The sequence below is a fragment of the Bactrocera neohumeralis genome, unplaced genomic scaffold (genome assembly GCF_024586455.1).
Source record: "Bactrocera neohumeralis isolate Rockhampton unplaced genomic scaffold, APGP_CSIRO_Bneo_wtdbg2-racon-allhic-juicebox.fasta_v2 cluster10, whole genome shotgun sequence".
NCBI lineage: Eukaryota > Metazoa > Arthropoda > Insecta > Diptera > Tephritidae > Bactrocera > Bactrocera neohumeralis.
Genome location: NW_026089623.1, coordinates 27,667,169 through 27,811,347, shown reverse-complemented (window position 1 = coordinate 27,811,347; position 144,179 = coordinate 27,667,169). Strand labels below are relative to the sequence as shown.

Here is a 144,179-nt window from a genome sequence, read left to right as displayed (position 1 = left end):
CTTGGGTCCATAGAGGAGAGGTTAAAGGCCTCAAGTTGGAGTGCAACAAGGTAATCTGGGATCTCTCTAGCGAGAGACCTAGGGCTTGCATAGTGGTCAGGAATAACATTGAATTCTTCTGTATTTCAGAGTTCCTGACGCAGGATCTGATGGCGGTGCAAGCCAGGGACTTCGAAGGCAAGGACTTCGTACTGGCTTCAGCCTATTTTCCAGGGGAGGCATCCACGGCACCCCCGGTAGTGGTGGAAAAGCTGGTGGAGCATTGCCGAAGACTCAAGCTTCCCCTCATCATTGGCTGTGATGCGAACGCCCACCACCTAGAATGGGGCAGTACCAATTGCAACACTAGAGGTGAGTCCCTTTTAGAGTACATATTAGGTAATAGCTTAGCGATAGAGAATGTCGGGTGTGAGCCCACATTCATAACTATAAGCAGGAGGGAGGTGCTGGACATCACCTTGAGCAATGAACACGCAAACGGATTGGTCTCACAATGGAGAGTCTCAACGGAGCCCTCTTTGTCAGACCACAGGATTGTAAGGTTTTGTCTGAAGGTGGAGGTCAGACAACTTCCCCCCAGACGCAACCCTCGGAAGGCGAACTGGGATACCTTCCGTGAGATGCTAAGCGAGGAATTGAGCAAGAGGGGGCAGACTGATAGAAGCGTTTCAGCCCCGGGAATTGAGAGTAGGCTAACGGAGCTGAACGGGGCTGTTATCAATGCCTATCATGGCAGCTGCCCTCTAAGAGTGCCCACAGACAGTCAAAACTGCACCTGGTGGTCAAAGAAACTGGCAGACCTCCGGAAAAAGGTACGGAGCCTATTTAACAAGGCGAAACGTACGGGGGTCTGGGAAGAATATAGAAGCTACCTTACCTTATATAATAAGGAGATTAGGTCTGCAAAGCAGGCAAGCTTCAGAAGGTTCTGCGAAAATGTCTCCTCCACGCCAGAAGCGGCTCGGCTGCATAAAGCTCTGGCTAGAGGTACGACTGACGTAGTAATAGCAATAAAAAGAGATGACGGGACTTTTACGACCAGCGCAGAAGACAGAGCTACGGAGCTTCTGCGGGCGCACTTCCCGGAGACTATTCGGGTAGACCAGTGTCTACCCGTGATCGAACAAAGGCCATCCCGCGAGGATTGGAGGATAGCCAAGCAGCTGTATACGGCGGACTCAATCAAGTGGGCAATGGCTTCGTTCGAGAGATTCAAGTCTCCGGGACTGGATGGCATCTTTCCAGCGCTGTTACAGCAGGGGGAGCAGCTTTTACTGCCACACCTGGTTCGGCTGCTGCGAGAGAGCCTCGCAATGGCGTATATCCCAAAGTAGGAAGGAAAGATTACTCATTGGCGAAATCGTTCAGGCCAATCAGTCTGACTTCTTTCCTACTAAAAACCATGGAGAAGATCGTGGACCATGACATAAGGTCGAAAGCGCTGAAGAGGGCACCCCTCCAAGACGACCATTGTCCCGTTCACGAGACGCAGGTCCCTACCCGGTCTCAGGAACCTCACATTAGGAGGGAGAGTAATGGAGATGACCAATAAGGTCAAATACCTTGGTCTAACGCTAGACTCCACTTTGCGGTGGAAGCAGCACGTGGACCTGACCTTGGTCAAAGCAACAAAGGCATTAATGGTGTGCAATCGGCTGGCGGGTAAGTCCTGGGGCTGTAAGCCAAGGATTGTTAGGTGGTTGTACACCATGATAGTGCGTCCGATAATCACGTACGGGGCGGTAGCCTGGGCCTCAGTAGCGTCGCAGACCTCGGTAGGAATTAAATTATCGAAGCTGCAGCGGCTAGCCTGTGTCTGCATGACGGGCGCAATGCGCACCTGCCCAACGGCAGCTATGGAGGCCCTGCTTGAACTCACACCGCTGCACTTGATTATCGGCCAAGTAGCCAAGAGCACGCTTCTGCAAATAACGGCAGAAGGGTTTGGCAAAGGAAAGGTAATCTCTTTTTAATAATTTACTAATTTAAAACTTACTCTCTTATTTGTTTGTTGTACCCAATATATTTGAATCCTCCAAATGTTTTCTGTAATATTAAAATTTTTAATTATACACACAACATTCAACTCACAATGCTTACTTTTTTCCTAGTTAAGCCTTTTAGTTTCTCTATACAAAAGAAATTAATAATATACATATGTATATATAAATAATAGAAATTAATTATAAAGTATCAAATTATCAAGTAACGAACTTACCTCTTTAAAATCCAAAATCAGGAATAATGGGATGCCCAACTCGTCTCTCACTGGAAGTGAGAGAACAATTGCTAAACATCAAAACCACCTAAACTTTGACAGTTGACTGGATTGAGGAGGTTTTGACGTTTAGCAATTGGAAAAGAGGGACGACCAGATTAAAATCCCGCCAAATTATTATTCGAATGGAGACATTTTTCATTTTTTTGTCTCCATTTGTAACGGCCATTATTTCGAAGAATACCGAATGCGCAACAGCACGCAGATTGAAAGCTGTAAGTATATTTTAATTTTTATTAAATAAACTTGCATTTATTTTATACTTTTTTATTTATTTTACAGATAAAATGCCGAAAACAACCAGCAATTGGAGAAAATGTGTTGTTGGCTGCAACGAGGAGGAATAACATTTAGTTTTCCAAACAGTGGAACGGACCTCGAACGGTGAGTGAAAAACCATAAATAGTGCAAAAAGTGTTTGTGAATTTGTGAAAAATTTCGATGAAATCAGTGTTAATAAAATTGAATTTCCGTGTGTTTTTAAATGTGATGTGCTGAACAAGTGGAGCGCGACAGTCTGCAAGCGACATCTGTCAAATATTAAAATACATACGTTCTTATGGACACAGTTATGTAGTCGTGCAGCTGCCTCAATAACTGTGTCCATAAGAACATGTGTATTTTAATATTTGACAGATATCGCTTGCAGTCTGTCGCGCTCTACTTGTTCAGAGCGTAACTGTCAATTTAATTGCCATTGCCGTTAATTAGTTAAATAAATTATTTTAAAGTAACGATTTATAATTGAATATTTATGATAGTTACAAAAAAAGTCGTAATTTAAATATTCATTAAATATACACTTTTTGCACTATTATTATTATTATTATACATATTTTATAATTAAATGTTTGCCTTTTTGTATTTTCTTTTGTTTCTTATAATAGGCGTAAATGTTGGCTCAACCGTTTAGGTGTTTCCGATGAAACCGCAGGTACAGAAAGGAAGAAGAAATTGAGGGAAGAGAATAGGATTTTGAAAATAAAGTTAGATCAAAAAGAGCAGGAAAATAGAAGTTTAAGGGCCCAGTTAGTTGAAATGGCCGCAGAGTTAGAAAGATGTAGGGAACAGCTAAGGAATAGCTCATTTAGGGAACAGTCAGACCCTCTTTCTTTAGTTTGTAGTAAAGTTCCTCCTCAGTTAGGTGCTTGCATTAGGAGTAGTTTTATAAATAGTAATCGCCGTACCCATGGTCGGCGATATGACAATTTTTTGAAAACGATAGCTTTGGGTGTATTTTTTCTATCGCCAGTTGCTTATCGGCACTTAAAGCACCAATTAGATTTTCCATCCGAAAGTACTTTGGAAAACTTTGTTACAGACTGGCCCAAAGTAGCATAAAATCGTTAGAGATTAGGAGTAGGGGATTCACTTCCGAACAAAAGTTCGTGTCGGTTTCATGTGATGAAATGTCACTGAAATGTCACTGAAATGTCATTTGCAGTATGATAGGAAATTCGATAGGGTGATAGGTATTGAGGATTATGGCGATGAAAATCGCACTTCTAGATTAGCAACTACTGCAATGACTATAATGGTGCAAGGTATAGGTGGAGAGCCTTGGTCCCACCCATTGGCTTATTTTTTCGTAAAAGGTTCCTGCAAAGGGGATGTCCTCAAGAAATACATTCTTGAAGCCATTACCCAACTGCAACATATAGGACTAATTCCTTGCCATTTTGTTTGCGACCAGGGCACCAATTTTCAGAATTTCGCTAATTTGTTAGGTGTTTCAGCGTCACGGCCTTTTTTTTAATGTTAATGGCAAGGAAGTGTATTTTTTTACGATAGCCCCCATTTGATAAAAAGTAGTCGTAACTGTTTACAAAATTTAAAAAATACGGTTTTCTTTAAAAATAGACGGGTAAGTTGGTCGGATATTGTTCATTTTTATGAAACCGACTCTAAGTCGAGTTATCGGTGTGCGCATAAATTAACCGATGCTCATATTTATCCAAATACCTTCCAAAAAATGAAGGTTAAATTCGCGTCTCAAGTATTGAGTAATACGGTCGCTTCTGGTATGTTGTCCCTATATAGCTCGGGAGCCTTAAGCTCGAATAGTAGGAGCTTTATTAACACCGCGGAATTCGTTGCGTTTTTTAATAAATTATTTGATATTTTAAATAGCAGTTTCGATGAGGCTGTTGTACCCACTAAAAAAGTGTTTGTAGGTTCCCCTGAACAATTAGACTTTTTAAATGAGGCAGAAGAAGTTTTAAAAACTATTCGGGTCGTAGACGAATTAGAAAGCAACACAACCAATAATTTTAGTTTTATAAAGGGGTGGGTGTTAAATATTAACAGTTTAAGACGATTGTGGCGATTTTTGTCACACTCAGGTTTTCCGTACTTGAAGACGAGACGACTATGTCAGGACAGTTTAGAACATTTTTTTGGTCAGATTCGAAGCAGAGGAGGTACTAGAGTAACGCCCTATATGTTCTCTAGTTTGTTTAGGAAATCGTGGGGCTTACGTTACGTAAACGTCGTAACAAAAGGAAACTGTGAGCTGCCTTTGGAACCTGATGCTACAGTAATTTCGGAACATAGTAATAATGCTCTACGTAATGTGTGTAATGATTCACTATTGAATGACCTTTCTTGGCAGGATTTTCAAGGTCTACCACGGCCTGAACACTCCCTCGTTAGATCAATAACATTAGATAGTAGTTTAGAAATTAATTTTTTGAAAGAAAATGCATTTAGCTACTTTTGCGGCTATTTTTATTTAAAAAATTTTCAAACTGCACACATGTTCCCTGCCTTTACTATATTTAGGAGATGAAATTCCTTCGGACGAATTCATCTTCATGCATCAAAATCAAATAGACAAATGCAATTTAGTGAAGCCGCCTGAGAATTTTATTGCATTTGTAAAAATTTTGGAAACCAGATTTTTAGAAGAATTCGACAGTAATTGTCATAAAATAGGAATAGGAGATATTCTTTTTAATAAAATGGAAGATGTTAGGCCCTTTTTGTGTTGTGATAATTGTGACCCAAAAATAGTTATAGCCCTTTTTATTAGAATTAGAATATATTTCTTAACTAAATTTTTAAATAAAGACCTTTCTGTCCCTAATTTTAAAAATAAAATTTTGTGTGTTTCACACCTATAGGTTTCAATTTTTTTTTTTATTTTTTAGTGGTTACAATATGCGAACTCAAACTTATGATAGAAAATAAAAAAGTAGAAATTTTGTACACAGTTAGGATAAAGAGGCTCTAAAATAAGAAAGCAATTTTTTTTAAGGAAAATTAGAATTTGGGATATAAATGTAGGCATTTGTATATATGTATATATGTTATTTATTATTCTGTGATATTTCTATATATTTTTTTACATGAATTGTTATTGTTTTGTTTTTATCATTATATGTATACATTTATCGTTTTGTTTTTTTTTCGTTATATAATGAATTGTTATCGTTTTTTTACTTTATGTAAATAAATTTTTAATGGGTGATATAGGCCTAAAGGGGAACCGAGCACCCAAAACTAACTTCGGTAACGCGCCGTTTTGCATACCTCCTGGGTGGTGTGGAAACTGCAATTGGGCATTTTAATTAAATGCCCAAAAATTCTTATTTCGTTCGATCTGGCCACAATGGAAAATGTTATAAAAAACGTTTATTTTGAGGCGCTCTCACACTGGAATAAGTTGGGCATCCCATTATTCCTGTCCAAAATAAACTGCGCCTTTCGTTTTCTTCTTCTTGAAAAATTGGGCATTCATCTCTCCTATTCTAGCAAGTTAATATTACAATATGTTTAGAATGTCGATAGTTTTTCTCTATCTTACTTACGTATTCTCCCATTGAATTGAAAATTCCAGAAAATGTAACAGTGTTAGTGAACAGCTGAAAATGTTTCAATGTGTTTGTGCAATCTGTTACCTCCGTCTTGCAGGGTGAGCAGAGAACAATGAGTAGCTGGTAAACAATGTATCACGTACCAGCGCCATCTACTTAAAATATTGGTTTGTAGTACATGCTATGTATCAGAGATGGCGCTGTATGAATTTTTCTGTTGAAATTTTTTCTGAATTTTCTTTGCAATAAACCTCACGGAGCCCGAGAACTTTCCAACGAATGCAAAACCGTGGAAATCGGTTAATGCGTTCTGGAGTTGCAGCGTCAGGAAGGAAAACCCGACTTATTTTTATATATCAGATTAACATAGATAAATTTTGAATTTAAAGAAAAACATGAAATATTGAAATAAAATTTTATACATTTGAAAAAGAAGAAAGTATGTTGTCACGAATACGATTTGCTGTTGAAGTAAATTCAGGGTCATTGGTTTGTTCCTCTTCCTCTTCCTCTTGACGGCTTTCATTATCAAATTCTATCGGGTTCAAATCTTCCACTTTGTAGAAAATGCAAATATTGTGTAGTGCACAAGCAACATATATGTATAATTTGACTCGCAGCTCTCGAGCTCCCAACAAACATCGAAAGCGGTTCTTTAAAACACCGATCGTTCGCTCTATATTATTTCTAGTTTTGGAGTGCTTTATGTTATAATTACTTTGTCGGCTGCCTTGACTTACGGAACGATACGGAGTCATTAGCCAAGGTTGTAATGGGTATCCAGCATTGAATTGAAAAAAAGCAAATAACTATTTTAAATTGTCTAAGAAACATACATACATACATACATATATACCTAAATACCTAACAGCCATGCGTTCCTTTCACCTTCACGATATCGTCGTTCCATATAGCACCTCAGCTTGCTCAATCCCCATGCATGAGCGTCGTGATTGCACCCAGGATACCTAGCGTCAATGCTTCTTATTCGTAATTTGTGATCGCACACCTAAAAAAATAAATTTTCAATTATGGAATTGATTTCATGAAATACAATCCTCACCACCATGGCATTGATGCTATAAAATCCTTTTCTATTGTAAGAAAGAAAAGGTTCATCGGATGGCTGGGAAACCAGCTTTCGTAAAAAAATCTTGTTTTGCTTCCTGCTTTTCTATTTCATTTTGCTAAAATTTTATCCACTATGGGCATAGCTTTCGCTGCATTATTTCGAGAAAATTTGACAGCCACTTTGACACGGTTGACTGTGCCATTCCAACATTGTGGTCTGCGCCAACTCCATGCTGGTTACTGCCTTCCGCAAAAAAACTTAAAGCGGATACCACAATGTTAAGCGGAGATAACGAGGACAAAGTACTTGCCGTCGTTTCTTCCGCAAACGTATTTAGGACATACTTGAATGCGTCCTTATTCAGACGAAAGTTTTTTTTGAATCTAAATAAGTAAACAAATTGTAAGAGAATTGTCTACTTTCATGTGCAATTACTTACAGCCCGTCATTCATCTGGAAGGGATCGCACATATCTCGTAATCTTCTCCTTTCAATTCTCACCCCAGCAATATCAAACTTTGAAGTATTCAGTGCAATTCTAATAGGTCTGTAATTGTTTCATATGTTTGATAAAATTTTACCGGAATTTTCATTTATAAGAAATAAGGAGTATTTACTATGATATATTTCTCAATATGCAAAACGTTTATTCATCTGACCAATTTTCACAAAAAACAGTTCAACTTTAAATTGTAAAAACACAAATTTAATATAATTCGATTTTAATTGATTATTAATCTACATAAAAACTTAATTATTGAAAAGAATAATTTCCATTATTATTTTCAAAATGTTTAAAGTGTAGAGACATAACCCCATGGGTCAAGCTTTTTGTTTAATAACTGCAATGAGGATTCGGATAACTTGGAGAGCAGTTCAGCCAGCTTGTGCTTTGTATAAACTTTATACAGCTGTCGAGTTTCTGAAGCGATTTCGTCTGACAGCTTAACACATCCTTGGTAATCGCCCGAGACGTGTAAAACTTTATGCAATAGAAGTACCATCTCGGGTATGCAGATGCTACGTAATTTTTCTAATTGTATTTGGCGATTCTGCCAATCTAATCCATTGATATTTACAGGATCTTTTGACGTATCTGGATCAATTAACCACCCCTTTTCCGGGAAAAGTAATATATTGAATAATGCATCTCGTGTTACTAATGATAAGTAATGAAATATATTACTAAAATACTACAGTGATTTTATAATTTTTTAACTTACATTTAGTTTGTTCTTCAAGATTTGCTTCCCAACGTTTTAAATCTGCATGATAAACTTGCCCTTTATGCTCTGATGCAACTCGTTCAGTAAAATTTGCGCCAGCTGTGATAACATTTGGTTCCTTTGGTCGATTATGTAATAGACGTGACCATTCCCCAAAACTTTCGATAGCGGTTAAGTAAATTTTATAACTAAGATATTCCTTGATGCTACACTGTTCGCGGCAAGGGAAATTCTCATTGGAACCATATATATTAATAATTTGCGAAAGAGAATCGGTAGGGACAATTTCATAAACTGCGCGTACACATTCCGATTTGTTCTCGCCAAGAAAAGTACGTATCATTGCGTTTGCTTGCCACAACAGCTCGCCACGTTGTGTTGGTAAAAAAGTTAACCATTCCAACGCACTAATTTTTCGCTGATCGAAAGAAGAAATCTCACCAATTTTTAGTTTTGCGTCAGACATGGCAGCTTTCTCGATAATATCTGGTACACGTTGACGAATATTATCAACTGTATAGCGAGTGATATTCTCTACATCAAGCCCAGCATTAATAGCCTCGGTGAGTGCTGCTGAACGACTCGCAGTATCGGTAATTCCTTCTAAGAATTTGGAATATAAAAACATTTGGAATTTTCCTGGTAGTGCAGCAGTGTAAAAAGCAACTAGTTGGGCATCTCCCATTTTTATTAAACAATCAACATAAGCCGCTACTATAAAGTCGGCTGTTTCTTCCTTATCAACACGTCCAATTTGTCGCATAAAAAGTACAATGTGCGTAATGAACCGTAGAATATGAGGGGATAAACTATCTCGTGGATCGTTGGATTTATTAGACTCCTCAACCCAACGCCGCATTATTTGTAGCAATTCTCCTATATTGTCCAATATCAAATACTTTTGTATTATACCGACTTTACTGCAGTTGTAGTCGCGAACGGCAGCGTCTTTGTGAACCGATAGTTCTTCGAATATCTGTTCCAATGACATTTTCGAATTCCAATAAGTATCTGGTAGGGGAAGATAAGCTTTAATGCAGCAAGCCCGTATTTCACTTTCCACACGTATATCAATTTGCACTTTGAGATAAGCCCAAAGTACATCTTCCCATGAAACATTTAATAATGCCTTTAAAGAATCAAGATGACCACAAAAAGCTCCAGCTATTGCGCGGGTATATTCGTCAAATTTTTTGCAGTCAGCCATTAGCCAAGCGCATTTCTTCCAAATATCACGACGCGGATTCCCTTCAATTGGCTGCTTTTCCCTAGTATTAAATTGTGTTTCGTAATTGGGATCTTCATGTAGACGCCAACCCTCTAGTATAGCAGCACGCCATGTTTGTCCACTGTATTTACAAAGAGTCATTGCTTCATCAATTCTTCCTTGACGAATTTCTGCAAAAATACACCGTGATAGACGTAAATTATCTTCCTCGTCCAACGCATGAAGTGGACGACGTTCACGATGTGGAGCATCCGGATCCAACGCTTTGACAATATCTACCCCAGTGCCAAAAGCTACATCACGTCGGTTTTGTAGTTGAAAAAGAGTATTTTCCCAACCTACTGCACGATTTGTAACATGACCAACTTGAGGTTGTGAGTCCTTTCGATTGTAGCATGCTTCAAGCCAATCGACCATCAGTTGGTACTCTCGTAATGTAGAGTTACCTATATATTAAAGAATGTGTTTTTAATGATTATACAAATATATTTATTAATACATACATGCATAGAGTTGGGCAATTACTTCTTTCTCCGAACCTCCTAAAGGTGGCATATTACAATCCATACCAACATCTTCGGCTTGGACCATGATTCTATCCTTGTATAAAGCAAATAACAATCTCCATGTATTAATTTCTTGGTCCAACCATTTGTAATTGTTAATTTGACATTTGGACATAGTTGCATTCTCTCGAAAGGTTTTCTGCAATTCATCAGCTACACCAGCACATGTCTGTATCAAATTTTGTATTGTATCAAAAACTTCAGAGTCATTTGTGCGTCCTTGCAAAACTTCTTGGAATTGAGGAAATAATGAATCTGTTTTTTCCTTAAGTAAGAATAACTTTGTATTTTCCTCTAAAGTGGACCTGTCACTAATGTTGAAAACATCACAAGTAGTATCGTTGTAGTTCCCAAAAAATGTGTCAGAATAATTCAATGACCGTTGGCGTTCCGGTTGATCTAAAACGCGGGACAATTCGTTTGGTAGTAAAGAGATTGAGAGTTCATTAGGGCTTGCACTTTGGTGGGTGTATAATTCTTTAGCTGTTTGAGGTTTTATTTGAACGAGGCTGCGCTTCGAAGTAGTTAATACACTATTTGACATTTTAATAAAATTTGGTAATACAAAATAAATTATTCTTTAGTATCGAGGTAAACGTTGGTATTAAACTGTTCTTTCTTCTATTTGATGTGCTGAACACATAGAGAGCGACAAGGCTTCAAGCGACATCTGTCAAATATTAAAATACACTTGTTCTTAGGGACACAGTTATGTAGTCGTGCAGTTGTCTAAATAACTGTGTCTTTAGGAAAGTGTGTATTTTATTACTTGACAGATGCCGCTCGAAGTCTGTCGATCTATATATGTCCAGCTCTTAACTGTTTGTCTCAAAACAATTGGAAATGCTATTACAGGGTGCTATAATCATCAAAAAAAAAAAAATAATGGAATAAATTGCCTATTCACAATAGCCTAATCATGCCAAGGAGTATTAAATGATCATCTTATTAATATTGAGTGTATTAATTGAATTCAGCTTTCAATAATTTTAAATGACATTCTCTTTATCAATTTGTAACATTATATTGGATATTCCATAGATATACTTTTGTCTTTCTTTTAATTTAAGCTTAGTACGTAGTAGTAGAAACGTAAAAACTTCATATAAAAAAACGCTTAAGAAACGGTCAAGAAACTTTCCTGCGATAAATTTACTTGTGCTAGTCGCAGCTTTCAAGAAATCTAGTACTAATTTTTGATACATTTTTTCAGTAAAATGTGAATATGGCAAACCTGGTTTTGCGAAGAAACATCCCTGCAAGACGGGTAGTTGTTAGCAAACGTGTAAGCGAGTTGTTATTGTTCACTTTTGCATTCGTTAAAATATTTGTTACTTTTGTTCAGAGAGTGGGAAAAAAGTAACACATAGCTATTTAATGTTCAATGGTTATCTCGCTCTAACCAATGGCAAATATCGCATGCTGCCTTGTTCTAACAGAATACATCCATTTGTTAGCAAATCTCTTCACAGTATGTTACGGGTAACAAATTCTTTCGTTAGCGCAAAGCTTACCTATGTGTTATGGATAACAAAAAGTATTTGTTACCCGAATATCTGTTAGTGTTATTATTTTGGTTATCAGTTTGTTACCTTTAACATGTAATCATGTTAGCAGGAACAAGCATTTCTGTTACCCATTTGTTACTTCTAGCAAATTCAATTATTTTAAATAAAAGTCATTTTTTTAAATTATTTTGCTTTATTTAATAATAAAATCAAAATCAGATATTAATTAAATTAATAATATGCCTATTATTATTGCATTCGGCAGAAAAATTATATACAAGTTATTTGAGTACAAAAATTATAATTGTAAAAATTCATATTTTTAAAAGTAAAATTAGACACTTCAACTTAGAACTAATATATACAACTTAAAACTAATATGTACAACTTAAAACTAATATTTACAACTTAAAACTAATATTTACAACTTAAAACTAATATGTACAACTTAAAACTAATATTTACAACTTAAAACTAATGTGTACAACTTAAAACTAATATTTACAATTTAAAACTAATATATATAAGTAATAATAATAAAACTTATATTAGTTTAGCCCTTAGTTTATGTTTCTTCTGTTTAAAACGATGGTGGCGTAAGGCCACAAATCTCCGGAGCTCCCCACATATACTGCTTTTATCCTTGTCAGGAAATATATCTAAAATTAAACGTTATAAGTTAAGGCATTCAAATATATACCAGTAAAAAAACTTACCAAAAACTAACCCTACGCACTTTAGTTTTAGTAGGGGTTTCTTCTCCTTGCGCCCCTCTAAATTGTAATGGTACATTACATCGTCTGAAAACAAACCACGAAGTACGCCGTCCACACTGCCTTTTGCGCCCTTTGATTTCAATATTAGCCGCATCTGTAAAAAAAAAATTACAGTAAATTATATTACAATCGCATAATATTTAAAAACGAAGTATTTACCATAGCATCCGTGCTTTCCTTTTGGGAAAGTATGTCTTCCACGAAGCGCACGTGCTCTTCCGACGACATGGGCAGTTTCGAAGCGAGCTCCACGTAATGCTCGTCCTCCAAATCACCGGTGATGCGGCTAATTGAATGGTGCGTCTTTGCCGCTATGACGCGGCATTCGCGCAATAATTTACTTTGCGCCTGCACCTCGGCCTTCTCTGGCATCTAGAAAATTAAAATATAAAAATTAGCTTCTGTTTTAATTTGGTACTGTAATACTGCGTTACTTACTTTGTCTGTTAGGGACTTCTCAATGGCAGTGAGACGGGTCTCAATAGCATTCAGCTTCTGGATTATATCTGAAAAACATAAATGTATTTTTATAAAACAAATACTAATATATTTATATATTAATACATTATACCTGCATGGCCGCCAGACGATGGTGACGGTACCACAATTTCTGATGGTTCTTCTGGAGGAGCGCAAAAAGGTTTGAAAAGGTTTTCTTATTCATTATTTAAAATTAAACTTAACTGATTGATAGGATCCACGTCGAAAACTAAAAAAAAAAATATTATATAATTATTATATAAAATTAAAAATATTAAGTGGTCGTTTAATTAAAAAATATACTATAGCAACAAATATTACTTTGATAAAGATTTTTGATTTGTAAATACTTACAAATAGTATATTACAGGAGGAAAATATAGTTGAGAAGTGTCTTTTTTAAAAGAGAATATCTATTTCTTAATTAATTTTTGTAAAATGAGAAAACATTATAAGGGAAATATTTACTGATTTACCGAAAAATAGTATTTCTGTTTAGGACACATAATTTAACCCTTTTTTACTTGCGACATATCTTTTTGAGATCAACATCCAAGTAAAGAAGTTGTGTATTTCAGCACTAAAGAAAAGACTATATAAATAGTTTAAAAAAATTAAAATGTAAATATCCTTTTTTGAAAAGACACTCCTCATTTGCTTGAAGCTTGAAATGTTTAATTTTAATTTAATTTTTAAAATCCTGCTTAGGAGCAGAAATGCGTATATGTATGTTTATGATGAAACACTAATCTTGTTTTTATTTTAAACAATTTTAGATATTCCGCATGCGAACAGATATCTTGGACGAACAAATGAAAATTTTTAATTATGGAGGAGGTTATCCAGTTCAAGAATTTAAATATTCGAGATATTTGCGTTTAAAGGTGGGTTTCCAGCTCTCAAAAAAAGCAAAAACTTCAAATAAAAAAACGCTTATGAAATGATCAAGAAGTTTTCTGGTTTAAATTAATTTTACACTTACATATATTTCGCTTTTTATGTTCACTAGAACTTCACTAATTCTGAAAAACCTCCTCAATCCGACAATACCCATTTTATTCCCGAAATCCTGGGACGGTATTCTAAAGTCGGCACAATTATAATTGTAACCGCACAACTCGTTTCAATTTAGATTTTAAATTTTTTACATTTACACATGTATGTATGTATATACATACATATATATGTAGATATAAAGTACAAATTACATATTTCACAAAAATGCATAATCTATAGCAACTATTTGAAATAAATATGCGCTATTTAGCTTTACTAATTTAAAACTTACTCTCTTATTTGTTTGTTGTACCCAATATACTTGAATCCTCCAAATGTTTTCTGTAATATTAAAATTTTTAATTGTACACACAACATTCAATTCACAATGCTTACCTTTTTCTCCCTTAAGCCTTTTAGTTTCTCTATACAAAAGAAATTAATAATATACAGATGTATATATAAATAATAGAAATTAATTATAAAGTATCAAATTATCAAGTAACGAACTTACCTCTTTAAAATCCAAAATAAACTGCGCTTTTCGTTTTCTTCTTCTTGAAAAATTGGGCATTCGTCTCTCCTATTCTAGCAAGTTAATATTACAATATGTTTAGAATGTCGATAGTTTTTCTCTATCTTACTTACGTATTCTCCCATTCAATTGAAAATTCCAGAAAATGTAACAGTGTTAGTGAACAGCTGAAAATGTTTCAATGTGTTTGTGCAATCTGTTACCTCCGTCTTGCAGGGATCGTATCAACAATTGTTTCTTGAAGGAAATTCGAAATAATCGTCAAATTCATCCTAAATTAGTTGAAATCATTATTATGAAGAATATTCCATTTTGAAATGTTGTATAAAACCTACCAATCATCAACAACATTTCTTAAATCTCAATGAAAATATTTATGTTACCATACACATACACACCTACATATTACGCACCAAGAATGTTAGAATACAAGATTACGACACTAGTTTACAGTTAGTTTTTTTCGGTTTAGCTCTTGACAATTCTTACAAAAACAAATACATTGTTCAACAATTTCGTGACGCAACAGTTTTGCGTTGAGAAGAACAAGCATATAAATGCATACAAATTGTAAACCGAAAAGTAAACACTTTTTGAAATTCCCAAAATAATATTAATTCATTCGTCTTTGCAGGAAAAATTTCAGTGGAATGTTTACAATATTGTTGGGAGAAAATATGTATATAATTAGTTTTAGGCACATCCACAATAAATAGAGTAGCATGTGTGGAAATTGTTCAAATGAAGAAAACCAGTGTAAGTGTACTGTTGTATTTATTTAAATTTCTAAGCATAAATATATTAATTTTTTGAAATGAAATGTGCAGTGGCTTGTTGTAATAATTATTATGCAATTAAAGGATCGAAAACGAGTTTTTTCAGTTTTCCGGATGATTTAAAAGTTGCCAAAAAATGGGTGTTATTTTGCAAAAGAAATGATATATGTATTTAATACTAAAATAATTTCACAATTCTTTTATCATAATTTCATACATCTGATACATCTGAACTTATAATATATGCATATGTATATTTATATACAACACAAGAAACGTCTTCTCCATTTGAATCACAACTTAATAGACAATTTTATTATCAATAGGCCGATATATTTCTTTAGAAATGATTCAAATCTTTTCACTCAACAATATTCAATCGCTTCACTAAAACTTTTCATTAAAATCGAAAGAATTAATAATATTTTGCGAATTTACAAAAGTGTTTACTTTTCTGTTTACAATTTGCAAGCCATTTGACAGTTTTTTTACTCTTGTTCTTCTCAACACGGAACTATGACGTTTCGTAATGGCGGTCGTCGTAATCTTGTATTCTATCATTCTTGATTACGCACACAGTTTGTTTTCTTTGTTTATTCTCTCTTGCTCTTCTAATGTAGATCATTCACAATGCGTAACCAGCTGTCAAAATTACTTGAGAAATAATATATTTCTTTTCTTGAGCAATTACTTGAGAGCTGCGTACCAATCTTAAATAAGCAATTTAATGAATGTGCGAGTAAAAAGAATGTTAAAATAATATCAGGGATAATGGGATGCCCAACTTATTCCAGTGTCAGAGCGCCTCAAAATTAGCTTTTTTTATGACATTTTCCATTATGGCCAGATTGGACAAAATAATAATTTTTGGGCATTTAAATTAAAACACCCAACATTTAGTACGAATAAAAATTACTATATAGTGGTTATTTATTATATGGAGAAACTATTTAAATTTTTTAAAGCATATTAGAACAACTGACTTTTGACCTTTCAATGCCCAATAAAATAATTTAAGCTTGTTAGCTCTCAATCATTAAATGTTTTTAATAATTTTCCATTGAAAATAATACTATGATGCTTCAAATAACAAAACTTCATCAAACACCTTTAAATTTCACAAATTTATTTAATTTTTATTGTTTTATATATTTTATAAGTGGTCTTGAACGACGCAATGGAGGGATGTACCTCCGTTTACATATTTTTTTGGTAAAATTTCAATCTGGCTATCGCTCGTTTCCAATTGTTAAACGTCAAAACCTACTGAACTCGATTAGCTGTCAAAGTTCAGTAGGATTTAAACATCTCTTTATCTCTGTTGATATCATTCTGCTTTAGCCAGAATGGATAAGGAAGTAAATGGGTCTGGTAGTGAGAGAAGGCAAGACGAAATATCTTCTGTCATCAAAAAACAGTCGTCGCACTCCCGACTAGGCTCCCACGTCACTGTTGACAGTCATAACTTGGAAGTCGTACATAATTTCGGTCACAGATAAAGAGATGTTTAACTCCTCTCTCACTGGAAGTGAGAGAACAATTGCTAAACGTCAAAACCACCTAAACTTTGACAGTTGATCGAGTTCAGGAGGTTTTGACGTTTAGCAATTGGAAACGAGCGATGGCCAGATTGAAATTTTACCAAAAAAATATGTAAACGGAGGGATTTGTTGCATCGTTCAAGACCACCTATAAAAAATGTAAAACAATGAAAATTAAATAAATTTGTGAAATTTAAAGGTATTTGAAGAAACGTTTTGTAATTTTAAGCATCATAGTTTTATTTTCAATGGAAAATGATTAAAAACATTTAATGATTGAGAGCTAACAAGCTTAAATCCTATTATTGGGTATTGGAAGGACAAAAGTCAGTTGTTATAATATTCTTTAAAAAGATGTAAATAGTTTCTCCATATAATAAATAACCACTATTAATAATTTTTATTCATACTAAATGTTGGGTATTGGGTTGATAAATGCCCAAAAATTGTAATTTTGTTCAATCTGGCCATAATGGAAATTGTTATAAAAAACGCTAATTTTGAGGCGCTCTCACACTGGAATAAGTTTAACATCTCTTTATTCCTGATTTCGGTTATCTTGGAACCAGTATTAACACCAACAACAACGTCAGCGAACAGCTTTTATTTTTTGAGGTTTTTCCTCACAAAACAATTGTGAGGTTTGTGAGGCTGTTAAGTATACGGAAAAAAATAACAAAAACATCATAATAGTGAGGGTGGTGATTTATGTGAGGGCATAAGAATAAGTTTGTCAATAACATAGCACTTTGTCTAAAATTTTTAATTAATAACAATTCTTCAAATTAATAAAGTTTTTCTAGTTTCAATAATATTCTTAGCAATCAAATAATTTGCCTTCCCTTTAATTAATTTTACAAATATATTTAATAATTTAAATACTAAGGCAAACATTCAAACGACGTAATTGCGTTTGTTTTGAAGTTCATCTGTTAGAATTTTACTTTCCATTTGGCATAGCAAAATGTAAAATTGTTTACACCATAGGACATTTTTTCACCCTAACTCAACACAAGAAAAAATGTTAATGTTTCGCACACTGTCTAAGAAAGTATCAAAATTGTTTACATCATAGGACATTTTTTCACCTCAACCCAACACAGTGAAAAATGTTAACGTTTCGCACACAGTCTAAAGGCATATAATATATATAATATGCTTACGCGGCCGTATGTTACTATCAAAAAATTAACGAAGATCCTGTCAAATGCATAAGGAACGGAGAGTAGACTATTAGATTAATAAGCAATTTGATTTTATATTTCGTTCGGGTTTCGCAATACAGAAATGAATAGAAAATTAAATTATTTAAAAACAATTAAAATGGTTACTTCTGTTTTAAGCTTAAGGTTGGTATGCAGCTCTTAAGTAATTGCTCAAGGAAAAAAATACATTATTTCTCAAGTAATTTTGACAGCTGGTTACGCATTGTGAATGATCTACATTAGAAGAGCCAGAGAGAATAAACAAAGAAAACAAACTTTGTGCGTAATATGTATGTGTGTATGTGTATGGTAACATAAATATTTTTATTGAGATTTAAGAAATGTTGTTGATGATTGGTAGGTTTTATGCAACATTTCAAAATGGAGCTTAGTACGCAGCTCTCAAGAAACGTAAAAACTTCATATAAAAAAACGCTTAAGAAACGGTCAAGATACTTTCCTGCGACAAACTTACTTGTGCTAGTACGCAGCTCTCAAGAAATCTAGTACAAATTTTTGATACTTTTTTTCAGTAAAATGTGAATATGGCAAACCTTGTTTTGCGAAGAAACATCAAATCAATAATTGTTTCTTGAAGGAAATTCGAAGTAATCGTCAAATTCGTCCTAAATTAGTTGAAATCATTATTATGAAGTATATTCCATTTTGAAATGTTGCATAAAACCTACCAATCATCAACATTTCTTAAATCTCAATGAAAATATTTATGTTACCATGCACATACACACATACATATTATACCATGTTCAGACCGACACTTAATCGCACGGTTTCGGCTGTTGAATGGATTATCCCACTAATCTTAAAAATTTATCAAGATTTCGCCATACAAAAATGACAGTTCCAAATCACTTCATTAAAATGATTTGAAACTGATCCACGCTAAATCTCTCTGTGCGACTCTAATTTTGCGCAATCTACTTGTCAGCACTGGAAATCTGTTACATTATCACAGCTGATTTAGACACTACAAAGGGAAAAAAGTGTAAACAAACAAATTTTTTTTAAAGCAATGAATCTAATTTCATCTGAAAATCGACTTAACAAATGAAAAAATGCATCCATTATTTCTATTATATGCAAAATATTAAAAAAAGCCGTCTTTTTATTTCAAAATACTATATGACAATCTTTTCTTTTGATAAATATTAGGCGACGTGAATTCTTGAATGACAATAACAGCTGTTTTTTGATCTTTCTAACGGCAGTGAGAACACTGTTGGGTTATGAAATGCTTAAATATAATCTAATCTTTTAAATTTTCGGTCTGAACATGGTATTACGCACAAAGTTTGTTTTCTTTGTTTATTCTCTCTTGCTCTTCTAATGTAGATCACTCACAATGCGTAACCAGCTGTCAAAATTATTTGAGAAATAATGTATTTTTTTTCTTGAGCAATTACTTGAGAGCTGCGTACCAACCTTTAGACGGAATATGCATATTAACAAAAATTAGTGAAATAAAAAAAATAGAGTTAAGTCATGTTCAGTGAGGGAAATTAACAGAAAAATGAAGAGGGATGGCTTTTTTGTACGATTAGGTTGGGTTCCAGCTCTCAAGTAAATGCTAAAGAAAAAAAATTCCTTATTTCTTGAGCTGTAGTCAAGTAATTTTGACAGCAGGCTTCGCATTTTGAATGATCAACATAAGAAGAGCAAGAGAGAATAAACAAAGAAAATAAACTGTGGGCACTCACATATGGCAACACTGTTTGTCAGTTATTCATTCTCTGTACATTCTTGGAAATTTACAGTTTCAACTGATTTCCTAATTCTTAGTTTTTAGTTTTAAGAAGCGTCACTCATTATACAGACGCCAACAAGAATACAAGTGTTCTTCAATAAATAACTTGTAATCATTTAAATATTAAATGTGGTGTTTCATTCGCCACATAATTGGTGACCCCTACAATTGAACAGCACACGTTAAATGGAGCAACAACAAAATTGTGCAACGAAATCCGGCGATGGGTGTCCAGATTCGCAAGACGAGAACCCCACCGAGGAATTTTTTGAAACAAACACACTTTCCCAGCTCCCACCACTACAAGCTATGCACATCGACCGATTTGAACGAATCGAACTACCGCCGTTTTGGAACCAACAGGTTCAATTGTGGTTTGCTGCCGTCGAAGCACAGTTCCAGCTCAGAAAAATAACAACGGACGCAACGAAATATTGTGCAGTAATAGCTCGCCTGGATCAAGAAACACTCATCGTGGTTGAAAACATTATTTCTAATCCGCCCGAAATAGATAAGTATATCATACTTAAGGAAGCACTGCTTAATCATTATGCCATTCCTCAGGAACGCCGATTCAAAATGTTGCTATCCGGCGTCGAACTACGTGATCAAGGGCCATCTGAACTGCTTGCAAAAATCCACCGCCTGGGAGGAAATCATTTAGACGCAGCATTTGTGCGCACCACTTGCTGCCATTAGTGACATAAAAAAGCAACTTGACGAGTTGGCACGGCAAGTCGAAAAGCTGGCTCAGAGGCTCGACAAAGCATCATTCAACGAAAGCAATCGCAATAAAAATACACCAAGTCACAGGACAATGCTACAAGCTCACCATGTTATTATCATCGAAAATTTGGTCAACGTGCCAAAAATTGCACACGGCCCTGCACGTTTCAAGGAAGCACAAACGGCCCCCAGTAGGCTCGGCGTATGCTGGCGGCAACATAACACATCGCCGACTATTCGTTTACGACCGCATATCGGGTACGAAATTCCTCGTCGACACTGGCGCGAATATTTCGGTAACTCCGCTTTCTCGTAAAAACAAGAAAATGCTAAACTTTTTTTCGACTTCAAGCTGCAAACGGTAGCGAAATCGAAACCTACGGGGATAAGGCACTCACTCTCAACATAGGGCTACGGCATCCGATCCATTGGATATTCTGTACAGCTAACGTACCGTATTCAATCATCGGTGCAGATCTCATCCATAAATTTGGATTAGTTGTGGACCTCAAACGTGGTCGCTTGGTAGACCCCAATTCAGACTCGCACAGTGTAGGCCATTATGCAACCGCACCCATTACAGCGGTCACGGCCCTAACTGAGAGCAACAAATTTACGGCTATCCTCCAGAACTATTGGGAAACCCTTCAAACCGCACAGACATCAAACACTCGTCAAACATTTCATCCCTACCACCGGACCACCGTGCATGCAACGTGTTCGACCGCTATGTCCTGAACGCCTCAAAGTGGCCAAAAAGGAGTTTGAGCTCCTAATCGATTTGGTTCATGCCAGACCGTCAAATAGCCCCTGGGCTAGTCCCTTATACATGGCCAAGAAGAAGAGACTGGCGACCATGCTGTGACTACCGTAGACTCAACGAAAGAACTATTCCTGACCGGTACCCAATCTCGATTCTTCATGATTATGCCACAATAGTAGCAGGAAAGAACTTATTTTCTACAATCGACTTCAGACGTGCGTTTCATCATATTCCGGTGGCCGTGGAAGACATACCAAAAACCGCCATAATAACCCCGTTCGGGTTATTCGAGTTCATCAGCATGCCATTCGGGCTCCGAAACGAGGTACAATCTTTTCAGCGCTTTATCAACGAAGCACTCACGGGCCTCGATTGCGTTTATTCTTACATCGACGACCTGCTGATAGCATCATCCAGTGAACAACAACACATACAACACCTCCGGTTAGTATTCCAGCGGCTTAGCCAATACGGCCTGTGCATTAATGCGGGAAAATGTGTTTTGGGTGCTTCTAAAGTCGATTTCTTGGGATATAGAATTTCGAAACTTGGTTCCGCACCACTTTCAAGCCGAGTCCAGGCGCTACGGAATTTCCCAAAACCTAAAACAATTTTAGAGCTAAGAAGATTCCTCGGCGCAATAAACTTCTACCGACGACACATCAGAAACGCTGCCGCTGCCCAGGCACCTCTCAACGAGTTCTTAAAAGGCTCGAAGAAGAAAAATGATCGCAGACCAGTACCTTGGACAGCAGAATCAGAACAAGCTTTCACCTACATCAAGCATCAAGCAGCCGCAACTCTCCTAGCTCATCCATCATCAGCCGCCGAACTTCGGATTACGTGTGACACATCTTGTACTGCGCTGGGAGCGGTGCTAGAGCAGAAACATAAAAACGTTTGGAGGCCACTTGGATTTTTCTCGAAAAAGTTGTCGCCCGCACAGATTAACTACAGTACATATGATAGAGAATTGACAGCTGTATACGAAGCCATCAAGTACTTTAGGCACTGGGTTGAAGGTCGTGAGTTTGTTGTCAGGACAGATCATAAGCCATTGACTTTTGCGTTCCATCAACAATCGGATAAATCCTCACCTCGCCAGATCAGACAGCTAGGATTCATCAGCCAATTCACGACTAACATTGAATACATCTCCGGTTCAGACAACAACGTCGCTGATACCTTTTCATGCGTTGAAACGATGCATCTACCAGCAGTTATTGACTACAATGAGCTGTCTCGAGCGCAGGCCTCGGACGAAGAGCTGCAGCAACTTCTTGCAAATAACGAAACATCATTAAGGTTCCAAACGCTTACCTTTGATCCGAACGGGCAGACTATTTATTGTGACGTTTCAAAAAATAACATCAGCCCATACGTGCCAGCACCGCTACGTCAGAAAATTTTCCAAACTTTACACAACCTCGCACATCCCAGCGGCAGAGTGACAGTGAAACTCATCGCTCAAAGATACGTGTGGCCATCGATGAACAAAGATGTTTCGCAATGGGCTCGAGAATGTGTCCCATGTCAACGTTCCAAAATAGGTCGCGATGTACACGCAGCACCCGCCACATTCCCTATTCCGGACGAGAGATTCGACTCCCATTGGATCGCCCGCTACGGATGCCCCAAGCTACTCACTACCGATCAAGGTACCCAATTCGAAAGTGCGCTTTTTACAGCTCTAGCACGGTTAGTCGGCGGCAAACGTATTCGCACCACGGCATATCATCAAATCTCTCAGTGGACTCAGGTTCTACCAACAGTATTATTGGGATTGAGAACTTGCTACAAGGAAGACTTAAAGGCATCACCAGCAGAATATCTATATGGGACAACACTCCGGGTTCCTGGCGAATTTTTCTCAGATGGAAATCCACCGGTTTTTCCCAATTTTTCTTTGAAGGTTTTCGCTCATATATGAGGAAAATCAGACCAGTTCCTTCAACCCACCATTGCCGTCAGAAAACGTTCTGTTTCAAAGAACTGTCAACATGCACACACGTATTCCTAAGGATCGACGCAACTAAACGACCACTTGACCAGCCATATTCAGGCCCACACAAAGTGATCAAAAGACTTGATGAACGTGTTTTTGCCATCGAGCTTAACGGCAAGGTTATAAATGTAAGCATCGAGCGCCTAAAACCAGCTCATTTGGCCAATGATGAAGTATTCGACAGCACGCCACATAGTCGTATTCTCACCGAGCCAATGAATTCGCCACGTACATCAACCAGCCTACCTATGCACCAAAGTACCTGCAACATTTGCACCCGCGCTAGGATCTGATATTGAAACTCAACCTCAAAAAGTCCAGCAAGTCTTTACTTGGGGGGAGTACTGTGAGCACTCAAATATGGTAACACTGTTTGTCAGTTATTCATTCTCTATAAATTCTTGGAAATTTACAGTTTCAACTGAATTCCTAATTCTTAGTTTTAAGAAGCGTCACTCATTATACAGACGCCAACAAGAATACAAGTGTTCTTCAATAAATAACTTGTAATCATTTAAATATTAAATGTGGTGTTTCATTCGCCACAAAACTTTGTGTGTAATATGTATGTATGGATGTGTGTAGTAACATAAACATTTTAATTGCAATTTAAGGAATGTTGTTGACGATTGGTAAGTTTTATGCTGGTATTGTCACTGGCGAAGCGAATGCATTGGCGAGTCGAATGTTTTAGGCGAAAATTCGCCATGTTCATATTGTGACTGGCGATGAACACATTCGCTCAACTTTTTTGTTGCCATACTAAAATAATTGAGAAATGTCACACGAGTGCATCCGAAATTGACATATTTGACGTATTATTGTTTTGAAATTTCATTATTTGTTGATGTGGTAGTACCACTGGAACCAGTTGAAGGAAACTTCAGTGAAACAACAGCAGATCATCGCCGAAGACAAATTGCGAATGCATTGTCATAGTATAGTTGCATCCCTAAAATATATGTAAAATATATGTACATATATGTAACATAACTACAATAAAATAACTGAAATTTATTTTGAATTGCAAGAAATACGTTTTTTTATTTTGAGTATTTAAATTTTTTTAATTCCAATTCTTTTAGTTTTATTTCAATTTTTTCTTTATGTCGCCTATATTTTCCTATATTTTCTTCCTTCTTTCTTTCTTCCTTCATTTTATAAAGCGCCAATTTTACTTTTTTTAATTCGTAAATTTTTCTGTTGTACGTTTTCTCCATTTTTAATTAGATTCTCGAATCAAATAAACGTTCGCCAAATTTTGACAGTTGAGGCGAAGCGAATTTTATAAATTCCCAAGTGACAATACGAAATATTCATTTTCGCTAGTTCTTTCGCCACTGCGTGGCGAATTTACTGTGCGCTCGCTACTCGCAATTCGAAATAGCGAAATTCACCTAAAATTTCATTCGCTTCGCTGGTGACAATTAGGGATGCAAACGATGCATCGTTTTTGCCTAGATCGATGTTTTATGGCGATGTTTTTTCAAATTTTACTCCACATCTTTGCAGCACTTTTTCTCGGTATTAATGCGAAAACATCTGCTTCTTAGCAAACTGTCATGTGTTTTGTTGTAAAATACGGAGAATTCGTTGGTTGAATGTACACTTGAAAAATACTGAGAATTCGCTTATGAATTTATGCGAAATAAGTTTTACAAAAAATCGAAAATACATTTTGTGTGACAGTCTATTTCGTGCTATGTGTGTTAGAAGTTGTTTTTGAGCGTTTAATATAAGTTTTGTTTCGAATTCATCTGTTGTCAATCACAACTTACAGGTGTAGTGAATATAAAATATATGTAAATAATTGCGTTAGACGTTTAAATATGTACATAATATTTCAGATTTTCAAAATGCTGCGTTCAAAATTAAAAAGCAAGGTCTGGAGCTTCTTTATAAGAAATTCAGATGCATCCGCCACATGCAAACTCTGCAAAGATCTCCGACAATACTTAGTAATAAGAAGACTGTATGTATTGAATCGTCTCCTAGTACATGTACCAGAGAACGTATAATATAGAGAAGGTTCAACTACGGACAAGCGTGTGAACTGTCAAGAGTCATGAATTTTCTATTAGTGGATTTCACCACTTTTGGCTCGGCAGGAGAAATTTTAACAGAAATGAGTAAACAGAGCTGAGAATTCAATGAAAATTATGCTCAGAAATATACATTGTTTTTACAGACGCATGTTGGCCTTTTGGCTTATATTTTTATACGTTTACATGCAATCATATCAATTGATATGAATATGATTTTGCGAATTTTTGTGAATTCATGCAAAATTGATAACATTATTATTAAATTATGCGATTTTCATAGTAATATTTGTAGTTAATGTCCAAATAAAAGCTACTTTTTAAACATTCCTTATCTTTGATAATATTATATAATTTCGTATGCTTGTGTATATGCTATATGTATGAAATATTATCGTAATATCCTAAAAACATAATAGGGGTATTCTCTTGCTCTTGCAAGATTGCAGATTGCAAAAATACTATACCGAAATATACAAGAGCACGAGAGCACCCATTGCAGAATCTAGTGATATATGAATGGCTAATTCGGTCAATTTGTTGTGAATGACTATTAAGCATGGCTATTGTGAATTGGCGCACCTTCTGCATACATTTTTAAGAAAAAAAACTGTAACAAATCTTTAAAATTTAAATAGAAATAATAAAATCCATTTAAAACTTATCTTCCTCAACAATTTAACGACATAATATGTCTTTATGTAAAATGGCAACTACAACAGGGTTGCAATTATATTTTTGCGTGACATTGCAGGCAAATAAACATAGGTTTTGGTCTGACATATTTTACAGCCCTTGCAAATATTTTTCTGCGTGTGTTTGTTGTTGTGCCGTTGTAAATCTGCAATTCTTGCACCGTGCACCGGGTTTTGCAAGAGCAAGAGAATACCCCTAATATATTATAATATTAATACTTCATTTAAAACTTTCATACGCATCTATCCTGCAGATACATAGTATGTACATACATAAGTATGTATGCAAGTACAAATCAATATTATCATTTATCAGTAATATAAAAGCGCGCGCTTCTCTATATTTACGTACACACATATGTGTCTATGTATGACATTCTCACACAAATAATATACACACATATGCGTACGCATGTAAATCAAAAAATACAAACGATCATCTGGAAAAACAACAATAGTCTCAAAAATCATCATACATACTTACAATATGAGTACACATGTAAATATGTGCGTATGACATTCCTACACAAACAATACAACATACATACTTACATACATGCGTTCACATGTGGATATGTCACCCGCAAAAATTAGAAATATTGTTCTACAATCGCCTCAAGCATCATCATGCACACTTATATGCGTAGACATGTAAATATGTGCGTACGACATTCCCACACAAATAATGCATACACAACATATGTACATACTTATATGCGTACTCATGTGAATATGTCACCCGCAAAAACTACAAATATTGTTCTACAAAAACAACAATCGTTTGAAAAAGCATCAGAAACCAATATGGCAGCCGAATTTCGTCGTCAAAATTTATAGTAAATTACACAACAATAAAATTTTCATTCATGAACGCAAACGTATTTTTAAAAAGCATATTCGATTCATTCATAAAAGCAGACGCCATTACATCTCCCCGAGCATGCCTTGCCTACAAGCATTTTTTCGCGACGATTTCAAAATCTAAAAATCATAAATTGAATATATTTCTGAAATGTATGAGAAGGAAAAAGTGTCAACCCCGCAAAAATAAGTATTAATATATTTTAGAATAAAATTGACAACATAGATTATTTGTCGATTTTCAATTCAAGAAATTTTTCAAAGAAAATATTCAATATTCCTCTGATTCATGTGTACAGTCAATCCCGGCTAAGTAGTACTCCGCTTAAATGAAAATCAAATCCCTCCCTCAGCGTATATTATATCTTGCTGCATCTCACGGTTTGTTTTTTGAAATACATAGAAATTATTGTTTAAGTACGACTCGTTTAAGTATCCGCAGTCGCGTATGTACCATATTACATTTTTATTTTTAACAAACCAAAAAATTCGGTATCTTTGACTGTGGCACATAACCGGGATTGACTGCATTTGTCAAGGAATGTGAAAAATATTTTGTAAGTCTGAAATATTTTTTCGCAGCTGCGTCGATATGTATGCGAGCTCACGCACAAACATACATACATATTTACGTTGGTTTGTTGGCGGAGCTGTACAGCGCCAAGGGAAGCGGTGACAAACGGCGGCCATTCGTTTATTTTTTTCGGCACAGCTCATTGGTTGTCCGTGACAACGGAGTTTTTGTATGAAACAATGGTTGTATATATGTATTTATGTACATACAAAGTTGTGTGTAGACAAATGTACAAACATTATGCGAATGATTGTTTCAAATTTGTTTACATGAACACAAAATTACATACATAAGTATGTGAATATGTGAACTTTATGCGTACGGGTTTTTAAAATCTGTTTACATGCACACATAATTATATGCATATGACTTTTAAGATTTTATCAAAACGGGATTTTATCAAAAAAAATGTTATCATTACGGGTTGCATTTCGATTGTGTTCAAAGTGTACGGACGTGTTTTTGAATTCGCTCCGTGATTCTAATTTTTGCAAAAAGTAAGCAAACAAAAATAATAAATAAAAACAAACAAAAAAATAAAAAAAACAGTGCACACAAACTTTTAATAATAAACATTAACAAATAGTGCACAAAACAAATACATATATAAAAACAAAACAAAAAAACAAACAATTATGAGTGCTTCGCAGCCTCAACCGCAAAACCGTAGGCATTCCTTAAATGCCTACTTCAGTTCTGTCGAGCCAACAAAAGCAACTCCTGGCAAAAACAAATGTAACGGCGATGATGAGTCATCGCATCGATCAGACGAAAGAGAGACTAAGCAAGCGTAGTCAGCAGAAGCAGCTGTAAACAGCAATCGGGCAACAACAAATCCACTGACAGCAGCCACTATGCAGCCAGCAAGCACCCGGACAGCGAAGGAAAATAAAATGCAAGGTGAGAATGTACCAAGCAAAAAAGGGCCATCAGTTCAGACTGGTATTGATCGCTGCATTAATGTAAAAAGGAAATTGAGTCCTATAAAAGCCAGAAATTCTTAATGGCAACAGATTTGCCTTATTAAGCAAAGGGCCTAACGACGAAGCAAAGGGTACCACCACGGTCGTGAATGCCAAACCCCCTCCAATCTATTTGCGTGAGCGTAGCTCAAATGCGCTTGTTTCAAAAATGAGCAATATAATAGGCACAAACAATTTCCACATTGTGCCTTTGAAAAAAGGTAACATAGATGAAACAAAAATTCAAACATACACTGAAAAAAGTTTCATGGAAATTGTAAAATTCCTATCAAATGATAACAAGAATTACTACTCTTACCAACTGAAGAGCTCAAAAGGCCTAGTTGTTGTCATAAAAGGTATAGAGTCTTCGGTAGACTCTAACGATGTTAGAGAAGCACTAGAAGAAGGTGGTTTTAGCATTAAATCAGTAGTAAATATTTTAACAAGAACAAAGTCCCACAACCAATGTTCAAAATAGAATTGATGCCAGATTCCAACAAATTAAAGAAAAATGAAATACACCCGATTTACAATTTAAAATATCTTCTCCATCGCAGAATCACCGTTGAGGAACCACACAAGAGAAATGGTCCAGTACAATGTACAAACTGCCAAGAGTATGGACACACGAAAGCATATTGCACTCTACGAAGTGTATGTGTAGTATGTGGTGATCTACATCCAACTTCAAAATGTACTCTTAAAAAAGAGGATTTAAATGAAAAATGCAGCAATTGTGGAGGAAACCACACTGCTAACTACAGGGGTTGCCCTGTATACAAAGATTTAAAATCGAAGTTGTCACAGGGCATCCAAGCACGTCGTAACCAAATGATGAATATTCCATCTAATGAAAATATTAAAATCCCCGTCCAAATTTCAAAACCAGTAAATCTTAAGGACAATGCTACACAAGGGAGTTATGCAAACGTGGTGAAAGGCAATACTACACAAATGCAATTGCCCCAAAACCAACCAAATGGAAGCGTTGAAACTATGATTTTAAACCTCACCCAATGTATGACACAATTTATGGCTTCAATGCAAAATATGATTCAAGAGGTAATCAAATCACAAAACCAAATGTTGCAAACTTTTTTAAGTAAAAAATGAGTGTATTGAACATTTGTTTATGGAATGCTAACGGTGTTAACCAACATAAATTGGAACTTATTAGATTTCTGGATGAAAATAGTATCGATGTAATGCTATTGTCAGAAACTCATCTTACGAACAAAAACAATTTCTTTATACCGGGATTTAGACTCTATGTTACAAACCACCCAGATGGAAAGGCACATGGAGGAACAGCAGTGTTGGTTAGAAAACGGTTAAATCACCACACATCAGAATCGTATGCCACCGCGCAATTACAAGCTACAACAATAACTATTAAAAATCGCTGCGGGGACTTAAATCTGACGGCCATATACTGCCCACCTCGGTTTAAAATTACAGACATCCAATTCAAAGACTTTTTTGGAACACTAGGCCATAGATTTATAGCAGGTGGAGATTACAATGCAAAGCACACGTATTGGGGCTCTCGGCTAATTAATCCGAAAGGACGACAGCTGTATCACACTATTATAAATAGGCACAATAACCTTGACATAATATCTCCTGGTAAGCCGACATATTGGCCTAGTGATCGTAAAAAAATACCAGATTTAATTGATTTTGCTGTAATCAAAAATATAGATAAATCGCTTATAACAGCTGATACAAGTATTGATCTATCTTCTGATCACTCTCCTGTACTAATAAAGTTATGTGAACAACCCATATTCGTTAATCCAAAAGTAGGTTTGACTTCTTATAAAACGAATTGGCTAAAATATAAAAAATACGTGAGTAGCCACATTAATGTTGAGTACAAAATAAATACAGGTAGAGATATCGACGAAAGCATAGAAGAACTCAATGATATAATAACTAAAGCAGCTGTCTTAGCAACACCAAACAAAAACTATCGGGTGATTTTTTTGAGGTTAGGATTTTCATGCATTAGTATTTGACAGATCACGTGGGATTTCAGACATGGTGTCAAAGAGAAAGATGCTCAGTATGCTTTGACATTTCATCATGAATAGACTTACTAACGAGCAACGCTTGTTCGAAATGTGTTTCGCGCTTTACGTCCGATTTATGGTCTACATAATCGACCAAGTGAGCAAACAATTAATGCGATTGTGACCAAGTTTCGCACTCAGTTTACTTTATTGGACATTAAACCAACCACACGAATGCGTACAGTGCGTACAGAAGAGAATATTGCGTCTGTTTCTGAGAGTGTGGCTGAAGACCGTGAAATGTCGATTCGTCGCCGTTCGCAGGAATTGGGTTTGTGTTATTCGACCACATGGAAGATTTTACGCAAAGATCTTGGTGTAAAACCGTATAAAATACAGCTCGTGCAAGAACTGAAGCCGAACGATCTGCCACAACGTCGAATTTTCAGTGAATGGGCCCTAGAAAAGTTGGCAGAAAATCCGCTTTTTTATCGACAAATTTTGTTCAGCGATGAGGCTAACAAACTTTTTGTTGCCAAAAATGGAAGAACTGAACTTGGTTGACATGTGGTTTCAACAAGATGGCGCTACATGCCACACAGCTCGCGATTCTATGGCCATTTTGAGGGAAAACTTCGGAGAACAATTCATCTCAAGAAATGGACCCGTAAGTTGGCCACCAAGATCATGCGATTTAACGCCTTTAGACTATTTTTTGTGGGGCTACGTCAAGTCTAAAGTCTACAGAAATAAGCCAGCAACTATTCCAGCTTTGGAAGACAATTTCCGAAGAAATTCGGGCTATTCCGGCCGAAATGCTCGAAAAAGTTGCCCAAAATTGGACTTTCCGAATGGACCACCTAAGACGCAGCCGCGGTCAACATTTAAATGAAATTATCTTCAAAAAGTAAATGTCATGAACCAATCTAACGTTTCAAATAAAGAACCGATGAGATTTTGCAAATTTTATGCGTTTTTTTTTAAAAAAGTTATCAAGCTCTTAAAAAATCACCCGATATAAGCCGCTTGGTGCCAGAAAAATTACTAACAGAGAAATAGAAAAGCTTGTAAACGAAAAAAGGCGTGCAAGGCGTGAATGGCAGATAAGTCGATCCCCTTCCACTCAGCTTCAATTGAAATCAGCTGCACGTAAACTAAAAAAAGCACTTAAACGTGAGGAAGAATCCAATACCGAAATGTATATAGAGAAGCTGTGTCCAAATTCAAGCAAGCAAAATTCTCTTTGGAAAGCCCAAAAGTCCCTGAAGCCTCGAAGTGACGAGGAAAAGGCTAATTGTTTTGCAAATTACCTAGAAAAGGTATTTCAACCAAATTGCTCAAAGAACAACTTCGAGTTGTCCAGCTTACCCAACACAGTTAACGAGTCACTCGAGTCTTTTAAGACTTCACCTACTGAAATTATTAGAGAATAATAAAAGAACTTAAACCAAAAAAGTCACCAGGACATGATAATATTACCCCAAAAATGCTAATTGAGTTACCAAATATTGCTGTAGAAGTGCTCTCTTCGCTCTTCAGTGCAATTCTTAATCTCGGATACTATCCTATTTCATGGAAAAAGTCGCAGATTATCTTGATAGATAAACCTGGGAAAGACTTAACACAGCCGTCTTCATACAGACCAATCAGTCTTCTACCCTGTGTTTCTAAAATATTTGAAAAAGTGTTACTATCAAAGATGTCTCCTTTCCTCCACGAAAATAATATAATACCAACGCACCAATTCGGGTTTCGTGAAAAACATAGCACGATAGAGCAAGTAAATAGAATTACTAACGAAATAAGAAAAGCATTTGAGCAAAGAGAGTACTGTTCAGCTTTATTTCTAGACGTAGACAATTTATGGTAAAAGTGGGAGATTTCATATCTGACGAACGACAGATAAGGGCTGGTGTACCCCAGGGTAGTGTTTTAGGCCCAACTCTATACATCATATATACTGCAGATCTTCCTACAGCTAATAATATATTTTGCGGATGACACAGCTTTAGTGAGCCGTAACAAATGCCACATAATAGAATCAAGAATATTAGCCGAGCACTTAAGGACTGTCGAAGAATGGCTAGCCAACTGGCGTATAAATGTAAATGAACAAAAATGCAACCATGTTACGTTTTCACTAAGACCTAAAATGTGTCCGGCAGTAAAAATGAACAATATTCTAGTACCCCAAGCGAACGACGTAACGTATCTTGGTATTCACCTAGATAGAAGACTTGCGTGGAGAAAACACATATCTAGTAAAATAACTTGCATGAAGATAAGAGCTGCAAATTTAAATTGGCTTTTAAATAAAAACTCTAAACTTAGCATAGACAACAAAGTGCTTTTATATAATGCGGTCATAAAGCCGATTTGGATGTATGGCATTCAACTGTGGGGTACGACCTGTGCAACTAATATTGATATAATACAAAGGTTCCAATCAAAAATGCTTAGAACAATCACGTGTTCACCATGGTACATGCGTAATGAAAATATCCATAAAGACCTTGGTATTTCTATGGTAAAGAAAGAAGTAGAAGACAGCAGAATTAAATATATATCTAAACTCCGAGATCACCCAAACCCTTTGGCTAATGCTTTGGTACATTCCTGCGATCAAACACGCCTTAAAAGAAGAGATATGCCTGCGTACTAAGGAGCAACGTATCACCAAAACAGCTCAAACACTTGCTTGAGCTTGTCTAGTTTTTAAATAGATTTAAGATTTTAAAACTTATGGTTAGGCTTTTAAAACAAAAAGCAGATTCAATAAATAAAAAAGATATTGCAAAAAAAAAAAAAATACGGGTATGGTTTTTAAAAATCTGTATATATGTACATATAATTACAACCATATGAGAATATGTGCGTCGGCTTGGTCTTCAAAATGTTATCAAAACCTCTAATGCAATATACATACATGCATCTACATATATTTATTTAGGTAATAATGGAAATATGACTTTATTATAAATTCCAACAGATTTAATGGAATTTATCATTAAACTAGCGGGCCCGGTGCCTGCTTCGCACGGCAAAACAAAATAAGAAAAGAAACACACTTGTTTTTAATAAGGTTGACTTTGTTCCCTATTATTCAACTTTTAATTCTAGTTTCTTACAATCTTAGACTATGTATCACTTAACTATCTTAGAGCTCTTTCGTAGACAACATTTTTGGTTTTGCCATGAGTTGTTGTGTAGATAAAGAGAACTGAAGGCTTGCCAACACGTGAGCACGAAACATACATATAACTGGCCGTGTGAAAAGCAAGGATATTCTAAATCAATTCCACACAATTCCAACGATTGCCCTTGCCCTTTATTTATTGTAACAGCAAATGCAAGACGTATTGGAAACTGTAGTCTTTTGAATTCAAAAGGTAAATCTGGAATCATTGGAATTCGTGGAATCAATACATCTTCACCTTTAAACATTCCCTTTAAAATTGTTGCTTTGATCAAATTGTTCATGACCTTTTTAACCGCTAGTCTTGTCCCATTGCATAATTGTGGTTCATTTATATTTCGAAGCATACTAATGGGAGCACCCACTTTCAATTGTAAACGATGAGGTAAAAATCCGGGTAAATTCAATGAATTCAAAAATTCTGTCGGATAATTAATAGCGTCGTCTTGATTCGTAACCGTGTCTACTGATTAATTTGTTACAACCTCACCAGGAACATGGGTTAAAATGTCTGCATTCATTTGACCAACGTTTTTATTTTTAGCGGCCAGTATAGCTCTTTCAGCTAACCAATTATGATTGCGATAATTTGCATATTGTTTTTCACGACTTATTTCTTGATTGAATGCATCATGCATTGGTCGATTTGGAGCTGGCAAACCCAATTGTGTCAATGCTTTATTTGCAATTACCAAACAAATACCTTCAATGATAATCAATGCCTCATTAAACATTTCAAGTGTAATCATTTAATCGTTATTTCCTGCAATTTGACGCATTCGATGCAAAATGTCTTCGGTCATAAAATCCTTAAAATTTTCCCATAATTGCAATGGATCAGATGGAAAACATGTTGCAATAATAATAGCAAATAATGTTCGTATTTGATGAGGAGAACCTGTTGCTGATGCATCCCAAAGTGTCGCATCCCAGTGATTATCATCTTCCAGTAAATGCAATTCCTGACATGCTTGACGAAAAGTGTGACACAGTAGGTCGTTAACTCTTTTCAAATTCAAAAAATATGTAAGCCCACGAACATGAATCAATAATAGACGCAAATAAAAACATTCAGCATTACTGGGATGCACTGTGTAAAAACGTCCAATGGCATCACTTTCAAAAATGCCAGCATAACTTGAACTGGTCTTCCTTGCTTGCGTCTGTTCCATTTCTCTCCAGATGCATTTCAAGTGTAATATGTTGATACTTGTGAATAAAGCAATGTTTTAGCAAATTGATCATTTTGACACAATTCAAAAAACGATAATAATGTAGTTGATGGTGGTCGCTCTGCAATATGCTGTGCAGTATCAACTGTAAAATATACACGTTGTCTATTTTCATCATGAATTGGAAACGATAATATTCTCCAAACTGCCTCATTGCTACTGATATACCTTCCCATTTGATATTGTGTTATTTCATCATTTCGGTTCTCTGCAACACAGCCATGTCGCTGCCTTTATTTACATATGTACTTGCAGATATATTTAATCGATTTAACAGAATTGCAATATTCTACATTAATATGAGCTTTGAATGCTTTTGATAGTATTGGCGAATAGGGGACAACCCACCTATTATCAACTGTAATATCTTGATTATTGACTCGTAGATTGATTGATTTGCCATTATCATCTGTTGAGCGTCGGCGATACAATGGGTAACCATCATTTCCATTAATTGTCTCGGAAATCGAATCTCTGGGATACCGCTTCGTGCATTTCCCATCTTTCATACATGGCGAATTAATATTTAGAACACCACATGGTCCATGAATCATACTTTTTGTAACAACATCAATAAACCTGGATCCTGATCAGGAATTTCTGCTGAGATGATGTCATCTACTTGATCGCTTGTTATTTTGTTGACTAACCATACCAAAATATGGGCATGTGGTAATCCTCTCTTTTGCCATTCCACCGAATACATCCAACATCGAACTTCCCCGAAAACTTGATGTTTAACAATAAAATCCATCAATGACTTCAGCTTCTGTCTAAATACTCGTGCAGTTATATCATGACGGCCTGTAGAAGATTGCCCTTCATATAAATATTGTCCCATTGTGGATTAAATGTAAATGTAATAAGCAAATCTGGTCGACCATACAAACGAACATAGCAAATGGCATCTTGTACATATTCATGCATGTGCCTTGGACTACCTGTGTAACTTGCTGGTAAAATAACAACTTGTCCAACATTGTCAACATTTCCATCATTATTGATTGCATCGCGGAGATGTATGTATATACTCTTCTGATCGCAACTTCCGTTGATTGAATCGAATAAAGCAAACGCTCTGTTTCTATCTTTGCATACCTGTCTACGACATATTGATGAAAGAGTCTCCGACATTTCAAAATATGATTTTCCTGATTTTGTCGTATCATAATTCTATGTGCATAATATTTCAGAGCGCTGACATTTTTATTGACTTCACGTTCTGGAGAGAAAAAAAAAAACAAATGGAAATTTAAATCATTTCATACTAATTCTTATTAATCAAAATTGGAAGAGTATATTAAACACAACAAACACTCAAGTGGGTTTGCGGGATCTACCATTTTTAAATTAATAGCGTATCCATCTTCACCTCGACAAAACAAAATTGGGTACTGTAGGGCATCGTAAGAGCGATGTGTTTCACAAACACGTTGTAATTGATTATTTCTTCTACGCAATACAATGTCACGTGATTGAAACTCATCGCCGACAATCACCACAGCAACTTCATTATTTATAGGTGCATTAAATCTTCGTTCGTGTTCTCCGATTGGTCTTCTCTCAGCTCGAATCACGATTTTATGATCATCAGACGGCATCTGATCAAGTGCTGTCCGAAAAGTATTAATCAAATCATTATGTTCATGAAACAATGCTTGCAATTCACGTATTATTATTCTTCTGGCACTTGTGAATCTACTTCATTTTCATTATTGCCAAGGAAGTAGATTTGCAAGAACTGGTGGCTTGCATCTGGAAATGGCAATAATGAACCAATCCTATGATAAATTTGCTCTTGTATCTGAAATTGTGAGGCAAAATATGATTGATTAGAACTTGTGAAAAGTTCTGAAATGTCGCTGTATGCTTCATTCGAAATTCCCAGAGCCGAAATTACCTTAAATGTCGTCATGAAATTATTTCGTATTACATTCGTCGCTCCAAAGTAAGTCATTTTAAAGCACGAATTATACATTTGGATATTATCCAAAAAATGTTTCGATTGCGGCGTTGTTCCTGAAATTAATGTTGCCAGTGGTTCCGGTGGGTATTGGAATTCGGGTAATCTTACTTTGTCACTGGCACAACACATTCCAGGTATTTCATTATGAAATTTCAGGACATTACAATGTTGGAATACTTTGTTCATTCCACCAATCACCACAAACTTATGCAAACTGTAATCAATTGCGTGATTATATCTAAATCCAGCACCATTTAAAGCAACATTAACGTAGATTTGTGCGACACGCCTTAGAACATTTTGATTAATCCATTGAAAAATCCAAGTAATTTTTAGCTCGCTGATCGGTCATTAAACAAAAAAAATAAAACTCAATTTTTTAATTTTTTTCACAAAATATCAAATTTGAGATTATGTCACAAAATCATATGATGCACTTGTAACAATCAAAACAATTGTTTAGCAAAACAATTGATTTTTATCTCATTAGTCTTTCTTTTTTTTAGTTTTTTTTAACAAAATATTCAAATTAAAACGATGATTAGAACGAAAATTAATTTATTTTTATCAAAATGCTCACCAAAAAATGCGAAGAAATTAATATTTTCAAAAATCGATTATGATAAGATCAATCACCAATGACGCCCAAAGAGAAAAGAGAAACGATAACAAATTGCTATTTGCATCACTCCGTGCAATGCTCTCCAATACACAAACGACCAAAATGTATTCAATACTAATGAATGCTGTATGCGGTACAAAAAATGCCTGTGGCAAAAACACACTCACTTCACATGCGCATCGCACACACATACGTTATCGGATTTCAACCAAACTTCATATAAACCATATATGGGCCACTGCCTACGTAGTGTATAAGTTTGGTTGAAATCGCACGACGCGTTTATGATTAGTTCGGCGACGTACATATACGGACTTATTTTTATATATATAGATAGGTAAAATTGCGAATACATATGTAAATACATAGATAAGTTTGTTATCAAATACATACATATGTATATGGAGAATATCTATAAATGATATCCATAGTCGTTTGCGCATTGTAAACACGCGAATCTGTAAGCGTACATTTGTAAACATTGAAATTAGCATCACTTTTCTCATTTAACAATGAAAATGCTCAATTCTACTATTTTCGACCCCTTCGTGTTAAATATTGGTGAAATCCGCTAATAATATTTTTGTGGTGAAATCCACTAATAGAAAACTCAACCCCTCCAAAAAGAGGAACGTGATGACACGTTCGGCACGCCATGAACCTTCTCTATATTATACGTTCTCTGTATGTACTCCATCAGTACTGCAAAATAAATCGGATCAGTTGCCAGCGCTGATCCAACCTAATGTGAACGACTTTTTTGAGCAGGTCAAAAGTATTACTTACCAAGATGACCCTAAATCAAGGAAAATTACTGAAGCAATTGTGAAATATATTATAATGGGCAACAACCCATTATCCACTGTAGAAGGAAAAGGTTTTCTGCAGATGATGAAAGAACTGGTTCCGCTTTTTAAAGTTCCAAGTAGAGAAACAATAAAATTACGAGTGGATGAAAAATATGAAGCGCTGTCTGCAATTTTCAAAGAGTATATTCGTAAGTGCGACGGTTATTGCCTAACGTATGACATATGGACGGAGACAATGAAAAATCAGTCGTTCCTTGGGGTAACAACTCATTTTTTGGACAATTTATGTTTGTTGAGTGGGACGTTAGGAGTAATCGAACTGCACGAAAGTCATACAGCAGCTTATTTAGAAGAAACTAAGTTTAAAATTTTCAACGAGTGGAACGTTTGCATAAATAAAGTTTCTGCTTGTGTAACTGATAATGATTCAACCATGATGAAATTAAATAGAAGCTTGTTTGGCGAAAAAAATAATACCCTTCCAAATTTCATAAAGGATGCAAATAATGGCGTTAGTACGTCGGAATCTTCGGATGAGTTTGCAACAGAAAACCCGTTTGATATTTGGAGCCATCATAAACAGTTGGCCCACCAAAATATGAAAAAGTTTTCCAATTTATCTGCTGTAACAACAACGGAAGTTGAAGTGCAAATGTATCTTGGATTAGCTGTTGCTTCTATCAATCAGAAATCAACAGAAATGTGGGATGATATGAAAAATGTATTTCCTGAATTGTATAAGCAAGCTTCCTAATATTTATCCATTGTGGCCACTTCAGTCCCTAGTGAACGACTATTTTCTAAAGCTGGAGCAACGATCACACAGCAAAGAAATCGCTTGACAGGGAAAAAAACTTTCCAAATTGTTATTTTTAAATTCTGTTTTAAATAAATAATTTGTTGTTTGTTCAAAAACTATTTATATCTCTTATTTATTGAGAAAAGGTTTTAATAGGTGGCTAAAATATATATCAATTAAAGGCGTACTACTGTATTTCACTTATTTATGGTTCTGAAATAAGCTTTTTATCCTCACTAATAAAATACGTTAAAAAAGTTCAAAAATCCATCGATGTTTCGATACATCGATGTTTCAAGGGCCGATGTTTTTGATTTCGATGTTGTTTGAAGAAACATCGAACCATCGATGTTTCATTTCACGATGTTTGGGATGCAACATGACAATACCAGCATTATACAACATTTCAACATGAACTATACTTCATAATAATGATTTTAATTTAATTAGGATGAATTTAACGATTACTTTGAATTTCTCTCAAGAAACAATTGTTTATTTCATGTTTCTTCGCAAAACCTGCGTTGCCATATTCATATTTTTTAGAAAAAATTTATTAAAAATTAGTACTAGATTTCTTTAGAGCTGCATATCAGCACAAGAAAATTGACCGCAATAAATTTTCTTGACCATTTCTTAAGCGTTTTTTATATGAAGTTTTTACATTTCTTGAGAGCTGGAACCTACCCTATTACTAGAAATGAAAAGGATTGACCACACCCATTTTTTTATATACACGCGATTGAAGTAAAAGGCATCTCGTATGTCGTACAAACATTTTTTTTTTCAATATTTTGGATTAAACTTTGTATAAAACATACGTCGTCATCCATCTTCAAATTCAAAATTATGTATCTGTTGACAAAACATTCGTCGTTCTTCATTTTTAAATTCGAAGTGAGGTATCTGTTGACAAAAAGTGAAACAAAATGCTATGAGCGTGTTTCACCACAGCTAGCTCAGAAGGAGAAGTTTTAACAGCGGCGCGTGAACAGAGCTGAGCATTTAATGAAAATTATGCTCAGAAATATACATTTCTATTACAGACGTATGTTGCCCTTTTGCTTATATTTTTATACGTTTACATGCCATCATATGTATTAATTGATATGATTATCATTTTGCGTATTTTTATGAATACATGCAAAACCGATAATATTCTAATTAAATTATACTATTTCCAAAACAATAATTGTAGTTAATGTACGAAAAAGAGCTATTTTTTAAATATTTCTTTTGTTTGATACTATAATATAATTTCATATGAGAATATGTTTGTATATGTATATGCTATATATGGGCACGATTCCGATTACTTTGGCGGAGGGGTAAAAAACCGAATTTCCGTATAAATGGGGTATGTACGGATAGGGGAGCTTCTTCAGAGGAGGAATATCCAAAAATAATGTAAAAATAACTACTGTTTTTTAAAATATTCACGTTTAAAAATTAAAAAATTTGCACTAAGAAAACATGTTATTTCTGCATGTTTCACTAAATTTTTTCACAGTTTTTACTCTGTATATTTAAATACACACTCTAAGCTTTGAAATAAGCTCACATTTCACAATTATTTTGCAATTTACCAGCTAAATTTAGTAATTTAAAAATCACTTGTCAAATTCATGGCTGAAAAGTTTAGAGTGTTTATATTTACGAGGAAAACCAGATTTGCCACACCTTAAAAACCAAAAGTGAAGGATTTTCAGCGTTTCACAGCGTTTTCTTTGTTTGTACTTTCGAGTGATTCTTTTTTCTTTATTAACTATAAAAAAACTATAAAGAAGATTTTTCAAGCTAAAATTGAATATGTGAACACTTTTCCATATACATACATACATATATGAATATATGAATAATATGTAATTTATAATTAATTAACACAGATAAGTAAAATCGTGTGATAATATTATAATATTATATATGTATATGATTGTAATATAACATTTTTATATACATATTATTATTAGTTTCGCATTTTTAAGACTTTTCTATTTCTATTATTAGTAAAATAGGCATATTATAATGTAATATCATATATATTATTACACTATCACCTAGAACTTATTATGAAATTGGCGGCCTTTGGTCTCTCTCTAAAAAAATAACCCTGGCCGAGCGAATACCCGGGGTGACTGCAGTACTATCGCGTAGTACTCCTTTCTGCGTTGGCGGCGTTGTGTGTGTACAAACGTTTGGAATATGGTTATTTTTGTTTACATGCACATATACGTATAATTACATACGTCAATATGTCCCGTTGGTAGGTCTCAGATCCTACGGGATCAGGTATCCCAGCTGAGCTCTAAGCTACCGGGGGGGTCGGCAGGTCGCGGATAGCCGGACGGCCTGTAGTAGCAGGTTAGTTGCGAAATAAGTTAAAACGAATAAGCAACCCCCGACGATGAGCGGCAGGAGTGGAGGATGCGGTATAAAAGCCAGCCAAGCCGATGAAGCTCCTGCGACAGAGGCGAACAGTTGCCGCCTCTCTAATATAGGTGACCGACCAAAATCCAGGCGCGACGGACTCAAAGTGAGCGGCTTCCTGGTCAGCGTCTGCTCGCCATGTTAGGTGCGGCTGTAAATAAGACCGGTCCATACCGGGGCGCACTGGGAGTCCCTAGAAGCATCACCAGCTGTTTTCACTGGTGGTGTGGAGAGGGTGATGTGAGTCAGCTCTGCCGAAGTGTCAGCCACGATGTGAATCAGTAACCAGCCCCTTCGGGCCCTGGTCAGGAAGTGTACATTGGGCGCAGAAATAGTAGACTGCGTTGCTCCGGGCGAGCGCCGGTTCGTCCGAGTTTACCGGAACCGGTAAAGCGTAGGACAGGCCTCAGGGAACTGGGGTAGGGGCATAGCCCCCGAGGGTATACCCGTTCCTGTCTTTTTCGGCCCGCCCCCCTGCACACGATGCGCTGGTTAAACTGATAAATGGAGACAATAAATGAAAAAACTAACAACAACAACAATAGCAGCAACAAGCTTAGCGGTGTCACGAGTCAATGTACGATGTCAGGAGTAGACCCCTTTAAAAAAGCCTCGCGTTTGGCTAGATCGCCAGTAAAGGTGCTCTCCGCACAAAGACCAGTGAGGTCGAAATCATCACCTCCAACGCTGCAGAAGAACACCCCGATGTTGGAAGAAGCACAGTCGCAACGTGATCATATGAATAAACTTGGAGATATGATACAAAAGCTAACGGATATGATGCATCCGCCACAGCGCACTATCAACAATCCCATGAGGGAACTGCTTAGCGAAATATCGAAGCTCTACACCCGTGCACAAGAAGACCATATTCGACAAAGGGAAGCTAACTCAGGAAGAAGAGTAGCTATGGAACAGACGACTGCTGAAGTCACACCGAAAAGACCACGTGACAAGCAGATAAAGCGACGAACCCCTCCAAAAAGGACTAAAACAACGCATGACGAACTATTTGTGAATGCAGGAGAAAGCATAAATCTCGGGGGAGGAGAAAAGGACGCGGCAAGGGAAGAAACCTGGATCACGATACCAAGTAAAGCCCAAAAAAATAAAAACAAGAAGAAGGAAAACGCCGTACCACGCCTTCGACCAGAAGCAATAGTTATCGCAAAAACCGGTGACATGTCTTACGCAGACATGCTTCGGGCGGTTAAGCAGAATGAAAATCTGCAAGTGCTTGGGGAAAATGTCTCACGAATTAAAAAGACAGCTAAAGGTGAGATACTGTTGGAGCTAAAGAAAGCGCAGACAGGAAGTACTAAGGAATATAGAGAGGAGATAGTGAAGATACTAGGAGATCAGGCACAAATAAGATCTCTAACACAAGAAATTACAGTGGAAGTGCGAGACTTGGACGATATAACGACGAAAGAGGATATAGCACAGGCAATTCGTTCAGAATTTGAAGAGCTGCGTCTATTTAGTGTAGAATGCATTAAAAGCATCAGACATGCATATGCAGGCACGCAAAAAGCTATCATAAGCCTTCATGCACAGGAAGCAAAGCACCTACTGGCAGCACAAAAGATAAAAATCGGCTGGTCAATCTGCAGAATCAGGGAAAAAGCGCAGCTGAAGAAATGTTTCAGATGTTTAGAGTATGGACATGTGGCGAAAGCATGCAGCAACCCAGAAGACAGGAGCAAGTGCTGTATCAAATGCGGAGAGGAGGGTCATTTCGCCAAAGATTGTGTTAACAATCCTTCCTGCAAGGCATGTAAACACAGGGGAAGCACAAACATAGACCATCAGATAGGAAGCCGGAAATGCCCCATATATACAGCAGCGCTCAAAAAACCTAAAAGATGAAAATATTACAAATAAACCTGAACCACTGCGAAGCGGCCCAGGATCTCTTGACGCAAACCATATACGAAAATAAAATAGACGTTGCATTAATCTGTGAACAGTATAAAAATAAAGACTCTGACAAGTGGATTTCCGACACCACAAAGAAGGCTGCAATATGGGCATGCGGAGATAAGACGATGCAAGACAAACCGCTAATTGACAAGGCATATTATACAAGAGCCAAAATATGGGGGATTTATTTCTACAGCTGCTATATACCGCCAAGTATACCACGTGCTGAATACGAAAAAATACTTGACGACTTGGTAAAGGATGCGATGACAACTACACCTAATATAATTGCAGGTGACTTTAATGCCTGGGCGCTAGAATGGGGCAGCAAAAATACAAATCTGAGAGGTAGCGCATTACTTAAAGCATTTGGTGTTCTAGACGTAGTACTGCTTAACACAGGAAGACAAAACACCTTCGAGAAGAATGGGCGTGGCTCTATTATAGATATATCTTTTGCCAGCAGGGTGCTATATCGATATATAGACTGGCGGATATGCGACATATATACCCAAAGTGACCATTTAGCCATAATGTTAAATATCAGCAAGAAGATTCAACAGCGAAATGCCTGGCACCAAAAGGTGCAGTCCAAGGGGTGGAGAATTGAAACCCTAGATGAGGAGCTTTATAAGTTAATGCTGGATGAAAACGTAAACGGAATTGATGACATAGACCAACAGGCTAAATTGTTGGTACAACACATTAGTAAAGCCTGTGATGCCGCTATGAATAAAAAGAGGACAGCCGCACAGAGAAAGCCTGCTTATTGGTGGAATCGAGAAATTGAATCTCTGAGAAGTGAAAGTCACAAAGCGAGGCGCCGTTTTCAACGAAACATAGGCAGCTTAGATTGTGACAGCCTGCGAGAAGCATTCAAAAAGAAACGAAACGACCTAAAAAAGGCGATTAAAAAGAGCAAAATGACATGTTTCAAAGAATTATGCGAAAAAGTGGACGAAAACCCGTGGGGAGCAGCGTATAGAATTGTAATGTCAAGGATTAAAGGTGGCAAATGTCAAGCGCCTACATGCCCTTCATTACTCAAAAATGTTGTAGAAACTCTATTCCCACAACAAAATCAAGAAGAAGAAGGAAATTATTATCGCGAAGAAGTCTCAGATGCGCCAGAAATCACCGAGCAGGAAGGATTAGATGGTATCCCGAATAGGGCTCTTAAAATGGCGATCAGCTATCATCCTCAGCCATTTTCGGATTTATACACACGCTGCCTTCGTGAAGGAGTGTTTCCAAAGGTCTGGAAAGTACAACGGCTGGTACTACTACAGAAGCCAAACAAACCGGCAGGAGAACCAAGTTCCTATCGACCGCTCTGTATGATCGATACGATGGGCAAAATTCTGGAGCGGATAATCTGTACCCGTCTAGAAAATCATTTAGAAGGAAATGGAGGTCTCTCTGATAACCAATATGGTTTTCGTAGAAAGCGTTCAACTCTTGATGCAATCAAGAAAGTTGCAGGTATAGCAGAAAAGGCTATTGAAGGAGACAGATGGATGTACGGGAGCAAAGAATATTGTGCGGTCGTCACATTTGATGTGAGAAACGCGTTTAACTCGGCCCATTGGCCCCATATAATGCGTGCACTAGTGCTCAAAAAAACACCGAGCTATTTGTTGTACGTCATACAAAGTTATTTGGCCGATAGGATCCTGCTCTATGACACTGACGAAGGACCAAAAAAGTATAGGGTAACGGGTGGTGTGCCACAAGGATCTGTGCTAGGCCCACTTCTGTGGAATGCACTATACGATGGAATATTGCGCCTCCCTCTACCGAAAGAAGTGCAAATAATTGGATACGCAGATGATATTGCTGTGACAATAGTAGCTAAGGAGCTCCATCAGATACAAAGTATTTGTAGTGATACGGTAATGAAGATAAAGCAATGGTTAACGGGTGCAAAACTCGAACTTGCCGGCCACAAAACGGAAGCAGTTCTTATAACTAGCAGAAAAAAACTGGAAACCATTTCGCTTAATATAGACGGGCACACCATTACAACACAATCCTCGGTGAAATACCTTGGTGTAACGATTGATGCGAGGCTCAACTACAAAATGCATATTGAAAAAGCGTGTGAAAAAGCGGCGCGAGTAAACATGGCCTTATCAAGGATAATGGCAAACATTGGAGGTCCGAAACAGAGCAGGAGAGCTCTTCTGGCCAAGGTCAGCCAATCAATTGTAATGTATGCGGCGCCTGTATGGGGACCGACATTAATACATAAGACATATGCTGGAGTGGTACAATCAGTGTTCCGGTTGAGCGCTATCAGAATAGTCAGTGCGTTTCGCACGGTTTCTAAGGAAGCTGTCGGGGTTCTAGCAGGAATTATGCCTCCAGACATAATGGCTCTCGAACTTAAGCGAATCTATGATAAAAGTAAAAGCGCCGGCCGGAAACTAACGGTGGCAGAGCGGAGAGTAGAAAGACAAGCCAGCTTAAACGAATGGCAAACACGCTGGGATACAACAAACAAGGGGAGATGGACATACCGCTTAATCGGTAACATACAAGCATGGATGGAACGAAAACACGGGGAAGTAGATCATTACATGACGCAGTTCCTAACAGGGCATGGATGCTTCAGGGAGTACCTACATAAGTACGGCCACGAGGAAGGGGTAGCTTGCTCTTTCTGTGGTAACAATAACGAGAACGCAGAACACATATTTTTCCACTGTCGGAAATATACAAATGAGCGACTATCTTTGGAAAAGGAAGTATCCAACCGAATAACACCAGAGAATATAGTGACGTATATGCTGCACTCGAGGAATGTGTGGAATTTAGTGGAGAAGATGGCAGCCAGGGTGCTCCATGACCTAAGAAGAGCAGAAAATCAAAGAAGGAGTGAATCTAGAGCAGCGAATATCGCTGTAATGACGTGAGCCCATAGGCTAAGCTTGCCCTGCGATGAAATGCCTAACGGCGGTCCCACAGGGCCTCAGTAAAGCTACAGGAGACGGAGTTAGGGTTTAGTACGTAGGCGTACCGTTTCGCAAGTCCAGAACAGTAGGTAATACTGACTGGGCGTGGTCCCGAATGAGGTGCACCTATAGCGGGCAGTACGAATCGTGCATACTGCTACTGCAAAGTAGCAGTATCTATGTAACAACATAAACATGATATTATATATTGTCCCCAATTTGTACTCCGGCACAAATAAAAAAACACTATATGGCAGGAATAAAGGGATGTCCAACTTATTCCAGTGCGAGAGCGCCTCAAAATTAGCGTTTTTTATGACTTTTTTCATTGTAGCCAGATCAGAAAAAAAAGCTATTTTTTGGGCATTTTAAATAAAACACCAAATTCACATTTTCCACACCACCTATGAGGTATGCAAAAGGGCGCGTTACCGAAGTTATTTTTGGGTGCTCGGTTCCCCAGTAGGCCTATATCACCCATTAAAAATTTATTTACATAAAAAAATGAAAAAAAAAACAAAACGATAACAATTCATGTATAATAGTATAAAAAAAACTAACAAAAACAATATCACTTCATATCACAGTATAATAACATAATACTTAAAACTATAAAAATAAACGTATATACAAATGCCAATATTTAAGCCCCAAATTCTAATTTGTAATTAAAAACTTTCTAATCTTTATTGTTCTAACTTTAGAGCCTCTTAATGCGAATCTGCTTAAAAAATCTTATTTTAGTATAAAATATTTAGCTCATTCCAACCACTAAAAAAGGAAGATAAAAACTACAAATGTGAAACACATAAAATTTTATTTTTAAAATTGGGTAGAGATAACTCTTTATTTAAAAATTTTGTTACAAAATAAATTCTAATTCTTAAAAATAGAGCAATAACTACCTTTTGTTCACAGTCTTCACAACACAAGAAGGGCCTAATATCTTTTAATTTAGTAAAAAGAATTTCTCCTAATCCTATTTTATGACAATTTCTGTCAAATTCCTCAACAAATTTTATTTCTAAATTATTAATAAATGCAACAAATTCTTGAGGCGGCTTCACTAAGTTGCATTTATCGATCTGGTTTTGGTGTATGAAGATGAATTCATCAGAAGGAATTTCATCTCCTAAATAAGGTAATGGCAGGAGGCATGTGTGCATTTTAAAAATTTTCAAATAAAGGTAGCCGCAAAAATAATTAAAAGCATTTTCCTTTAAAAAGTTAATTTCTAAACTACTATCTAAAGTAATGGATCTAACAATGGAGTGTTCGGGCCGTAGTAAACCCTGGAAATCCTGCTAAGAAAGGTCACTTAAAACGGAATCATTGCACACATTAAGAAGAATATTATGGCTATGTTCTGAAATAACTGTGGCTTCGGGTTCTAAAGGCAGCTCACAGTTACCTTTTGTTACGATATTTACGTAACGTTAACCCCACGACTTCCTAAATAAACTAGAGAACATGAAAGGTGTAACTCTAGTACCTCCCCTACTTCTAATTTGACCAAGAAAATGCTTTAATCTGTCCTGACATAGTCGTCTTTTCTTTAGGTAAGGAAATCCTGAGTGTGACAGCAATCGTCACAATCGTCTTAAACTATTAATATTAACCCGAATCACCCTACGTAAATTTTTAAGATTTAAGATTTTTTTTGCGGTATCCTTTTGGGTAAACTAAAAAAACTGTAGCATTAGATTTTATGTCCTGGACCCAGGGTCCTTGAAATGACCTGTTGCCATATGGCAACGCTAGGTAAGCTAGGCCACTGGTTTACATATATGTAGAAATCATTCCGCAACCCCCAAAAATCAAACTTCAAAACAAAAATTTTCAATTCACTTTATTATATATCATTAAAAAATCAAAAATAATGAATTCATTTTATTAAATATCTTTGAGATGATACAAAATTTTATTGAAAAATCCTGGTTTTTCACATTTTTGTATGATATGCTTCGCACGATGTACTTGCATACATCACCTGCACATCGCCTCTTATTTCCAATTGGAATCATAAGGTGATCAGTCCTGTCATAGCGCAGGACATTCGTTACGGATTCAATTCGTTTATTTGAGGTTTTTTTGGAACTTTTTCAGTTCGACGCCGTAGTGCTTGCAGTAGTAAATGGCTACTTCTCTCTTAAAAGCTTTAAATGACTTATTTTCATTAGCGGATCTATAAAGAAGCCAGCTGTTTTGCAAGCTTGCATCAATAAGCCAAGTAAAAATGGAATGCCACCATTTTTTTCCTCTAAAGCTTATGCGGTGGCCTGCAACATTTTGGTCAAATCGATCCACACCCGACATAAATTTGTTGTATTGAGTTACAACGCACGGACGTGGAACTGGTATTTTCCTACGCAATTCTCTACTGTAGCGAGATGCTGTGGATTTTGGTTCGCCACTAAAACATGTCGATGCAAGGCAGACTACCGAGTTATCTACCCACTTAGTCATATAAATTTACTCTTCTTTGATTTCCACGCTTTCGTAATATCCTCTTTTCTGTTTACGCAAATCTTTCTTTTGGAATTCGGTTTTCTCGAATTGTACCGGTAGCCTGGAAACCTCTTTTTTCAAATAAATCATCAATGGTATTCCAGTGAAAAGATTGCCAAAGTAAAAGGATAACGGAAGTTCTTGCACCTTTTCCGAAAATTCGTCAATCATACACAAGAGTGGAGCTGCGCAAGTGCCAAAGCGTTCTTCATATTTAAGATTCACCCTCGGATTCTCGGATTCGGTATATTTCAAAATTGATCATATATCCTCTAGGAGTGCAAAGAGACCAAGCTTTGTATCCGAAACAAATTGGCTTTCCTTTTATGAACTGTTCACATCCATGGCGACCGAAATATGCAATCATACTTTCGTCATATGAGAGATTTTGTTCTGCGTGAAAGTTTTCAGTCATTTTGGCCTTTATATGGTCAGTCAGTGGGCGTAGTTTCCAAAGAGTGTCAAACCTATCAGAACTAGCAGACGGTTCGTGCAATGCGGACTCGAAGTGCAGCATATAGTTGATTTCCTCAAAGCGGTCCCTTCGCATAGCATTGAAGACCATAACGTTTTGAACGTCATCATCACAGCTCCACATGTCTCGAAAGGCTCCTGTAGAAGTGTAGCCAGTTACTATCAAAATTGCGATCAACACACGTAACTCTGAAAAATTTAGTGTTAAATATAAATATCATAAAATCAAAATAGAGATTACATCGTCATTACCATCTATAGTAAGTTCTTCGTATCGTTTTTTGATGATGCGTAGCGTACGAATTCGAACATTTGCATATATGTACATATGTTCAAGCAAGTCATCGCTGAAAAATTTCTGAAAAATTTGAAGAGATCTAAGATCCCGACAATCTTCGAAATTTGTTTCAGGGAATATGGGAAGGACTGGTAATGAATTAGCGGTTTGCCAAGTATATTTGCTGTCTTTGTTAGCTGGTGGAAGTGGTACTCCAGTATTTGATTGAATTGGGCGAAAAATTTTCTTGGACGAGCTCGGCAAACAATCGTCTAAAGTATCGTCATAAGGTTCCTCGTCATCGACATCCTCTAGATTTACAATCGTTAGTTTTCATTCGCGTACTATTTTCAAATACAATTTCACTTCCGGCTTTAAGTTGTGTTGGGCATACATTGTCCGGAACTCCACCTTCATCCTCGCCATCATCTTCCCCACTTACATCCCCATCCTGATAAGGTGGCTCGATGTAGAGTGCCTAGATATTAGTAGGAACATCGTTTTCATCATCAGAACACAATTCCTCTAAAAAATCCAAAGCTTCTTGCAACGTTAGATATACCAGTGGCCTAACCTGCCTGGCGTTGCCATATGGACACATGCACAGAAAAATGCAAAAAAAAAACCCATTCAAATATAATTTTTTTAGAAAAAAATCATTGAGAGTTATTTGATATTCCAATCACTACACAACTATCATAGCCCGACCGCGCGAATCTTCGATATCTTAGATATACTTACTTTTTCATTTCACGTTTTTCCCCACTCCACATTTTGTATACACTTTGCAATGCACTCACGACCAAGAACCAAATATAACTGACGAGCAAATGAATGCTGCCGAAAGCGCGATCAATTACGCAACAGCCACGTACTAACAGATAACGGTATCTGCATTCTTTGGAATTTTGTGGACATATTAAGCAAGACTATCGCGCGTTGCCATATGGCAACCCCAGGGTGATTTGGGTAAATTAACCACCCCTTAATAAAATTGAAATTATTTGTTTGTTTTTAAAACTTTTTCTGCCTCATGTAAAAACTTGTTGTGTTCTGTGGAACTTATAAAAACTTTTTTAGTGGGTACAATGGCCTCAGTGAAACTACTATTAAATATATCGAATAATTTATTGAAAAAAGAAACGAAATCCGCGGTATTAATACAGCTCATACTATTTGAGCATAAGGCTCCCGAGCTGTAAAGAGAAAGCATACCTGAAGCGACCGTATTACTTAACACTTGAGACGCGAATTTAACTTTCATTTTTTGAAAGGTATTGGGGTAAATATGAGCATCGGTTAATTTATGCGCACACCGATAACTCGACTTAGAGTCCTGTTTATAAAAATGGACTATATCTGACCAACATACGCGACTATTTTTATAATCAACTTTATTTTTCATATTTTGTAAGCAGTTTCGACTACATTTTAATAAATGGGGGCTATCGTAAAAAAAACATATTTCCTTACCATTAACGTTGAAAAAAGGCCGTGACATTGAAACACCTAACAAATTAGCTAAATTTTGAAAATTGGTACCCTGGTCACAAACAAAATGGCAAGAAACTAGCCCTATATTTTGAAGTTGGGTAATGGCTTCAAGAATATATTTCTTGATGACATCCCCTTTACATGAGCCTCTAATAAAAAAATAAGCTAACGGGTGGGTCCAAGGTTCCCCATACCTTGCACCATTATAACCATTGCAGTTGTGGCTATTCTAGATGTGCGATTTTCATCGCCATAATCTTCAAGACCTATCACCCTATCAAATTTCCTATCATAGTGCAAATGACATTTCAGTGACATTTCATCACAAGAAACTGATATGAACTTTTGTTCGAAAGAAAATCCTTTACTCCTAATTTGTAAAGACTTTATGCTGCTTTGGGTGCAACCAGGGAAACGAGGCCAATCTGCGACAAAATTATGTAACGTATTTTCTGAGGGAAAACTAAGTTCGTGCTTTAGGTAGCGGTAAGCGATTGGCGACAAAAAAATACACCCAAAGCTAAAAAAAACTATCATATCGCCGACCGTGGTTTTGGCGATTACTATTTTTTAATAAAAACTACTCCTAATACAAGCATCTAACTGAGGAGGAACTTTGCTGCAAACTATCTCAAGAGGATCTGACTCTTCCCTAAATGAACTACTTCTTAACATTTCCCTACATCTTTCTAATTCAGTAGCCATTTGGACCAACTGAGCTTTTAAACTCCTATTCTCCTGTTCTTTTTCATCTAATTTTATTTTTAAAATCCTGTTCTCTTCCCTCAATTTTTTTTTTCTATCTGTCCCTGCTGTCAGACCCCTACCTGTTTGCGCGGCTTTTTCATTACTATTTAGTAGTTCCTCCTCAAGAAGTGGCAGAGGCTCTAAAATATTATCGCGGTCTTCCCTTTCTAAAAGCGGAAGCAGCTGCCTCGATGCACCGTTTGCATTTGAGGCAGATCCTTCCATAGGGGGAAAAAATCGTCAACGCCCATTTGAATTGGATTTTCAAAAAAAGAATTTGGGGCGTTAAATATTGGCTCAAAAATTAAATTGATGTCCGGAACGGCTCTCGGACGAAATTTTTTTTGCGTTACGCATTTCATTGGAAAAATGCCGCTCACACGCAAAAATGTGTTTAGGTGTTTTTTCATTCGGATCTTCAAAAACACCTAAACGTTTGAGCCAACATTTACGCATATTAAAAGAAACAAAATAAAATACAAAATGTTATATATAATTATAAAATATGTATAATAATAAAAAAAGTGCAAAAAGTGCATATTTAATAAATATTTAAAAGTACAATTTTTTTTATTAAAATCGTTACTTTAAAATAATTTATTTAATTAATTAACAGCAATGGCAATAAATTGACAGTTAAGCTCTGAACACGTAGAGCGCGACAGAAATACACACGTTCTTAAGGACACAGTTATTGAGGCAGCTGCACGACTGCATAATTGTGTCCATAAGAACGTGTGCATTTTAATATTTGACAGATGTCGCTTGCAGTCTGTCGCGATCTACATGTTCAGCACATCACACTTAAAAATACCCGGAATTTCAATTTCATTATCCAATCTATTTTACTTGCACAATCGAAACACTTGTTTCATGGAAAGTCAAAGTCACAAACACTTTTTGCACTATTTAACGTTTTTTACTCACCGTTCGAGATCCGTTCTACTGTTCGGAAAACTGAATATTCTGCCTCCCTCGCTGCAGCCAGCAACACAATTTTTCCAACTGCTGGTTGTTTTCGGCTTTTTGTCTGTATCTGTCTGTTTTATTTAATAAAAGTTAAAATATACTCACATCTTCCAATCTGCGTGCTCTTTTGCATTCGCTATTCTTCGAACTAATGGCCGTTACAAATGGAGACAAAAAAATGAAAAATGTCTCCATTCGAATAATAATTTGGCGGGATTTTAATCTGGTCGTCCCTCTTTTCCAATTGCTAAACGTCAAAACCTACTGAACTTTGACAGCTAATCGAGTTCATTAGGTTTTGACGTTTAGCAATTGTTCTCTCACTTCCAGTGAGAGAGGAGTTGGACATCTCTTTATCTCTGGTTTAGGCAACGTCGCCGCACATGAGATGGGTGAATTTGTAGCGCAAGTCATCGTCGACGGGTTATGTACGCAGCACACCTCTTTAGTAATCACAGGTAGTAAAATCAATGTAGGCGTAATTATTGGATACCATTTCTTAAAAAAATTTGTTGCAACAATGGACGTCAATGGTTATCGCTTTCGTCAGAGTGAAGATAACGCAAGTGCTTGTAATGTTTATTTTATGATTACCAACAATGAAGTAGATGTTAAAAATAAATTCAAGAAAATTGTCGAACAATTAATTGAAAACTACAAACCGAGTTTTATTCAGTTGAACTGTCTGATTAATTCCGGAGTTTATTTGGATATTCAAATCGCACTTACATTCTCGAAGAAAATTGCAAATGAAAATACGCGGGTAATTAGTTGTACCATTTACTTTAATTTGTTTTATATTTAAAATACAATATAATTTAAATATATTTAAATGTCATCGGTTGGGCGAGCTTAATTAATCGCACTGCGAAATTGTGGCTAAGTCGAGTTGATCGCTCACAGGAACCGGGTTGAGACGAAATCTGGCGAAGATTCAATTGTATGATGCGTTGACGCGGCGCAGTATGGAGCGTAACGTGTTGATGATCGAATTGTGAGTCGGAAGGTGTCGACGCGGCGCAGTGTGTAAACGAATGTTGATAGCGAATTGTTTGTAACGAAGAGAGGCTGCTTTCCCGATGCCCATCCTTTTTGTTAAGTGGGTTGGCGTACAGATGTGTTGAGTTGTGCAGTAGTGTCATCAGCTGTGGTGAATTACACTGTAGCATTAGGATGCGCCAGTTTTACCGGGTAGAGGAGGTGGATGATTAACTCATTTAAACATCCTGGGCCCCCTAGGCGAATATTTTGCCTAGTATTACGTATATGCTGTTGCCTACTGCTGGTAGAGTAGCCGAGGGCGCAGAACACATGCTATAAATGTTGAAAATGGCTTTGGTTTTAAACATACTTATGCTTTTACGTGTGTACAACTATATTTTACGGATTTTCATAGTTATTGTATTTGCGGTTGTTTCTTTGATCGGTTTATTATTTGTGCTTTTATTTAAAATTTCTTTACCATCGGCTTGGTAAACTAGCTATTTATTAGTTGCCTTTTCTGTGTTATCGGCTTATAAAGGATAGTAACTCCACACCTGGCTCAGATGTGGCCAGAATGGGTACTCCTTAGTCCTGGAGTTGGGACTATGAAATTAGAGGGATCTTGCAAGGGAGTGGCCGTGAATAGAAAACGGCTTCGATTCATAGAATAGATAATTCTTTATACCTAATTTGAAGCTTTGTATAGCTGATTTCCATAACTCACCCATATGAGGAGCGCGCGCTTGGATAGTTGCGATAAGAGCGACTTTTGCTTTTTGTAAGTGTAGGTGCGTCACTTTATCGAATTGGGAGTATGGTGATCCCTTTACTTACTTTTAAGATTTTCTTTACGAAAAGTGTCGATTTTTGGACTTTTTGATACAACTGTGTTATATTTTATGTTTTAGTGCGTATGCACTAATTTAGCGTTTAGTAGCCCGCCACCGCTCTAGGATTTGTTCAGAATTGTTTTTTTTTCATCATTGGCGAAAGCCATCCTGCGGGGTCGAAAAGTTGTATGTGCTTTTAACAATTTGGATTGTCTATACTATGGCCTTGTTTTTTATACCAATTTGTGGAGTATTGGATAATTGTGGCTCTAGTGGTAGTCGTACGACGTACCGCCCAATATTTGATCTAGTAGTTGTGGCTTTCGAAAAGTCCTCACAATACTGATCTCCTTTAGTTTTGTTTAATATTCGGGGAAGTTTCCCTATATATTGAAATTTCCTTAATTGTGAATTAAGGCAATTATTTGATTTTTTCTCAACTTGAGTTGGTGTGGTGGTAACTAGTTCTGTAACTAGTCCACTTTGTGTTTCGCTGTGTAGCGTTTGAACTTTTTGTGCCTTTGAGCAACAGGGTGTCTTTTGGGAATTTTCGGGATTTGCCTTAGCAATTATACCCATGGTTCTTTGTGAATAAGCGCTTCTTTGGGGTGAGATGGGATATCTGCTGTAATGAAGCATTGAACTGTCTTTTGTGACAATATAAGCAGTTAAATTTGCTTTTGCAATTATTAAGATTGTGTGAGTGGGACAAGCAATTTGTGCAGAGTCTTTTTGACTTGACAAAGTTGTTCCTTTCATTGATGTTAAATTTTTTAAACTTCTCGCAAGCAGAGCAGTGCAGTCTTTTTATGTAAATATACATATAAAGATTCACGATAGACAAAAGAGATAAAAAGTCACAAAAACAAAAACAAATTACACGGAAAAACAAAATAAACAAAATAATTTCAACAAACAAAAACGCGCGAAAGCTAAGCACAAAACATAAATCGGGCTCGAAAAACCAAAGCACCAATAAAACGAAACAAACGGGCGCGATCATTAAAACAAATATACAAGTAGTACATACATACAATAAAACAACAGCACGAGGAGGTAGCAAGCTGGAGCACAGGAATTGGAACAAACGAACAGGCATACTAAACATTGGAATATACCCTACAAATCTTAGTGAGCGTATTAATTCCACTTCGAATTAAGTATATGCACATACATATGTATATAAATTCTAAGTTACGGTTTTTCTATTTAAAACCTAACGAAAAATCAACCTAATCTATTTTAATTCACGGCAAAATTATACGGCCAAGAAAACATAATAAATTCAAATACTTACTAACTTTTTTGGCAATCCCGCTTTTGTTTAACAAGAACAATAAGCAGGGTTGCATAAATCAAAAACGAAAAGAAAAACAAAAAACAAACATACATACATACAAAAAACAAACATACATACATACATACATATATGCGAAATTTCGTAAATTCCTATACATAACCATATGCATTTGTATATTCAAAGCACACATTGGTTCAATACCTCTTGTTCCTTTTTAAACAAAAACAAGCAGGATTGCACAAAAAAAAAAAACAGAAATAAAACAGACATATGTATGTATACATATGTATTAGCACAAACATTTCGTGCATACTTACGAACAAATAGCGAATTGAACTCTTTAACTAGCGCTCAATTGCACAAAAACAAGTACATGCATGCCAATCATTAGGGTGTGCCTATATACCTATATAGAAAATACTTGAAATTAATATTGCGGTTTGAAAGCAAAGCATATAAAAAAAAATAGAATAAATAAAATTAAAGAAAAGAAAAATAATAATAATAATAACCCGTCTTTTTCAAAAAAACGTATATATATGTATACGTAAAAAAGTATTCAGTTCGCACTGAGAACCCTTTAATTCAATTTAAAAAATATTTCTACATTCAACCAAAATAATGAACAATAACAAAAATCAAAGTACACCTGGAGTTAAACGCTCAAAACAGGTTGCTAGATTTTTTTCAGAAAGTGACAGTTTAACAAGGTACTGCACTAGATTTGCCTCTTCACCGATTCACGAAAACTCGGAATCGTTATTAGAAATAAAAAGTCAAAATCTTAAAAATTTTTGGACTCGCCTCCAAGCGGCTCATGACGCCATACTAGAATCTGACGATTCAGACTTGCCACATAATTTTAAATCATCGGCTTCCGATATTTACGAAAACTGCTTAGACCAGTTCGAAGAAACAGAAGCTATGATCTCCGATCAATTAAAGCTAATTAAAGCAACTCCACCTACTCCCCACAATAGAGTAGAGCTGCCACAAATATACAGTCAAAAGGCAAGTTCAGGCATCCACCTCGAGGTGCCCGCATGTAACACCGAAACCTTCTATGGAGGTTATGAAGAATGGCCGTCCTTCCGGGACATGTTTACAGCCGTTTACATCAACCATCCAGAACTATCAAAAGCTCAAAAATTGTATCACCTCCGGTACAAGACAAAAGGTCAAGCAGGCGTCATAGTAAAACAGTTCGCTCTTAATGACGATAATTTCAATTTGGCTTGGGAAGCTCTAAAAGCAAGATACGAAAATGAAAGAATACTGGTCGATAAACAAGTAACGACACTAATGAACTTGCCAAAAATTAAGAAAGAAACAAGTGTAGAATTCATCAAACTAGAATCCACTGTTTCAAATTGTTTGTCGGTCCTATCGATACTAAATATCCCCACAGACAGCTGGGACCCAATTCTGGTAAATATATGCATTTCCGCATTACCAGAAAAATCGTTACTTTTGTGGGAGCAATCGCTCTCATCACGAAAGAAGTGTCCAACGTGGCAACAAATGAAAGATTTTCTCACCACCCAATATGAAATTGCGGAAAGGTTAGAAGAAAATTTAATCAAAACTAAGAACATAAAACACGACCAAAATGGAAGCTTAAATAGACCCCAAGCTAAAAGCAACAAAAATTTAAACAAAAGCTTTTACAAAACACAAACGTTCACATCCGAACAAAGAAATCAAACATCATGCGAACTATGTAAAAGAGGGCATAAACTTATATCTTGCCAGAGGTTTAAAAACTTAAATATTAACGAAAGGAACAACTTTGTCAGGTCAAAAAGGCTCTGTCCAAACTGCTTGTCCAATACACAGAATCTTAAAAATTGCAAAAGCAAATTTAACTGCTTATATTGTCAGAAAAGACACCATTCAATGCTTCTTTACAGCAGATTTCCTATCTCACCACAAAGAAGCGCATATACAAAAAGAACCACGGGTTCAATTGCAACAGAAAATCCCGAAGTCTACAATTCTAAAAATTGCCAAGAGACAACGTGTTGCTCAAAGGCACAAAAAGTTCAAACGCTGCACAGCGAAACACAAAGTGGACTAGTTGCAGAACTAGTTACCACCATGCCAACTAAAGTTGAGTATAATACAAACAGATACCTTAATTCACAACTAAGGAAATTTCGAATGTTAAGGAAACTTCCCCCTATAACAAACAAAACTCCAGAAGATCAGTACTGTGAAGACTTCTCTAAAGCCACAACTACTCGATCAAATAATGGCCGGTACGTCGTACGACAACCAATAGAGCCACAATTTTCCAATACTCCACAAATTGGTATAAAAAACAAAGTCAGAGTTACCTCTGACAGTCCAGATTATTAAAATCACATACAATTTTCGACCCCGCAGGATGGCTTTCGCCAATAATGAGAAAAAAACCATTCTGAACAAATCCTAGAGCGGCGGCGGGCTACTAAACGCCAAATTAGTTTTTATGCACTAAAACATAAAAAAAACACAGTTGTATCAAAAGGTTGAAAAATCGACACTTTTTAAAGAAAGTTCAGGGATCACCATACTCCCAATGCGATACAGTGACGCACCTACTCTTACAAAAGACAAAGGTCGTTCTTATCGCATCTATCTAAGCGCTACTCATATGGGTGGGTTACGGAAATCAGCTCTAAGAAGCATCAACTTAATTATGAAGAATTTTCTACTCTATGAATCGAAGCCGTTCTCCATTCACGTACATTCTCTCGCAAGATCTCTCTAATTTCATAGTCCTAAATCTAGGGCTAAGGAGTACCCATTCTGGCCACATCTGAGCCAGGCGTGGAAAAAGCAAAATCAAACAAGCACGCAAATTAAAATGCATACAAAGGCATGTGTCTTGTTTAAATCAAAATCCGTTCTCTGCACAACCGGATCAATGTGAGTATATTACAACTCCTTCATCAAATACTTCTGCTGTCAGAATGTATTCTGAGCCTCGGCTACTCCACCAGAATATTCGCCTAGGGGGCCCAGGATGTTTAAATTACTTAAGCATCCAGCCTGTAAAACTGGCGCATCCTAATGCTACAGTGCAATGAACCACAGCTGATGACCCTATAACACAACTCACCACACCTATACCCCTACCCACTAAACAAAAAGGATGGACAACGGGATAGGAGACACAATTCGTTCGACACAATTCGTTACACAACCATCACACATAAACAATTCGACTGCCAGCATTCGCTTCTATATTGTGCCGCGCCGCACCGTTCCACACAATTCTATCATCAACATTAGAATAGACACTCATCGATCATCAACATTAGCGTTCAACATTTCGTTCTTGATACTTTCCACGTTGTGTCACGTCCACGCCAGCTTTCGATTACTTACTTCGTGGTACATCGATCCTGTGCGCTACGGTCAAGTCGATACTAACGCGATACGACAACGAGCATGCGCGATAAATCCTTTTATAAACATTTACCTGTATTAAAAGAAATTTGTTTACTCAATAAACATTAAATTAAAATGACTGTTCTTTTTAAAAAAGTTGGCGTTTTGTTTGGCGATCACAAAAGTGGTTTGTACTACCGTTTGTAAATTTAAGCAGCACTCTTAAACACTGTCCAATTACATAAGTAAGTTGAATATTGCTCCAAAAAATAATGATATCGTCCTCCGTGAGCCTCCTACTCGTTTGTAAATAGCGGAGAGAAAATTTGTAAAGGAACAAGTAGATTAATGGTTGCAGAAAGGCATTATACGTGAGTCGTGCTCAAAGGTGGCTAGCAAGGTGATAAACTAAATACAATGGTGTTAAAAGATAGGGTTCCAGTACCAATTGTTGAGGAAGTACTTGCAAAAATGCAAGCCGCAAAATATTTTACCGTCATGGACCCTACAAATGGTCTCTTCCACGTCGAAGTTGAAGAACGTTGTCGAAAATATACAGCGTTTGTAGCGAAAGAAGGACTCTAATTTAATAGAGCTCCATTTGGTTTTTGCAACTCTTCCGCCGATTTTGTGCGCTACGTTAACTATATTTTCCAAAGATTAATAAACGAAGGTATATTGGAGATGTATGTAGATGACATCGTAATTTTTGGGTGTACAGAAAATAATGTTTAAGCCATATGCAACGGGTATTACAACAAGCGCAGCAGTATGGGCTAGAAATTAAGTGGGCAAAGTGCCAATTTCTAAAAAATCGAATTGTTTTTCTTGGACACGAGGTTGAAGACGGGCGCGTCTGGCAAGGTAAAGTTAAATCAGTCAAAAACTTTCCGATACCAAGAACTGCTTAAAAGATATATTTCAGATTAGAGAAACAAAGGTTAGAGCGATCAATTACCTGAAGTCGGCATTCACGTCGGAACCAATTTTACAAATAAACAACCAGAGTGCTAATACGCAGTTACATGTCAATGCCTCGAAACATGGCTTTGGCGCAACACTTTTGCAGCTGCATGACGGAAAGTGGCATCCTGTTTTCTATTGGAGTAAAAAGCCTTCCCCACAAGAGGAAAAACTAAAGTTGAAGTTTACCTTGCAGACTACCGAAAAAAAAGGTCTACAAGCAAGTTGACGGACAAGATTTATTGTCGGTACCGAAGAAGATGGAGGGCGAAATAATAAGGGAAACGCACATCTCGAAAAAAAAGTTCAGCAGACTATCAAAAACTGTACAGAATGCATTATGCACAACCAGAAGCTGGGTAAAAAAGAGGATTTTCTACATTGCATCGATAAAAGCGATAGTCCCCTATCTACGCTTCATATTGACATCGGGCCCTTAATTGTCACCTTCATGACTCGACAAAATTTACACCATGCAAGATGAACGCAACAAGATTCGACAAGAGGGCCCGAAAGCAAATTTTAAAAGCACAAAACGCATACAAATCAAATTATGATAATAAAAGAATAGGTGAACATGGGTATCAGAGAGCTGATTTAGTAGCCATTAAGGTCACTCAGTTTATAACAGGCAAAAAATTAATTCCGAAATACATTAATAGCGGAATTCTGTAATGTGATACAGTCATAAGTCTCCAAAATTGAGGTTTTAAATTAGAGACAATTTTTGTGACTTGATACGATTTTCCAATTCAGTAAGTGACAGTCGCAAAAATCGATCAATTGAAAATGAACAGGTCTAATCAGCTTTTACATTTCATTATTTAGAGATGTATTTACACTTGAGTCATGTGTAGAAGTTTACACAAGTGAGGGAAGTTCTCTGATCGCCATTCACTTGGGAATGGCTAGAAACGATTTTTTTACACATGGCTCAAGCAGCTCATGACCTCCGTTCTTTGACCAAGTATCCTCTGAGTAGCCGAGGAACATCCGTTTGAAGGCAAGCTAAATTGAGAAGGTGAACCATTGCTCCTAAAGATTGTGTGCTGGGTTTTGGATCTACCACGTAAAAAATGTCCCCAATGAAAACTGCAGCCTCGGATGAGAGACCGATCTTTTGATAACGTCCATGGCAATGGAATTAAGGATTAAGATTTGTGGGCATGCACATGGAATGTCCGGTCCCTTAATTGGGAAGGGGCCGCTGCCCAGCTGGTTGATGTCCTCGTGAAAATAAAGGCTGATATCACCGCCGTCCAAGAAGTGCGATGGACGACACAAGGACTGAAACGAGTAGGTCCATGTGGCATTTACTACAGTGGCCATTTAAAGGAGCGTAAATTCGGTGTAGGATTCGTGGTGGCAGAGATACTCCGTCGCCAAATGCTGTTATTCACCCCGGTGGAGGAACGTTAAAATCATGTTTTCAGATTTTAACGCCAGGGTGAGCAAGGAAGATATCTTTGGCCCAACAGTGGGTAAATTCAGCCTCCACAAGAAAACATTCTCAAATGGGTTGAGGCTGATCGACTTCACCGGGGCCCGAAATATGGTTATCTGTAGTACTAGATCCCAGCATAAGAAACTCCATCAAGCTACCTGCCTGTCTCCAGATCGAAAAGCCACCAACCACATCGATCATGTTGTGATAGACGGAAGATACGTCTCCAGTGTTTTAGGCGTAGGTACGCTACGAGGTCTCAACATCGCCTTGGACCATTATCTTGTAGTAGGTAAGGAACGAACCTGTCTCTGTGCAGCAAAACACGCACGTCAACAAACACAAGGAAGGTTCGACCTCGAAAAGCTGCAATTATAACAGACAGCAGAACGATTTTCTACTCGAATTGCATTCCTGCTCTCTGAGAACACTCATCAGCTACTTGGTATAAGGGAACTGTGGGGCAGCATTTCAAGCTCCTTACCTACAGTTGCAAACGAAACCATTGGTTTTCGGAAAAGGAAAAAAGAACAGCTGGTTCCTAGCAACGTTACAATTGACCACAACACGTGTGGGATGGGACAGATACCGAGAGCTGAGGAGGTAAGCGAGACGCACTTGCAGACAAAAAAAGGAAAGGCCGAATTGCGTGAGTATAAAGAGCTTGACAAGCTGGCCGACAGGGGTAATGTTCGGAAATTCTACGAAAAGATGCAGCGACTAACAGAAGGTTTCAAGGCCGGAGCATACTATTGAACCCCAAAGGTGATCTAGTAATCGTTGCCCAGAGCATACTAAAATTATGGAGGGAATTTCGTGTGACTTTTTCAATCTACTCTTGGATAAAATAATTCGAGCTGCAGAACTAAAGAGGGAAGGTACCATCTTCTATAGGAGTGTACAGCTGCGGGCTCGATGACATTGACATAGTTCGGCGAATTAAAAGGCAGCGGCTATGCTGCCTAGGTCATGTCCCAATGGATGAAAACACTCCAGCACTGAAAGTATTCGACGCAGTACCCGCCGGGGGAAGCAGCGGAAGATGAGGACCTTCACTCCGTTGAAAAGACCACCTGGACAACCAAGAAAAGAGAGTAATGTTGCAAATTTATTAAATTTGGTGCATATAGCATATATAATAATTTCACTTATTTTTATGATTTAAAAATACGAAAGAAGAAGAGAAAAGAAGGAAAAAAAGAGCAGCTGCAGCATTACATCATATTGTTTAAACATAAATACATATGTATATGTCTTTTTATTCATACTTAGAAGGAAGTAAAATGTATAGAGACCGCAGGTTACATATTTATTGTTATAGACAAATACTTATATTTATAATATATAACACTTTTGAAAGAATAGTTTATACATTTTATTTCAATAAAATAATTGAAAATTTCTTTAAAAATATTGAAATTAACAAACCAAAACTGACTTTGCAATGTGTGGTTTGCTTTCAGACATCACAAGTTTGTGAGAAAATTGTCAGCATTTGAGCTTTTGAAATCATCTCAGCATACAGAAAACTTCACAAGCGCTTGAGAATGGGACTGAAAGTCTAATTTTGTGACAAGTTACTATATAGTCTCTCGTGTTCCATTTTGAATAAACTGACAAAGCATTTATAGAGGTCATAATAGATATTAATCAATTATCGTTTTTTTTTATATTTTGAAAGCAAATAAAAAAAAAAGTTAAAAATAAATCAATTTCACATAAACTTCGTAAATGTTCTGAAACAAAGAGAACATATATTTCTATTTGTAATTATGCTTTTTAACTATGTTACAGAAAATGTAATACTTATTATCGATATGTTTTTTTTATTCAAGTGTAAATTCTGACGTAGAAATCGCGTATGCGGTTATTGCTGAATTAACAACAACGCGCCAGTCGTTTCTTCTTTTCACAGTCGATTCTTCCAATTACTAAATTTAGGGGAAACTCCCAAATCTGGTAACACTGCATTATCCTTAACTGCTGAAAGCTTACCTGCATGATGCTTTAAGTGAACAAACCCGTTTTCACTAAGCCGTGGTGAGGTTAACTACATGTAGTAGAGAACGTATGTATATCATATAGGAGTGCCATGATGCAGAGAACGTAAAAATATTTTTGACCAACTCGTAAAGATAATCGTGTTTCAGCACAGCTCGGAAGGAGCATAACCTTCACATCTCCCCGAGTATGTGTTTGCCTACAAGCGGCTTTTCGATACGATGGAAAACTATAAAAATCTTAAATTGAACAACTTTCTGATATTCCTTCTGGAATGGAAAGCTGACAACCCCGCAAACTCGCAAAACACAGAAGCAAGTGGCAACATAGGATCCTTCCTGATCTTAACGTAGATTTTGATATTGCTCAACGACAGTTTACACAGCCGTATCAGTTTTGCGGGGATCCCAAATTCAGACAAAGCGGGGATGAAGGCAGCTCCTTTTCGCGTCGTCAAAAGCAGCTTTAAATCAACGAAGAGGTGGTAAGTGTTGATCTTCTTTTCACGGGTCTTTTTCAAGACTTGGCGTATGCTGAATGTCTGGTCAGTTGTTGATTTTCCAGGCCTAAAGCCACACTGATAAGGTCCAATCTGTTTGTTGGGGGTGAGCTTTAATCTTTCACACTATACGCTCGATAGAACTTTATATGCGTTGTAAAGAAGACTTATCCCACGGTAGTTGCCGCAGATTGTGCGGTCTCCCTTGTTGTGGATTGGAAGAGCTGACGAGTGCTCTCAGAGAGCAGTAGAAAATCGTTCGGCTGTCTGTTGTAATTGCAGCTTCTAGACGTCGAACCATCCTTGTGTTTGTTGACGTGCGTTTTTTGCTGCACAGTGCATATCTAAAACACTGCAGATGTGTCTTCCGTCTATCACAACATGATCGATCTGTTCAGAGAATTTCCCCACATGCGTGAACTTCTGCACAAGGCGCCATCCAGTTTGTAAATTTGTCTATATGCAACATATTTATGTAAAGATGTACATTCAATGAATGCTTCATGCGAAATCTCCGTTGACGCGGACAACCAAAGGCAACATAACCAGGGTTCAGACGAAGTCTTATTTGTCGTTCATTTTTCTCCTAATGCGGTTATAGCCGAGTTAATCAATCGTTTCTTCTTTTAGCAATCTGGCGCCAATTCGGGCTACCAAGTGCAGCCAAGTCCTTCTCCACCTGATCTCTTCAAGGGAGTGGCAGACTTCCTTTTCCTCTGCTTCCCCGCGCGAACTGAGTTGAAAACCTTCAGAGCTGGAGTGTTTTCACCCATACGGACGAGATGACCTAGCCAGCGCAGCCACTGTCTCCTAATTCGCTGAACTATGTCAAACTCGTACAGTTCATCGTTCTATCGAATGCGATATTCACTGTTGTCAATGCGGAAAGGACCATACATCTTCCGCAGAACCCAATAATCGAAAGCTCGTAACCATATAGCGGTACGGGAATAATGAGTGACTTATAGAGCTTTCTTTTTGTTCGTCGAGAAATGATTTTACTTCATAATTGCATACTCCGTCGGATGTAACACCTGTTGGCAAGAGTTATTCTGCGTTGGATTTCGAGGCTGACATTGTTGTTGGTGTTAAGTTAAGACTGTCAACAGTGACGTGGGAGCCAATTTGCCAGTGCGACGTCTGTTTGTTTGATGGCAGGAGATATTTCGTCTTGCTCTCGTCTCTCTACCAGACCTACATATTTGCTTTGCTTCCTTATCAATTCTGGAGAAAGCAGATCTAACGGTACGGGTGTTGAAGCCAACGATATCAATATCATCGGCGTACGCCAGCACTCTTATAGAAGATTGTACCTGTTCGATTAAGTTCTGCAGCTCGAATTATTTTCACTAGTATTTTATTTGCGATTTCTAAAGTATTTTTGGCACTGTGATAAATACCACAAGGACCTACTCCCCTCTGTCCTTGTCCCGTCCATCGCATTTCTTGCGATTTCACTAGGACATCAACCAGCTGAGCAGCGGCACCTTCCCAATAAAGGGACCGGGCATTCCAGGTGCATGCCTTCAAATCCTAATCCTTATTTCGGTTGCCTTGGTTGTCATCAAAATGGAAGTCTCTCATCTGAGGTTGGTTGTTATTATTCATTGGTAGTGTTTTTTACGTGGCGGGTTCCAAACCCAGCACACAACCCTGTGTAAGGGTTGTTTCGCCTTCTCACTTTAGGTCGCCTTCAGATGGATGTTCTTCGGCTACCCAGAGGCTACTTGGTCAAAGACCGGAAGTCGTGAGCTGCTTGAACCATATATAAAAGAATCGTTTCTGACCACTCCTTAGCGGATGTGTAGACTAAACTTATTAGAGGGCGGGGCCAAGGCAACTCTTTCAAACATTTTTTTCCCGCAGGTGCCCATTGGTACTGCAGTCACCTGTGCCTAATTACAGTTTTAAAGGTATCTTAATTTAGTGCTAAGTTATGGCACTTTATAGGTTTTCGGCTGATAGCGTTTTGTGGGTGGGGCAGTGTTCCGACTACGCCCTTCTACGAACTCGTATATTTTTTTAAGTTATAGCTTGTACGAACTGACAATCCACCGAATTTCAACTTTGCTAGTCGTCCTGATCATTTATATATACATACATATATAACCCTGTGAACAAAACTATAATGCTCTGTAGCTACAGGTTGCAAGAGTATAATTATACGAGTTTTAATTCATTAGCACGAAAAAAGGCAGTGAGAGTGCGAAAAAGTAATACCTCGTCACGTACGACAAATTTAACGATTGTACTTTATTGATCGCATTCAACATGCTGGAACAATTTTGGTGTAAAAATAAGTACACGATCTATGCAAAATGTTCTGAATAATCTTGGATCATGAGCGCGACGTCCAGCCAAAAAGCCACTCTAAGGATTATGGATCATTCAACCCCCTGCCATAGAGCCAAAATGGTAACTAAAACATAAAAATATTGTATTAGACTTTTTAGTAATTCCTAACATACACTCATAGGTTACAAAACAAAAAGATTTTTTTGGAATTGAGTCTCGCACGTGGCCAGAAAACAGTTTAGATCGGAATCCAATTGAAACCTGCTGGCATTTTATGAGCAAACGGATAAATGAAAAGCGTACAAAAAGTCTAAAAGAAATTGAAAAAATTCTTGAAGCTATGAGGAATGAGAAATTAATAAAAATTATCTTCAATGTTTGTTTGAATCCATGCCCAAACGAATATTCAAAGTTATTTGGAGGAGGGTTCTACAAAATATCAAGTGTTTTGTGTTACAAATAATTTTATTTTGTTTTGTTATGTATTATATTATGTATTTTCATAACAAATTTTAGTTCTGTGGTTGGTTATGTGTGTGTTTACATGTTCCACTAAAAAAAGTGTTAAAATAAATATAATTTTTTTATAATGCTGGAAACATGAATTTATTAAATGAGATTCACTCTCAAAAAAAACTGTTCGACTTAGAAACATGAACCAAAGTTTTGCGCTATTCATTGTGACAAGGTTACACTGGTAAACACTGTTTTTGTCACATCAACTTTGTTATGATTTTTATTTATGTTGGTGTACCCTCATTAAAAATATATAACAGTTTTGTTTCTATCACATCCAGTTTTCTAGTAACAGCTACATATTCATTTCTGACCTCATATACGTTTCTTTGTTTACATAATTACATAGTGTTTGAACAACCCGGACAATTTTTGTTATGTGTATGGAAAATTAACTTTTACATCTCAGCGTCGAAATTTCACATCACTAATTGAACAGTGCTATTTAGACTATTTTCGTTTTCCTGTGAGGAATCAAGACAAATCCTATAATCCATAAATGTTGTGTAACGTGGGTGAGGCTCCTTTTAGGTTGGGCTAAACAAGAACCTAGACATTTGACATTTGCTATACCAATGATTTGGACGGAACCAAAGGATCATGTAAATGATTGTTATTTTTGTTTGACTCAAACAAATGGTATTACTACCAAATCCAAACATACTATCCAGTATCCAAACTTGTCTTAGGCTAAGAGACCCATCCTACATAGTGCCGAACTGCCTGTGCCGATGCCTCCAAATAGATCAAAAAGTGAGAATTCTAGTCCGAAAGATTGGATGAATTTTTATATCTAAAAGATAAATTCCCTAAACTCAGCGAGGCGAAAATCAAAGAGGGAATATTTGTAGGTCCACAAATACGGCAATTTATGAAGGATAGGAGCTTTGAAGAGAAACTGAATGATCTGGAAAAACTCGCCTGGAAATGTTTTGTGAATGTTGTTAAAAATTTTCTAGGTAACCATAAAGCGGAAAATTACAAAGATTTAATAAATGAACTTATGATATCATTTAAAGCTTTGGGGTGTAATATGTCCTTGAAAATACATATGATGGGCTCTCATCTGGATTTCTTTCCGGCAAATTTGGATGCTGTGAGTGACGAACAATTTGAGAGGTTCCATCAAGACATTTCCTTAATGGAGAAGCGTTATCAAGTGAAATGGAGTCCAGGAATGCTAGCAGACTATTGTTGGAGACTGAAAAGGGACCTACCGCAAGCTAAATATTCAAGAAAATCATAAGTATCTATTAGATATTAGGAAATAATTCTGTAAGTGTAGCTGAATTTCGTACTTTTTACGAAAATATATGTTTTGATGTCACAAGAAAACATGATGTGCACATTTTTTTTCATTGATATATGTGACCTGGTCTACGGAAAGGGGGCTTAGGTGTCAAAAAAAGGGAGAACAATTAATGAGATAACGAGAAACTGACGATTATTTTTAACAGCTTTTCCCAGAAAACTAGTTTTCGCACGTTAGCTCCCTTTTCGTAGACCAGGTCACATATTATTATTTGGTGGACCTAGTATATTAAGAATTTGAAAAAAAGTTTTCATGTGACAAGAAAAAAAATTGCAAATTTGTTGACCAGTGTTATTCATCATTATTTATCAAAGTAATTCACCAAGTCTGGTGAATAAGATGGTTGATCGATGGTGTTTATTGCGTTTTTGGCTTTAAATATGGTCACAATCGTGGCTCGATGCGATGGTGCATTATCATCATGGGAAATCCATGAATTGGTCTTCCACAATTCCGACCGTTTTTGAAGGCTGTTCCCACGCAAACGTCTCAATACGGCAAAATAGAACTCCTTATTGATCGTCTGTCCCTTCGAAACAAATACATGATACATACGTCAAACGCGAACCCACGAAAATCGAAAAATACAATAAGCTTCACCTCGATTTTGGAACGGCTTTAACTTTTTTGGTTTCGGTTAGTTTTTTTCTCTCCATTCTGGTGATTGTTGACTTGTTTGCATGTCAATTTCATAAATCCATATCTCATTGGCAGCTATAAAGCTCTCCATAAATGTGGGATCGGAATTCGTACGATCAAGAATGTAAAATGAGATCTGTTTACGGTACTCTTTAAAAAAAATTCAGCTTTATAAGAACGAGTAGAGCAAGAACGTGTTTCATACCCGAAATATCTACCAAAATCTTTCGAACGGACTCGCGGGAGATGTCGAGCTCTTTGTCATCTCTCTAACACTTGCCCGACGATTTTCAAGTACCATAGCCTTCACTTTTGTAATATTTTCATCAGTTGAAGAAGTCGAAGGTAGTCCAGAAAAACTGCGTGAGAATTTTAATTTCAAAAAACAAAAATAATAATATTTTGATGATTGTATCTTCGAACTGAGTAGGCAATTGAGAAGCAAAGTCCTCCCTCGACGAACAAAAACCAAACTCTAGAAGTCACTCATAATTCCCGTCCTGCAATACGGTGCAGAGGCCTAGACGATGACAACAACTGATGAGTCGATGTTGCGTGTTTTCGAGAGAAAAGTTCTGCGAAAGATTTATAGTCCTTTGCGCGTTGGCCACGGCGAATATCGCATTAGATGGAACGATGAGCTGTACGAGATATATGACGACATTGGCATAGTTCAGCGAATTAAAAGACAGCGGCTACGCTGGCTAAGTCATGTTGTCCGAATGGACGAAAACACTCCAGCTCTGAAAGTATTCGACGCAGTACCCGCCGGGGAAATCAGAGGAAGAGGAAGACCTCCACTCCGTTGGAAGGACCAAGTGGAATATCCAATTGGCGCCAAGTAGCGAAAAGAAGAAACGACTGGCGCGCTGTTGTTAACTCGGCTATAATCGCGTAATACGCCAGTAAAGAAGAAGATTTGATTTGAATAAAATTGTATAAGGTTGTGTTGATAACCCAAAAACAAAAATTTGTCAAAAGTGTGTGTTTTAATATAAAATGCCAAAATCAGTTATTTTGCTTTTAGGAGTTAAAATATCAGGGTCCGTAATAGTTATGAGGAAATGAGTAAAAAATAAAGTTTAAAATCGTTATATTTTAACTTTGATTTTTCCCTTACAATATAAGATTTATTTCATAACTTTTATATATTGCTCACAGAATACTAGCATAGGTGAGCATGAGTCGCAGAGATCGCGAGCTTAAATTTGGCTCGAAAATTTTTAAGAGCTCATAGAGAGAAGCGATGTCGCTTGGAAAAGTCGAGCGTTTCCAGTTCTTTCATACGCTGTATTTTGTACGCTTTCAATTTAAGATCTCGCAATCTCTCTTGTAATTTTAATGAATGACAAGATTATCATTATTTTAGATGTTTCCAAATTATTCCCCCCACTAGGCTTTGTGAATCACGTCAGATTTACTTACTTAAGCTGCGGCTCAGAGCACCGGAAATTCTTAATAGAAATCACTATCAAGTACAACAAAAGGTAAACATTGATAATTTTATTTTTACGGCGATAAAAAAATTCAAGATTGTTGTAGATGTTTAATAGCGTTCGCGGAATATGAATAATATTAACGCGGATTAAAATAAAAAGCGTGCTATGCGGTCGAATTCCTTTATTGCAGAGAGAACGGAAGCTGGTTTGACAGCAAGCACATATGTAAGTGTTGCCCATGAAGTTTCAAACATATGTTTAGAAAGATGATGCCAGATAGGCGTGAACATACCGGCCGTCTTGAACAAGAGTTCAAAAAGGTACAATTTTAATTAAAATCTAAGAATATCATATATAAAATATGTCCCCCTTTGTTGGTAGTAACTGTTAAAGTTTATAATTTAAATGTAGAAACGTTTTGTTCGTAAGAATCGTTTATTCAGAAATTAAAAATAAATTTTCTTTATAAGACAAATCACAAGAAGAATACAATGATTAGAATATAATAATTACAACAAGTAGTTTGTGTTGCAAGTACTTTCAACAGTAACGATAGTTTGATCACGGGCTTTAACAGATATCCTTCGGATGTCTTAAAATTTACAACCCGAACTCGACTATCTGTCCCTGGGGAAGTGCCAATAACACGGCCAAGCTTTCATTTAGTTGGGGGCGCGTTGCCTTCATGTATAATAATGATGTCATCTTTCCGCAAATTCGGTGTTAAACGTATCCATTTTGAGCGACGTTGAAGACTGATAAGATACTCGTCTCGCCATCGATTAAGGTTTGACAACTTTTTTTTCCATTTTTTTATTTTTATTTTTATTTTTCTGAACCATCAACGTCTCAAGAATATTGTGTGAACGTTTTAGGTCATTCGGAGAAAAATTAACTAAGTTACAGCAGGTTGAACAACGGTACCTCCAGCTACCTGCGCTGAGTGTACAAAACCTTGATTCGATTTTCCCAAATATGTCATTTTTAAAGTCGGTGACCAGCCTACAGAAAAAACTACTGCATCGATGGTTTGAAATTTTGTACAAATGTTCTAAATATACATAGCTCTCGAATGACGTCGAGTTTTTCCAAAAAATTTAATTTCTAAGAATTTTACAATAACAAATAAGTCGATTTTTTCGCCTAAAATCGTCATTTTGGCTTGAAAATGGTACCAAAAATTGAAAAATTAAAAAATTAAAAAAAAAACTCGACGTCAATTGAAAGATAAACTATTAAACTAAAAAAAGCATTTTGATTTTTTGGTTTCGGATGATCCAGTGATGCTGTAGGCTGGTCACCGCACAACAATTTTTTTTCGAGGTGCCTGCAGAGAACGGCTGTAAATCCGTTATTCCTCGCTATTTTTCGATAAAATTTTTTTTAAGTATCCTTCAAATGTTGTACTTTCATATAATAATAAGTAAAATAAACATGCAGCAATAATTTTTTCTAAAAAAATTCACGAAAAAAGGTCTTTTTTCGACGAAACAAACCTTAAGTTTGCTGAATGAATAATACTTCGTTAAAAAATCCCAATCACCAGTAGTTTGCGTCAGCAGTGTTACAGCCATGTTAGATTTTAGCTATATTTAATACTACACGAAAGTGTTGTTATTAATGGAACCTCCACTTTCGCTAACAAATAAAAATACTGAATGGGAATACTTTAAGCAAATGCTATCCAATGTTGATAGTCACGTAAAAATAAGTTGTAATTCCAAGCTAGATAACGAAATCGTGAATATTTCAAATATAATTCAATATACAGCCTGGAGTAGTAACCAATTAAAATAAACGTATACCAAAGAAATTAAAGAAATGGTAGCAGAAAAACGTCGATTACGCCAAGATCTCCATCTGACAAAAGTTGTCTTAACAAGTTGTGTAAAAAACTTACCAATAAAATAAAGGCATTTAAAAATATAACTCTCAGCTATTATCTCAAAAGTTTATCTAACGACCATAGGAATGATTATTCACTTTGGAAGTGTACACACATTTTTTCTCGACCCGTAACTCAGCAACATCCAATCAGAAAAAAGACCAGACATGGGACAAGAGCGATATAGAGAAAGCAAATGTTTTTTCGGAATATATTGAAGGTGTCTTCAAACCATATGACACATCCAATGCAGCAGAAATGGAACCTCATATTTACGAGAATTATACCGAAATTCCTCTAATAACTAACGATGAGGTATGTGTAGAAATAAAAAAACTAAAAAATCGCCTGGGTTTGACCTTATTACCAGTGAAATACTAAACCGGCTTCCTCACAACGTTATATTTAAAATTACTGATATAATGAATGCTACTATAAATCTTCAATACGTATCTATTTATTGGAAAACTGCAGAGGTGATTATGTTCAATAAACCTGGTAAGCCAGCGCATGAAATTACTTCGTATCGGCCCATATCTCTCCTGCCAATACTCTCAAAACTTTTGAAAAAACTGCTTGCTGTGCGTATTAACAACATAATTGCAGAGAGGAAGCTGATACCGGCGCATCTGTTTGGCTTTCGAAAAAATCACTCCACTATTGGCCAAGTACATACATAGAATAACTCGAGTCATTGAAAATGCCTTTGAAGAAAAAAAGGTTTGCTCGGCCGTTTTCCTCGACGTGTCTAAAGCCTTTGATAAAGTTTTACCAAAAAAATTTTTTTCGAATTAAACATGGGGATATGTACTCTGATTTAAAGGAAATAAAGGCTGGTGTTCCTCAGTGTAGTGTGTTAGGATGGATTTACCTATTCTTTACGTGCGATCTACCACATGACGACAATTGTATTACAGCAACATTTGGAGATGATACTGCGGCTCTGTCTGTCGGCAAAACACAAACTGCATCAATTCCAAGATTGCAGGAACATTTAAACAAAATATTTGACTGGACAGCTAAATGGTGAATAAAATTAATCGAGACTAAATCAGTACACATTGATTTCACATACAGCAATACTAGATATATGCCTCTGTACTTAAATGGTGTGCAAATACCATATCATAATACAGCGAAATACCTAGGCATGACCCTGGACACAAAACTGAGATGGTGTGCATATGTCAAAAAGAAAAAAAATTAGAAAAAAAATGCAGAAACATGTATTGGCTATTGGGTACAAACTCTGCATTATCCACATATAACAAAATTCTAGTCCACAAGCAGGTGTTCAGACCAGTTTGGACTTATGGGATACAACTTTGGGGCTGCCAAGCCCTAGCATTGTTGCACAAATCCAGCGATTTCAAAACAAAGTTTTAAGATGCGTCGTCAATGCGCCTTGGTATGTTTGCAGTCACGATCTCGAAACGATCTTGGAATTGACTCTGTTGCTGCATCAATCAACAAATGTGCAAAGTCTCATATGGAAAGACTTTCTGACCATGTGAACACTGAAGCCAGGACTCTTCTCACTCGAAGTAAATAGAAAGAAAGGCTTAAGCGCAAAAAACCGTATCACCTTATACATTAACCAGATTCTCTGCAACTTATACGCAGAGCACCTTTAATTATTTTGTATTATACAATAAGCAAAACAAATTGTTCGTTAGTTTATGTTATGTTAACTAGTTACAATGCCATTGAAATAAAAAATAATAATTTTAGCTCGAGATCTGTAGTGTGTGATTCTGCAGAAATCGGCCAGTTACTGTTGTTCTCATGTAGCCATTCCGGACCATGCCACCAAAGTTTATGTGCGAGAAGTTGCGACCACGCTAAGGTAATCATTGAGTCTGTCCATGCGTATAATTTTGAGAAAGTGTAGTTCAGATTTGATTGAGCTTACTTCGCTAGCTTTGCTCCCAAATGAGCTGCACAAAGCTTGAGTCGTGGTAACGAAATCGTTTTCAGAGGCGCTACTCTTGTTTTCGCTGCTACCTTAATCTACCGTCCGGAAATTGTGTGCGACAGTAAAGAGAGGCTGCTTATGCGACTTCTGATCCGTCGGTAAATATGTGATACTGAGACTTAGAATTTTTGCCAATTCCTAATCAGCAGCTTAGTTTTAGCGCTGATAGTTACGGTAATTCACGACGATGTACGAACCAGTACTTCGCAATTTCTGAAGGAACTGGTTCATCCTAATCTACATTTGAGCGCCAAAATATCTGTAACCATACCTTAGAGCGGATTGTACAGGGCGCAACCAAACCAGTGGATCGAATACCTTGTAAGTCTTATGCTACCAAGAGTGCGGATTTGGTTTCCATCGGCTAAGAGATGCGAAATTTGTTTAGATGCGTATGGTATCATATTTTTGAGCATAATCATGTAAGCACTTTCCGAGAGCGCGTGGGAAACGTTTTTTTTGAAGTAAGTCATCCATATAATAATCTGGCCTTACAACTTCTATGACTTCCTTGCTTGCGTTTGACGCCTTAAGTTCGACTCGATGTAGTGGCTTAACAGTAAGATGCGATGCTGAGGCAACTCCAAACGCGACCTTTAAAAGGCGATAGTCACGAACTGGATCTGCTGGATTCGAACGCCAAACTATGAGTTGATAATCTGTGACCTCTTTAGCGACATAAACTTGGCGGTACATCTTTTCGATATAGGCTATGATTCCGGTGAGTGCGAAAGCGAACCAAAATAGAAAATAGATCTTGTTGTTTAAAGAATTCCCAGAGGTTGACTTCATAGATGCGTTGAAAACGTCTCGTAGTTTCGTGTTTCACCTGTGGTCTTTACCACCGCATGATGTGTCATACAGTAGAGTTTATCTTTTGTCATCTCAGCTGGTTCTATGTGTCACATAGAGTTGAATTCATCCATAAACATGGTATACTCTCTGTTCTTTAGCAGCAAATCTTCTTTCCGTGCGAAGTAGCTCGAATAGCTGCATCTCTTGATTCACCTATCAATACGTTTTTCTTCAAAGGTAAACTCACGATGTAGCGACCATTCGATGGTGTTTCTCACACATAGATTCTTCAGGTGAGGAGAATTTTCGGGCGGGTAGCTCTTCGAGTTCCCAAAATTTGTGGATGAGTTGAGTTAAATGTTAAAATTAGAGTCGAGCTAGCTGAACTGTGAGCAAACGTAGATTTTATGCTCACCAGTGCAATAAGAATAATGCGCCCTATTAGTGGCGGTTGATGTAGTGTTATGTACTTCTGGTTTTGCAAATGCCGTATGGGAGACATTCTTTGTTGTTGTTGTCATCGCGGTTGTGTTGAGTAATGGTACCATCTCCAGTGAACGTGCGCGGTTTTTAAGAAATTCTCAAGAACGGAGAAAGATCGTCCATGACGAGCGATAACTCCCATTCCTTTCGGGTTTCGGGTGCTAACTTTGAAACGTTTATGTGAACTTCCAGTCATCCCAGAACTCGACTTGTCGCTCGAGTGCACGTAGAGCAACAACGTGATGAAGTATGGAATTTAGTACTTGCTCTATTCCCTTAGCAGTATCCTTGTCTGAACTCTCAATTGCCATGAGTGCTTTGATGTGGCTGTCCACCATGACACGCATGACCCTGTACCTCGCGGTCAATAAGTCCCAAGCTTCAGCGTTGTTGCTATCACATACTGCTAAGTTACTCACCAAATCGAATGCTTCCCTATTCAAATAGTTTCGTAAATAGTGTAATTTTTGTCCGTTCGACAAATTGACATTTGTATGAATGAGTGAGCAAAAAGCATCATGAAAAGGAAGCTATTGAGTGGGATACACACTAAATGACGGCAACTGTAGTTTTGGAAGTGGTACAAGAGCAGTTGAGTCATGAACGATAGTTTGCAATGTCTGCTGCCTTTGAGTTGCGCACAGGCGTTTCAGGTTAGCTTTTGGCATTGCTGTACCACTGCTCACTTTGTATGTGTGAATGCTCCTCCATTGACATGTGCGAGTTCCACCTTTTGTTGTGGTACGCAAAAGCGAATCCCTTACTCCTCCAACAATTGGAGGAACCTAGTTATTATCTCAGTGTCTACCGACAGAGCATCCACTTTGCTAGATTGCAAATAGCATTTAGCGCGGAGTAGCGAATTTTAGCCGAAGACATGATTAATATTGAAAATGCGGAAAAATGTTGAAAATAAAAGCGGACTTGTGGAATATCATTAATATGCGATTATATCCGGTTCGAAGGACCAAAATATGTAGATGTTTAATAGCGTTCGCGGAATATGAATAATATTAACGCGGATTGTAATAAAAATCGTGCTATGCGGTCGAATTCCTTTATTGAAGAGAGAGATAAAACAAAATCTGGTTTGACAGCAAGCACAGATGTAAGTGCTGCCATGAAGCTTCAAACATATGTTCAGAAAGATGATGCCAGATAGGTTCGAACCATTGTTATGGTGTTAGCCGAAAAACCAACAATTCTAATAAGTAAGAAAGGGCTAAGTTCGGGTGCAACCGAAAATTTCATACTCTTGCAACTTGCAAGAATCAAAGCCAGAGAAATACCTGAAGATGTGAAACGTCAAGCAGAGGATCGAAATCTTAGCAATTTTATGTACACATATACTCTATAATATATAATATAGAGTCTATATAACTTATAAACTGATCGACAAATTCGTCATAAGATTTGTTAAAAACACGAAAACCATTAGGTGTATTTTGTTGGGAAAGTTTCGACACGATTTTATCTATTTAATATTATCATACTAAATAAATTTTCCTTGGGGTTCATTAAGGTACCTCACATACAATCACTAATAATATGGAAATCATTCGAAAATCCTTGTAACGGTTATATGGTTACTGTTATGACTAAAACATGTTCTGTAATTTTTGCATTGATATAACTCAAATATTGGTCGATATACCTAGTATGAAGTCACCTGGAATTTCGAAAATCTTTATATTGATTACATGGGAGCAAAGGGAAGTATTAAACCGATTCAACCCATTTTTGATACAAAGAGTTACTATTGTCAAGAAAAAATTCTGTCTGAATTTTAATTGTGTATCACACACATTTACCAATATTTTCGAGCAAAAATCAACTATAGATACTATACATATACATATACGGTACCATCATCCATCGGTTTCATCAAGATATCTCAATTTTTACTCAAGTTACAGCTTGCACGGACGGACGGATAGACAGGCACCCGGATTTCAACTTTTCTCGTCATCCTATATATATATATATATATATATCTACCTTATATCTATCTCGTTTAGTTTTAGGTTATACATACAACCGTTAGGTGAACAAAACTATTATACTCTGTAGCAACAGGCTGCAAGAGTATTGAAATAATTTACGGGCGATATGAGTTCGGGAAAATGAAGGGGAGGATTAGAAATGGCTTATCTCGATTTCGGACAAAACTAGGAGTCCTATAGAAAAATATGTAGGTAATGAAAGGATCTATAACTTTCGTATTGCGATTATTTTTAGACAACCTCAAATCTTAAGTGAAAATTCTTTCACGAAATTTGGTGGAAACTTCTCCTTTAACGCTGATCGCTGATTTACGTGGCGAAGAGGCTTAAGTAATAGTAATGTGCGCATCCCAAATGGGAATGCCCTCTACTCTTAGGAATCAAGAGGGGCACCTCATAATTCCTACAATGGTGATATGGATAGATCATCAAGTGCGCGGACTGGGCCTCTCGGGCGGCGTTGCTAAAATTAGCGACGTATTTGTAGGCCTCCAACTGAGGCTTATAACCGCCAAGAATATCCCGAATAGACCTGGTGCTCGCATTTGGCTGCCCCGTCTAAAGGAGTCAGGCGAAAAATTCCTCAGGTGCATCAAGCTGCAGAATAAATCTATACCACCAGGTATAGATGAATGGCAGCTGATAAAGGAGGAGAAACCAAATAAAGCAAGCAGACCAATACTAGTGGTCATTTGAGATTCGGTATTCGCAAGGCCAAGATGAAAATCTTCCAAGGAGGAGGACGATGAAGCCAGCCAGCTGCTAAGGAACGTGGACATCAAAAAACCCCCGAAGAGTGCTATAGCGAATCTGATAACACTCATAAACGAGGGGGGCATCGACATCATCCTTATACAGGAGTCCTGGGTTAATGAAGACACCATTAAAGGGTTAAACAGCAGTAACTGCAATTTTTTTACACACGTAACGAAGGTAAACCACACACATGCATTCTTACAAATAAAAGTATAAATGCATTACTTTGTTCAAATTACGACACAGCTGATATCAGGGTGATAAAGGTGGAGCAAAAGAAAAACCTATGACAACGGAGGTTTAACCTGAACCAACGAAGCTGACTACTTAGGCCTGATAGTAGACGAAAGGAAAATTAAAAACGCCATAAATATTTTCTCACTATTTAAAGCGGCAGGTCCAGACGGGATTATACCCATAATGCTGGAAAAGATGGAAGAACTAATGGTTCAAAGGCATGTAAATATATACAAAGAAAATTGATAAATCACTACATTACAAACTGCATGCACAGCCGCATTTCTTGATATAGAGGTAGCCCTTAATAATATACATAGAAGTAAGCCTATTGTTGTCACATCCCGAAAACAGCGTCTTTTAAGTAAAAGGTAGAACATACGATTTTTCCAAACTTGGCTGGAGTCCCACGTAAACCTAAACATGGAAATAACAACAAAACGAGACTTAGATGACGCTGTGGAAAATTTCACCCAAAAAATACATCAGGCCGCTTCATTAGCTTCTCCTCTTAATTCGTCTAAGCCATACTGTACGAACAATGTGCCATATTCAGATGAAGTAGCGCAGATTGGCCAAATAAAGACGGTTTCGAAGGATCTGACAGAATAGCAGAAATCCGGTTGACAAAACTAGGCTAAACAAAGCAATTAAAGAATTAAAATCCATGTTGGCAGAGCTGAAAGAAGAATGTATTGCAGAATTTCTTAAGAATGCCGATCCAAATAAAAACGATGAATATAATCTGTGGAAAGCTACTAAATACCTGAAACGTCCTCCGAAGCAAATAAAGACGGTTTCGAAGGATCTGACAGAATAGCAGAAATCCGGTTGACAAAACTAGGCCAAACAAAGCAATTAAAGAATTAAAATCCATGTTGGCAGAGCTGAAAGAAGAATGTATTGCAGAATTTCTTAAAAATGCCGATCCAAATAAAAACGATGAATATAATCTGTGGAAAGCTACTAAATACCTGAAACGTCCTCCGAAGCGACAAGTACTGATAAAAGATGAAAACAACTCTTGGTGTTGATCTGACAAAAGAAAAACCGACGCTTTTGGCCACCACCTTGCGAATATTTTCAAGCCTTTTGCTCTCAATACTGACCATCAGCGCCGAAATGTTCAGACTTTTCTTGAGAGTCCTTACGTAAAACTGACTGAAGTACAATCAGAAGTGTCACATTTGAAAATTTCCAAATCGCTTGGCCCAGATAATATTGATGCAAGCCCAATCAAATAATTACCAAGGAAATGCCTGCTACTATTACTTTTAATCTTTAATTGTCACTAAGTCACTTTCCTACATAATGGAAATGTGCCGAAATTATAATGATCCCGAAGCCAAACAATCCCGAGAACGAAATAACCTCTTATAGACCAATAAGTTGACAATATTCTCTAAAATATTCGAAAGAATATATCTTCGTCGATTATTGCCAGTTTTAGATTCCTTATCCGTTATCCCACACAGTGCCACAGAATCGTCAAAACTATACTAAAATGTGTCGAAGAGAAACAGTACGGTTCGGCAGTTTTCCTAGACATTCAACAAGCTTTCGATAGAGTCTAGCATGAGGGGTTGTTATTTAAAATAAAAATGAAACTACCAGCTCCACTCTACCTATTTCTTAGGTCATACCTAGATTGAAGACATTTTTACGTCAGAATTAATGATGACACTTCCGACATATGTATACGAAGTCAAATCAGGTGTTCCGCAAGGCAGCGTGCTCGGCCCAACACTGTACAGGATTTTAACTGCCAACATGCCAATAATAAACCACGAAAATACATATAACTGTTGCCAAATATGCGGACGACACCGCCATTTTTGCATCTGCTTACTCTGCAAACGAAGCGCCTGAAACTGTTGAAAAATAACTGAACGCAGTAGAATCCTGGCTTCGAAATTGGAACATTAGTGCAAATGAAACAAAATCAGAGCATGTTATCTTCACCATAAAAACAGGAGATTGCCCCAGCGTTAATCTCAATCAAACAATTACACCAGAATGCACTAGCACTAAGTACCTCGGGATGCACTTAGAAAGAAGACTAACATGCAACACATGAAAATTAAACGAGATCAGCTAAAAATCAAGACAAGAAAAATGTACTGGTTACTGGGTCCCAAATCGAAACTTAGTCTCAAAAATGAGGTGATCCTATATAAAACCGATTTGGGCATACAAGTCTGGGGAACTGCAAGTAAATCGAATGAAGAACTTATTCAAAGATATCAGTCGAAATCACTCAGGTTGACTGCAAACGCTCCATGGTACATCAAAAATATTAACTTATATTAACTTACATTTGAAATTAATATGGTGAAGAGCGAGATTCAGAAACTCAGTTCAAGATATCTTAATCGCCTAAGCTGCCACCCCAATGCGTATCTTTGATATAATAACATTTGCTTATTGTTACAGGAAAGATTGTAAAAAAAAAGTAAGCACGATCATTAATTCTCTGACACATGGCGGCTTAGAAGATACGGTGTGCAGATGGAAACAATCGATGCTTAAGAATAGGAATATTATAGATCAAACAGCGTTACAATACAAACAAGTAATGTGAATAGAGCGACTCCTCAAGAAGGGGTCTACTCCCCGCTTCTATGGGTTATAGCGCTGAAAGAAATAGTGTTGTTGGTATCAGACATGTTTTCTTCAACATTCTGTGAGATTATGGAAAGAGCACTATGCAGGTTAAACCTATGGGCCACTAACAATGGATTAGGTGTTTATCCTAATAAAACAGAACTGATGCTAAGCAAAACCAAAATTCCCTAGTTTCAACTTCCCGTACTGAATGGTACAACACTCTCTCTGTCACCCACAGCTAAATAGAAAAAGCCTATATGGCCTATTACACTTACAAGAGAATCGTTAGCAAGAACTGGGGCCTTAAATCTAGTATAATATTAGACCTGAACTTACATATAGAGCACTGGTATGGTGGCTACCGCTAAAGAAATAATACAACATCAGAAAATTAAATGGAATACAAAGAGCAGCATGTGCAGGTGTTACTGGTGCAATCAAGTCATGTCCGACTGATGCGCTTAATGTGATCCTGCATCGGCAATAAAAATAAAAGAATTAGGAGTAAACGTTGATTTATTGACTTCATTTTTCCAAAGCTGGATTTTAATAGATACTTCCAAAAGAGGATACCCTCTAGACGTGAATGGAGAAGGGGCATAATAGGGGAGGATGGTATCTTTCTCAGTCTATATCGACGTGTCCAAAATGGACTGCGGGGTGGGCACGGAAGTATATTCCGATGATCTGGACATTTAATATCTTCCAAGCGGAAGTACTGGGCACAGAGAAGGACTGCGAAGCTCTATTGAAGAACTACTAGAGGATACATAAAGCAACAATATACACGGATGGCCAGGCAGCTCTCTTAGCCTTGTCGTCTCTCCAACGAATTCCAGCATAGTCCACAAAGCATATCGGACATTAGTAGCTTCATCGAAACCACAAAATGGTTTGAACGAGAAGATGAAACGTGATAGTAATAATAAAATGGTTTACGACTAATGCATCAAAATTGCACAGCTAGTGCTAATTGAGCCCGAAATACAACAAGGCTGCACTTCTACCTACCTACATACCTGTTGAAAGCTTACCATCTTATGCTCTAAACGTACTGTATTTTTTAGGATACGTTCAATGAATTCTATAAAATCATTTTAGATCGTTTGATAAATGTGCCTGATTTAATCGAAATGAAGGCACGTTATCAATAGGTGAAAACAATAAAGATTTTATTAATTGTATTCTTGACAACAAAACAGAACGTCAATTTTCTGGCAATGAAAAAAAGGAGTTGAAGAGGGAAGAGAGACGCATTTGCAGACAAAAAAGGGAGGGACCGAAATACGTGAGTACGAAGGACTTGACAAGCTGAATTTAGTTGAAATCGGCCGGTCGGGTCCCGAGATATGTGATTTCACCTAAATTTCACACCGGCTCTCATAAAGCCCTCTCGTACCATCTTGGAGGTAAAATTTAATGGCGTGGCGGTCTGATAATGCACATCTACGAACTAGAATTTTTTTGCACTAAGGAACCCGCATACCAAGTTTCATCAAAATAACTCATTTATTCAAGTTGCACCTTGCACGGGCGGAAGGAAGGTGCTACATACAAACGTTAGGTGAACAAAACTATTATACTGTGTAGCTACATGTTGCAGGAGTATAACAAAGAGTTGTCTCTAAAAACTGTTGAATCTTTTGTTAAAGTACTATAAAAGAGTTATTATAGTAGCTATCGAATATCGTCAACTATCGACAGTAAACTTATTTCCTTTTATGGATGGGATGGAAATTTTGCCTGTTTATAAATATAATATGAAATGTAATGTTTTTCAAATAACTAAAGTGTTAATTTTAATAACTAATTTAAAATTATACATAATGATTAAAAAAAATCGGATTCGAGAGATTTCTTTTTCACAATTCTGAGAAAATTTATCGTATACATGTTATATACCATTAGAAAGTAGGGACCTTTACTAAGATAAAGTCTACTGACTCTTTATAAATATTAGAATTTTTTACTTGAGATTTTTTGATTGAAAATTAAGGATTTTTTCGATATTATGTCAATATAAGGAAAAAATAAATATGTATTTTAAATATAAAGAAATACAATGTGTATAGATCATAAGAAGGAAATTTCAACAAATTTCGTGAAAGAAGAAAAAAAATTGTACAAAATAAAAATAAAAACCCCAAAGAGTTGGTTATTTGAATTTTTCGCATAAATTTTGAAGTGATGTCAAAATTTATATACAATATTACAATATAAAATTTTTTCTATAGCATTCGTAGTTCTGTCGGAAATCGCGATAAACTGTTCTAAAACCTTAAAAATGCAGCCACGTTCCTTCCTTTGTTTTCCCGTACTCTCATTTTCTAAAATAGTTTTCTCTTAATGTTTATCATTAATTTATTTTCTTAAAATTTATACCTGGTTTATGATGAATACAATTTTCTATAAATCACAAGCATTATTACATAGTTCGTCGGGTACAGATAAAAGTATTTTGACTTGGAACTAAAACTAATTATTTCTAATAAACAATTTCCAAAAAATTCCAAACTAATTACCTTTGCTCCAATTGTAGACAACAATACCTTTATAAGAGTAGGAAGTAGATTCAAAGTAGTAATCTTTCAGAGGATGCCAAGCATCATATACTCTTCCCTTATGTGGATGAAATCGTTCAACTCTTAATCCTAATGAATCTTAAGCAACAACATATTGGACCACAGAAATTTCTAGCAATAACTAGGCAAAAGTTTTTGACTTTAAGAAGTAGGCAATTAGCAATCAAGGTTTTAAACCGAATCGCGAAGGAATGAGACGTCGAAGACCTCATATACCAAATATTTTAAGTAGTCTAGAACTCTATTTTTCAGATATAGATATGAAATTTTGCACAAATCCTTTTCTCCCCAAATAGGTTCTCAATTATCAGGATCGCCAATATTGGATCACTATAGCATGTATAGCAAGCTGCCATATAAACTGAACGATCGAAATAAATTTTTTGTATGGAACAAAACTTTTCTGTTGCCCTTGCTTGCAAGTGTCCATATCATAATGACCTTATGCGTGAAAAAATTGAATATTTTTTTGTTTTTAGGACAATTGCATATCTAATATTTTGTTAGATAACGGCTTGTTAATAATAAACATTTAGATCTCAAGTCATGCGCACGTTTTTTGTGCATGTAAAGGTCACGTGATTCTTACGCTCAGGCTGCTCACCAAAAAAAGGTTGAATATTTAGTGGTCCTGATCCTGATCGGACTACAACTACAACGGACTAACACAATTTTAAATTCTATTTGATTCTTTCATTTTCTAGTATACAAATTAAAAAAAAAAAAACAATTAATATAACGGTATAGAAATTTGCACGAATGATCCCTTTAAAGTATGTCACCTTGTGACCAAGAATTGTCCATTTCTAACTAAAACTGTGCAAGACGTAAGTACCGAATATTTTGACCAGTTCCTACAGTTGACTTTTTACCGAAAATATCGGTCAATGTGTAAGTTACATAATTGAAATTCAGAGATTACCCTGATAATTGTATGTTTGTGTGTCAAACTTGTATTGATCCTTATGCCTAATACAAAGATTTTTGAACTTCCGAGTGACTTAATACCGCTTATATCGGCCAGCATGTGAGTATCTCAATGAAAATGAGGGGGCGAGTTTTATTATAACAGTGTATCTTTTGTCTAAAGTGGATAAAATTTAATGAAAACTTGACCTAGGCCCCATATAACTAAATTCAAAATTTTCGAACATCCGGCTGACTTTACTCCATATGATTGGTAATTGTATATGAGGTACTTTATAAAACCTACCCAGTTAGAACAGTGCCGGTAATGTTTCCTAGTGACATGCCGGAAACGCGTGCCGGTTTAATTGTCACACTTTCCTATCATGTTCTTAAGGGCGAATCAAAAAACCTCCCAAAACTTTTGTATACATGTGATTTTTTATCACCTTCTTGAGCACACATTTTCTGCTACAATAAAACTATATCCTCGCTACTCACACTTTAGTTAAATTTAAGGCAAACGGGGAAAACTGGTTCCAGGAAAGCGCGACGCTGCATGCTATACTAGCCTAGTGGTTAAACGCACGGCTTGGTATTCCGTGAGACTCGAGTTCGAATCTCAAAATAAAAGATTTTTTATTTTTTTTTTTTAATTTTTAATTTTTTTTTTCAAATCATTTTTAACAAAAATTACATTAAAGTTTAAATTAAAATAAATATTTCATTATTAATTCAATTCCTGCTTTGCAATGCTTTCTTAAAATCTGGTATGTATTAAAATAATTATTTTTAATAATATCAGAAATACATATAACTTTTTATTAAATATTTAAAGGGTTCTCTCCTCAGTTTTCCTCTTCCTATAAATTCTTTGTTTGTGCCTATGGTGTCTCATTTCAATGGCTTTTCGAACTTGTTTTTCGAACATTGCCAATCCATACGTTATGAATGAATCTATAAAAAAACATAATGAAAATTACAAATTAAAACAAATAATTGTAAGTAAAATTAAATAAAAAACAGAATTTACCGTATAAAATGTTGGAAACCAGCAGGAATTTGGAGAGAGGTTGCTTCCCACCCCTACCGTCCCAGTTACATAAATAAAGAAGTTCATCAGTGTACAGACTTCGCAACACATCATGTACACTATCTGAAGTACCTTTTATCCTCAAAACGAATTGTTTCTGTAAATAAAAATAGTATGTAAAAACTGAATTGTTTATTGAAAAAACTTTATATATTACTTACCGTTGTAGCAGCAAATTCGTCGCATTTCAATTTTTCGTCCATTTCCAAAGCTGCAGCAAGCGTATTTAATGGTAGGGTGGAAGCAATTTCGGTTTGAACGTTGTCGACATCTTCACCAGTCATTCGGCATACCGATTGATGAATTTTGCGGATGAGGACCTTGCATTCACGAACCGTTTTTTGCTGCGCCATTTCTTCACTTTTATGAATAATCTGAAAAAGAAACAAAGAGACATGTAGAGAAAAATAATAATGTATGCATATAAAAACTGTTCACATACATTTTCTTTTAAATGCTTATCGATTTTAGTTTCCAAATCGCATACCCTCGTCGTCAAATCGTCAAGCTGTTTGGAAATAGTGGTTAAAATGTCAATAACCTCTGGAAAAAGGTTGGAAACATAATAAATTAAACAAATTTAAAGAAATAAATTATATGGATGTTAGATTACCGTTTCCTTCCACAGGTCGTTTTGAAATGCTGACCTCTGTATTGTAGCAACCAGACGTGTTAAACTTTTTACGCTTTAAATGTAATTGGTCTACAATAACAAAAACGTAACAATATATTGAAACGAAATTTTGTAAGTTTACATTTATTTACATACCTTTTGCGGGAGTTGAAGACGTTGTTGGACAATCCTCCAAGTCAATTTCGTCAAATATATTTTCCATCTAATTGAGAAATAAAAATTGGCAGTATCAAAGTTCTTTTCCAAAAATTTAAGAAAATGTAATAAAATGAGCCGAGAAAAATATATGTACATAAATACTTAAAAATCCTAATTTGAAAATTTATGAAATAAATGATGTAGAATGGGTATAAGGAGAAACTTTCCCTCATGTGGAATAGAGAAATATTTGTAAACTATGTCGTCTTTTTTGATTTTAAATACCTTTTTATCTAATTTCTTCGCTACTAAAATACCTAAACCCGATGACGATTCTAAAGGTTCTTCAAAATAATTTTCAACATCTAAAAAACAATGTGCAGATACCATAACGCAACCAGATTCGTCTGACATAGTTATTACTTTTATGGGCCCTAATTTTTCACTAAAACAATAAGAATCTTTTTCTTTTTTAAATTCTATATTAAATAAATTAATTTTTAAAGTTTTGTTGGGTTCAATGTTTGTATTAGTTCTTTCATCAAGTCTTAAATGCAATTGCTGAAGGATTTTATTCGGTTTATTTATAAGTTTTTTTAAATATTGCATATGGTTTTCAAACTTATAGGCTGAAAACTGATCTAGAGGACCGAATTGCTTAGTGCAGTCAGTTAAATGCAGTAAACCATGCACGTTATAACTAACTAAATGGTCTCCGTATATATTCCCAAACAAATCAACGAATTCTTGTAATATTTGTTGGGCAACGTTAGCTTCAGTACTATATGATTTTTCACATGATAACAGCCTTATTCCTGCGTGCAATAATAAAAAATGGTAGTAATGGTCACTACTAATACAATCTTTTAGGACAAATATGCCTATATACAATAAAAACTGCCTAAACTCTGTCGCTTTCCAATTGCTGATTTCATCTAAACTTCTATATATCCTGCCAAACTCGGAAGGAACTAAACTAGAGAGAAAAGTTATTTTTTCGTTAATTTTGCTTACATTTATATTCCCTTTTTTAATTAGTAATTGAAGCAACTTTTTACATACACCAAGATCTACAAGATGCATCGGGTCTAATGGAAATTGGGAGACCATATTGAAATTAGCTAATTCTAAAATGCTTTCTCTAAATTTAAATGGATTAATATGATGTGATTTATCAATTCTATTTTTAAAAGACAAGTCAGTTCTTAAGTGATTAACTCGTTTTGAAAAACAAACTCTTCTCTCTTTGTATTCTCCGATTTGATCGCATTTCGAACAGCTGTTTTTTCCAGTGTGCGATTGCACACCTGTGACAAAAGCTCGAGCGGGAGAATCACAGCAAAATAAACGAATGTTAAATTTCTTTTTAACGGAAGAAGAACCTACCTGAAGACCGTTTTCTTTTAAATAAGCTACTTCTTCACAAAAGTCTTTTAAGAAATCGTTAATATTCCAGGGTTTTTCTGTTCCAGAAAAACATGCTACTGTAAATGGCAATTCGTTTGGAAAATCAACGATGGACGCTAAAATTGGCCATAATACCTTATTCGAATTTTTGAATAATCTAAGACCATCTATTCCTATATCAAGTACAATGCTATCTTTTATTTCAAGGTGAGGAAATGAATTTTTCTCAAAATAATTTTGAATTCCTCTATATAAAAACGCGCCACTTGGAATGGTTTCAATATTAACCTTTTTTCTACTTGTACCTAATAGACTTTTTGCTGTTAAGGGCAAATCCACTAAACCTATTTTTCGCAAGGTTTGAAGCAAATCAGTCACTGTATTGTGGGACACTCTATTGCGTAAAGCCCAAGCTTTTATTTCTTTGCATTTATCATTTTTCACTACAATATTCACATTGTCACTATCACTATCAATGGTATCTTGGCTATCATAATCATTTAAAGATATATCTACGGAGCTCAATTCTTCCACATTTGAATCACTATCAGAATTCACATTAATACTACATATTTTGGCAAATTTGGAGGCACTGACATTAAAAGCCTTTTTTTCTCGGCTCATGTAAGCACTAAATGTATTTTTTTTTCATATTAAAATTTACTCCGTTTACTCACCTTTTCAAATTATATATGTACCACTTTTATAATCACGTTTTTAATCACTTTTTTCATAAAATATAACCAAATTTAATTAGAATACAAATTTTTCACAATTTAACACGCGTGCCGAATTTCTTTTTCTTTGAATTCGAATTTTCGCAACGAATAAACGAATGTAAACAATCATGTTATCATGTTGTATACTTTTACATGCATCGTTTTCCATAAACAGTGGCAAGTCCAAAATCAGTTTGTCTTCTTTTGTTTTGTTTTTATAGAAAAGAAGTTGTGTGAAGAGCTTGTAATATAAAACAATCAAAAGGCACAGCGGATAGACTCTTTACGCAATTAAATGATTTGTGAGGGTGTGTTAGTAATAAGTAAAAATTGTGGTAATGTGTGGGAGTTTCGGTCACGCAGGTTTTGCTGGGTAGTGCATTTGTTTTTTTAGTATGTGGTATGTTAGTAGTATATGGTATTGGCAAAAATAGATAACATCGGGTCAATACTACCCCAACTCTCATAAACTAAACGATTTTCGTTTTTGTATGGAAATTTCATACATTTTTTGTTAGATACCATCTATGAAAATTCTATAAAGACTTACTTAAAAAGCCGAATATCTCGAGAAGTATTAATTATGGCGGTTTTGACCTCGGATCTTTTTTGTAGCAAATGAAATTTCCTACAAATTTGTTATGTACATTTTTTCTATAGCTCTTGTCTTTTACGAGATATATCCAAAAAATGGGAATTTCGTGGAAAAAACAGGTTTAGAGCCCCGTACTACCTCGCCGGTGTGCGTTTCGACTTTGTCGCAATGGACACTTTTGTAGAGTGCTCAATTTTGAGGAATAAGTGTCTAAAGTCAAAGCGATGCCATAAAATGCCTCTAAGCTATAGAAATTTAAAGATAAACAAGTAAGGAAGGGCTAAGTTCGGGTGTCACCGAACATTTTATACTCTCGCATGGTAAAGTGATAATCGAGATTTCATTATCCGTCATTTACATATTTTTCAAATACCGTATTTGTGTAAAGTTTTATTCCGCTATCATCATTGGTTCCTAATGTTTATACTCGTATTATACAAAGAAGGCATCAGATGGAATTCAAAATAGCTTTATATTGGAAGAAGGCGTGGTTGTGAACCGATTTCAGCCATATTTCGTACATGTCATCAGGGTGTTAAGAAAACATTGTATACCGAATTTCATTGAAATCGGTCTAGTAGCTCCTGAGATATGCTTCTTGGTCCATAAGTGGGCGGCGCCACGCCCATTTTCAATTTTTAAAAAAAGCCTGGGGGCAGCTTCCTTCTGCCACTTCTTCCGTAAAATTTAGTGTTTCTGACGTTTTTTGTTAGTCGGTTAACGCACTTTTAGTGATTTTGAACATAACCTTTGTATGGGAGGTGGGCGTGGTTATTATCCGATTTCTTCCATTTTTGAACTGTATATGGAAATACCTGAAGAAAACGACTCTGTAGAGTTTGGTTGACATAGCTATAATAGTTTCCGAGATATGTACAAAAAACTTAGTAGGGGGCGGGGCCACGCCCACTTTTCCAAAAAAATTACTTCCAAATATGTCCCTCCCTAATGCGATCCTTTGTGCCAAATTTCACTTTAATATCTTTATTTATGTCTTAGTTATGACACTTTATAGGTTTTCGGTTTCCGCCATTTTGTGGGCGTGGCAGTGGGTCGATTTTGCCCATCTTCGAACTTAACCTTCTTATGGAGCCAAGGAATACGTGTACCAAGTTTCATCATGATATCTCAATTTTTACTCAAGTTACAGCTTGCACGGACGGACGGACAGACGGACGGACAGACAGACATCCGGATTTCGACTCTACTCGTCGCCCTGATCACTTTGGTATATATAACCCTATATCTGACTCTTTTAGTTTTAGGACTAACAAACAACCGTTATGTGAACAAAACTATAATACTCTCGTTAGCAACATTGTTGCGAGAGTATAAAAAATAATGTTCTTAGCAGTAGTATAGTACATAGTTACATATTAAATAATGCCATGGGTATCTCATTTTTTACGCAAAGGGATGGACGGAAAAACGCGATTTTAAGTCCTATGTTATTATAAATAAATTTCATACAATTATTTCTCAAAGCAAATAATTTTATTTTCTCGTACATTACAAAGTTTGCTCCATATGACTTACAATAATATCTATATTCGTTTTGCATTTTCTCGGCTTATGTGATTATGCGTATGTGTGCATACTCACATAATATTTAGTTCACGAAGCATACTTATTTTGAATATAAATGATGAGTTTTTAAGTGTAAAAGGTTTTATGTTAAAATAAGTCTTACGTACATACGTTACCATAAAAGAAACTACGTTTAATTACATTTTCAATGGATTGGTGAGCATCAATTCAGATTTCACAACATTTGAGGTTTGAAAAGGAAAACATTTTTTTCATTATTGCAATAAGTATACGAGTAGCATAACCATGAACGATTTTGTAATATTTTTATAATGATGGGTTATATGTACACACGTATGTATCTTTGATCATATTGATTTCGCTTTATTTACGAATTTATTTATTTGTTTGTATAGTCGGGACTAACCGTACTGAAAAGTCTAGTTATTTCAGAGCTGGAGAAGTACTAGTATAAGTCCTCTCCGAAAGTATGGTAAAAATATAGTTGTTTATACTAAAAAATGTATTGACATTTAGAAATTGCATCTGTATTAATTACATTTGAAGGTGAATTAGGGAAATGAATAGTCAATTCGAAACGTATGTATTTTTTCAATATTACGATGGTAGTGTTAAAATCTTTTTCGACTACATTTTGAGTTTAAGAAGTGGGTTTTTATAATATTGCAGTACATTACAACCCTGAATTCTATATAGTATTATAAATGTGAATGTAAGTTTGTTATATACGCTTTCACGTCGAAACCGAATCATCATAATACTTTGTATAATCTAAAGATTGAAAACCCTAACAAAAGCATTGCATTTTTATTAGTTATTTGTTTTTGTAAATGATCTTTAATCTTTATTTAAGATTTGGATGCGAGCGAAGCTGAGGGTAGACCTGATATTGCACATTTCTTTTTGTAAGTTAAAATGAATTATAAACTGTACGAACATACATACATGTAAACATAACTATATACATATTTGTTTCCGGACCCGAATGTATTTTTAAGAAACGACACTCAGTAGTTTGACATTGCGTGAGGTCGGATGAGCTTAAGTAAACTTTTACAAAAACAAAAAAAAAACAAGTAAGGAAGGGCTAAGTTCGGGTGTCACCGAGCATTTTATACTCTCGCACGATAAAGTGATAATGGAGATTTCATTATCAGTCATTTACATATTTTTCAAATACCGTATTTGTGTAAAGTTTTATTCGGCTATCATCATTTGTTCCTAATGTATGTATATACTCGTATTATACAGAAAAGGCATCAGATGGAATTAAAAATAGCGTTATATTGGAAGAAGGCGTGGTTGTGAACTGATTTCACCCATATTTCGTACATGTCATCAGGGTGTTAAGACAATATTACATACCGAATTTCATTGAAATCGGTCTAGTAGTTCCCGAGATATGGTTTTTGGTCCATAAGTAGGCGACGCCACGCCCATTTTCAATTTTTTAAAAAAGCCGGTGCAGCTTCCTTCTGCCATTTCTTCCGTAAAATTTAGTGTTTCTGACGTTTTTTGTTAGTCGGTTAACGCACTTTTAGTGATTTTCAACATAACCTTTGTATGGGAGGTGGGCGTGGTTATTTTCCGATTTCTTCCATTTTTGAACTGTATATGGAAATGCCTGAAGGAAACGACTTTATAGAGTTTGGTTGACATAGCTATAGTAGTTTCCGAGATATGTACAAAAAACTTAGTAGGGGGCGAGGTCAGGCCCACTTTACCAAAAAAATTACGTCCAACTATGCCCCTCCCTAATGCAATCCTTTGTGCCAAATTTCACTTTAATATCTTTATTTATGGCTTAGTTATGACACTTTATAGGTTTTCGGTTTCCGCCATTTTGTGGGCGTGGCAGTTGACCGATTTTGCCCATCTTCGAACTTAACCTTCTTATGGAGCCAAGAAATACGTGTACCAAGTTTCATCATGATATCTTAATTTTTACTCAAGTTACAGCTTGCACGGACGGACGGACAGACGGACGGACAGACGGATTTCAACTCTACTCGTCACCCTGATCACTTTGGTATATATAACCCTATATCTGACTCTTTTAGTTTTAGGACTTACAAACAACCGTTATGTGAACAAAACTATAATACTCTCCTTAGCAACTTTGTTGCGAGAGTATAAAAATTACCAGCAAATAACCTTATTAGTCATAGCAAATAAAAATAATTAAATTATGTGTATTTCTTATTTAGGTCTACATTCGCAAATGAGCTTATGCAATGCTAATAAATTATTTGACAAATGTTTTTGGTTAACTTTTAAGGGGCTATACCAGTGTGACACCTTTTTTTTGCTTTTTCGATAGTTTATATATTCAACAAGTAAGGAAGGGCTAAGTTCGGGTGTCACCGAACATTTTATACTCTCGCATGATAAAGTGATAGTCGAGATTTCATTATACGTCATTTACATATTTTTCAAATACCGTATTTTTGTAAAGTTTTATTCCGCTATCATCATTGGTTCCTAATGTACTATATATTATACAGAGAAGGCATCAGATGGAATTGAAAATAGCGTTATATTGGAAGAAGGCGTGGTTGTGAACCGATTTCACCCATATTTCGTACATGTCATCAGGGTGTTAAGAAAATATTATATACCGAATTTCATTGAAATCGGTCTAGTAGTTCCTGAGATATGGTTTATGGTCCATAAGTGGGCGAGGCCACGCCCATTTTCAATTTTTACAAGAAGCCTGGGTGCAGCTTCTTTCTGCCTTTTCTTCCGTAAAATTTAGTGTTTCTGACGTTTTTTGTTAGTCCGTTAACGCACTTTTAGTGATTTTCAACATAACCTTTGTATGGGAGGTGGGCGTGGTTATTATCCGATTTCTTCCATTTTTGAACTGTATATAGAAATGCCTGAAGAAAATGACTCTGTAGAGTTTGGTTGACATAGCTATAGTAGTTTCTGAGATACGTACAAAAAACTTAGTAGGGGGCGGGGCCACGCCCACTTTTCCAAAAAAATTACGTCCAAATATGCCCCTCCCTAATGCGATCCCTTGTGCCAAATTTCACTTTAATATCTTTATTTATGGCTTAGTTATGACACTTTATAGGTTTTCGGTTTCCGCCATTTTGTGGGCGTGGCAGTTGGCCGATTTTTCCCATCTTCAAACTTAACCTTCTTATGGAGCCAAGGAATACGTATACCAAGTTTCATCATGATATCTCAATTTTTACTCAAGTTACAGCTTGCACGGACGGACAGACGGACGGACGGACAGACAGACATCCGGATTTCGACTTTACTCGTCACCCTGATCACTTTGGTATATATAACCCTATATCTGACTCTTTTAGTTTTAGGACTTACAAACAACCGTTATGTGAACAAAACTATAATACTCTCCTTAGCAACATTGTTGCGAGAGTATAAAAATATCCTGTGAAATCGGCGAGGTCGTATCTTCAATAGTTTTTGAATGGCAGCGTTCTAAACAGCGACCGCTCAGAGGTGCAAACATATATAAGTGAAACTTTAAACGCGTTTTTCTCGAAACGACATTTTTCAAAATTGCTGACATTATAACTCAACGAGAAATTGACCGATCGACTTCATATTAAAACCGGATATAAGTGAATATATTTGCTATACAATAGACTAGGATCTTTTTGATTGGTTGAAAATTGTAATTTTGGCATTAAAAAACCACCATTTTTTTCGTAAAAAAACGATTTTTTTTTCAAAATTACGCCATTTTCTTAATTTTTGATATTTTTCAAAGAACGTAGTTCATTGTATAGAAAATATATTTAAGTTTAATAAACATTTTGAATTTTTTTGATTCAGCTACTCATTCGCAGACAACTTCCGCAGACAGCACATAACTCCGTTATTTTTCAATATTTTTGTAAAAAAAAAATTTTTTTCATATAGCTAAAAATATACTTTATTACGTACATAGAACGTCGAAACATTCAATCTAGTACTTTCTTTTAAAAAAATTCACGAAAATCGCCTAATTTTTCATGCGTCACACTGGTATAGCCCCTTAACATAATGAATATTTACATAGTAATCTGAACGCTTCTAAAAAGTTTTTATTTTATCAAGGCTATTTTTTAAATCTTAATAAGATCCTTGTAACAACATATTTATAAATTTCTCAAATAACCTCATATATTTGTGAGAATAAGAGAATGTATGCAGATCCAAGGATTCTAATACTCCAGCTTAAGTTTTTAGTAATAAAGGTCTATTTCTAAGTAGGTAAAAACTTTACTCAAAAAATTTTGTAAACTTTAATAAACTGTTGGTTGCAAAAGCGCATTATGATATGGAATCAAATTAACAATCAATATATGTATTTAGTTCTACATAAACAAATCCATTTCGGAGATCGTTCATTTTAATTCCAGTCAGTAAAATACAATCGTTTTGAAATTTTTTGTGAATGGGCTACTATAAACAAAAATATGTGTATTTCATTGTAGGGTAAATAATAATTCAGAGCTATATATTAGTGTATGGAATTTATATTCATTAATTTTTATAATAACAAAAACTTTGAATTTAGAATAATAATGCGTAACCGTTTTTCGAATAGTTCTCTTAGTATACTACTATACTTCATACAATGCACCCATTTTAAATTTAAAATATTTTCGACTTCAATATATATAAATATTTTAATAATCCCGTACAATATGCTGGGTCTGGGTGAGTGTTTATAATTTTGGAGAGGGCACAATAGACCTAAGGTCGCGGTGCATTTCTCGTTTTGCAATCAATCAATCTCACACATCTCTAAACCTATTTCATATGCATTCATTTTAGATATACATATAAACATCTTTTGGCAGTGAACCTGAGCTTTCTTATATACTTTGGTGATTAATTTTACTTTACAAATTTTTGTTCACCCATTGTTTTACAAATATTAAATAGTAATTGCAAAACTTACTTGACATAAACTTGTTGCTTACAATTATATGTTTGCAAAGGGATTGAGAAAACAAGCATGCTACTCTATTTATAGGGGAATCATTTTGTCAAAGCTTTTAATTCAAATATATTTATAATAGTATTTGCAAAAGATAAACGCACGTTTCAAAAGTATATATGAATATTTTATTTGTGTTGATATACAGACGTGTTCCGTGAAATAAGAACAACCACAGTAAAATTTAAAACTTGCTATCAATTTATTTGTTGCAATATTTAGGAGTCAAATATTAATATGATAAATTGTCTATCTTTTAGGACGTAAAAATACGCAAAGTTGTTGGTTCAGAAAGTTTTTTAAAAATAATGACAATTTTAGCCAAAATACTCATTTTAATTGGCTTCTTTTTTATAGCAAACAGTTATACGACTCTACAAGGAAAAGATAATGTTGTCGAGATTCTCATAGAGTTTTAGAGTTCCAGATGTGGTCAATTGTATATAAATTAAAATGTCCCAGATAATTTATTCGAATTACAGCGTTAGGTGTACATTTATTTTGATATACATTTTAATTTGTATACATTTTTCTTAAAATTAAGTTTGCCTTTAAATATCACTGTAAAATTAATAACATTTGCTTTATTTCTCTTGTTAGTTGCTCCAATTTTTTCGAACAAGTCTATATGCAAAGTATTTTTATTACTGGCAGTTTTCAAAAAATTAGCTTCCAAAAATTACATCGACTGAGAAGTACAGTCTTAAGTAATACATCTTATGAAAGCAGGACGACACAAATCATAAATTAAAAAAATGTAAATGTAAAAATTTTTATTCCATAGACTTTTCAAAAGCAAAATCATTTTTATATAAGTAAGCTCACCAATCACTCAATAAAACTACCTCTTCCCAATCAAATTGAATAGTTACATTGAAGGAATATTTTGGACTTATACAAGTACATACATATACTATTCCATAACACATTTAACAAGTGTGGGCTAGTTGTACGAAGCTATGTTGTTTTCTTCCGAACCCGCAGCACCAACTTTTCTAACAAGTCCGTGATATATTTAGTAAAAACATTGACGAAAAGAATTCGGAAATAAATATTATTATCAACGACTTTTTTTGAAATTATTGAAAGAAAAAGTACATTTATACCTGAGAATCATTGTGAAGGTAAAGAGAAGCGTTTTGAACATCCAACATTTAATTAATAATAGTTATTCACAGCAAAATTTGATTTTGTATGTTGTTTTTTTTAATGATAAATAATATTAAGAGTAGAAGATTAATAAAAAAGGAAAAATGTGTTTGTTTTTCAAACATTGAACGCTGTGACTACTGTGGGTGAACGTAATTTAAATTTAACTAATTGGTTACCGTCCCACATTTGAAGCATAATAGCAATTTTTATGAACATTTGAGATAATTGCGATATGTGTGTATTTCTATTGTATACAAATCATCACACGAATCCCTTAAACTTGCAAAATTTTTCTCTTATTAAATTTAGTACTTGCTTTGTGTCAATTATTTATTTATTTTGTTTTTTGGTATACAAATGTATGGTGTTGTCATGATTAGTTGCTTAACTTTACTGTATTTATTTTGTTTTTCAGAATCACTTATACTTATATACTTAGCTACTGAAATTTATATTTAAATTATTATTTTTGGTTATATTACATGTCTGATTTAAATATCATCCATGCGCTTTTGGTTTTACAAGTGATAATAAATTATTTAATTCTATGCACGTATGAATATTCAATATATTCTATGCGCGTCGTATATAAAATTTGTATATAATTTTAATAATAAATTATTTCAAGTTAAAAATATATCTTTAAATCAAAAAACATGTTTTCAAAATCAAAAATGTTGAGAAATAACAAAAGGCATTACATAGTTTTTTGAACAAAAAGATTACTACTTATTACAAAATAATATATTTAGGTCTAAAATTAATCTGCATCATTCCGGGTTTTATATTTTTAACTTGTTAATAAAGTACCGTTGCGTCAGAGCAGTAAATCTACAGTGTTTTTGCTCGATCCAATAAATCACTGATGAATTTCTGTGGAAAAGAAACATTTTATTACTTCAAATTGAACATTCGATAATTTTCCTATCTAACTTACGGATATATCCGCTTGTGGGCGTTTGCAGACTGACAAAAGTCGCTAAAAGAGAAATGAGAATGTAAATAAATACATGTAAAATTTCTTAGGGAAAAAGCTTTAAAGTAATCAATTAACAGTTCCCTGTTATCATTCATTTCCATGGTTGGCAACATTTTTAGAAAATTGAGTTTTGATATCTATTTTGGGTACGAAATATACAAACAAATGATGGACTCATGAACGATGAAACGCATAGGAAACAAAAGATAAAATAACAAAATCTAAAGGAAAAACAAGTAAGTGCAACAGAACATTTTATACTCTTGCAGCTTGCAAGCATCAAAGCCTTGAGGTGCCAACCGTTAAAGAGAGGATAGGAATTCAAGCAATTATATATGTGTATACAGTTGAACTACCCTAAGTCGAATTATTTACAAAAAAATCTTCGAGTTCGAGAGACTTCGAGTTCAAGAAAGAAATTTGTAGAACGAAAATCATTAGACATATGTACATATGTAGTATATGGGGTTGGTAGTATCGACCCGATTTTATATATTTTTGTCACTAGTACATACTATTAACATGCCACGTGCTAATAAAATGTTCCTTGAGAGTCATGAAGGTACCTCTCATACCATCACCAAACATATGGAGTAAAGTCTCCCGGATTTTATATGGAGCTGGGTAAAGTTTTCGCCCAATTTTATCCTTTTTAGGCATAAAGGTTGCAGTCCGATTTCGCCCATTTTCGCAGTGTGAAATAAGAATGTTAAGACAGAATTTGGTTGAAATCAGACCTGAGATATGTCAGCTTGCTAAATTGTATATCTCTGATGTATTTAGTCATTGATTTATCGCACTTTCAGTAGTTTTTAACAGTAGTGTTATATTAGGAATGGATGGCGTTATTATCCGATTTCCTCAATTTTTACACTGTATTGGTCTTGGAGATATGTATGTACATTAAACCTATTAGAGGGTTGTAAGCAATAAAAGGACCGCCAACTTTTGAATCACAATCTTTTGGACGAAAAATTTCAAATAATGAAGTTTTGGGGTTTTAACTGTTATTTTGTACAATTTTATTTAATTCACGAATTTTGTTATAAATTTACCTTTTTATGTCCCAAACACACTACATATAATTTAAAATATTAAAGACTAAGGTTTCGACTTAACTTTATGACTTAAAATCGAAAAATTTGCTATATTGTTTGTAACACCCAAAAAGAAACGTTAGAGACCCTACTAATTTCGAGTCTGTCGGTCTGTTCATCCGTCCGACTGTTTAAATATGAACAGGGCCCTATTCCACAAAACAACTTATCAACTTTTCACTTTGCACTTATCAATTGATATTGTACTGCAAAGTGAAAAGCGTTTCTGTTCCACAATGCTCTTTGCGAATCTCACTTTGCGTTGAGCATATTTTGGCAAAGACTTTACGCTCTTTCCGCTCAGTGCAAAGTCTTTGCGCTTTATTGGCAAAGTCTTTGCACTCTCTTGCAAAGTAAGTGTGCAAAGTGTTCCACAAAGCGTTTTATCAACTTTGCATTTCTGTCTCATCACTTTTCACTTTGCATTGCTTTATATGAGTTGTTAAAATGAGCCGCAAAATACAAATTGAAAAAAAAACTTGCTGTTTTAAATGTAATAAAAGAAAAAAAAAGCATTTTATTTGCTAGTTTTCAAAACAACAGAGTAAGTATTTTTTAAATAAATAATTGTAAATTTCAAGCATATTTAAGTATACATTTCTTTGTGAAGGTTAACAAATTAGATAAACAGGCAGCATGGGAGGATGTGTTAAAAAAAGCCCAATCCCTACAACTGGCGTCAGCACAAAAAACATGGACCTATGCAAGGGACAGTTTGTTTGGGCTCTGGAAGAGCCGGACAATGGTAAGTACAATAATTTATTGCCTACACATAGCAAATAATTATATTTGCATCATTTGTTGTTTTTGGAATTCTTATATTGTACATTGCTAATAACTAACAAGCATGTTGTTGACAACAACAAAACAAAACGTCATCATAGACATTGTTGTTGTGAGTTAACAGTGCACTCAATCAACAACTCTTGCTGATAACAACCGGTTTAACCAAAATATTACTAATTGCTATGTGTACTAGAGTGGGTCAATTTTTTTCCGACGAAGCGGTTATCAAAATCGTAAGCTACGATGAATTCTAAGAAAATTTGCCCAAGAAACAATGGCTTTAAAATCAAAATCGAGCTTCCGGTTTTTAACGAGAATCTTTTTGTATTTTTGTGAATTTAATTTTGTTAATTTGCAGAGTAAAAGGGATAACGCCCGAAATACTGGATCCGGAGGTGGGAAGGGCAAGGTAATGGATGAAGCTGACTTGGCCATCCTCGACATTCTGGAATCAGACTCAGCTGTGGTAGATGGTTTGAATTTGCCAGAAAGTTATGGCAACTCAGAAAATCTACCGTCAGCTGAGAATGATTCCAGAATATCTATTTCAGAAGAAACAATTGCCAATCCACCTCTAAATCCAAGAAAGAGGAAGCGCTCTACCAAGTTTCCAAGTGAAACTTTGGATAGAGAGAAAAAATGCCGGATGGAGCTCCTTGAGGTTGAGGTTTACTACCGGAAACTTCAATGCCTAAAACTGGAGAGGGAGCTCCTACTTCCACCCTCTGCTATCACACTGGGAATTGCAACGGCAGAAACAGAAAATGTATCGCGTCTGTTATTTGAGGAGGTTTGATTACCAAAGGCCAATTTTTCATTTGTGTGTATTTGATTTCTAAACATTTTATTTTGAAATAATTTGTGATAAAAACAAAAAAGCTCTGAAATTAATAAAATGATGTAAATAAATACAAAAATACTTCCTTTATTATTTATTCTCTGAGACCTTAATCTCAGACCCTAAAAATGCCCCAAAAAGATACAACGCTTTTGCAGTGGAAAAATGTCATGGCCAAAACACCACTTTTATTTTAAAACAATACTATAATAGTTGGCATTAGGTAAAGTATTGTAGCAGGGAAGTAACCCTTTCCATTCCACTCTCTTCATCTATATTATTAAGGGCATCATTTTCTTCTTCAGCATTTTCATCCAATTCCTCGCTTTCATTGTCAGTGTCTTCAGTGGGTTGTATATTTTCACTACTCCTTCCGATGCTACAGGCAATATTGTGTAAGATGGCACAAACTATGACTATCTTTCCTGCAAACTCGGGCCTCAGTCGCAAATAATTTAGACACGGGAATCTTTCTTTAAGAATGCCAAAACTATTTTCAATTATGCGGCGTGTTTTTTTGTGGCAACGATTGAAAACTTCTTCAGCAGGATTATTGGGATTTCGGCGTAATGGTGGTATCAACCAGTTTTTCAATCCATAACCACTATCACCCAAAACAACAGCATCCGGAAATGGTCTCCATCCATTGTCAAATCTTTGACTTACAGCCGAATTCCGTAGCACCCTTGAGTCGTGAACGCTGCCCGGCCAACTTGCATTTACACTGTAAAATGTGTAGTCTGGCCCACATATCATCATCACATTCAATGAGTGGTTTCCATGCCGGTCAACATATTCTTCCTCGTGTAATGGAGGCGCATCAATTTTAATGATTGTGCCATCAACGCAACCACACACAGAAGGGAATCCACCCATCAGAAAAAACTTTTCAGCAATACCACTGACATCATCGGGCCATCGCACTGTTTTTTGAAATAAAACGTCTATTACAATGTCGACAACTCTATGGATGGTTCTGCAAACTGTGGATTTTGCAACACCATGCAAAGCTGCAACTCCATGGTACTGACAACCATTTCCGAGCCAATGCAGGCACAGTAGCAGTTGATTTTCAGCCGACAAAGCATGACTGCGCTGTGTATTGTGCTCTAATTTTTGTCCAACATTATTTAAAAGAAAATCCACCTGGATTGGATTTAAACGGAAGCACTCTTTAAAATTGAAATTTTGTAGTCCCGAAAAATTAATTCGGTCTCTATAATTTCTAGCTGTAACCGCGTCTTCACTATTGTCGAACAAAAACTCACGTCTTAACATTTTGAAAGCTTGACTAGTTATAATAATATGAATTTGCAAAGCGATCATTTACCTTGCAAATTTTTGACAAACTTATCGAATTTTGCTTTGCAAATATAGAGTTTACAGTTTTTGTGGAACGGAACAGCATAATTATATGCAAAGTCTTTGCGGATTACACTTTTCAATATAAGCTTTGCACTTTGCACAAGAGAACGTACGTGGAACAGAAATTACAAAGAGAATATAAAAATTGTAAAGACTTTGCAAATTACACTTATCAATTTCAACTTATCACTTATCAAATTTCATAGTTCTGTGGAACAGAAAGCTTTGCAAATTGACGAAAAATTTGCAAAGTACAAAGAGAAAAGTTGATAAGTTGTTTTGTGGAATAGGGCCCAGGGTCACTTATTTTTTTGAGGAATCGACCTCATATTTTGCACCCGCCTTGCTCATTTGTCGAAACTGTCCGACTCTATAGCATATACATAGCTGCCATAAAAACTGAACGATCGGAATAAAGTATTTGTATGACAATGATGTAATCTCCGAAGAAATTTTTCACATCTGATTGCTACTAATTGGAATCAAGTGCTTGTATGGAAACTTTTTCATTTGACGAGACATATTCACGAAATTCGACATTGGTTATTGCTTATGACTATGCAATCTCTTTTATTGTCATTACTATAGCATAAACTGAAAGATCGTAAACAAGTAGTTGTATGAAAAATTTTTCATCTGTGGAGATATTTTCACGAAATTTTGCCAAAATTTTGTCCAAGACAATAGCGTAATAGCCAAAGAAATTGTTCAGATAGAGTAATTTTTGTAAGTAATCCTTTGTAAGGGTATTACAGCAACTGAAGTTAACGTGTTTTCTTCTTTTATTCTTATTAACGCTATTACCTAATGTATAGTACTATTCTATTCCCATTTCTGATGATACTATGTTGAGGTTTAAAATATTAAATAATTATAGTGTAATAATTGAATTTTTAGGTTTTAACGTATTGCTTAAAATGTACAGATAAATCCACTTAAAAATTACTAACTTACTATTAAATGTGATCTTCTTATATCATCGGTATCCATGTCTAAAATTTCATCAATATCCACATCAATAGCCTCACTCTGCAATACGAAAATATAATAATTGAAAATAATAATACTATCAGACGTTGCAGCTTACCGGTGGATCAAAGAGCTTCTGCAGTTCATCATACAACCACATTTCAACAGCCAAACGCTTGCGTATCAGACTCATTTGATGTGAACCATACTTGGCGGTGAGAAATTTTTCGCGTCGCTCTTTTACTTCAGCTCCTTTCTCATTAAAGTTGACACGAAGATTGGTCCGGTTCGGTGAACGTTCGCAGTCATTCATTTGTTCTAGGCTGCACTGCATTTTTTTTTTATGTGGACGAGTTTTTATCTATGTGTGTTCTATTATTTTGGTGTAGAATTGGATTTTCTGTGACGTTGTAATGTTAAGGCCAATTACTAGGCTTGGGTACTTGGATTTTATACAATTCGCAATAAGCAAAGAACGTCTCTTTAATTATGTTGCAGATGTACATATGTACATAGTCTGGTTTAAAGCCGCCTCCTCAGTTAACTTAATAAGTGTGGGCGATTGATTGATCTTACATTCATCTCAGGCTTTCTCAACGTTGTAAATATAAACTGTAAATAAAGTACATTTTTAGAATAAAGTATGATACATAACTTTAAATTTGAATTCTCATAGTTTTGGTTAAAGATTGTGTTATTTTAGATATTTTGCAAAGTCGCAAAGAAGAACAGATGTTCTAATTGTTTATAATATTTTACAAAACATTTGCATCAAGGAATACATAATAAATACATATGTATGTATATACACTACAGCTCTTGGAATTCGACTATTCGAAAACCCGTATTAACTGACTAGGGCATTCATTGTTCGAATAATAATAATCGAAACAAGTAAGGAAGGGCTAAGTTCGGGTGTCACCGAACATTTTATACTCTCGCATTTACATACATATTTTTCAAATACCGTATTTGTGTAAAGTTTTATTCCGCTATCATCATTGGTTTCTAATGTATATATTATATAGAGAAGGCATGAGATGGAATTCAAAATAGCGTTATATTGGAAGAAGGCGTGGTTGTGAACCGATTTCACCCATATTTCGTACATGTCATCAGGGTGTTAAGAAAATATTAAATACCGAATTTCATTGAAATCCGTCGAGTAGTTCCTGAGATATGGTTTTTGGTCCATAAGTGGGCGACGCCACGCCCATTTTCAATTTTTAAAAAAAGCTTGAGTGCAGCTTCCTTCTGTCATTTCTTCCGTAAAATTTAGTGTTTCTAACGTTTTTTGTTAGTCGGTTAACTCACTTTTAGTGATTTTCAACATAACCTTTGTATGGGAGGTGGGCGTGGTTATTATCCGATTTCTTCCATTTTTAAACTGTATATTGAAATGCTTGAAGGAATCGACTCTATAGAGTTTGGTTGATATAGCTATAGTAGTTTCCGAGATATGTACAAAAAACTTAGTAGGGGGCGGGGCCACGCCCACTTTTCCAAAAAATTACGTCCAAACATGCCCCTCCCTAATGTGATCCTTTGTGCCAAATTTCACTTTAATAACTTTATTTATGGCTTAGTTATGACACTTTATAGGTTTTCGGTTTCCGCCATTTTGTGGGCGTGGCAGTGGTCCGATTTTGCCCATCTTCGAACTTAACCTTCTTATGGAGCCAATAAATACGTATACCAAGTTTCATTACGATATCTCAATTTTTACTCAAGTTACAGCTTGCACGGACGGACGGACAGACGGACGGACAGACAGACATCCGGATTTCAACTCTACTCGTCATCCTGATCACTTTGGTATATATAACCCTATATCTGACTCTTTTAGTTTTAGGACTTACAAACAACCGTTATGTGAACAAAACTATAATACTCTCTTTAGCAACTTTGTTGCGAGAGTATAAAAACGGTTACAAAACGGATATTCGAATAATTGGTTTTCAGGTTATTCAAATTATTTTAAGAGCCCTAATGTACACTATAATTTACGTGAACATGTTCTATTTTCAAGATATGAGCTTATATCTCTTTTTTTGGGTATTGCAAAAGTTATGTTTTAGCTAGGTTTTAAAGACGGATCTATTTGAATAAATGTTGTGAAAATACCTTCCACATTTTTGTTTATATGAAATTAACTCAAACAATTAAGAAAGGGCTAAGTTCGGGTGCAACCGAACATTTCATGCTCTTGCAACTTGCATTAATCAAAGCTTATGATGTAAAACGTCAACCAGAGGATCGGAATCTTAGCAATTTTATATATGCATACACCATATATAACTTATACACTCACCTACATATGTACTCGGCATAAGATTTGTTAGAAAAACGTTAAACATAGTCATTATACAAAATCAACCGGATGTTCGAAAGTCCTGGTAATGGTTATATGGGGGCTAGGTCAAGTTTTCATCCAATTATATCCATTTTAGGCCCAATAATATACTGTTGTATATATAAAGTACGTTCTGAAATTCTCACTGAGATAACTAAAATATTGGCCGATATATCCAGCACAAAGTCAACAGGAAATTCTAAAATCTTTATATTAGGTATATTGGGGCTCTGGGAAGTATTGACCCTGTTCCCCCCATTTTGGACCCATTTGGATTGTTTGAATTTCTATTGCATATCTCACACATTGGCCGATATCTTCGAATAAGAGTCAACTATAGGTACTGGGGTACCGAATGTAACTAGGGTCTTGAACAGATTTGGTTGGATTTGAGCAATTTTTTGTCATATGTATGTGTATGCCACCACTAAAGGCTATATTTGTGCAAAGTTTAATCCTGTTATATTAATTGCTTCTTGATTTCTGTACTGGAAACTGAACGAATCAAGTGGAATTTAAAATTGTGCTATATGGGAAGTAGGCGTGGTTGTTGTTCGATTTCGCTCATTTTCACAACGTGAAACCGTTATATGGGGAGTGTGTTACAGCGATCCCCTGTGCCAAACTACGGTAGTATATCTTAATTTAGTGCTTAGTTATCGCACTTTATGTTTTTCGATTAATCGCGATTTATGAACGTGGCAGTGATCCGATTACGTCCATCTACGAACTCAAATTTATTTTTTGGACTAAGGAACCTGTTTACTAAGATTGATCAAGATATTTCAATTTTTACGCAAGTTACAGTTTGCAACGACGGACGAACAACAAGACATTCAACCGAATTTCAACTTTTCTCGTCACCCTGATCATTTTTATACATACAGTGGATTCGCGATAATATAAACACCCTAAATTATGAACCCCCGAAAATATGAACACTTTTTGGCTACCATTGACTACTCTAAAATATGAATTTTGGACAAAAGCTCTAAAATATGAACAATATTGTTGTCAATAACGAATTTAAAGCGCTTTGTAATTTGAGGAATTCCCTAGTTATTCGCATTCAATATGCATGTACATACATACTATGTATTTACCCATCGCTCGAAAATGCTTACAGGTGCTCATTACAGGGTTTGATTTTGTCTACGTCAGTCGTCTGTAAGAATTTTTAAGTGTTTTTGGTTGGTGATTGCACGCAAGCATAAGTGCCTCTCTATTTTCTTAAGAAATAATCAAATGTAAATAATTTTGAAACATGCACACAAAAAAGCATACGTTTCTGACTTTAAGAGACAAATCCGATATTTTGGAATGCTTACGAAAAGGTGCAAGTGTTGCAAATTTAGCAACTAAATATGGAGTGGCAAAGTCTACAGTATGTGGAATAAAGAAAAATAACGCTATCCTTAAATGTGTTAACGATACATTTATGGGTCCTGGAAAAAGGAAAACTATGCGTCCATCAGAGTATCCAAAATTGGAAAAATCGTTGTATAGATGGTTTTTGCATATGAGGGACAAAAAACTCCCGGTGAGCGGACTGATGATAAAAGAAAAGGCGAAGGTGCTTCATTGTACAATTAAAGAAAATTGCCTTGACTTCAATGCCAGTGATGGATGGCTCCAAAATTTCAAAAAGAGATATGGCGTTCGGTTGCTCCAAGTTTCTGGGGAAAAACTATCTTCACAGCCCCAGTTGGTCGATCCATTCAAAAAAGCTCTAAAGACGAAAATGGAAGAGATTGGTTTAAGTCGGGAGCAAGTTTACAACGCCGACGAATCCGGTTTATTTTGGAAACTTTTACCACAAAATTCGTATGTATCATCATTAGAAAAAACAGCCCCAGGAGCAAAGATGGAAAAGCTAAGGATAACATTTTTGTGCTGTTCAAATGCGGAAGGATCTCATCAACTCGAGCTCCTTGTGATAGACAAGGCCAGAAACTCCCGTTGTTTTAAGGGGTTTGACTGCCCTGTTCATTATAGACATTCAAAGTCCGCTTGGATGACTGCCGCTATCTTCAAAGATTGGTTCAATCGTTCATTCACCAAAATGCAATCAGGATTACAAAATTTTATTACAGAAACAGTCTTTTGGCTTCCGTTGCTGCAACAGGATGTGACTTGCTAGAGTCTATGAAGCAAATTTCACTTAATGACGCTATTATTACCCTTGAATCTGCATGGAATAAAGTGGATGAGGCTGTGCTATCAAAATGCTGGAACAATGTTTTGAGTATGCTTGAAAATCAAGAAGATCCTGAAGATGAAATTCCTTTGAATATCCTTCGAAGGAACTTGAATATGAATGTGGGGGACTTGGAGGAGAGCGCAGCCAATATTTTACAAAACTTGAGACCTGAGGTTTGTTTTATCAGAAACGTAAACTCAAAAAAGTTGTATTTACTACATATTTATATTCACTGCAGATTGGAATCACTGCTTGCGACGTTAGAGAATGGAACGAGGATGCTATTGAATTCAATGAAAATGAAATACAAGAAATATCCGACGAAGACGACTATACTGTAGAGTAAGACGATTACAGCAAGAGAAGCTATTGACATATTTAATAATGCTGTGGAATGGGCTGAAAGTGAAATGGTTGAAAAAAAGGGACTAAATGTATTAAAGAACCTAAGGGAAAAAGCAGTTTTTAAGGTGGTTGACAAAAGAAACAGCAAAAGAGGATTACCGATTTTTTTCCAAAATGAGCTTCAACTTTTTTATAAAATTAAAATATGTATAATATGAAATTATATCCAAACTGTTCTGTTTGCATGCAACATTGTTTTACTTGTGTAACGAAAAAATTAATAAAACAAGTTTATTTTGAAGTTTAAAATAAAAAAAAATTTAATTTAATACTACATTTTTTCGTTTTTGCACCTTTCGTAAATATGAACAATCTCGCAAATATTAACAGTCCTGTTTTTAATTAGTTCATATTATCGCGAGTCCACTGTATATACAACCCTATATCTATCTCGTTTAGTTTCATGTGATACGTACAACCGTTAGGTGAACAAAACTAGTACTCTGTAATAACTGGTTGCAAGAGTATAAAAATGCACTTTAAAATTAGCGTCATTTAAATATGAATATATTGTATTGTTGTATTGTGAAGGCAAGTCCGTTTAGACGAATTTAATAAAATTGTTATTTGTAGGACCTAAGACATATTTGGGATGATTTCAAGTCTTTTTTGTGAATATGGGAAAAGTCTATGTCGAAAAGTCCAAAACTGAAAGTTTCGCCTTTATGCGCGAGCTATTGCTTCCATAATTAATAGAAGTGCAAACATCGTCTACATCTTTTTACGGAATCCGAAGTCATATGGAAAAAATTTGAAAGGCAGACAAAAAAAGGTGACCGCAGAAGTAGAATAATTATTTTTTGAAAACACCTTCAAAATCGACTAACTCTGCAGCAAAAATAAAAGCGAAAAGTGGTTTCACTGCCAGTTTTTCTCACTGTGAAAAAAAGTAATAAAAACACCTCTAAATGCTCAAAGGAAGGAGACAAGCAGTTTTGCAGCGTTCACATGTATTAGAGAAATGAATGGAAATCGATCGTGTTTTCGGATGATCCCATTTCCTTGGACTACTTAAAAAGCTTTTATAATAGCCTTCCGAACATAATTTTTTCAATTATCCTAAATAAATTACTAAATACTAAAAGAATTAATTTGTAAAACTTTAATATATTATTTACACTTGTATGGTTAATCTAAATAAATTATTGTATTGAGACTACTGTATCATTGAAGGAACGCAAATTTAAAAGCACTTTTTTTTAGTTGTTCATTAAAACACAGTATATACAAGTATACAGAAATATGAAAGGCATATTCACAACATTTGTTCAAAATAGATCCGCCTTTAAAAGCATACTTAAACGGAGCTTCTTTGACGTATAAATGAGGTATGGATATAAACGTGTATTTTAATCATACACTTATAGTTGAATAAATTTCCTCGAAACGATTTGCCAAAATAAAAAATAACTCAACTCTTTTTAATAGAGGTGGTCAAACATTTTAGATACGTAGCCACAAGACAACAACATCAATAATAAAAAAGAAAGTGTTACATTCGGGTGTAACCGAACATTTTATACTCTTGCAACTTGCAAGGATCAAAGACGCCTTCAGGTGTTGGCAAAACTATATATTATACAAGTAAGAAAGAGCTAAGTTATGGTGCAACCAAACCTTAGGGTCTTTAACGTCAACCAGAGGATCCGAATCCAAGAAATTATATATATATATATACTACAATATATAACTCACTGACGGACATATCCAGTAAAAGGTTTGTTAGAAAAACGAAAATGGGAGTTGGGGTAGATCGACCAGGTGTTATCTATTTTTGCCAATAACATCTCCTACTAACATGCTACAAACTAAAAAAATGATGGTTTCGTACAGTAGCTTACATAAATCACCAAATACTACATATATTATATGTGAAGTAAAATCAGCCGGATTTTCGAAAATCCTAATATTAGTTATATGGGGTCTAGACCAGTGGTCGGCATTTCTTAGCACAATTGTGCAAACTAACTTCACACGTACGCTTACGCTCTATTGGTCAGTCGTTGTCGGTAATTTCAAGAAACGTGCAGAATGACGTTACGCAAGGTCACTCTGGATTATCGGGAGAACTCAAGCCATTCGTCTGCTATGTGGTTTCTGCGAAATTCTCCTAGCTTGTAGAGCTGTGCATTGTGTTATTTGATCAGAAGCATGCAGACCTCTCTATATAGGTAACGGTTTGCAACATAGTAGTATGTTGCCAACAACGTTTCTTTGTCCATTTCTCAGGAGCTGCTGACTATTACTTGAGGATTTTGTTGCGGCCTTAAAAGCGGTCATATGTATATGGAGTGAAGAAGCTTAGGCGGTCAAATGTAACGCAAAACATCCTAGGTTTGTTAGTAGCTGGAATTATAACGCCATCGACTTAGATTCAGTCTTTACTCCTCTGTCCATTTCGTTGATATGGTCGCTATGCATTTAGTGGGGCATGGTGTTAGGCTCGTTGCCAAGAAAAAGCGAGAAAGATCGGTGAAACAGCTGTTTACTTGCGAATAAATACCATCGATTCCACTGTATGACGTCAATATCGTACAATGATCTGTATATGAGGTATGGGAAATTCCCTGTGGTGGTTAGGGAAGTCTCTCTCCCTTTAAAGCGAAAATTTCATAGGAAGTACTTTAGAATATTCTCTTGGCTTGAAGAAAAAGAAGCTAAAATTAATTGACCTCTAAGTTGACCAATGTTTTAATGATTATAAAAATTGGCAGTTTTGCAACAGATTTGGGAGGATTATGGTAAATAAAGATTTTTTCAAGTTGTAACATAGCTCAGAATGTGCATATATTTCTACTGAATTAATGAATTCGAGCCAAATGTCAGCTAGGAGGAATGTTAGTTTGTTTCCGCGCAACTTAATTTGCTGGTTGTGATTTTTATCATTTTGCATATTGTTCTTAAAAAACTGTCACAAAACTCCGGTAATTAAGAATGAAAGCGGGAATTATAAATTGTAAACAACTTTCTTTGCCTATTTTATGAAATCTTTTGCGGTTATCAGAGATAATTTAATACTACCAAATTTTTGATCCGGAAGGTTTCCGGTTATAAGGACTGTCCGTAATGGTGAATTTCTATGTATGTATATAGCATCAAGTTAACTTTAAGTTTATATATGAGGTAATACTATTCACTCCCCACAATATTCTATTTAGGATCTTTTTCTCAAAGAAAAAACTTTGATTTGAATGTAAAAATTCTTTGGTTACCTTGACTTAAGTATATAAATACGCCGCGGAGAATAATAAGCAAGCATTTAAGATTAAACATTTTACGAAATTCATTGCTCATAGTACATATCGTGAAAGTACTTACTTTTTTGCCAATGAACACGTGTACCAAGTGTGACTTATTACAATATTGCCACGGAGCGCACATTTAACTAAAGCTGCCATTTTAGCACTTTGTCACTATTACAAACCATAAATAACGGATTAAATGAGTACCTTTAATATTTCCTATATATTGACCAATAGATGCGGTAGTCAAACAGAAGTTCGAAAATATTTCTTCTTGCTATATGGGCAAGGGAAGTATTTACCCGATTTTATCGACAAGGCAGAAGGTCTGCCTTGAATACTTCTAGATGATACAAAAAACCGTTAGACGAACAAAACTATTTTCTCTATTTTGCGAGAGAATAAAAATGTAAAGTGTATCGTATATTGTCGGTTTATAACATCTGAAGAGGGGGATGTAGTGCAGGTCGCCTCCACGCTGGTGCTTCCTGGGTAACGCAAAATGGCCTGCGGCCTTCACTGCCTTACAACTCCCTAGATGATTTTCTGGCATTGAACTGGCTTTTAGAGTAGGAAAACTTTTCTGGATATGTTAGAACCCTGAGCTGGTGGTGGCGGCATTCTGGCACCTGAGTATGATGGGGTGACACCAATCAGATATGGCTGTCGGGCTAATGTCGAAACTGCCTCCGTCCCGTTAAAACCCTGGCAGGCCTCAGAGTACGTTCCCATTCAGGTATCTGAGCAGTATACTAGCACGCTTGAGTGGGCCAAGAAGGTGCTAAGTGAGAGCGAGGCCGATAGGTCACGACTCGAAACGAAGAGACCTGAACCAGCGGTTAAGCGGCAAAGGTCGCACGAGGGAGAAACCTTCCTTGGCAAAAAACCGAGAACGGGGGCTGCGCCAACCTTCAGCGAAATCGCTAAAATTGCTGGTGCAAAAGTACTTGGTGTGCTCGACAGCAGCAGGGAGGACGGTGCTATCTCCCACGAAGAGTGGTAGAAAGTAGCGGCGGCTATCTCTTCAGTCTTCCTCAAGATGATTAAGGAAAACCCTGGGCTGCCCCCAAAATGTGTAAGTGCCGGTTGGCACCATGGGCTGCACAAGCTGACTAGATGTGCCGATGAAAGATCGGTCGTCCTATACAAAAAGGCAGTCTCTCTGGTGGGGAGGTTTGAAAGGGAGCCAGACTGGAGGTAGTGGAAAAAGAGGATCTTCCTCTTCGCCTTAGGCCTCGTATCTGGCAGCCAGCCGAACCGTCCACTGCGAAGGATATCGATGAAATCCTCAGATACTGCAACCCCTCATTTCCCGCGCATGAATAAAGGGTTATAAGGCTGATAATGCTTAACGCGGAGTCCATCGGTACTCTCAGCAAAACCAAGGGAGCCGTCAGTTATGGTAGTACTGAAGGTACTCCCAACGGATGCCAGGGCTGATGGCACCCAAGCTGCAGATGCGGGGGAGAAAGCAAAAGGCGTTAGGTCGGACGTGGCGAGTTCTGGAGGCGGTTCGTCGATCGGGGACTGCGTCTTCAGCCGCGAACAATTGTTTGAGGAGGTGAGGGTCGATCACGACTTGAGCGCTGAACTGGCCCTCCTAGAGGAGAGTCTGAAGGATGAAATTCCTCCAGATTGACCTCCACCACGCAAAGGCGGCCTCCGCCAATCTACTGCTTCGTCTGGAGCAAGACGAAGCCGATGTGGTTCTTATCCAGGAACCTTGGCTAACTGGTAACGGGACCTCTGGACTGAAATAGAGCCTGTATCCTGGTCAGAAACGAACTAACGGTATTTCTTTTACTTAATTTCAGCAACGCTGACGTAGTGACAGCAAAACTGGAGTGCGACACCGGAAATGTCTGGCTTATCTCCACGTATATGCCTCACGACGATGAGGTGGAGCCACCTCCCGTATTGCTAACGAGGACCTTGGCTGAAGCGTCCCGGAATGGTGCCGATGTCATCATCGGTTCGGATGTGTTGGGAATGTGACCGCAGGTAGGGAGGAGGTTCTCGACCTCACCCTCATCCTCAAACTGGAGGGTCATCGATGACCACTCCTTTTCTGATCATAGACGAGTCTAGTCCACGGACTGGGAAGGTTACCGCAGGAGGCTTCGGCAAACTCTCCCACGCGCACCGGGGGTGGACGCGTTGGCCACCACCGATGTGGTGGAAGGGTGGCTGAAGCGTCGGCGTGCAACACTGCCGGAGAGCTGTCATCAAAATACCGAAGGGCGGAAACCTGGTGGACTTTGGAACTCTCGAAATTAGGCGTCCTGTAGACGCTTATTTAACAAGGCCCGTAGTAGTGTCTATCTGACGTTTGGGTCCTGTATAAAACAGTCAAGTCCGAGCTAAGAAGGGCAAAGAGGATCGTGGAAGAGCAGAAAAAGGAAAGGAAGAGAAGGAAAAAGTAGAGGGCTGTCACGAGTCCTCTAGATTCAGGCGCATTCTCGCAAAAAACCTTGTGTCCCTGGGGTATCTCAAGGATGTAAATGGGAAGTGGGCGCTGAGCAGTGAAGAGACATTTCAGATGCTCCTTGATGCTCACTTCCCTGGTAACACGTCCTCTGCGGAGGTATCTCTCGGAGCATTGCCTGCTGACTGCACGGCCTTTGTCGACCTTCTGGATGAGCGACACTTGACTTGGGCTTGGGTTCAAGTCCCCGGGACCGGACGGCATCGTACCAGCGCAGCTGCAGCAGGCTGTTAAAGAATCATGCGGCTGGTTGGCACCGATCTATGCGAACTGTATCAGATTAGGTTACATCCCGGGGGCCTGGAGACGAGTCAGAGTTGCGTTCATCCCGAAGGTTGGCAGGTGCTCCCACGTCACGGCCAAGGATTTCAGGCCCACCAGCCTCTCCTCCTTTTTACTAAAAACTTTGGAAAGACTGCTGGACTGGTATTTAAGAACGCGTATTCCGAGAGACTATCTATCAGGAGCGCAACATGCGTATCGTAAAGGAAGGTCAGTGGACACTGCCCTGCACACTATCATGTCGTGGCTTGAGGAAGCAATTGAGGCTAAGGACTTCGCTGTTGGGACCTCCTTGATATTGAGGGAGCTTTCAACAATGTCCTGCCAGTCGTAACTGCTCTGGACGGTCTTGGGGTTTAATCGAACCTCAAGCACCTCATTTTCAGTCTTCTGTGCGAAAGAGTGGTCGAAACAGAATGGGGCAGCGCAAGCGCGCGGCGGAGTGTGAGCAGAAGAACCCCCCAGGAGGGGGTTCTTTCTCCTCTTCTATGGATCCTAGTCGTTAACGACCTTCTCAAAAAACTAGTGGATCTTGGCTGTCAGGTGATTGCCTATGTAGGCGATGTACGCACTTATGGCTAAATAGGGCGGTCGGAAGTGGACTCGCCATCAATCCAAATAAAATAGAAATGGTTTTATTTAGTAGCACATAAAAGATCCCTGTGGCACCGTTGCTGCAAGTGGGAGGTATTCGCCTGCAACCGGCGGATACAGTGAAGTCTTTAGGGCTCATCCTGGATAAGAAGCTTTCACGGAAGCCGAATATCGAAGAGAGCCAAAAAGGCATCGATTGCCCTATACTGCTGTAGAAGAGCTATTGGCAAGAGGTGGGGCCTTTCACCGAAAGTGGTCCTCTGGTTCTATGACACCGTAGTCAAGCCCATAATGATCTATGGAGTCTTTATGTGGTGGAGGGCTTTACAGAAGACCACACTTGCAAAGAAACTTGAGAGCGTTCAAAGGGCTGCGCTCATCAGTATGTGCGGTGCCTTAAAGTCCACACCAACTATTGCACTTAATGCAATTCTGAACATAACGCCGGTGGATATTACCGGAAGGTGTATGGCCGCAAAGGTGGGTATTAGGCTCAGGCAATCTGGGTTCCTAAAGAGCGTGTATCTGAACACTCGGATATCTTCACAGGCTTTGACTGCATACCAGATCATCTGGATCATGGAGTCGCCATATCGAACTTCGGCGGCTCCTTCTCTGCCCATATACCGACGAGGGAGATTTGGGAGGGAAGAAGCCGTTGAAGGAGAGGGGCATTAAGCTTCTTTACGGATGGGTCAAAGCAAGGGGGGAAGGTTGGTGGAGAGGTCTACTGTCGGGAGCTCTGCATCAAATCCAGCTTCAAACTTCCCGACTATTGCAGTGTCTTCCAGTTTGAGGTTGCAGCCAGCAAGGTAGCAGCAGATTTGCTGCTCAGGAGAGTGTCTACCTTCAGAGAAGTGTCTATTCACTCAGATAGCAGAGCGGCGATACTAGCCTTGAACTCATTCACAGCGCGTTCAGGGTTGGTCGGAGAGTGTCTGGCGTCACTGTCTCTGGCGGCGAGAGCTTTTATTTAAGACTTGTATGGGTGCCGGGCCACAGCAGAATCGCAGGTAACTGCAAAGCTGATGAGCTAGCAAGGAAAGGCACCCTAGAATCGTTATCGGTAGAATGGGAACGGATCGGTGCTCCTGCATCCTCTTGTGTTCTACAACTGGATAGCTGGGCCTCGCGGCTGCTTGGTCAGCGCTGGGCCAGCACTAGTACCTGCGCGATCGCAAAAGCCTTTTGGCCCAAGATAGATCGCAGGAGATCTAGTGAGCTCTTTTCTCTCAGCAAAGCTAGCCTCTCATTAGTGATGGGGCTCTTGACGACCCACTGCCCTATTGGCATACATGCTGTAAGACTGGGAATCTTACAGGACGCCGCATGCAGAAGCTGCTTGGAAGAAGAAGCGGTAGAAACTAGCCAGGACTTCCTTCTTGACTGCCCTGCTTTTGGGAGATCAAGACTTAGACACTTGGGGTCACATACCTTCAAACATCCCACCGATCTGGCGGGCGTAGAAATTAAGCGCCTTTGCAAATTTGTAATGGCTACTAAGCGGTTTGCTGATCTTTAAGTCCGAACACGGGAGTTCTATTTTCAATGGCTTCACAAAAGACTACATTAGTCCACGTGCGATCTCTGATCAGCCATCTAACCTAACCCAACCTAACCTAACATCTGAAGAGATAGGTATTGCAAAAATTCTAGGCTAAGCCGGAACACTGATATGCCGACATAAGTCCGTTATTTTGATATCTGTAAAGTGCTAAAACTAAGTCACATATTCAGATAAAAAAGTGTACTTCAGTACAGAACATCGAAGTAAATAAGGATGTCTGTGGCCCTCTTAAAGCCTTAATGTTCATATGTATAGTGCCGGAACAAAACTTTGTAAAATGTGGACTTTTGTGTATGTTGTTGCCCTTCTAACTATAAAATTCGGAGAATCATATACACATAACAAATGTTTTGAACAAACTCGAAACTCGCATATTTTTGTCCGAAATCTAATTGAGACGGTTGTTTGTATCTGCCAAAACTACAGTTGAAATCCGGATGACTGTCTGCCCTTAACTGACAAAATAAATACATCAGAGACATTAAATATCATTATCGATATGACACAGAAGAATTTTGTAATAGTCAGAACCAATTTAGCACGCCTACGTTTGATATACAGCAATTTATAATATAGCAATGTCAGAGGAATGTCTCGTACCAAATTTTGTTAATCTCGAATATGTGACTTCGCCTAAAAGTGGGCGGTACCTCTCCCGTCGTACAAGCTTCATTAACCCCGGCCCCGGCTCCGTTAAAAGCATCTCATACCATCTCGGCGATAAAATTTTATGTCTCTGGCGTATATAGTCAATTATTTATCGCGCTTTTAGTAATTTTTAACAGTACCGTTATATGAAGAGTGAGGGAGGTTATCATCCGAGTTTTTCCCTTTTCACACTACCGACAGTGTGACTTCGTACAATATTTGTGCTATGCACATTTGGTTATTGTAGCTTTAGTGGTTTAGGAGATATGTACATTAAAATTACTAGAAAGCAGGGCCACGCCCACTTTTTCAAAAATGTTTGCCCACAAAAGCCCCTTGCTGCTGAGGTCCCCTGTGCCAAATTAGAGTTTTATATCTTACTTTAGTTCTTAGTTATGGTACTTTATATGTTTTTGATTAATAGCATTTTGTGGGCCTGGTCCGATTACGCTGTAGTAACATGTTGCAAGAGTATAAAAATCAATGAAGGTAATGGAATTGAACATTGTATAAGAACTGGGTTTAAAGTAAGCTATGTCACATTCAACAATTGTCGAAGGGTTAATGTAATACCATGAGCAAAAAGTATTAAAGATTTGTTCATAATTTTAAAACTCTTAATTTATTTTTTAAATCTATGTCATCCCGCTCAAAATAAACCCTTGGCTTCAATACACTTCTGCCAACTTTTTTTCCAATCCTCGAAACAATTGTTAAAGTCAGTTTCCTAATAGGCTTCAAAAAAGCAAGAGTTGTCGGTCATAATTCCAGACCTATTTTACGAATAGCCTTACGCATATGGCGCATAACAGTTAAATGATATTCCTTGTTGACATTTTGGCCATTCGGAAGGAATTTGGAGTGCACCACACCTCGAAAACTGTCAACATAACCTTGATTTTTGACCAGCCTTGATGTGATTTTTCGGCTTCGGCTCAGCTTTACCACGATATTCGGCTGACCGATCGTCTGTTACCGAATCGTAAGCATAGATCCAAGACTCATCGCCAGTTATAATACGTTTCATGGCATCCTGGTAGTCGGATATCACTGTTTCACAGACGTTAACGCGACGTTGGCTTTCCGAAAAATTTATTGAATTTGAAACCAATTATGCTTTCACTATTCTTAGGCCCAAATGATCTTTCACGCTGCCAGTAGATCTCTGACTGTTAACCGTCGATTTTCAACCACCATTTCCTTTCTTTTATTGATGTGTTGATGTTTATGGTCATCATGGACATGGTTCATCATCAACGCGTTCTCCACCCTCTTTGAATAATTTGTACCAATCAAAAACACTTGCTCGCGACAAAACATTCTGAGCGTTTCGGCACCAGAAATTTGATTCCGCTCGCAAAAATTAATATAATTTCACTCATCGTAAAAATCGCCGAATTCACTTTAAGTAAGTATGTAATTCAGAAAGACAAGCGTATACTAAACACTAATGATTATTTTGATACCAACCTAGAAAAAAATATTTCCACGAATGGGTTTTCACGCGAAATTTAAATTAAAAACTCTTGCTATTTTTTTGCCCGCAGTAGTGGGCACACATAAAGAGATCATGACATCTTTCAGCACTTTCTCAAACGGTATGAAAATGGGTGAAATCGTATAATAACCACCCCCACATCGCATATAACGGTTATGTTGAAAACTGCTAAATGCAAGATAAGTCGTTGAGTAAATGCGCTAGAAGCACTGAAATGTTTATTTGGTCTGTACAATGAATCACATTAGGGAGATATATATGTATTTATATGGATTGAAAATTTTTGGAAAAGTGAGCGTTGCCTTAATTAGATTAATATACATATCTACCAACTCACTGAAGCTAAATCAACACAAAATGCTCGGGAAAAAATCTTTTCGAAATCCCTTTATACGGTGTGAAAATAGACGTAACCGAGTTATAAACCCTCCCCCTCTCCATAAAACGATTATGTTTAAAATTACTACAAATACGATAACTCAATAAATAAATGAGTAGTACCCGAGATGATGAGAAAGGATTTTATTAGAATTGGTATCAAAATTGGGCAATAGCCGTAGTTTAGGTAAAAACCCATATCTCAATAACTGCTCGACTGAATTCGGTAGGTAAAATTATTCTGACATTCCTATACATAATACGGTGTGAAAATTGGCGCAACACAACCACAAATTACACAATATTAAATTACATATTATTCTTTAACTTTTTAGAGTGTTCCAAATAATATATCTGGATAAAATTGTCAATCCTACTCTTAATTCTGAAATCCCCAATATAAGGATTCAGTATCATATCGGTAAATTTGTAAGATATCTTAGCAAAATTATGTGAGCATATAACACTGAATACCATATATTAAAGCTTAATGAGTATAATTGGTTATCGAATTTTTTTACACCGGGAACCATGGGTGAAATTCACACAAGGGTTAAATGTTTTATTAGTAATTTTACTACTCTGAAAAATTAGAAAGTAACAGAAACATAATCCAGAAATTTTCCATTTTATTTCAGAAATAAAATTAAAGACTGTCTCCATTTTTGAATATAAGAAATAATGCTAAGATACCACTGAAGTTACAAATTGTAGCAAAGTATGCAGATTAAATTGTTAATAAATCCAAATTAAATCCGTAACTGAAAGAGATAAATTTGAAGCGACTCGGTTTGATAACGAACTTGAAATAGATGGTGCATCCAGCTCCATCTGCGAGATATTTGATTGTTACATTCTCCGCGGTTTATGCTCCAAGGTTTCCAACATAGTTAATCTAATAACTGGAAAAATAAGGAAACTGCGGGGAAAGCAACGATATTCATTGCAGCAGTGAGCAAATTTCAATTTATAATTGGGATTTTTTATGTGATATTTTATCTCTAGCACTCATTTACTCAGCGTGATTCTTCGGAAAGAATCGAACGATCTGACAAAGACATCAAACATGATAGTAACGTTCCGAAATCGAAGCCAAAAAGCCGAGGAACATTTTTGATTCATTTATTCAGACACGATAAAAATGGCGACAAAACTGAAAGTAGACGAAAAAAAACCAAGAATCTGCGGCCGGCAAACAAAACCCGAAAATCTCCGCGTGAGAACTCGGGAAGAATACTACGGGGTCTCAGTGTACATTCCTCTGTTGGATAAAATCGGCGAAGATTTGGAGACGCGCTTTTCTAGAGAAGTTTTGGATGGATTTGAGTTTGCTGCTTCCAGAAAAAGTATGTCCTTTGAAACCCAAAGAAATAGAAAATCTTATTGACTACTTGATAGATAAATTCAATGGCCTTTTAGATAATGACAACGTCGTGGGACTTTTGAAGCTCAGAGGTGAAGTTGATCACTGCCAATGCCATTGGGGGAAGAAGCAAAAGTCAAAAGAGAGTATTTCTGGATTTGCTCTTGATTTAATGAAATCATCCCTTGTCCTTACCAAAATACACCTGTTATATCAATTTTCGGCTTTCCAACTGACGTTTGTAAGCCGTTTATGTTGTTTATTATGTGAGGCATTTCAAAGCTTATATAAAAGTGGTTTAGAGCTGAATATGAACGAAATCGGTCTAAACCCTTCTAGGGTATTTACTCTTTTAATGCTTTCCGCAATCATTGTTTTTCGGTTGATTTGACGTTTTCAGAAACGTCAGGTGTTCGGAAACAACCGAACTTAATTCTCTTTATTTGTTTAATATTAGGTTTTGAAACATCTGAAATTATTTCCCCATATTTATGTATGCAAATTGCAATTATAAAAATTTTCGGTTACACCGTACATTTCTTTCATAACTGTAACAATAGACATTTTAAAGGGAATTTATTGTCAAAACTAAGATCACATTAGCTGCAGATTTTGAACATAAATTTCAACAGATCATCTATGTACTCGTATAAGAAATCTCTAACTAGATTTAAATAGCAACTATGTATGTGATATAATATGAAATATAATATAATAATGTGTATATAAAAGCTATCATGTTATAAGAGCATATGAAATTCACACGTTCCCGTATTCAAAACATAATAATTATGTAAAAATATATACAAAAAAAAAACAGTAAACGTAACAATGGCAAATTGTTATACTTGGAGTTTTCTCATGTTTCTATTTATTTGTGTGCCAATTACAGTATACTTTTTATACTAATGCAACCAATTGCTACAGAGTATTATAGTTTTGTTCACCTAACGGTTGTATGTATCACATAATGCCACGCCCACAAATCGCCCTTAACCGAAAACATAAAAGTGCCATAACTAAGCACTATATTAAGATTTAAAACTGTAATTTGGCTCAGGGGATCACAGTAGCAAGGTGGGCACAGAAAATTTGAAACAGGCACCTCTGAATATTAATATTAAGAGCTCATCTTTTGAGTGACTTTCTTTTTCACATTTTCGAAAGTTTTAGCCTGTTTTTCAGTTGATAAAAAAGGTTGACTCAGAATGACACACCATAATATTTATATATAAAATTGCTTCGATTTCGATCCACAGGTTGACGTTTTGCACCATAAAGTATTTCCCTGGCTTTATCTGGCTTATAAGATGTTCGGTTGCACCCGAACTTAGCCCTTCCTTACTTGTTGTTATGTAAGATTTTGCTTCGCTTAGTAATTGTGTGAATGGTTTCGTTTTTAGTTTGTTGTACTTGTATTTTGCCTCATTCTATTCGTGAATTAATTTCTGTTGTCATTTATGCTCGTAATAATATTTTTATACTCTCGCAACAAAGTTGCTAAGGAGAGTATTATAGTTTTGTTCACATAACGGTTGTTTGTAAGTCCTAAAACTAAAAGAGTCAGATATAGGGTTATATATACCAAAGTGATCAGGGTGACGAGTAGAGTTGAAATCCGGATGTCTGTCTGTCTGTCCGTCAGTAGGTCCGTCTGTCCGTCCGTCCGTCCGTGCAAGCTGTAACTTGAGTAAAAATTGAGATATCATGATGAAACTTGGTACACGTATTTCTTGGCTCCGTAAGAAGGTTAAGTTCGAAGATGGGCAAAATCGGCCTACTGCCACGCCCACAAAATGGCGGAAACCGAAAACCTATAAAGTGTCATAATTAAGCCATAAATAAAGATATTAAAGTGAAAGTTGGCACAAGGGATCGCATTAGGGAGGGTCATATTTGGACGTAATTTTTTTGGAAAAGTGGGCGTGACCCCGCCCCCTACTAAGTTTTTTATACATATCTCGGAAACTACTATAGCTATGTCAACCAAACTCTATAGAGTCGTTTCCTTCAGGCATTTCCATATACAGTTCAAAAATGGAAGAAATCGGATAATAACCACGCCCACCTCCCATACATAGGTTATGTTGAAAATCACTAAAAGTGCGTTAACCGACTAACAAAAAACGTCAGAAACACTAAATTTTACGGAAGAAATGGCAGAAGGAAGTTGCATCCAGGCCTTTTTTAAAAATTGAAAGTAGGCGTGGCCTCGCCCACTTATGGACCAAAGACCATATCTCAGGAACTACTAGACCGAACGAAATTCGGTATGTAATATTGTCTTCACACTCTGATGACATGTACGAAATATGGGTGAAATCGGTTCACAACCACGCCTTCTTCCAATATAACGCTATTTTGAATCCCATCTGATGCTTTCTCTGTATACATTAGGAACCAATGATGATAACGGAATAAAACGTTACACAAATACGGTATTTGAAAAATATGTAAATAACGGATAATGAAATCTTGATTATCACTTTATCATGCGAGAGTATAAAATGTTCGGTGACACCCGAACTTAGCCCTTCCTTACTTGTTGTATATGGTATTTACCTGAGAAATACGCTGAGAAAATAACTAAGTAAACATAGCGGTTATTGTTAACAACACAAGAGAAAAACACAAAATGGTGATGCACCCGATGTAAACCAAAATAACTTGAGCAAAAATCATTGCATTAGAGCAAAGAAACGAGATACATACGACCGATCCAAATCAAGTTTTTGTATGGAAAACTTTTTTATATGACAAGATGTCTTCACGAAATTTGACACAGATTTTTGTGCAAGACAACGCTTCAATATCAGATATGCTCAAAATATGGTCAAAATCAACATAAAGATTTTTGCTCTTGTAAAAAAGCTTTGGTGTAGCTGAATTTGCCGTTTGCTCTACTGATAATAATGTTTTAAACATATAAACATACACATATTTTAATGAAATTATAAATAATTTAATTAAATAAATCAAAAACGCTTACAATCATAGTATTGATACTATAATAAGCCTTTCTATTACAAAATAATGCCCATTCTTGGTGTGGTTTGGATTAACTGGGATACGTGCCACCTACCTCAGGAATAGTAAATTTTTCAAGAAATGTAGTAATGTAAAATTCTTACTGTTTAAAATGGTACAAAACTATTAACAAATTTAATAGAGGCTTTATTTACCTCTACTCTGGCGGAAGCAGTGAATATAGTACTTATATTAGTTCGCAAAAATTAATTTTTTTTAATTAAATATTTACATATCAGTTGTGATGTATAAAAAATCGCTTCATAGTCAATCAATTAATTTTTTTATTGAAATAATAATTGTTGTCAAAACGAAATCAGGGTTTTCTAACAGTTTTTTTCGATTGCAAGGATGTCGTGAACCATGAGTTCTTTTCAAAAGGTTATACGATCAATAAAGAATCAAATATGCCCAATTTGCGCCAAGCAATCCGTCAGAAGCGCCCAGGTTTGTCTAAGAACAAAAACTGTCTTTTGCACCATTATAATACCCCTGTTGCCTGTGCGTGAATATTTGGCTTAAAACAACACATTAATCCCCACCGTAATCCCCAGACGTAATCCCCAGACATAGCCTCCTGTGACTTTTTGTTTTCACAACTGAAGAGGCCCATGCTACGATTCGATTGAGTAGATAAAAGAATTCCATCAAAGAGGAGTTAAACAAGATGACCAAAAATACCTTTTTACGTGCTTTGAGGATTGGAAAAAAAATGCGGCAAATATGCCATATATCGGGGTGATTACTTTGAAGGCGTCAAAATAGATATTCATGAGTAAATAAACACTTTCTTAGGAACTAGAAAGGTTACTTAGTAATGTAGAATATAATATTTAACTTAACACGCTATGGCATGTAAATAGTCTTTTCTTGTTTCTTGTGCTATATTTAGGTCAATTATTACATACATATGTTGTTGTAAATATAAAGTTCTTAGCCCAAATTACTAGCCTTACATGAACTTAACGAAAAGGAGAAACGACTGGCGCGCTGTTGTTAACTCGGCTATAATCGCGTAAGCGGTGTCTACGCCAATTAAGAAGAAGACATGAACTTAACTTTCCAATACTAATATTTATTTCCTAAATATTATAACTGAATTATATGATTTTTATAATCTAAATATAGTGTAAGTATAAAGTAATCAGAAAAGTATTAAAGGCAACTTCGCAATATAAAAGTAAATAGAAAGAATAAATTGTGAAAATAGCGTGGGATGCTCGATATATGTAAAATATGTCACAAAGCATCCCACGCTTTTCTTACAATAACACACGAATTTTTGCAACAATTGCAACTAAGTTCTATTGACGGCCTTCATGAGGTAACATCCCCAAATGGGTTAAGGCTGATCGACTTCGCAGAGGCCCGAAATATGGTTATTTGTAGTACCAGATTCCATAAGAAAATTCATCATGCTACCTAGCTGTCTCCGGATCGAAAAGCCACCAACCAAGTCGATCTTGTTGTGATAGACGGAAGACACGTCTCTAGTGTTTTAGTCGTACGTACGCTCCGAGGTCATAACATCGACTCAGACCACTATCTTGTTGCAGCCGAACAGTTTTCTACTCGACTTGCAGTCCTGCTCTCTGAGAGCACTCATCAGCAACTCGGTAAAAAAGAACTGTGATGGCATTTCAAGTGCAAACGAAACCATTGGTTTTCGGAATAGGCAAAAAAACAAAATGTATGACGGAGGGTACCGTGGCGCAAGGGAGCAAGAACAGACTGCTTACCTCGCAACGTTACAATCGACCAGAGCTGAAGAGGGAAGCGAGACGCATTTTCAGGCAAGAAAGTGAGATCCCGAAATGCGTAAGCCTCCTAAACATCGCATATAAGGTTCTATTGAGCGTATTGTGTGAAAGATTAAAGTCCACTGCCAACAAACTGATTGGACTTTATCAGTGTGGCTTTAGACTTGGAAAATCAACAACGGACCAGATATTCACCATACGTCAAATCTTGCAAAAGACCCGCAAAAAGGGAATCGACACGCAATGCCTATTCGTCGATTTCAAAGATGCTTTTGACACCACGAAAAGGAGCTACCTTTATGCCGCGGTGTCTGGTATCCCCGCAAACTAATACGGCTGTGTAAATTGACGTTGAGCAACACCAAAAGCTCCGTCAGGATCTGGAAGGACCTCTCCGAGCCGTTCAATACCAAACGAGGTTTCAGACAAGGCAACTCTCTTTCGTGTGACTTCTTCTACTCTTGGAAGATGTAATTCGAGCTGCAGAACTGAACAGAGAAGGTACCATCTTCTATATAAGTGCTGGGTACGCCGATGATATTGATATCATTGGCCTTAACACCCACGTCGTTAGTTCTGCTTTCTCCAGAATGGATAAGGCAGCGAAGCAAATAGGTCTGGTAGTGAACGAGGGTCTTCGCACTCGCGACTAGGCTCCCACGCCACTGTTGACAGTCATAACTTCGAAGTCGTAGATAATTTCGTCTATCTTGAAAACATCATTTATTTCAACAAAAACGTCAGCCTCGAAATCCAACGCAGAGTATCTTGACGAACAAAAACAAAACTCTATAAGTAACTCATTATTCCCGTCCTGCTATATGTTGTGTGCAGAGGCATGGACGATAACGACATCTGATGCGTCGAAGTTACGAGTTTTAGAGAGAAAGTTTCTGCGGAAAATTTATGATCCTTTGCGCGTTGGCTATGGCGAATATCGCATTCGATGGAACGATGAGCAGTATGGGATATACGACGAAATTGACATAGCTCAGCAAATTAAAAGACAGCGGCTACGATGGCTATGTCATGTCGTTCGAATGGACGAAAACACTTCAGCTCTGAAAGGATTCGACCCATTACCCGCTAGAGAAGCAGAGGAAGAGGAAGACCTCCACTCCGTTGGAAGGACCAGGTGGAGAAGGCCCTGGCCTCACTGGGAATCTCCAATTGGAGCCACATTGCGCAAAAGAAGAAACGACTGGCGCGTTGTTGTTAACTCGGCTATAACCGCGTAAGCCGTAGAGAAGAAGAAGTTGTATTGACGACTTTTTGAATTCGTACTTCTGAATTTTTGAGTTCTTACTTATTTTTTGAGCAGGTTTTTCAATTCGAATACCACCCAAAGATTTACAACGACTAAGTTTGCAAGTAAGTTTGTCCTGGAGCAAACAGTCGGCATCCCAGATAAATTACTGAATGATTAACTGTACAACCTTGCATATTATGAATGGTCGACGCCCAACTCAGTATTATTGGCAACATTCGTCTTTCAGCAATTCCTTAGCTGTATTTTGCTGGAAATTGTATCAATATTGGCTCAATTACGTGTTCACCATCTGAGCCGAAATTAATACGGACTGACGGGATATCTTCCGCATATACATACTTGGTCCCTGTCAAAATTTTGCCGGGTAATTTCTGTAACGAAGCCCATATTACCTTTTACTAAATCTTTTGAAACGTCAATTTTCAACCTTAACATCACTTTTGCTCCAACGAATATTTTCAATAAATTAGGAAGACCTCCTGATCATCAATTAGTTGGTGTTGTGCTTTAAAAAAAGGTCTCTTTTGCATTATTCAGTTTCCAGTCTCCTTCTTACGGGTAACATTTGAACGACATTGTAGGAAGGCTCATCAAAAAGATGGGCTTAAAAGTAAGCATTGCAATTGCAAAACTAAATTTTGTTACCTAAAAGTCATTTTTTTGCATTATTTGAAATTTTTTCTTTTGGTGTGCTGTTATTTTATATTTATATTACCACAAATTTTTGTTGTGTACGCCTTTGCATTTAAAATTCCCCTTTCTTTAAGAATATGTATTTGAGTATACACATACAGTGACGTAGCTAGGTAACCAAGGGCCCTGGGGCAAATTAAAAAATGGGTTAAACTGATAAGGTTTTATTAAATAAAAGTATGAAATATAGAAATATTTTAAAAATGGTAAGCTAATTAAATTACGATATAGAGAACATTCAAGGGTTCATTATGTAAATAAAAATTATATTTACAATTTCTTCCTAGCTTCTATCTTTAGTTTTCGCAAAAGTATCAATGACTTCGTTTAATCCAGGCTTGATGCGGTTTTGTTTTTAATTGCTTTTAGCGATAAATTTTTGTAAATTTTGGGTGCATAATTGATGTTCAATGCACTGTGCATGAATTCGCAAAGTAACACGAATTCGAAATTTAGCATTTTTGTTTTAATACTCTCAGCTTCACTACGCACATCTCTATTAGAACTATTTCTGATAATGTTTTGATATCAAAATAATAAGTTTTATTGCAGACCTAACTAATGTACCTACTGCAGGTGACTTGAGTATGACTTCGAATGAGCTGTAGCCGAAATCTATAGACTTGACTTAACGGATATCAATATGAGTGGTAAAATCAACTAAAATTGATTCACTATATTACCAGTAATAAAAAGTATTAATTTTTTAACAGTTCTCGAAAAAAATTTTAACTTGAATTCACAATAAAAGGCACATCGCCGAATAATAAAACGCACATATCACTATTCGTCAAATTGACAACACTGCAAACCTACAGAAAGAATTTAGGGGAATTCCCTACTTTTGAATTTATCTCAATTGAGTTGTCATGATTAAAGTGGAGTTGCAACCTATCATATTTGTTTTGAAAATGTGAGAAACTTCCAAAAGTTCAGTCCGATCGAGATTTTTGGTAAGGATTCGAGTACCCCCTGAGCTTGAGGGCACCGGGGCACAGCCCTGCTTAGCCCCTACGTAGCTACGCTACTGTACACATAATCTATTCAAATGGGAAGAACAATAGTTGAAGCTTTAATTAAACGCTGCATACTTTTAAGCTCATCTTTTTGGCGAGCTGCTTATACTTGTGTGGTACTTAAGTTTCAGTACCACTGAAGAAAGTTACAAACAAGCAAACATACCAGTGAAGCTAATAAAAGAGTATAAAAAAAAGCAAAACAAGTAAGAAAGGGCTAAGTATTTGCAAGAATCAAAGCCAAGGAAATACCTTAAGATGTAAAACGTCAACCAAAGGATCGGAATCTAAGCAATTTTATGTATACATATACTCTTTATAACTCATACACTGACCGAAAAATGCGGAAAAATATTTGTGAGAAAAACGAATATCATTATATGTAATATATGAAGGTTGGGGTAGTGTCGAGCAGATTTTATTTATTAACTCTTATCATACCACATATTAACCAAATTTTCCCTGGGTTTCATTAAGGTACCTCACATACAATAACCGATTATATGGAGTAAAGTGAGCTGGATGTTCGAAAATTCTGGAAATTTTATCTATCCGGCACAAAGATACACTGTTATGAGTAAAACACGCTCTCTCATTTTCATTGAAATACTCATATTTTGGCCGATGTATCTTCTTCTTAATTGGCGTAGACACCGCTTACGCGATTATAGCCGAGTTAACAACAGCGCGCCAGTCGTTACTTCTTTTCGCTACGTGGCGCCAATTGGATATTCCAAGCGAACCAGGTCCTTCTCCACTTGGTCCTTCCAACGGAGTGGAGGTTTTCCTCTTCCTCTGCTTCCCCCGGCGGGTACTGCGTCGAATGCTTTCAGAGCTGGAGTGTTTTCATCCATCCGGACAACATGACCTAGCCAGCGTAGCCGCTGTCTTTTAATTCGCTGAACTATGTCAATGTCGTCGTATATCTCGTACAGCTCATCGTTCCATCGAATGCGATCTTCGCCGTGGCCAATGCGCAAAGGACCATAAATCTTTCGCAGAACCTTTCTCTCGAAAACTCGTAGCGTCGACTCATCGGTTGTTGTCATCGCCCAAGCCTCTGCACCATATAGCAGGACGGGAATTATGAGTGACTTATAGAGTTTGGCTTTTGTTCGTCGAGAGAGGACTTTACTTTTCAATTGCCTACTGAGTCCGAAGTAGCACCTGTTGGCAAGAGCAATCCTGCGTTGGATTTCCAGGCTGACATTGTTGGTGGTGTTAATGCTGGCTCCTAAATAGACGAAATTATCTACAACTTCAAAGTTATGACTGTCAACAGTGACGTGAGAGCCAAGTCGCGAGTGCGACGACTGTTTGTTTCCTTTATATTTCGTTTTGCCCTCGTACACTGCCAGACCCATTTTCTGTGCTTCCTTGTCCAGCTTGGAGAAAGCAGAACTAACGGCGCGGGTGTTGAGGCCGATGATATCAATATCATCGGCATACGCCAGCAGCTGTACACTCTTATAGAAGATGGTACCTTCTCTATTTAGTTCTGCAGCTCGAACTATTTTCTCCAGAAGCAGGTTGAAGAAGTCGCACGATAGGGAGTTGCCTTGTCTGAAACCTCGTTTTATATCGAACGGCTTGGAGAGGTCCTTCCCGATCCTGACGGAGCTTTTGGTGTTACTCAACGTCAGTTTACACAGCCGTATTAGTTTTGCGGGGATACCAAATTCAGACATTGCGGCATAAAGGCAGCTCCTTTTCGTGCTGTCGAAAAGCTTTGAAAACGACGAAGAGGTGTGTGGGTCGATTCTTCCTTCACGGGTCTTTTCCAAGGTTTGGCGCATGGTGAATATCTGGTCGGTTGCTGATTTTCCAGGTCTGAAGTCACACTGATAAGGTCCAATCAGTTTGTTGACGGTGGGCTTTAATCTTTCACACAATACGCTCGATAGAACATTACATGCGATGTTTAGGAGGCTAATCCCACGGTAGTTGGAGCAGATTATGGGGTCTCCTTTTTTATGTATTGGGCATAGCACACTTAAATTCCAATTGTTGGGCATGCTTTCGTCCGACCATATTTTACAAAGAAGCTGATGCATGCTCCTTATCAGTTCTTCACCGCCGTGTTTGAATAGCTCGGCCGGCAATCCGTCGGCCCCTGCCGCTTTGTTGTTCTTCAGGCGGGCGATTGCTATTCGAACTTCTTCCTGGTCGGGCAATGGAACGTCTGCTCCATCGTCATCGATTGGGAATCGGGTTCTCCTTCTCCTGGCGTTGTGCGTTCACTGCCATTCAGCAGGCTGGAGAAGTGTTCCCTCCATAATTTAAGTTTGCTCTGGGCATCGGTCACTAGATCACCTTTGGGGTTCTACAAGAGTATGCTCCGGTCTTGAAACCTTCTGTAAGCCGCCGCATTTTTTCGTAGAATTTTCGAGCATTACCCCTGTCGGCCAGCTTATCAAGCTCTTCGTACTCACGCATTTCAGCCTCTTTCTTTTTCTGCCTATAAATGCGTCTCGCTTCCCTTTTCAACTCTCGGTATCTATCCCATCCCGCACGTGTTGTGGTCGATCGTAACGTTGCGAGGTAGGCAGCTTGTTTTCTCTCCGCTGCGACACGGCACTCCTCGTCGTACCAGCTGTTCTTTTGCACTTTCCGAAAACAAATGGTTTCGGTTGCAGCTGTACGTATGGAATTTGAAATGCCGTCCCACAGTTTCCTTATACCGAGATGTTGACGAGTGCTCTCAGAGAGCAGGAGTGCAAGCCGAGTAGAAAATCGTTCGGCTGTCTGTTGTGATTGCAGCTTCCCGACGTCAAACCTTCCTTGTGTTTGTTGGCGTGCGTTTTTTGCTGCACAGAGGCGGGTGCGAATCTTGGCTGCAACAAGATAGTGGTCCGAGTCGATGTTAGGACCTCGGAGCACACGCACATCTGAATCACTGAAAACGTGTCTTCCGTCTATCACAACATGATCGATCTGGTTGGTAGTTTTTCGATCCGGAGACTGCCAGGTAGCTTGATGAATCTTCTTATGCTGGAATCTAGTACTACAGATTACCATATTTCCCATATTGGGGATGTTTCGTCGTGGAGGCTGAATTTACCGACCGTAGTGCCAAAGATACCTTCTTTGCCCACCCTGGCGTTAAAGTCGCCAAGCACGATTTTGACATCGTGGCGGGGGCAGCTCTCATAAGCGCGTTCCAAGCGCTCATAGAAGGCATCTTTGGTCACATCGTCCTTCTCTTCCGTCGGGGCGTGGGCGCAAATTAGCGATATGTTGAAGAACCTCGCTTTGATGCGGATTGTGGCTAGACGTTCATTCACCGGAGTGAATGATAGTACTCGGCGACGGAGTCTCTCTCCTACCACGACTCCAACACCAAACTTGCGCTCCTTTATATGGCCACTGTAGTAAATGTCACAAGGACCTACTCGTCTCTGTCCTTGTCCCGTCCATCGCATTTCTTGGACGGCGGTGATGTCAGCCTTTATTTTCGCGAGGACATCAACCAGCTGGGCAGCGGCACCTTCCCAATTAAGGGTCCGGACATTCCAGGTGCATGTTCTCAAATCGTAGTCCTTATTTCGTTTGCCATGGTCGTCATCAAAAGAGGGGTCTCTCATCCGAGGCTGTCGTTTAGATTTCATTGGGGGGGCTTTTTACGTGGCGGGTCCCAAACCCAGCGCACAAGATGGCCGATGTATACGGAATAAAATTTCCCGAAAGTTCGAAAAACTTCATATTAGGTATATGGGGCTCGAAGAAGTATTGACCCAATTGGACCCATTTTGGATGCACAGAATTATTCTTTTCAGTAAAGGATTTTGTCTCAATTTCAATTATTAGTGCAAAATTGTGATTAAAGATTTATCCTGTATGAATGTGGTTATTATAGCTTTAGTGGCTTATAAGATATGTTCATTCGACCTATTAGAGGCCGGGCGACGCCCACTTTTTTTAACTTTTATACTCTTGCAACCAGTTGCTACAGAGCATTATAGTTTTGTTCACCTATCGATTGTAAGTAACACCTAAAACTAAACGAGATTGATATACATATGTATATACATATAAATGATCAGGATGACGAGAAAAGTTGAAATCCGGTTGACTGTCTATCTTTCCGTCCGTCCGTTCAAGCTGTAACTTGAATAAAAATGAAGATATCTTGATGAAATTTCGTATACAGGTTCCTTAGTACAAAAAAAATTTCGAATTCCTAGATGAGCGTAATCAGATCACGGCCACGCCCACAAATTGCTATTAACCGAAAACCTATAAAGTGCCATAACTAAACACTTAATTAAGACATAAAACTGGGTTTTAGGGGCCAGGGTAAAAATTGGACGATGGGAGTGGCGCCGCCCACTTTTTGGTGAAATCCCTTATCTAAGGACCTCACTAACCGATTTCAAATTTGGAACGTGGCATTCTTTTCATATTCCTATGTCACTCTGTGAAAATTAGACAATAAACGCTGCCCATATAGCACAATTTTAAATTCCGTTTGATTCGTTCAGTTTCCAGTACATAAATCAAGAAGCAATTAGTATAACGGGATTAAACTCTGCACGACAAATGCTTTTAGTGTATGCCACTTTATGACAAAAAATACTTAATATAAAGAATTGCGAACTTCCGTGCGACTTTGTACTGCATATATCGCCCAATATATGAGTTATCCCAATGAAAATAAGAGGGTGTGTTTTATTCATAAGATTGTATCTTTTTTCCTAAAATAGATAAATTTGAGCGAATATTTGGTCAAGCCCCTAAATAACCAATATGTATCAGGATTTTCGAACATCCGGCTGACTTTGCTCTATATCAGTGGTTCCCAAACTTATTTTGTCTACCGCCCACTTTGAGAATAAATATTTTTTAGCGCCCCCATTTTTTCACCTATTTAAAAACCACAATAACTTCAAATTCATTATTGTGACCTATATATGTATGTATATTAACGGAGAATTCTAAACGAAACTTTTACTATAACCAGCAACTTGAAACCTAAGCGCAGTAGGTAACATACAACGGCGCTTAGGTCTCAAGTTAACTCTTACGGGCTCCACCTGCCAATAAGAATGATTATTGAAACACAACTTTATAGTATTAAAACAGAGAATATTTTATTAAAAATAAAACTAAAATAATCGATCCATATAGAAAAACTAATGTGAAGGATGAATCTGATGCTGTTTAATAAGTTTGTTAATATCAGGTTCCAATTTACTCAAGAACAGTTGCAAGTCGCCACGTTCGGTAACAAGCAAACGATTTCTCTTTTTAGTAAGCAGTGTTGTCACAGCACTAAATCCACGTTCACACAAATATGATGATTCGTTGACACACGTACAATTGGAGATCGGTTTTTGTAGCCAAATTTCTTGGTAACCATTTTTGAACTTGATTTTTATTTCCTCGTTTGTTGTCAATTCTATACAGTTCTTCTTCCAGCAACATTGCTGTGTTGACATTTGAAAACGGATCCAACACCCAGTCTGGTATTTCCATCAAAATGTCCTGGTATCGTTCGGTGAAGTCAATGTGGAGGTTTTCCAAATGTTGGCAGAAGGCAAACTTGTCTTGAAACTTTAAATGTATCTTTAGTTTCCAAGAACTCTATAACAGAGTCAAACAGGTTGTAGAATGTCGTTGAACAATTTATACAGGTCTGCAATGTACAATCATTCTTTGACGTTATGAGCTTGTCTTGATAGCCAACGAACTTATAACAGAGTCAAACAGGTTGAAACAACAAAAGATTGAAATTGAAATCTCGTCATTAGTAACACAAAGCTGATGAAATAATCTATCATTCAAAGAGCTGTTGCGGATTTTATTGACTGCTTTGATGACATATTGCAGTGATTGAAATAGTTTTTCACTTAAGTTTCTGGCAACTAAATGTTGTCTATGAATAACGCAATGTACACCAAGGACATCTGGAATTTTATTTTTTAAGTACGCTATGAAGCCTTTATGGCACCCTGTCATACCCGGAACGCCATCCGTGACTGAAATAAGCAATAGCAAATTAGCAACTGAAATAATATTTTTCAAAGGAATTTCTTTCTCATCGGACAACTTTTCCAATATATTGAATATGGTTTCACCTTTTGCATCGGTCTCTAAATTTCTATCAAATAATAGTTCTTCACATATTTTCTCATCTTTAATAAAACTCACGTTAGACAACAACAATGCTTCATTAGTTGGTAAAGTGGACTCATCCAGCTGAATTGAAAATTGACTTGACCTCAGGTGATCGTACAATGATTCTTCAATGTTTTCAGCCATTTCATCAATTCGTCTTTGCACAGAATTATTACTCAAAGGAATTTTTCGGATAATATCTGCGGCCGGTTTATGAAGCACGGTAGTTATTACTTCATTTATTGCTGGCAATATTAACTCTTCTCCGATGTTATGTGGTTTGCCGTTTTGAGCAATTAACAAAGAGATATTGTACGAAGCTCGCAGTCCGTCGTCATCTGGCTTCGCAGCCGGCGAAAATAGTTTTGCTACACTTGGCTGAGTATTATGCTTCTCTCTTGGTCTTGAAAATATGCTACATTCTTGTCTCTCTTATCTGGATGCATTTTATTCAAATGATCTTGCAGTCCCGAAGGCTTCATTGCTTCATTCGAAAATGTTTTTAGACATAGAAGACACAAAGGCGAAGATGGGTTTGTGGGATTTTCAATGAATCCGAATTTAATGTATTTCGCACAGTATTGCCGTTTCTTCTTTTTTACTTCCGACATTGTTTTGCTTTGAGAAATACGTTTAACTTCGCGAGTAGTGTAAAGGAGGCGTAAGTAATGCTCATCTATTGCGCGCAAAACCACAAATGAATATAAAATAAATATTACATTGTTTATATAGGAATGCTTAAGCACAATTTTTATATAGTAGTCCAAAAATATGAATTCCTATTTTTCCCAGAAATACATTTGTAAGAAAGGATAAAGATCCTTTTTTTATTTTCCACATAAAAGATTTAAGGAGTTCAAAAGCTCAAAACGTGCGTTACATCAGCTAGCTACCCGACGTCATTTCGCAAGTGATAAAATAAATTATTCAAGAGCTCAAAGCATTCGCTACATCAGCTCGAACCTACCTACCCTACACCTTTGCGCAAATGATTATATTATGATAGCAAATGCCCACATACAGATTTGGCAATGGCCATAGCAATACATTTGACAGTTAGTATTCTATAAATTCTATCCTGTCGAGATGCACCGTTATGAAACGGAGCGACCGATTGACATGATTTTCATTTTTTCTATATTCAATAAAATAGGACAGATATATGAACTACGTGGAGAGAAATATATAACCGAGTTTGAGCAATCTTTTAATTCATATTAGTTGATGTTCACAAGTTGTTGTTGAGAGTCGAGAGCTCATGTTGTCGTTGTCTAAGAGGCCTCCTAGCTAAATAAAATTACAAATAACCTCCCAGGCCTCTACACAACGCCCCTATTTTATTTCTGGTCTCTTACCGCCCCTTTGATACCTGCAGCGCCCACAAGGGGGCGTTATCGCCCACTTTGGGAAACACTGCTCTATATGATTGGTTTTACACTTTAAAGTATTTCCCTGCTTTTAATTCTTGCTAGTTGCAAGAGTATAAAATGTTCGGTTGCGCCCGAATTTAGCCCTTCCTTAATAATATCTAATAATGCGTAAATAGATAAAACCGAGTCAATAGTCCCCCCATCACCCTTATTAAAATTGTTCCAACTTCCGGTGAACTGTATACAGTCCAAATACTTGTATGTAAGATATCTTAGCAAAACGATAGAACTTAGTCCTTCCTTACTTGTTATTATTAGGAATAAATAGGGCAATTTGGATATCACCACTAAACATGATGGAGTGAAACTTAACCGAAATGATAAAATAGATTTTGAACAATTGTTATTGGAAATAAGAAAAGTTTGGGCTGTGTGGAAAAAATTGACTCAAGGAATAATTATAAAACCAGCTATCATTCGCAACTAGTCATTATTTCAAATAAGCAATGCGTTTTATGAAAATTGCTATTTTTGCTGAAAGACGAAAATTAATAAAGTGGGACTTCAACCATTAACAGATAATTATATCATTGCTTGAATATATTTTACTGTACCATTTATCTCTTTTGAAATTTCGTTCATATTTACATATAATAGGTAATTGTTATATACATCGCTACTTATTGCTGGACAAATTTTCATAAGCTCCACTTTGCAAAAATCTTTATGATAACAAAACACACTCAGAAGTAAACTACCAACTTCTTATCAAACAAGTAAACTATAATTTATGCAAGTGAGCTTATATTTAATATGATTTCTTGATTTCAGGCTAGAGAAGTGAGGAAGGATTATCCTATACATACAAATTGTCAAGAAAGTATGGGCAATTCTTCATTTACATCTCCCGCTTATATGGAAGACAAGTAAATTTTGTTTCCTAGGTTGGTACAACTGATGATGCCAAAATTAGCGCGATCTGTCAACAAGTGTGTTTACAGCAGCTATTTATGTCAGTCGACCTCAGCAGTGTTTGTCGAAATTTACAATGACCGAAAATATTGATCAACGTAGTATTTGTGCGAACGAGTTTTCGTGTGCCGACACATTGAAAATGTTGCAAAAGGCTTTTGGTGAATCTGTTCTATCAAAAACGCGCATTACGAGTGGTACAGAACATTCAAGAGGGGTCGGGAGACCGTCGAAGACATGCCTCGTTCTGGACGGCCTTCGACGAGTGTGACCGATGATGACGTTGCAAAAGTGTAGGAAATTGTTGCCGAAAGTAGCCATATAAGCTTGAGAGAGAATGCCCATAAATTGGATTGCTCCGATAGAGCTGAATTTTCTTCAAAAATGGTATCGAGAGCAGTTAGCTGCAGACATGCTGGATCGAGTCAATTCGAATCCCACCTTCATGGAACGCATAATTACTGGTGACGAGACAGCCCCATGTCGAATATGACACACTTGCGCGCTAAAGCCGAAAAACTACGCCAAAGCCGATCGAAAGAGAAGGTTATGCTCATTGTTTTCTTCAATATTCGTTGATAAATATCATTGAACAAGCACCGTATTCAGACATAGCCCCTAAAGTGACTTTTTCTTATTCTCCATAAAATACCTTCGCTGAAGGCTGTCCCGGAAAGTGCCTTAAAAAATGTTTTTTGATTAAAAGAAGGTTGAGCACATGTGCATCACTTCAAATGGATGCTACTTAATAAATGTACATGCATATACAGTCAGCGTCATATTTCATCGTACGGCAATTTAAAGAAAGTTTTTCTGATTTCAATCCATTTAAATGAAAAACTTTGCTACAAGTTTGTCATGTACATTTTTTCTATAGCTCTTGTCATTTACGAGTTATATACAAAAAATGCGAATTTCGTGTAAAAGTGAGGTTTAGAGCCCCGTACTACCTCGCCGGTGTGAGTTACGACTTTGTTCACTGGACACTTTTGTAGAGTGAACAATTCTGAGAAATATGCGTCTAAAGTCAAAGCGATGCCATAAAATACCTCTGAACTGTAGGAATTTAAAAAATGCGAATTTCGTGTAAAAGTGAGGTTTAGAGCCCCGTACTACCTCGCCGGTGTAAGTTACGACTTTGTTGCTCTGGGCACTTTTGTAGAGTGAACAATTCTGAGAAATATGCGTCTAAAGTCAAAGCGATGCCATAAAATACCTCTGAACTGTAGGAATTTAAAGATAAAAAATCACGATTGTAGTGTATTTTCAATGGAAATTTTTACATGCCTTGGTCCAGTTCTTAATGTTAATATTAAGGGCTAAAATTTTCAGGGAATTTTTTTTTGGGGTATTTCCAAGGAAATTTCGTGACGAGATTGAATAAAACTAATAGTTAAAAAAAAAACACCCTAATATACATATATATATATATATATATACATATATATATATATATACAAGTGGATCCGGCCACGCGTTGCTGTGGTATACATTTTATATTATTATTCACATAAAAAACTATAAAATACAGTGAAAACTTCACTTACTAATAAAGGGGACTAGAGGACACTAGAGGTTTAATTTTGAATATGTTCATACTAATAAATGTCAATGAAAAAAATAATGAATTTAAGGCTGTTTTCTTAGTTAGATTAACAGTATCTGTCAATTCTAGTTAAAAAATGTTTTTACAGAAAGAAGGAATCATGGTTAAATTTACCACAATATTGAGAAAATGGCCTTTAAGATTTGGCATTTTGTATGCAATTCGACTTCTATTGCTAATTCAAGAGTTCAAGTTATGGAGAACTTCAAGTTATTGAAGTTTGAGTTATGGAAGTTTAACTGTATTATATATTTTTTGGGAGATTGTGAATATATGCGTATGCTTAGAAATATATTCAGTGAAATCTCCCATAAACAGACACTGACGAACAAGCCTTTCTGTCCAGTTACTAGAGTTGTCCGGTCAATATGTTAATGGAGATGTCCACTTTGTACAAGCCGCGTTTGAACACATATACTATAGTTTGCTAAAAAACTGCAATGTTGGTTGCAATATGGGGTAGGATATGCAAACTTGTATCTTGTTTATATGTACATGGTTTTAAAATAGGCCTAATCAGAGCGAGATAAAGAGAAATATGATGATTAATTATTGATAAAATATTTCATTCATGCGTTTAAATTTTTATTACTAAAGGCTTTAATACTAATATACTTGTATATAGCACTATTCAACACTAATCTAGGTATAGAACCACACCGACTTTTTTCGAGAAATTTAGTAAATCGAAATATCTGCGTCCGAAATTAAATTTATTACAAATTCCATTATTAATTATAATATGCCAATTACAAAAAGTCAAGCTTATATGAAATATTGTTAAAAATGATGAAGCGTCCTTTCTCCTGATATGCATACTTGCATACTTATCGTATAAAACTTTGAGCAAAAATACGTATGCATACATTTATTTGTATATTTATTTTTATAATTTTAATGAAAATTACTTTGAATCTTCATAATAAATATCATGTTCTTATTGTTCATAGATTTCATCCAAATTTACTCTTTCGAATTTTACACATATCAGCTTTCATGGGGCTTAATTTTTTTCTTTTGTACACGGTACCAACGGAACCGCAATTAGGCGAATATTTTATGTTCATCACGACTTATGAACTTTCTATTCGAAATGGCTTCCATCAGGATATTCAAATTTTTACAAAAATAAGATGACGTTTTTCTTTTTTTTTGAAAACCTAACTTCGGTGGCTTTTACCATAGCCTGGCATATAAGCCTAACAGAAAATTCTTGTACCCCATAGAAATAAGAAGAAATAATAATTGTTGTTCAAATTTGTACTTTTTAAATACCTCACATACTACAACTAACTAATAATGCTTGATATAAGCTTAATTTTGAGCTTCGAAGGAAAATATTTTGATTTTGGAGGTAAACTTCAAAAAACGCAGAAATTATCTTTTTGCTAATGACTCAATTGGTTCGGAATGAAATGTTTGTCATCTATTTTTATTTATCCTTGATTTATCTCTTTTAAAGTGCATATGGAATTCAAACTGAGGGATTTTGTAAGTGGGCAAGAAGAAATATTTTTTTATTTGACAAGATATTTTCAGATTTGGCATGAATTATTATCCAAGACAAAGCTATGTATATCAGCCAAAAATTTGTTCAAAATGTACATATATATAATGGCATATAGCTGCTAGAAACTGACACAACTTTTTTTATTTGACAATATATAATCGATCAAAATCAAGGTAAAGATCATTTCTATTCTTTTATGCTATAAGAAATTCCCCTCTGAAGGGTGCTATAGCTTCGCTGAAGTTAACGTTTTCTTAACTAACAAATAAAAACAAAACAGAAAAGTTTTTGTTCGTATGCAAAACTTGTTTGAGCAGATTTTTTTTTTGTTATACAGACACAATTGATCGAAGGTCTATCGACAATGCGGTCAAAAGATAGAAAACTAATGCAAAGTCGTATACATACTTACGTATAAAATATGGATACTGGGTGAATAACATGCGACTGATGTGTATTGTATAGTATACCGTTTTTCTTATTGCTTTTTGAAGTAAGTATTCACCGCTTTTTATCATCAGCAGTTTTACGATATTCCAGTAATGCAGATGTTTATGCGTCTTTTCTGTTTATTTTCTCTGCTTCACACAACAATACCTCTTATTTAAGTTTTGGGATACTCATTAATTGTAAAAGAGTTGTTCTTATTAAAGTCAGTTTTTATTTGTTCCTATTTGCCATATGTTGAAATATAAAATCATCATAAGTATATGCCCAAGAATATCAAATAATGTTTTAAATTATCTTATTGAGAGATTAATAATCACCGCCAACTTGAATCACACCTTTCTCATTCTCTTTTGTGTTTTGTATTTACAAGCTTCAGTTTTGTTGAAGTAAATATTTGAAAGATGCCATAAGTGTAAAAAATGAATAAAGAAAGTGTAGAAATCAACAAAATTTGAAACGATTTGCTGTCACATGTACTCTGCACCTCTCTTCTCACTCCGTCTCAACAAAAAAGGATGCATAGTATATCTTTAATACTTTCGAATAATTAGATACTAGTAAAACAATGGCTTCACGTTTACTTCCTTTCTTTCTTAGTAAACTGTTTAATTATTTATACCAATTATCTAAATACACACATAATGTTATGTACTTACATACATAACATAAGTATGTGCAACCATGTAAATATACTAATTTTTCTACAAACACCATCAGATGCACAAATCTGCGCCTACCAGAAATAACAGCAGGTAATTTAAAGCAGGCAAAAGTCTATGAATATGCAAAGTTTTACTCACATACCCTAGCTATAAAGGCTTCACAAAGCTATGTGAAATTACACATAAACTTCTCCACTTGTATGATAAATAAATATTTTTGAAGGTGTCGTGAATGTATGTGTGAATTTAATTGCTAACATTTCATTTACTTCGTTACGTTTCGTTGGATGTGCACAAAAAGTCTTAAAACTAAAAAAATAATAATCACTACAAGGTAAAAAATAACAAAACTGCAGACATAAAAAGTTCTGCTAAAACAGAACAGGCGATAGTAGGGTAACAAACTTGATAGTTAGCTTTAATAAGAGAAAAGAAGTAATGTGGAAAAATTAAAAATCAAAGAGAGCAGTTTGCTCGTTCTAACTACATAGCTAGGAGTGGATAGTGACTGCGGCTGGATATGTACATACATATGTACATAAATATAAAATTCTACTGTGCAAGAGCCCACCAAGTGATCCCGTTACCTGTTGTGGAAATGATTGCAGCACTACGTTGACTCTGCCTAGTACACATTAACATATGATGTTGTAGAAAAAACAAAATGTTTCGAAATTGCAACATAATGCCTTGAACATTTTTTAGCTGATGAGGTTTCTGACGCTATTTATTTTAGTTTTCTCCTGCTCAAATCGGATACAAGACTTAATCATATTTCTTCTATTACGTATTCTTTGTAACGTTACTTTCAAACAATTTACGTTAATTACTTTATCCAAAAAGCAGAAGAGATGTATTTTTATACTCTTGCAACCAGTTACTACAAAGTATTATAGTTTTGTTCACCTAACCGTTGTACGTATCACCTAAAACTAAACGAGATAGATATAGGGTTATGTATATATACATAAATGATCAGGATGACGAGAAAGGTTGAAATCCGATTGACTGTCTGTCCGTACGTCCGTCCAATAACCAAATATTTTAAGAACTCTTATCGACAGTGTGAAAATGGATGAAATCGGGGGATAACCCCGCTCACTCTCCATATAACGGTAGTGTTAAAAACTACTAAAAGCGCATTAAATCAATAACTAAATACGCCGGAGACATTTAATTTTGCCACCGAGAGGGTATGAGAGAGCTTTATTGGAGCCAGTGTGAAAATTGGATGATGGGGGTTCCACCGCCCATTTTTTTGTGAAATCCCATATCTCGGGACCCGACTGACCGATTTCGACAAACTTTAGTACGTAGCATTTTTCTTACATTTTTATGTCACATTGTGTAAATGGACGAAATAGGACAACAACCACGCCTACTTCCCATATGGCACAATTTTAAAATCCACTTGATTCGTTCAGTTTCGTTCATTAACGGGATAAAACTTTGCACGAATAATGACTTTAGTATGTTCCACCTTATGACCGAAAATTGTTTAAGTCTAATAAAACTGTTCCAGCCCCTAGGTACCCAATATTTAGACCCCGGCACCTATAGTTGACTTTTGATCGAAAATGATATGTACAACTAAAATTAAGGGATTATCCTTCTCTTATAAAGGGACGTCTGTATGTCAAAAAGGTGTTGAATCGGACCTATACTTCCCTTAGTCCCCATATACCTACTAATACAAAGTTTTTCGAACTTCCGGGTGACTTTGTAACTCATATATCGGGCAATATGTGAGTTATTCCAATGAAAATAGGAGAACATGTATTATTCATGACAGTGTACTATATATGTATGTATGCCTAAAATAGATAAATTTGAGCGAAAACTTGACCTAGCTCCTATATAACTAATATCAGGATTTTCAAAGATGTTATATCTTTAAGTATTTCCCTGGTTTTGATTCCTGCAAGTTGTAAGAGTGTAAAATGTTCGGTTGTACCCGAACTTAGATCTTCCTTACTTGTTTATACTTGGATAAGATGACGGTTATAACAACAATACCAACAATCCGCGAAAATCTAAGCTGGGATATATATTTTAAGAAGCTTCATATATTTACTGTTGGTGGTCCATATTACGATTTTCTATATATACTATACATATATTTTTTCACTGTAGAAGTTTTTTACAAAGTAAATTTTGACATAAAGCAATAACATGCTTCTATTATATAAGCACTGTATTAATAATTTTTGTCTATCGGTTGAATAACACGCAATTCATTGGAAATCGGACTACTGGAACGACAGTTAAATAGATCGTGCTCCATAATAATTGATATATTCTTATTTCAAATAAATGCAATAAATATCGAGAAATTGACGTTTTTGCAACAAATTTGATAGTGATTCGAGTTGAGTAGAGGAGTTATTGGCATACCTACAAAAAAAAAGCGTTGAGCGGCGCGGTTAGCTTCAACACAGACTGACACGCCATCCCTAAATAAAGCAGCAAGTTTACCTCAAATTCTCCCTTAAATTATAAAATTAGTACAAAAATGAAATGCAAAACGAATTGAAATTTCTTAATATTCTGTGGCCAACTTCACTCCCTAACGCGCTGTCAAAATCGAATTTTCCAAAGCTTACCGGTGCCGCCGCTCTTATTTAGGTACATATGTACCACACAAAATCTATAGGCATGAAGAATGTTTGACAATAATTTGCCGCTGCGCTTTTATCTGGGGACGGCAGTTAGCGTTTAACCTTATATATATATATACTTACGTATGTAATATGAACATATAGAGTGATTAACATATTTATTACCGCTTGTATCGTTGGTTACTGCCCCCTCTAAATTGATTTGCTGCACTCTGTTAAGAATTCTTGGTGTAATGTCACTTGCTTTTACAACTTTAGTCGATAAGGTGTTGCGAGAAGCGGCTGCTGGTTTATTTAATACACAAAAACACATGAAATTCAGCCAATTGTGATTGAGTTGAATATGCACGATATATGTACATATGTATGTATGAAGTAAACAGCGATGCAAAACTTTTAGTGATTGACCTAATAAAACTATACTAATACCAGCTTATTGTATAATTTTCATTCACGCTATTACAGACTTTTACTTTACGCTTTAATAACTTTTGCCTTTACAGTTTAAATAATTTACACAATACAGTTGCGTTATCACTTTTTGTTGCATCTAAAAAGCACTAAATTGTTTAATTCCAAGCCTTTGAAAATTAGGTGCTGTATTTTAACAACACTTCCACTTTTAAAAATACAATTTTCGAAATCACACTTTATTTTTAGCACTTTAGTATTTTTCAATTTAAAGCATATACATGTTTATGTATTTATTCAAGCATATACATTTTTGTCTCTTCTTCAATACAAAAAAAATCTGCACGCACCAAAAACCACCACAAAACCTAAGTAACTTTGTACACTTCAGAACAAAATCCCTGGGTAGCACAGAACTTGGTGAGCACCATTTTAAGACTAACTTTTGACACCATCTAATGTCTCACAGCTGCTTAAAAGTTGTTGCAACTATCGAGAGAGCAACCGTATTCGCTGAATGGTGAATGTATTGCATAGTATTGGAGATACATACATCCTATGTTAAGTATAACATAATGCTTTTCTATATACTGTTAAATGGAGTTGAGGTGTTGGTGTGAGCATTAGTGGGAGAGAGAGTCCATAAGATATACCAGGCTGACCTTATGCTTTTCATTTTACTCCGTTGTTGCGCGCGCACAATGCTCACTGAGGTAAGACTTGAGAGACTTTTCATTTTTTTGTTTGTTCATTGTAATGTCAT

At 36.5% G+C, this 144,179-nt stretch overlaps 4 protein-coding genes and 1 long non-coding RNA gene across 8 annotated transcripts; all 5 read right to left on the bottom strand.

The window, feature by feature from the left end:
• Window positions 1-6,335: 6,335 nt before the first annotated feature.
• LOC126765520 (uncharacterized) lies at window positions 6,336-7,319 on the bottom strand. The gene is made up of 3 exons (XR_007668488.1): window positions 7,157-7,319; window positions 6,942-7,102; window positions 6,336-6,823 (listed from the first exon to the last, which is right to left on the bottom strand). It is a non-coding gene; the product is annotated as an uncharacterized LOC126765520 (long non-coding RNA).
• A 458-nt stretch (window positions 7,320-7,777) lies between these two features.
• Window positions 7,778-10,894, bottom strand: LOC126765205 (nuclear pore complex protein Nup107). The gene is made up of 3 exons (XM_050482820.1): window positions 10,123-10,894; window positions 8,389-10,065; window positions 7,778-8,324 (listed from the first exon to the last, which is right to left on the bottom strand). Exons 1-3 carry the CDS (start codon window positions 10,727-10,729, stop codon window positions 7,960-7,962), a joined length of 2,649 nt encoding a protein of 882 aa, XP_050338777.1. The 5' UTR covers window positions 10,730-10,894; the 3' UTR covers window positions 7,778-7,959.
• An 833-nt stretch (window positions 10,895-11,727) lies between these two features.
• Window positions 11,728-14,384, bottom strand: LOC126765598 (uncharacterized; the record flags this gene model as incomplete). Its single annotated transcript, XM_050483207.1, has 8 exons — window positions 11,728-12,352; window positions 12,410-12,563; window positions 12,629-12,841; window positions 12,908-12,975; window positions 13,041-13,091; window positions 13,154-13,178; window positions 14,238-14,287; window positions 14,342-14,384. Coding segments are annotated over 8 exons (720 nt in total), but the record flags the coding sequence as incomplete, so codon positions are not given.
• Window positions 14,385-85,357: 70,973 nt separating this feature from the next.
• LOC126765321 (uncharacterized) lies at window positions 85,358-87,438 on the bottom strand. Its single transcript, XM_050483044.1, has 6 exons — window positions 86,496-87,438; window positions 86,340-86,429; window positions 86,169-86,269; window positions 85,888-86,100; window positions 85,667-85,823; window positions 85,358-85,590 (listed from the first exon to the last, which is right to left on the bottom strand). The coding sequence occupies exons 1-6, from the start codon at window positions 86,560-86,562 to the stop codon at window positions 85,466-85,468; spliced, it is 753 nt and encodes a 250-aa protein (XP_050339001.1). The 5' UTR covers window positions 86,563-87,438; the 3' UTR covers window positions 85,358-85,465.
• An 8,473-nt stretch (window positions 87,439-95,911) lies between these two features.
• Window positions 95,912-143,861, bottom strand: LOC126765381 (protein phosphatase 1 regulatory subunit 14B). 4 transcript variants are annotated; one of them, XM_050483112.1, is made up of 6 exons: window positions 143,473-143,861; window positions 139,688-139,945; window positions 103,038-103,531; window positions 102,905-102,979; window positions 97,823-97,864; window positions 95,912-97,758 (listed from the first exon to the last, which is right to left on the bottom strand). In XM_050483112.1, exons 3-6 carry the CDS (start codon window positions 103,251-103,253, stop codon window positions 97,717-97,719), a joined length of 375 nt encoding a protein of 124 aa, XP_050339069.1. In that variant the 5' UTR covers window positions 103,254-103,531; window positions 139,688-139,945; window positions 143,473-143,861; the 3' UTR covers window positions 95,912-97,716. The 4 variants fall into 4 exon arrangements, with proteins under 4 accessions (XP_050339069.1, XP_050339067.1, XP_050339066.1 ...); XM_050483110.1 differs by lacking the exon at window positions 139,688-139,945 and adding an exon at window positions 143,171-143,287 and having other exon boundaries at window positions 143,767-143,850; XM_050483109.1 differs by lacking the exon at window positions 139,688-139,945 and having other exon boundaries at window positions 143,171-143,861.
• Between the last annotated feature and the right edge of the window lie 318 nt (window positions 143,862-144,179).

Excerpts from the sequence above, each read along its gene's own strand:
- LOC126765205 (XM_050482820.1), bottom strand. The coding sequence starts at position 10,729 with ATGTCAAATAGTGTATTAACTACTTCGAAGCGCAGCCTCGTTCAAATA. Across the intron at positions 10,066-10,122 it reads AATTGCCCAACTCTATGCAT|GTAACTCTACATTACGAGAG; the intron begins GTATGTATTAAT and ends TTTAATATATAG. Across the intron at positions 8,325-8,388 it reads TCTTGAAGAACAAACTAAAT|TAACACGAGATGCATTATTC; the intron begins GTAAGTTAAAAA and ends ACTTATCATTAG.
- LOC126765321 (XM_050483044.1), bottom strand. The coding sequence starts at position 86,562 with ATGGAAAATATATTTGACGAAATTGACTTGGAGGATTGTCCAACAACG. Across the intron at positions 86,430-86,495 it reads GTCTTCAACTCCCGCAAAAG|ACCAATTACATTTAAAGCGT; the intron begins GTATGTAAATAA and ends TTGTTATTGTAG. Across the intron at positions 85,824-85,887 it reads ACGAATTTGCTGCTACAACG|AAACAATTCGTTTTGAGGAT; the intron begins GTAAGTAATATA and ends TTTTATTTACAG.
- LOC126765381 (XM_050483109.1), bottom strand. The coding sequence starts at position 103,253 with ATGCAGTGCAGCCTAGAACAAATGAATGACTGCGAACGTTCACCGAAC. Across the intron at positions 102,980-103,037 it reads AGAAGCTCTTTGATCCACCG|AGTGAGGCTATTGATGTGGA; the intron begins GTAAGCTGCAAC and ends TTCGTATTGCAG. Across the intron at positions 97,865-102,904 it reads TAAGAAGATCACATTTAATA|CGACTTTTGTCAGTCTGCAA; the intron begins GTAAGTTAGTAA and ends TTTCTCTTTTAG.